Source organism: Myotis nattereri, assembly GCF_964212035.1.
Source record: "Myotis nattereri genome assembly, chromosome: 1".
Classification (NCBI taxonomy): domain Eukaryota; kingdom Metazoa; phylum Chordata; class Mammalia; order Chiroptera; family Vespertilionidae; genus Myotis; species Myotis nattereri.
Genome location: NC_138075.1, coordinates 34,560,466 through 34,704,644, shown reverse-complemented (window position 1 = coordinate 34,704,644; position 144,179 = coordinate 34,560,466). Strand labels below are relative to the sequence as shown.

At 41.6% G+C, this 144,179-nt stretch overlaps 2 protein-coding genes and 1 pseudogene across 3 annotated transcripts; 1 reads left to right on the top strand and 2 right to left on the bottom strand.

Moving 5' to 3' along the window:
- Positions 1-5,608: 5,608 nt before the first annotated feature.
- Positions 5,609-6,163, bottom strand: LOC308527025 (AP-3 complex subunit sigma-1-like; annotated as a pseudogene). The gene is made up of 2 exons: positions 5,898-6,163; positions 5,609-5,831 (listed from the first exon to the last, which is right to left on the bottom strand). The product of its transcript is annotated as an AP-3 complex subunit sigma-1-like (transcript).
- A 59,118-nt stretch (positions 6,164-65,281) lies between these two features.
- LOC308535454 (protein SIX6OS1) lies at positions 65,282-103,852 on the bottom strand (the record flags this gene model as incomplete). The annotated part of the gene is made up of 17 exons (XM_081114358.1): positions 65,282-65,478; positions 67,419-67,476; positions 73,151-73,289; positions 75,714-75,889; positions 77,468-77,529; positions 80,459-80,517; positions 80,608-80,693; positions 85,667-85,743; positions 86,462-86,595; positions 88,826-88,905; positions 90,038-90,158; positions 92,099-92,141; positions 92,232-92,419; positions 96,484-96,573; positions 102,568-102,694; positions 103,649-103,705; positions 103,804-103,852. 17 exons carry the CDS (start codon positions 103,850-103,852, stop codon positions 65,282-65,284), a joined length of 1,743 nt encoding a protein of 580 aa, XP_080970484.1.
- A 15,153-nt stretch (positions 103,853-119,005) lies between these two features.
- SIX6 (SIX homeobox 6) lies at positions 119,006-120,794 on the top strand (the record flags this gene model as incomplete). Its single annotated transcript, XM_081102211.1, has 2 exons — positions 119,006-119,577; positions 120,626-120,794. The coding sequence occupies 2 exons, from the start codon at positions 119,006-119,008 to the stop codon at positions 120,792-120,794; spliced, it is 741 nt and encodes a 246-aa protein (XP_080958337.1).
- Between the last annotated feature and the right edge of the window lie 23,385 nt (positions 120,795-144,179).

Sequence of the window (144,179 nt, the reverse complement as noted above, 5' to 3'; positions counted from 1 at the left end):
TTGGTTTTGTTTTAAATATATACGTTCCTAGACTACATTCTGCTTTAGGGCCTTTGTGAATGCTTTTTCAGAAAAGTTGGTTGGCGTTGAATTCTGCATCCTTGAATATCATAAGGATTTGCCATGTACTTTATGCTGATTTTTTTTACAACATGACAATATGGCTATAAGCGTATTACATATGCATGTATCAGTCAATACCCTTTCCAACTCCATAGTCCCTGTCACTAGTGTTACTGGTTCAACTTGACCTTCAGAGAGTTTTGCCTGCTTCATGACCAGATAGATTTGGCATATTATTGATTTCAGAGAAGAAGGGAGAGGGAGAGAAATATAGAAACATCAACTGATGAGAGAATCATTGGTCAGCTGCCTCCTGCACACCCCCTACTGGGGATTGAGCCTACAACTGGGCATGTGCCCTGACCAGGAATCTAATCATGACCTGGTTCATTGGTCAATGCTTAACCATTGAGCAACACGGACCAAGTTATAGCAATTTTTTAAGATCACGTAGTTGATTCTCTAAATCTACTTGAACTCTTGATATTTTAGTTTTCTTTGAAAGTCAAACATTCAAAAATCACGTTCAGGTATAAAAATTTGAATACTTTATGTAAAAATAATTGTACTTTTTAATTTTAGAATCTGTGATTATCTTAGACTTTTTACTTGAAATTTAGTGAAGTTTACATTTTTCCTTTTTTTTGGAAAGGAAGGGCTAAAAGAGGTTTTAAAGTAAACAAGGTGTTTTTTTTTAAGTAAAGAAAATTCTATCTTTCTGATATTCAAATGGAATTCATCAGTTTAGGCCCAATAAATCATTAGGTTTTATAGCAGTCAGTCTGTGTCACTGATTGGTAGGTTAGTCAAGTCTCTTTGTTCTCCCTCAAAGTATTAGGGGAAAGGGGAAGTAATCTAATTTCAGTTGTCAACTATCACTTGTATGTTTGATTAGCAAAGCAGTTAAAATTAGGTTTAAGATAAGGATTGCAGATTTCCCTTTTATTATCAGTTTTGTTCTCTGGTCTTCAACCTGCCACCTGCCGGCAAGATAAAATGACCTGGGAAATTTTTTTTAAATCCTTCAGCAGTAAAGATTAGGTTGGAAGATAACAATTGAAAGTCTGTTCTCGCCTCCCTCTCCAGCCCCTTTGAGTGCCTGCATCCTCCTTTGCCCCTCCTAACAGCCTCTGTTCACTCAGTAAGAGCCAAAGACTACAGAGCCCTCTATATGATCTGATCCCTGTGACCTCTTGGATTCACTTCAGTCTGCTGTACCCACACAGGTCTCCTGCCTGGCTGTCCTGTTTCACTCAAACCCCAGGGTCTTACAGGCACTTGCTTTAGCTGTTCCCTCTGCCTGGATTGTGCTTTTGGCCAAAGTCACATCTAACTTCAAGAGGGACTTAAAAGAAACAAAGGAATGCTTGTGAACCATGACAGCCTAAAACACATTCAATGGCTGTATGCGCTGCAGAAAATGAGATTGGTGTTCTGTGCACTCCAGGAGACAGTCTTACTTAACAAATGCCAGTAGCAGAGAGACATTGTGGGGTGGGCAAACTTTTTGACTCGAGGGCCACAATGGGTTCTTAAACTGGACCGGAGGGCCGGAACAAAAGCATGCATGGAGTGTTTGTGTGAAATAATATTAATTCAAAGTAAACATCATTACATAAAAGGGTACGGTCTTTTTTTTTGTTGTTTGTTTGTTTTATTCATTTCAAACGGGCCAGATCTGGCCCGCGGGCCGTAGTTTGCCCACGGCTGTCACTAGGACCATATGGGGTCGTCTCATTGTAAGTACTCATTATTAGAAAGAGGTCAGTGTTCCTGCATCTTTGGGGATGAAGTAGACTGGCGGTCCATGAGGTCTGAAAGGTTGGTGACTGCTGAAGTAAAGCATCTGGCGTTTAGGGGGAGGTGAAATTTGCATGGGCAGAGAGCTAAGTAGGAAGAGATTCCAAGCAGAAGAAATAGGATGGCTGAGTAGAGAAGGCAGTGAGGCCAGTGAGGAAGTTGGTCTTAGCAGGAACTTCACACACACTGACCTAAGGGGACTGAGAGGTACATCCCTACGAAGGCCTGCTGTTTATGTCCAAGGTTTCTTATGTTAATGATATTGCTTATCTCAAATCAGCTTTACTCTCAAGTGCAGTGACATTTCAATAATACAGGAATTTGTTTTTCACCCAGTGCAGTGCTGCCCTAAACCTAACAGCCTTGACGTAATTTTGGCTGATTGTCCAATCAGAAAAACTTGTTATGCCCCCACCCAGATGGAGTGTTTGGGGCCTCAGGAAGAGATGCGGGCTGTATAGAGCCTTGGCAGTGGTCTGGCAGACCTGAGGGTCCACGCAGAAGACATTCTTCATAACCTCAGTGAGCCTCACTGGGCTGCCTGGCTAGCACCTGGCCAGCAGGAGCTAGGAGCTGTGGTCTAATTTGAACTGTGCACTTTAAGGCAAGTGCATGTGAGCAGAGGGGCGGGGACCACATGAAATGCTGTTTGAGGTTTCCTGTTTGCTCTAGCTCCACTGTTGCTGCTGCTCCTCTGCCACCACCACCCTCCAAGCCAAAACGAAGTAACATTAGCTCAGGAGGTGAAGTTAGAGCTAAAAGCAGTTGGGTATTTGATAGTTCATCATATTCCAAGTTTTAAACAATGGACAGCATATTTCATAATTTTAAACATAGCCTTCAATTTATTAGCAACTTGTTTCTGAAGTGACTATCTTAAAGTGTATCATTATGTGCATATTTTTAGCTTCTAAAGCTATTACCCAAGTCTGTTCATTGTGAATATAATTTGGATGTACATATTACAAAACCTTTTGTTTTAATCAGAAAGCTTCCCTCCATCCGCAGTGCTCTACTTCCTTACATTCTAAAGCTGTAACCTATACCAATTGTGGCTAGGACATGAGATAAAACAACATATTTTCTTCTTAGTACATGTGATTCTTTGGAGTAGAAAGTGTGAATATAGTGGGAGTGAAAAACAAAAGCAAAACCCAACAGTGTGGGCTCTGCTCACTCACAGGACATTTCATCATCTTGCTGCTCCAGCTGCTCTGCCCCACGTTGCAGGGGAGAATTATTAATGTTAATAAATAAACCCTGCCGTCACTAACCCTGAAATATGAAAGCTGTCCTTTCAGAGTCTTCTCCACTGCCATCCACTCCTGCCACTGGTGTTTCTGCCTTTGAGACGAGTAGACAGTTCACGTGGAAACCGTTGCTGTCTGCTTTCACACACCAGCAGGAACGTGACGATCTCATCCTCTCTAGATAATGATACTTATCTCTTTGAGGTGCTTCTGGGCCACAAAAGAGAATTTCATGTTTGCCACGGGGCCTGTATTTTAAGTTAGACTACCTTAACCCCCCTAATTTGATGTCAGTCTTTCTACTCATTTTCTGGTGGTGTGGGGAAAAGACAAATCAAATAGAAAATCTGAAAATATGGATTATTGTATATGTTGAATATTAACAATTAAGATGTACTGGATTTATTTCCCAGCATGATTTAAAATAACCTGTAAAAAAATACTCAAACTGGGGAAAAATTTTTTTTTCCTAACATCTTTGATTAACATTAACCACCCTAATTAATTTCTTAGGAAAGATCTCACCAGCTTTATTACCTTTTGACATAATTCTAATTATAAAATATACATAATGAAATTTATCATTTTAAACATAAATGTAGTAGCATTAAGTACATTCACAATGTTGTTTAATCATCACCACTATCTATTTCCAGAGCATTTTTATTATCCCAAACAGAAACTCTGTACCAATTAGGCAATAACTCACCATTCTCCCCTCCCCTCAGCCCTTTGCAACTGCTGTTCTTTCTATCTCTAGGAATTTGCCTATTCTAGATATTTCATATAAGTGAAATCATACAGTATTTGTCCTTTTGTGTCTGATTTCTTTCACTTAGCATAATGTTTTCAAGTTATATCCATGTTATAGATTGTAGGAATGTCATTTCTTTTTATGACTGAATATTATTCCCATGATATATATACTAGTTTGTTTATCCATTTACCCATTGATAGACACTTGGGTTTTAGCTATTGTGAATAATGTTGCTATGAATGTAGGTGTGTATAAGTTTGAACCCCCGTTTTCAATTCTTTTGGGTATATATCTAAGAGTGGAATTCCTGGGTGATATTTTAATTCTCTGTTCAACGTATTAAGGAACTGCCAGACTGTTTTCCACAGTGGCTGCTCCATTTTCCATTCCCACCAACAATGCATGAGGGTTCCAGTTTCTCCACAGCCTCACTAATACTTTTTTTTCTGTTTGAATAATCAGTGTGCAATGGTCTCTCACTGTGGTTTTCATTTGCATTTCCTTGATGACTAATGGTGTTGAGCATTTTTTTCATGTGCTTATTGGCTATTTATGCATCTTTGGAGAAATGTCTAGGTTCCTTGCCCATTTTGTGGTAGGGTGGTTTGGGTGGGGTTTGTTGTTGTTTTCTGGTGTGTTGAGTTATAGGAGTTTTATATATTCTAAATATTAATACCTTATCATATAGGTGATTTGCAAATATTTTTTCCCATTTGTGGGTTGTCCTTTTACTCTGTGAATGTTTACCTTGTTACTCTAGTGTCTTTTAATGCACAAAAGTTTTTAATTTTGGTGAAGTCAATTTTTTTTTCTTTTATTGCCTGTGCTTTTGGTGTCATACCTAAGAAATCATTGCTTAATCCAAGGTCATGAAGATTTTCAGCCATGTCTTATTCTAAGAGTTATATAGCTCTTAAATTTGGGTCTTTGATCCATTTTTTATTTTTATTTTTTTTAGCAGTGATATACTATTGTTTACTTTGTTGAGTCAGAGGGCTGTAAAAAATAATTTATTGCCAAAGTAGATATCAGACCAACAGAAAGGTGCTTTAGAAGTTCAGTTACCCTGGGTTTATTTAAACTAAGAGGAAAAGGTCATAATGTTTCCATGCAATACATAATTGGTTCTTTAAGAAGGGACAAGTAACAGAAAGAATTAAGGAATGCTGCACTTGTCATCCGTATAAAACACCAACATTTTGAGTCATACATAATTTAAAGAAATGTTTCCAACACTTTTCAAAATAGTTGTTGCCAATACATGGAGGCATGCCTTAGGTGGTCATAGGAATGCAGTTTAGAAAAGAAAGAAAAAAAGTCATACTGGCCCTGGCTGGTGTGGATCAATAGGTTGGAGCGTCCCGTGCACTAAAAGGTGGTAGGTTCAATTCCTGGTCAGGGCACATGCCCAGATTGTGGGGTTTGATTCCTGGTTGGAGTGAGTGTGGGAGGCAACCTGTCAATGTTTCTCTCTCTCTCTCTCTCATCCTATTTCTAAAATAACTAATTTTTTTTTTAAAAAAAATCACACTAGAACTACTCAATTTCTTCAAAATTACTGTGCAAGATAAACAACATTCAGCTACCATACTAATTTTACACAACTTCTGTACAGTACCTTGACTTAAATCCAAGAGCAAAAGTTAAGACTCTCCTCTGTTTTTGACAAACAACTGCACTTAGGTGACTTCCTCCCACCTCCCCCCTGGGTTTTACAATTTAGGCCTTTTAAATTGTTTTATTTAAAAGAAGGCAGGTTTTGTGCTTTTATACTGATGTCACCAGTGTTAATATTTCTTGGGATCTCAGGAAGATTCACATTCTTTACTGCTAATACAGCATGGGCTAGAGCTCCCGCTAAGCCAGCCTCAGATTTCTCCAGTTTATTTTGTGCATCAGTTTGTGTAACAATCTCATTCATGTTGGTCCCCCATCACTATTTCTGCAAGAATATTGTGAACCTCGCTTACATAGAAAATTAAATCCAGTTCACATTTTCAAAAACTGTCTAATGTTTCCACAAATACTTGAATTAGATCTAAAATGCCAAGTTCACTTTCTGAAGAATCCACACAGAAGACAAAATATAACACTGCATAATGTCTGCAAATCAGTTTGTTGTCAGCTCCAATTAATAATCCTCCTCCTAGGAAATTACAAACATGTGCATCTCTCTTGGATACCAAATGGAATGTCTCCCTGATGATTCGTTGTGTTTCTTCACTGGAAGGCCTGTAGAACTTGGAGAGCCCAGCTTCCTGTGGTTGTTGAAGATGAGCATGGCCTTGATCATGGCTGAGCCAGGCTGGCCGGGTGGGCGCTAGTGGCCAGGGCGGGGGCGAGAGCCTCACCTGGGATCTTGGTGGGGATCCTTCCCCATCCACCCCTGATACTTTTTTTCTTTCATTAACTTTGGTATATGGTGTAAGGTAAGGGTCCAACTTCATTCCTTCATGTGTGGGTACACAGTTTCCCCAGCACCATTTGTTGAAAAGATTACGAGCTTTATTTATGATGATAGATTGAGCTATTCTTTTCTTTTTTCCTGCCTCACCTGACACTGGCCACACAGTTTGGAGACGGAACGCTTGCAAACTGCTTCTTCCCCTTCATATTGCCTGGCTGGTGAAGATCCACCTTCATTCCTTCAGTAATAACAACATTTATGCTCCCCATGGGTTCTATGATTCTTGCTACCAGCAATTAGCCTTCATATCCCTGTCTTCCCCATGAGGCTGGTAGGTGGCTTTGAGAGTTGGTGAGACAATGTTTACAAAACACTAGCACTGTGCCTACCACTCAGCAGGGGGATCAGTTATGCCCTTCCTTTCCAGGCAATAGCTCCTGACTCTTCATGACTTAAGCAAAAAGTGAAATTTATAGAAAGGCCATTAAAAGCTCACAGACGAATAGGAAGGCTGGAAAGCCAGGCTTGGAAATGGGTAGGAACCAAGGTCATTTGAGGAAGGGTCTGTCCTTTCTTGCTTCATAGTGGGGCAGACACCAAAATTTAGTGAAGCACCAAGAGTATACATAATGCTGTATAAAAGATTCCCCAGAGGAAATCAGGGACCATTAGGAAGAGAGAGTCAAAGATGGACAACAATTTATGGCAACTGTTTGCAATAATTCATCTGGTTGGTTTCCCAACATCCACATCCTTTTCATTCATATACTCCCCAAAATGCTCCTGCCTCCCATAATGCATTAGCCTCTCCCCAGAGGGAGACAATAAGAAGTGTTGTCAACTTCTGTTCCTAGTCCAGGATGGCTCTGTGATGTATATATGTATGTGTACATATATATTTTTTTCTGAACGATCTGAGAATTCATTGGAAACATTGTGCTTCTTTACCTCTGAATTCTTCCATGTGTATTACCTGAGAGCAAGGATGTTTTCTTACATAACCACAGTACAATTATTACAATCAGGAACTATAATAACGATACAATACAGTTACCTAATCTAAGTCCACATTCAAATGTTATCAATTACCCCATAGCTCCTTTTCCCACTCCAAGGTTCAGCCCGGGATTGTGCATGGCACGCAGTTGTGTTCCTTTGGTTTCCTCATTATGGGGCAGTTCCTCAGCCTGCCTGCATCTTTAATGATGTTGCCACATTTGAGTAGAGGCTGGTTATTCTGAGAATATTCCTCAATGTGCGGTTGTCCAGTGTATTCTCATTATTAGTTTCATATTACACAATTCTGGCAGGACCACCACAGAACTAATGTCATGTCCTTAGTGCATCACATCCGGAGGCACTTATCTGTTTGTCCCATTACTGGTGATGTGATGTTTGATCTCTCAGATAAGGTGATACCTGCTTTTTCCTCCACTGTGAAGTCATTGTTTTCTTCCTTGTAATTGTAATTTGTGGAGAGATTGAGTCTAAATAGTCTATTCCAGATCAAATTTTCACGCATCAGTATTTTTCAGCTCCCGTCTTTATATTCTACTATAAGGAAAGACTTCCCTTTTCCAGCTTTCAGCTCTTTGAAAATTAACACGGGCCCAACATATTCTCACTCCATCTCTGACTCACCCTATTCTCAGTTCACTGTTAGTCCCCATTCTAGTCCTGAGCCTTACCTTTGACTGACTGCTATCCATCTGACTCCAACCCCATCTCTGGACTTCACTGCTCCCCAAGTTTTCCTGTCTCCTTCACCCCACCCTGTTTTCTGCCTAGAGTCTGGACAGTATACCCTGGCAGGTAGAGTGGATATTGATAGTCTGTTATCAAGAGCATTTACCTCAGAGAACATTATATCAATCTTCCCCTCCTTTTAAGTACTTTATTACATCTTTATAGATTTCTACTATTTCCCATCAATCTTAAACGTTATAGACAGCCCTAACCAGTTTGACTCGGTGGATAGAGCGTGGGCCTGTGGACTGAGGGTCCCAGGTTCGATTCTGGTCAAGGGCATGTACCTTGGTTGCGGGCACATCCCCAGTAGGGAGATGTGCAGGAGGCAGCTGATTGATGTTTCTCTCTCATCGATGTTTCTAACTCTCTATCCCTCTCCCTTCCTCTCTGTAAAAAAATCAATAAAATATATATTTTTTAAAAAGTTATAGACATACTTTCATTGTTAATCTTAGTGTCATTGGCTTTTCCAATAGACAAAATTAGTTGGGGGTTTTTTTCTTAAAACATGAGTCCTGGTTTTACTTTTTTTAATACTTTATTCTAAAATGTAGTTTTCAAAAATATACAATCCAATGACTTTTTTGAGGGAGAAAAAATGGGAATTAAGGAGTGGGATGAATGTTCATTTATTTCATCCATTCATATATAAAACTCATATGGTGAAACCTTAATCTCTAATATGATAGTATTTAGAGATGGGACCTTTGAAAGGTAATTAGGTCACAAGGGTGGAGTCCTCATGAATGGGATTAGTGCCCTAATGAGAAAAGGCCAGAGCTGGCCAGCTCTCTCCACCATGTGAAGACACAAGAAGTTGGCAGTTTGCCACCCAGAAGAGAGCCCTAACCAGAACCTGACCATGCTGGCACCTTGATTGCTGACTTCCAGCCTCAGAACTAGGAGCAATGAATGTTTTATGTTTATAAGCTGCCTTTGTTATAACAGCCCATCCTGACTAGGACAGGAAACAAGAACAGCAAAAGTACAATTAAGCCTGAAGTAAGGCTAGTATATAGAATGCATGTCATGTGGGCATTGCTTGGTTTGGGGTATCCTTGTAGCCATGCGAAAGGAGTTTTATCATTAACTTGTCATCTTTATTCATCAAATAGCAATACATTTTAAATTCCCCAAACTGAAGTAACAAAGTTAGCTACTGAAAATGTGGGATATTTTTACCATTTTCCAGTGCTGGGTGGTTCTGTCCCTGGCCTTACATAGTTTCCTCACATGCAAATGCTGACCGGTACTCAGCTGAAGATTTGCATGGACCTCTGCCGATCTCTAGAGCTCTTTCCCTCTTCAGCTTTCTCCAAAACTCTCCTGAGAATTTCAGTGGCCTTGGCTTCCCTGGACTCCCAACTCTATCTGCTCAATGCATTGAGGCTACCAGGCTCCATGTCCCCAGGGAGGATATCCCCAGGGAGAATGCTGGAGCACTCATGGGGCTCATGTTTTATATTTCCCTTCTCTCAGGAAGGATCCCTGTGTCTCGCTGCCTGGTTGTCCAATGTCCCCAAGAACTTTGTTTTATATATTTTGTCTGTTTCCTTAATTGCTTCATGTGGAAGGATAAATCTAGTCCCGGATAGTCCATCTAATTGGAATCTGAAGTCCCTTGCTTTTTTAATATTTTTAAAAATTATTTATTTTGTTAATTCTCACTGGAGGATATTTTTTCCATTGCTTTTCAGAAAGAATGGAAGGGAGGGAAGGGGGGGGGAGAGAGAGAGAGAGAGAGAGAGAGAGAGAGAGAGAGAGAGAGAGAGAGAGAGAGAGATGAAAGAGAGAAAGATGAAAGAGACACATCGATTGGTTGCCTCTTATACATACCCCAGCCGGGGCTAGGGATTGAACCTGCAACCCAGGAATTGAACCCATGACCCTTTGGTGCACAGGCTGACGCTCTAACCACTGAACACAGCGGCTAGAGCTGAAGTCCCTTGCTTCTTGACAACCCCACACTCTTAAGTCCTAGCCCGATGGACCAACCTGTGATCAGAACTCTCAGGAAATGCTGCGTCTTCTGGACAACACTTACATAAAAATATCCTAATGAGCCGAACCGATTTGGCTCAGTGGATAGAGCGTCGGCCTGCGGACTCAAGGGTCCCAGGTTCGATTCCGGTCAAGGGCATGTACCTTGATTGCGGGCACATCCCCACTGGGGGGCGTGCAGGAGGCAGCTGGTCGATGTGTCTCTCTCATCGATGTTTCTAACTTTCTATCCCTCTCCCTTCTTCTCTGTAGAAAATCAATAAAATATATTTTAAAAAAATATATCCTAACGAAAACTCAGTGACATTTTGTTTCTTCTCATTGCCTCCACGTTGGATGTCCTCAGATCTGCAGTGACCTGGGAAAGGAGATTTTGTATTACTGCAAGATCAATTATAGTATCAGCTTTTCATGTTAACTGAACCCAAGACTTCTTTTATTTTCTAGAATATAGTCATTTTTGTTGTTTATCGTGTCACATTTGTAAGCAATGTTTGTCATGTAAACATGTTTGCATCTCATGTGGATAATATATGGAATATATATATATTTACTAAATATATTCAATTCCCCAATATCTGGAGACAAGTAAACTATAATGATGACAGAAAAAGACAATGCACATTAGAAAAAAAGTAAATTACCTGGGAATCAATAACAAGCACCTACAGATTGGAAGGCATAGGTATCTCTTGTTTGCATTACCTGGAACAGTAGACCCCATGCTGGATCTACCATACCTAGGAATGGCCCCTCCCTGGCAACACATAAATACAACTTATCCAAATAGAGCTTGATTTCTCAACCCACAGCCCCTCTGGAAAGCAAGGCAGTGACCTATCGTCTAGGAATGGCGTCTGCATGGCCAGAGATCCTGTTCCAGTCAGCCACGTGAGACCGTGGAATTGGGTTCAGAAGGGCTGAGGCAATGGAAAGCGCTTGGCTATGTCCTGAATTTCAAAACAATGGGCTCAGCTAAGAAACCATTTGGCTGTTTTCATCCCAAAATCCTTTACAGCATTTATACCTTTGGATGATGGTTGTAGAAGAGTCAACATGTAGCATGTAATTTTAGCTAGACAGACAATGCCTCAGGGTTACCTCATTCAAGGTATAACAGCTCCAGCCTTATCCACAGGCAGCCATTGCTGGTCACTTTCAAGATGCCACCACATTTGTGACTCAGCTTTGTTGCTACTACTCCTGATGGGCTCTCTCCACAGACCTTTATTCCAGTTTCCCTCAAAGAGAGGATCTGAGTGACTGGCCAGTTAACATGGATTCTCTAGTCCTGCTGAGCTGACCTCCCTCTCTGGGCCGCAGCCAGCCTGTGAAACAGCTGCCTTAGACTCAGGGACCAGCCTTTGACCTTGGGCAGCAAGGTCATGTGGCATAAGGCCAGATCACCTGTGAGCGTGACAGGCACTCAGTCCCATCACAAACACCGCAGGAGTGGACGGTTTTACTTAGCATTTCCAATGGTACATGCAAGCCCCTGAACGAACCTCTGTAGAAGATAAAGATGTGGGAAAGACTTCATTCCTGTCCTGAGGAACAGTGTTAGATGTTGTACAACAAGCATGTCAAACTCGCGGCCGGTGGGCTGCACGCCTCTTGCCGTGTGTTTGACACGCTTGTTGTACACAGTTATGAGACAAGCCTGTGAATGAACAGGGACTGGAAGAATGGCAGTGTCCAGCTGATGCAGAATGTTAGTTCTTCCCCCAGCCAAGCCTTCACTCAATTGCTTAACTTCGGGCTTCTCCCTAATTAGAGCTCAGTACATGATAGTTGTTAATATGGAGACAGCAAAGCCCCATCCTGGAACCTCCCAGGCCTGCTGAGTCCCACCCAGTTCTGCTGGACCAAGAAGCGCTGGAGAGCATACACAACCAGTCTGTGATGCAGCGGCTCTTTTGCGAATGGGGGAATGCACAGCCGGAGCGGGGGCCACAGAGCTGCCACTGTCATTCCAAACCACCCCTAACTGCTCCCCCAGGCAGGCACTTTGGCTGGGCTAATGGGAGGCATTCAACAGGGACTTGAGGAAGCTTAGAGTGCATTCAGTCCTCCAGTCACCCCAACCTCTGCTTGTCAGCAGGTCAGCTGACACCATTCTTTCATGGCCCCAGCTCCCATGTCTGCCTGGGAATTTGTGGATTCAGATGAACTTCTCTTGCTGGGTTCTTCTCGCCACCTTTACTTTCTTTAAAGCCATAACCATAGTGGTTACCTGGAGGTCTTCCTGTACAGCAAGTAGCTGTGTTTCCCTGACTGTGCCCAGCCCCTACAGAGCCAGCCGTTGGTCCCCATGGGCAGGGGGAAGGCTCACATGGGGACTCCCTCCCATCGCTTTGCTCGCATAGTGAGCGCTTGGCCTCAGGTGTATGATCCCCAGGCCACAGCGAGGGAATGAATAGCAAGGAATATTTTTATGTAGCTCTGCAAACGCTGCTTGTAAATCCCATTGGGGTCTTGAGTTTAAATTGGCCCAAATTAATCTTTTCACCACAAAAGCTCAAGATCACCAGGTAGTAAGCATGACTTTGGAAAAGTCACCTTTGAAATGTAGGTAGGAGGCTCTCAGCTGTTGGGAAGCACAGAACCAGCACTGCGGTCTGGCCTCCCGTGGAACTAGGAGCAAGGGCAGAGGGCCAGGGCCATCCTCAGGGGCTGCCCCACTGCCCAGGGCTGCGAACATGAATTATATCCCTGTGACTAGATTTGGCCTAATTTCTTATTTTTGATCCATGACTTTTGTGTGTGTGTGTGTGTGTGTTTTAATGGGGGTGGGGGGTACACAGTGTTTTCAGCTGTGGCCAGGGGTTAACACCAAGTCTCATAGGTTAGTTAGGGAAGGGGAGTTGTTGCTGATCATCAAGCTTTCCATCCAAGGGCAGGTATCTGGTCCTCCCTCATGTCCCTACTCCTTCCCAGGTGTCCCACATCACAAGTCACTTTATTCCAAAATCCTTGACTTGCTAAGTCCTTTCTAAATGTCCAAGAGACAGAAACATGGCCAGGGAATGGGCATTTTCACAAACTCCTCAAAGGCAACGTAGGCCACAGAAGGGCTGGTGGGTAGTGTGGGGGGCGGGGGGACCTGATTTCTAAAATAGGGCTGTTAAATCCTCCAGAACTGGCTTCTTAGCAAATGCATTGGTCTCGAAGAGACCAGAGAACCTGCCAGGGACTCATGTACCTCTCATCATCCTACCGCCCAGAAACCCCGAAGGAAGGAGACACGCAACTCAGAGTCACTTGTATTTGAGTTATGTCATTTGTTCATCCACAATGAAAGTTACTTACTAATCACTCCTTTATCTCTTTTAATTCACTGAAGGGGACTTCCCAACCTCTCAATCCAGAATGGTAGGCCTCCTGAGCCAGGTAAAGAAGCAGTCTTTTTTTTCCAAAGGAAAGAGACCTGCATGGAAGCCCACAGAAGCAAGAAACACATAAACCCATTTTCCAGCCCTGCACCATTCCGTCCTCCAAGATATGGGACATGACAGCTTAGCGGGACTTGCCCAAAGAACATGGTGACTCTTTCCCACAACCACTTTGCACAGCGCCAGACAAAGCAAGTCAAACTAGCACACCACATGACTGACATGTGTGTCCCCTGTGCCAGGGCCTACGCTAAGCGCTCCCATGCAGCATCTCCTCTAAATCCTCAAGATAACACTGTGAGGTACACGTGACAATCACCTACCACTCAGATGAAAAACAGAGGCTTTGAGAAGGGGCCTGACCTGCACGAGGTGCACCACGCCTCCCAGGTTAAGCCCTCAGATCCACTCTGCTAAACCACTCCGTGGTCCCCACTGGCAATCTGTTAAGTGGATGAGCCACAGCCCTTGCTTCCTTACCGGAACCTCAATTTGGCACTAGAGCAAATGCCACAGTGGGTCTACTAAGCACCGACCCCCAGAAGCTTCTGCAAGAAGCCCCTTCCTTCCCCCAGAGCCCTACCGTGGACCCCACACAATTATGTAAAGCTAAAGAGAAGTGAGCTGCAGATTCCTTTGTTCCCCCGTTAAATTCCATTTCCTTTTCTATTGTCTAAGGAGCCTTAGTGATGTAACATTACACCCAGCTTATCCTGCTTTCAAAAGGAAAGGTCCATGGAGGTTGGCAAATTACCATTCACAGCTCTGAGAATGATAAAGTCACAGGAGATGAGTGGAAACGGTGCACCTGGTGGCAGTAATTACAGGCTTGGGCAGGGAGGAAAGAAGGGGTGAGGGCAGGCCAAATACAGCTGGGTGTGGGAGGCGGGCAGGGAGGGGGGAGAGGGGGGCGAGCCTGTGGAGGAACGGAAACCAGGCAGGGAGGAGGTTACATCACCTCCCGCCCCAGCCCTGCCCCTCCATCTTTTACTCCTTACCTTGGGTTTCATTTTTTATCTGTGTGGGTTTTTGGGGTGTTGTTTTTTTGTGTTTTTTTTGCCTTTTATCTCCAATCTCTTTGTCCATCATCCCACACCAGCACCAGATGGCCTGTGAGGATCAAAATAAAACCTCTCGAGGCCTCCTCATGTCAAACAATCCATGTTTTGCTCCTTCATTTGGGTTCTCTGATCTGTAACATGTGTGAGAACCTGCCAGGAACACTCCAGGAATTTACTACAGAGACACGACTGAAGAGACAGGAAAACAGGAGTCATGATGTCTACTATCCCCCAAACTTTCTAAAAAAGGGTCAGATAATAAATAGTTTAGACTTTGAGGTCCATACAGTTTTTGTTGCAACCACTCAACTCTGTTGTTCTAATGCAAAAGTAGGTAGTTGATACATAAACAAATGGGTGTGACTGGCTTTCAATAAAATTTTATTTATAAACCTTTACCCCTGAGCCATAGCCTGCTGACCCTGGTTTATAGACTAAAGTTCTAGAGTCTAGGTCTTCTTGTCTTTAGTCCTGAGTATTTAGAAACAAGATTTTAGAATTAATATATATATATATATATATATATATATATATATTCAAGTTTTACATGTAAAAGTCAGATTAATTTGCTATTGATTTTTAAAATCTACCTTTGAACCAAGAATGTCCTTCTTCCTTAGTCCTACCCTAAGGGGAGGTCTTACAGGAAGTCCCCATGGATGTTTGAATGTCAAGAGAAAGGTTATGGGGCCCTAACCGGGTTGGCTCAGTGGATAGAGCGTTGGCCTGTGGACTGAAGGGTCCTGGGCTCAATTTCGGTCAAGGGCATGTACCTTGGCTGCGGGCACATGCCCAGTAGGGGGTGTGCAGGAGGCAGCTGATTGATGTTTCTCCCTCATCAATGTTTCTAACTCTCTATCCCTCTCCCTTCCTCTCTGTAAAAAATCAATAAAATATATTTTTAAAAAATAAATAAGTAAGTAAAGAGAAAGGATATGGGTAAAGGGATTAGAAAATAGTTAAAAATCATATTTCTCAGCTACACTATAACACAACTCTTACCTAATTGTGGTTGGGAAGATTAATTTAAAAAGGGTATTTTGTACAATGTGCTCACGTTGTCCGGTTCCATGAACGCCCATCTCTGTCGTCCTAGGGTCCACACTGCGGTCATGTGAGCAGCAGCTGGGAGACCCACTGTCTCCAGTACCTGCACCCAGCAGCTTATATTGAGTTGAAATGCATTCTCTTTTCCATTAAAAAAAAAAATGCAAATTTTCCCCAAAGGAGAAATTTTGAAACTCTCAGCTTTCCCTTAAGGCCACAGGAGAGAAAACTGAAGGCCAAATCCTTTGGGAAGGAGCCCACTGGTTTGAAATGGGAGCAAACAGGGTCCCGGCAGGAAGGTACTGCTTGTCCACTTGGGAGGAAAGGACACTGAGCAGCAAGTGGAGGGCCACAGTCACTTCCTCCAGATGAGCCAGGACTTTCTTGGGATAAGGTGATAGAAATGTAGCCAAGGGAGGCGAGGCGAAAGGGGGACTTGTTAGTTCAGAGTTAGACTGAACAACTAAGTTAGAAGCTGGGCCTCAGGAACAACGGGGCCCGGGCACCTGCACACTCGCCCTGGCCTCCTCCATCCTCCTTGTGGGCAGAGCAGCTTCCTCCTGTGGGAGGCAGATGGCTGCTGCCGCTCCCGAGCCTCCTCCCTCCTCCACCGCCACTGGGAGGGCGGAGAGTCCCTTTCCACTTCCAGTGTTAACAGCCCCAGGGATGCCCTGGTCAGTGTGGCTCAGTTGGTAGGGTGTCCTCCCATGAACTGAAATGTTGCTGGTTTGATTCTGGGTCAGGCCACAAGCCTGGGGTTGTAGGCTGGATCTCCAGGATGGGGCATGCAAGAGGCAGAACAATGTTTTGCCCTCACTTTGATCTCTCTCTCTCTCTCTCTCTCTCTCTCTCTCTCTCTCTCTCTCTCTCTCTCCTTTCCTCTCTTTCTAAAGATCATTTTTTTTAATCTGAAAAATAAAAATAAAACCCCCAAGAAAGGACTCCAATTGGCCAAGCTCCAGCCACGCTGCCGCCAGCCAATGGTGGTCACAGCTGCTCCCACTCTCGCCACGCGGATGAGGGAGGCAGCAGGCCTCGGGGGGTCAGGACGCCCCGTCCCTTCCCCTGCACGGGCCCCGGACAGCAATGCTTTGTGCTTGTCACGTGTGAAGTTGTCTGTTCCCATGTTGGCACTAAGCTGACAGATCTCTGTTCTTCTCAGGCAAATTCTGCATTTTAGGTTGAAACCTTGGAAACCCTGACTGTCCTTAGGAAAGTGTTACATGAACCTGTCTTGTGATTGGTTAGCTCTGCTGGCCAGTGAGCTGCGCTGAGCCGCCCTTCCTGGCGATGTACTTTGTCCCCATCACGCTGTTTCTTCTCATGGTCGCTGAGCCGGCCCCATGCAGCCCCTCAGCACCCAGCCTGGTGTCCCCAGGGCAGAGGATCTAATGTCAGTGGGACATGATTCGCTTCACGCTGAAGGTGGATATTAAATTTTTTTACTCAGACTCTTGTCAAGGAAAACATAGCTGCCTGCTCTCAAAGGCACAGAAAATGCCCCTTCCTATATCAGCAGCTGTCGTGTTCACCGACACCCAAGGCCCGTCTGTCCCCGGGCCTCCCAGGCGCTTTTGTCAAGGTCAATTCAGCTGATCTTTTTCCGTGATAACCCAAAGAGGATTAAGCTAACATCTGACCTTTAAAGAACTTTATCTTTGGGGAACCAGGCTAATTAGAAAATTAAAAGGCTGCTTTTTAAGAATATTTAGACCACAGCCTAGGGAGAACATGAGCACACTGCTTATAGCAGCAGAACTATCCCTAGAAAAATGCCATCAGCAAGCTAAATATACCGTCACACGGATGAACTTACTGTGTGGATTCTGGCATCAAACAGAAGTAGGTCCGATTTGGACTCCACCGCTTTCTAGTTGTGAGACTTCAGTCAAGTGTCTCACCTTCTCTAAGCACTGTTTCTTCTTTGTAAAATCTATAATAATCTATAATAATAAAAGCATAATATGCTAATTAGACTGGATGACCTTCCGACCTTCCGGACGAAGCCAGGGCTGCAAGAGAAGCCCGGGTCCCAGGTGCCAGTGGGAAGCTGGTGCTGGCAGCCGGGGGAAGGATGAACTTGTGTGCATCGGGCCTCGAGTGAGGATAATAATAGTAACCACCCCGGGAGGTTGTTGAGAGGATTAAGTGAGATCGTACAGGCAAAGCTCTGTCATTTAGGTTAGCTATTAATATCACTGTGAATGTGTTTAATTTTTAAAATTTAAAATTTTGCTTTACTTACTGGCCCCATATGTTGACTGTTCAATGGGACCTCCCTACATTGGCTGGTTCTCACTGTGCACAGAACTCAGACTAGCGCCGGTGCAGCAGTGCCAGCACCCAGCTGCCTTGTACTTGGCCAGATATATACCATGATGGTGACTCTACTATTAGCAAAGCCGTCCTGAGGAAAGAGTCACATGAGAATAGGAATGGTAATGTTGTCCAGAAAAGGCAGGAACATTCCTGTTCCTAAATTCTGCAAATACTTTTTCATTCAAGGACATATCAATCATTGTTAAATATTTTCATCCAAAGCCGTGTTCTTTTTATATTTTTAAAATTATTTTTTATTGACTTCAGAGAGGTAAGGAGAGGGAGTGAGAGATAGAAACTGCCGGGAGCCGGTCCATGCTTGCTGTTTCAAGGGACCTGGCATATATGGCATACTGTTCTTAATATGTTTTCTCACCTTCTTGGCACTATGTGTTTTAACTAAGGTCTCTGAGAAAGGTTGTTTCCCCAGGTAGGGATTTTCCCCTGAAGTTAGGGAGGGAATAAAACCTCTTAACTAAGTGCCAGGTGGGTAATTAATCACTTTAACTACGAACAATCATGCTTAACCTACATAATCTTTACTCCCTGGAATGGAGATAAGAAACGCCCTAACCTTTGGAATAGAGATTGATAGGATTGGAATCAACTGGTATAAATACAGATGCAACAACACAGAACTTAGAACACAGAACTTAGAAGACAGAACTTAGAAGACAGAACCAAGAGGCACAGAACCTAGAGAAGAACCTAGAGACAGAACATGGCAAAAGATCCTGGACTGAACCTGACTACAGAAATTGGCAAGAGAACCTGACTAGAACCTGGTGACTGAACCTGGCTGGAGAACCTGGACAGAACCTGGCTGGAGAACCTAGCAAGAGAACATGGACACAGAACCTGGCTGGAGATCCTAACCAGAACTTCGCTGGAGATCCTGACCAGAACTTGGCTAGAGATCCTGGCTAGGCTGCTGATCAACTGAACACTGTCTCCGTGTCATTCCTTCTTTGCTGACTCCGTCCATGCCTTTGGGAACCCCTGGACCTGCTGGGGCAGGACCCCAGCAAGAAACATCAATGATGAGAGAGAATTATTGGTCAGCTGCCTCCTGTACGTCCCACACTGGGGATTAAGCGTGCAACCTGGGCAGATTCAATTCCTGACCGGGAATTGAACCGTGACCTTCTGGTTTAAAGGTCAACACAACTACTAAGCCACACCCAAAGGGCAAAGCCATGGTTTTGTTGGTTTTCTTTTCACTGGTTTATGATGGCTGAAGTTATCTCTTTTGCATGTTGACAAATGTCATAAAGCCATAGAGACTGTGAGATGGTATGACATGTGACCATGGAGTCTTACGGGGAGAGAGCTTATTCCAGTTTCAAAGGCCTCTAGCCCTTTGCGCCTCAAGCCTGGTGCCTGGACCGAGCTTTGACATCACCTGAGCACTTGGCAGAAGCTCTGGCCTCGCCCAGACCTGCTGACTCAGCACCTGCATTTTAACAAAATGCCTGCTCGGTGCTAATGTCCAGTCCAGTCAGAGACGCACTGCTCTCTTCTCAGCCCTAGCTGCACATCAGAATCACCTGGAGAGCTTCACAGAGTACTGGTGCCTGGGTCCTGCCCACAAAGATCCGGACTTAATTGGCGCTGGGATTTTATAAATCTTCCCAGGGGACTGCAATGTGCTACCGAGGTGGAGAACTTGTGCCCCAGAGACAACCTTTCCTCTTCATCTGCTTCAGTGGTTCTCAACCTTCCTAATGCCATGACCCTTTAATACAGTTCCTCATGTTGTGGTGACCCCCAACCATAAAATTATTTTCGTTGCTACTTCGTCACTGTAATTTTGCTACTGTTATGAATCGTAATGTAAATATCTGATATGCAGATCTATTTTCATTGTTACAAATTGAGCATAATTAAAGCATAATGATTAATCACAAAAACAATATGTAATTATATATGTGTTTTCCGATGGTCTTAGGCGACCCCTGTGAAAGGGATCGCGACCCACAGGTTGGCGACCCACAGGTTGAGAACCTCTGGTCTACATAGTCCTACCATGCTTATTTCTCCGAAAGAGAAAACCTCTCTATGTTGTTTATATCAGTGGATGGATGACCATTTTCTGGATAGTGTTACACAATTTGATGATTCACTCTGTTTTAAAAATAACCTTGAGGGCCCTCGCCTGTTTGGCTCAGTGGATAGAGCGTTGCGGGCTCTCCTCCCCTCCCCGCCAAGGGTCAGGGTGGGTGCGGGAGGCAACCAATCGATATGCTTCTCTCTGTCTTTCCCTCTCCCTTTCACTCTCTCTAAAAGATCAATGGAAAAATACCCTTGGGTGAGGATTAACAAAAACTAAAATGAAAAAATAACCTTTAGGAGTGTTTTCTGAGCCTTGGCCAAGGTCTCCGCAGCCCTCTGCTATTGTGAAGTCCAGCCCTAGACGCAGTCCTCCAGGGCAGCCCTGAGCAGTGCTGGCCGCCAGCCTGAAGGACGCCTGTGTCCTTCTGAATGACACGCACTGTGATAAACACAGTCTGGCCATTCTAAAGGGGGGAGGGGGGACTTTAATGGCCAAGCAAAAGACGTCCTCACGCCCACACTCACGCTGGGAGCGAACGAGCCAGTTATACAAGGAGAAAATCTACCTCCCAGTTTTGAGTTTTTCTAAATGGTGCAATCAATGTGTTGTTATTTAACTAAATAATTCATCAGCTTTCTTGCTTCTGTAATTCACGGACAACCAAACTTTAAGGCAGTTTTGCTGATTCCAAATATTTGTCTGTCATGAGCATGAAAGCCACCTGAACCTTAGGCCTCCCAACCTGACGACTCAGCTTAGAAGGGTCACCTGGGCTTCTGACACAGATGTTTGGGCAAAGGTATCTGTGGTTTTAAAAAGCTAGATCTTCTCGCTGTTAATGAAAAAGCCTTGTTAAAATTTAGATTCCCATTCCACGGGTCTGGGTGGGGCCTGAGATTCTACATTTCTATCTTGAATGCTGCTGGGTCATGAACCACATTTTGAGCGGCAATGCCCTTGAAAATTCTAACCCTCATCCAGTTGAGGAATCAGACTTGGAGGTATCCCACATATGAAATATGGAAAAGCTCATTTTCAAGGTTTATCAACAGCTCCGGGTGTGTCAATGAGAACAGGACGTAGGCTCATGGAAAGTGTTAGTGGGCAAATTCAGCCTCAATCGGTGGGAGAGACCTGGCTGAGAATGTTTAACGGCATCGATGCTTGGCCAGTAAAAGAAGAGAGGGGGGTCTTAGTTCCTTTATTTCTCTAGTGATCTCTTCTTCAGAGCTCTCCAGCAAGCACAAAGGCAGGAAGAACCATTGCCCTAAATTCCTATTATTTTAGCTGATGTATCTGGAGCACAGTGATACATTAATCCTGACGTCTGGCCCGATTCACAATCATACGCTAGCGAAGCCCAATTTACACTTCGCATTTGCAGAACTGAAAAGCGATGCATTAAAATGGTGCGCACATCACGGACTGTTCTCCTCACGGGACCCATGGAGGGGCGCTCTCTCCGCCTTTGGCGGCCGCACCTGCTCGCAGACCGAGGCCGCCATGGATGGCCTTCCGCACCGAGCCCAGCCCGAGGCCAGAGGAAGGCGGGCTGGGCGCTCAGACTCGGCCGCTGCCTGCTTTCGGGGGCGGGGGGGACGGGGAGGGGGGAAGAGTGGGAGTCCTTAAAAAATAACTTCTCGGGGGCGGGGGGGACGGGGTGGGGGGAAGAGTGGGGGTCCTTAAAAAATAACTTCCTGGCTTAACGACCACGACAGGCGTGTTCACGCGGAAGGGGAAGCGGCGTGGGGGGGGGGGGGGCACTAAACACAGCAGATGGCAGCTGTCCGCGGCTCTACGGGGCGCGCTGGCAACCCCCCGGGCGGCCGGCGCTCGGGCTGCGCCAGGGAGGCGCGGGGCTGCGGGCGCAGCTGCCCGCCCCGCTCGCAGGCCCCGGGAGTGGGGGTCACCGCTCGGCCGCGCCCCCGGCCCCGCACGGAGGCCCCGGGAGTGGGGGTCACCGCTCGCCCGCGCCCCCGCCCCGCACGCAGGCCCCGGGAGTGGGGGTCACCGCTCGGCCGCGCCCCCGGCCCCGCACGGAGGCCCCGGGAGTGGGGGTCACCGCTCGCCCGCGCCCCCGCCCCGCACGCAGGCCCCGGGAGTGGGGGTCACCGCTCGGCCGCGCCCCCGGCCCCGCACGGAGGCCCCGGGAGTGGGGGTCACCGCTCGCCCGCGCCCCCGCCCCGCACGCAGGCCCCGGGAGTGGGGGTCACCGCTCGGCCGCGCCCCCGGCCCCGCACGGAGGCCCCGGGAGTGGGGGTCACCGCTCGCCCGCGCCCCCGGCCCGCACGGAGGCCCCGGGAGTGGGGGTCACCGCTCGCCCGCGCCCCCGCCCCGCACGCAGGCCCCGGGAGTGGGGGTCACCGCTCGCCCGCGCCCCCGCCCCGCACGGAGGCCCCGGGAGTGGGGGTCACCGCTCGGCCGCGCCCCCGGCCCCGCACGGAGCCCCGGCAGGACGCGCTGGTCTGACTCCCCGGCGGGGCTGCGCGGGCGGGAGCGGCCGCTCGGCGGCACCATCTGCCCTCCACGCCCACACCCCGCCGGCGCCCAGGGGGCTCCCCGTTTGCGGACACGGACCCCGTAATGTCCCAGGGAGATGTCACTGAGCCGCGGGAGCCGTTATCCAGCCGCTCAGCGCCCCGAGGTGGACGCGAGGCTGAGCTGTGGTCTCTCCCGCCGCCTTACAAGGCCCAGGGCGGCTGGTAAAACAGCAGACACTGAAGATGATGCCGAACCACGTCTGAGGCTTAATTTTATGTGGAATGGGTCTTGGCCACGCAGTCCAGGTGGGAAACTTTCCGACCCCCAAATCCATCATTTATATACTCCACTACCTTGTGGTATCTGTCCGGTGGCTTTCCCCCCTGATGGGAGATTTAGCCAGATGGGGAAAGTCCTACAAACCTAGAAAAATGAAGGGGCATGTATTTAAAAAGGATATACATTTAAATATATGTCTATTTAAATACTTTTATTGAAAATAATGCAATTAAATGACACTGGACAGCACTGGCAGTCAGAGAAACTCCCTGGGGCGAGGGGGAGGGTATGGAGCCCCCCGAGTAGCCACAGTTACTGCACTTTTCAAGCTGCAAAGCCCATGGAGGAGTGAAGGGCGGACAAACAGTAACATCAGACAGCTTGTCTCTAAGTCAGTGGTGACTGTCGTGGGCGGGAGCAGAGGAACCGTGTCCAGACTTTCGGCCTAAGGTTCTGAGTCTCTGAAATGAGCTGCAAGAGCGAGCCCACCGGGTCGGTGCCTTTCGTGCGTTCCACGCTGGCCTGTGTGCGGAGTCCACAGAAGAGCGCCTCTTCCCCATCACACGGCAGGGGCCCAAGCTTCCTTATCGTCTCCTCGGTCGCTCTGCAGCGCTTTTCTTTTCTTTTTCTTTTTTTATTGCTTAAAATATTACAAAGGGTATTACATATGTGTCCTTTTTTCCCTCCACCCTTGACAGTCCCCTAGCCTCCCCTATCCCCCAGTGTCTTATGTCCATTGGTTATGCTTATATGTATGCATACAAGTCCTTCGGTTGATCTCTTACCCCCCCTACCTCCTGCCCTGAAGCTTAATCAGGCCAGGGTCCACCCATTCATCCAATAAATGTTTATTAGGAGCCTTTTATGTGCTAAGTCCAGATGCTCGCACTCTAAACAAAGCAGGTGAGAACCCCTGTCCGTGTGGAGCTTGCAAGAAGCAAAATAAACCAATAATGGCTGTGTCCCCTCTTCCCGGCAATGGGGCTGGCAACACTTCTGTAAATAGAGTCCTTCCCTGTGACCGAATGAGAACCTGACACACAAAGGGCCCTCCACACATGTGCGGCCATTATTGTGATGACGCAGTAATTTCAAGGAAAAAGGCAGAGCTGGCGGAGGAACCCATGCTTGGAAGTGTAGGAGAAAGTTCTAGTTCCTTCTTATGAACTTAAGTTCATCTGGTGGAGGGGTCTTTGGCTACATGCAAACTTCTCACAGGAATGTGGGTCTGTGCGTAGAGTCGGAGTATGACGCCGAGTCATTAAGGAACATGAGTTTCCTGTCTCCATCCTTGGGAACTCTTAAGTCAGACAGAAACGCAGGGCCTCTGGTAGACACGTTCACTGGGACCACAATCTATTAACTCTTCTTAGCTCCCCTTCACACCCCCCTCGTGTTCTCACTTCCCTCCTTCCCCACCTTCAGTTCCGTGGCCAACCAAGATTATTCCCTTATCTCTGCCACAGGATCCTTCTCAATGGTTCCCAGAGCCTAAAAGCAGTTGTGTATCTGCCCTAGATAAGCCAGAACAGACTAACTTACCTGTCAATTATTTATTTATTTGCTTTTGACAGCAATAGTAATTCATTGCCGTCACAGTGGCTGAGCAGTTTACCAGTCATTTTTTAAGGAGTATTTGGAAGTTAATATCAGAATGCCACATAAAGCCACAATGAATATTCCATATGATTGCGTGCATCACACACACACACATTCACACTCAGGCTTAAGTCAGCTGTATCATAAAACTTGCATGTGCCCATTTTACAAACATGGGTTTTTGTATTCTCCTTTAATCCCTCTGTTTTCTATATAAAAGCTGGATTTTTTAAAAAAAATCCTTTGTTTTATCGTTATAGGTGATAGTTACGGCTACACTTACTCAAGATGATTTAAGGTAATATATGGATGAACTTTAAAACTTGATGATAGTTAAGCATATGTTTTAAAGTGTGGCTTATATTTTTAACATAAGAACCATAATTTCACAGAAATCACTTAGGATGCAAACAAGTTTTTTTTAAAAAATCAAGTTACTTGCCCTAACCAGTTTGGCTCAGTGGATAGAGCGTCGGCCTGCAGACTGAAAGGTCCCAAGTTCGATTCCGGTCAAGGGCATGTACCTTGGTTGCGGGCACATCCCCAGTAGGTGTGCAGGAGGCAGCTGATTGGTGTTTCTCTCTCATCGATGTTTCTAACTCTCTATCCCTCTCCCTTCCTCTCTGTAAAAAATCAATAAAATATATATTTTAAAAAAATCAAGTTACTTATAAGGCACTTAGCTCTCAGATACGACAAAAATAACACAGGCAGCGAGGAATGCCTAAAATTTACCATAGGTTCCTGCATGACCCAGGAGGACCAAAAAAGGCAACAGCAGTTGGCCGAGCAGAAAGGGCCCTTCATATCGTATGCTCCTGTCCGACTTTGCCAAACATCCCATTAGCCCTTGCTAGCAGACACATAAAACCAGGTACCTGTGGCTTAAGTAAAATATTTATTTATTTTTCTGCAACTCAAGAAATTTCTGCCATACAATTTTATCAACAGAGCACTTTCCGGCTCACGGGACATCTGTGTTTAATGTGATCCTGGCTTTAGATCTTTAGAGCCCGCAGGCATGAGAAACACGCCAGAAATCTCCCCGTCATAGCAAAGCTGCTTCCGTTAGCAAAGCACCCAGTATTTAAAAGCCTGTCCGGAAAGCTCCCTATAAATCATGAGCTATTTTTTTTCTTGCTCCCCTTTAATATTTTCACATTCAACTCCGAGAAGCCTACTTAATGGAGCTTCAAAACTTAAAAGTGGATTTATTTATATTTTTATAAGAAGAAATAACCGTGTAGACTCTGAATCATCCAGTGGTTCTCAGCGGGGGTGCGGAAGGCCTGGGCCATTAGCTTCGCATTGCTGGCTCCTGGGTGCTGACTGCCTGCAGCACCCCCCCGCCCCCCGAGTCTTTGTGACAGTCACACACCCCCTCCCCACCACACTCTCTCTCTCTCACACACACACACACACACACACACACACATTCCAAGTGCCCTTAGTGGGGCAGTGTCTCCCTTGCTTGAGAACACAGCTGCCTTACTAAAAAGACACCTAGGATCCAGACAGAAGCTTGTGCAGAAAAACAGATATTTCATAACCTGCACCAAACTGGCATTGTGTTAGGTTGCCCGGCCGAAAAGAAGAGTGTCAGTCCACTTTGGATGCTGGGTTTACAGGGTGGCTGGTGAGGATACCCAGGAAACATCTCAGGGGTTCCCCACCCCCCAGCCCCCCGCCTATGGAGAGGCAGAGCACTGCTCCCCACTGTTGCAGATGCAACAGCAGACGTGACTCTCAAGGGCAGCTCTGGGACTTGACATCTATCCCAGGTGCTCAATGGCATGGGGGACCCGGCTTTCTTCTGACGGCACCACCTTCTGCCTCTCTTCTCCTGCTTTGCTTCCCCTCAAACTGTTTCCTTATTGCCTCTGCCCCTGTTACCCTCTTTCTGATTGTCTTACATTCACACTTTTCTCAAGAAAATACAAACGGGAGCATTGGACGGGGCCGCCATAAAGCATGCCGCGGGGCAGAGCTTTCTTGCCGGGCTCCTTCGCTCCCCCTACAGGCCAAACCTGGTTGTTCTGTTTGAGGATCAACAGTGCATTTACCCAGCAGGGGGCAGCGTAGCTGGATTTTGAAGCCAGACTGCTCAAGGTTTGAAAGCCAGATCCACATAGCCAGCTCCTGTGTAACTTCAGCTGTCTTGTTCCTCAGTTTCTCATCCGTAAATTGACACATTATTAATGGTATAGACCTCAAAAGATGTATGCGTAGGGGGTGGAGTTAAGGCATTAAAAGTACTTAGCACTTAGTAAGCATTTGATAAACACTAGCTGTTATTTTTGTTGCTGCTATTATTATTAAGTAGAAAATGGATGATTATTATTATTAAGGAGAGGTTAGAACTTGTATCTTATGACACCATCACCACCCCCCCCACCCCCACCACCACCCCCCCCACCACCCCCACCACCACCACCCCCGCCACCACCCCCCCCCCACCACCACCACCACCACCACCACACAGTGCTTTTCCACGTTCCTACGGGAGGATCTTCATTGGCCAACGGCAGTGAGATGTAGGCCCCGGCGGGTGGAGGGGAGGGGAGTTCTAAGTGTCCTTGTGAAAGCCTGGTATTTCTCTGAAGTCAATTGTTTTATCTTTCTTTTATATGCAGTTTCATATATTGCTTATACAGTATGCAAGACTCTGTGGGCTTTTTAAACATCTATTCCTTGATATAGACATGCCTGTTCTAATACCAAATATTTTAAATTACTTACTAGTCTGTTTAGTTTTGGGCCCAAAAAAAACTTTAGAGAAATTGATGTCCCAGACAGGGGAGTTTCAGCACTTTTCTCTGCAAGCACATGCCTAATATACACACTCCATCCTATGTCACCGTAATTCTCATGCCTTCGTGGTTGGGAGTTTTCCTTCCAGAAAGATCAAATAGCAAGGCATGAAGCCAGTCATTCCATTGTCAGATGTTTGTAAAATTTTGTCTTGTGGAGGACATGTCGTAAGTACCACAGTGGACCCATCCTCACAGCTCCGTGCTCCAGGAGTTTATCACGCTCAGCCACGCTCGTGAGGTCTTCTGTATGCGACCCACAGCTCGCAGCCTCCCCCACTCATGCCCAAATGTCAGCGGCCCCACAGCTCGCAGCCTCCCCCACTCATGCCCAAATGTCAGCGGCCCCACAGCTCGCAGCCTCCCCCACTCATGCCCAAATGTCAGCAGCCCCACAGCTCGCAGCCTCCCCCACTCATGCCCAAATGTCAGCGGCCCCAAGTCCCTTTCTTCCTGCTCGGTCATTGAAAACATGTTCTTTTGCTTTTTAAATATATTTTTATTGATTTTAGAGAAGGAGAGAGAGAGAGAAACATCACTGATGAGAGTCATTGATTGGTTCCCTCCTGGGAATGGAGCCTGCAACCCGGGATTGTGCCTTGACCAGGAACCGAACCGTGGCCTCCTGGCTCATAGGTCAACGCTCAACCACTGAGCCACAGGTCCCTCTTCCTGAAGTGTTTCTAGGAACCCCTTGGGGTCTTCACAGGAATCCGCAGATTAATCCCAGTCATCCCTTGCTGCTGCTGCTGCTGCTGGCCAAATCATAACTCCCCAATCCCAGGATCCAACAAACTCACCGAGGTTTCCCTGTTACCCAGCTCAAGGGGTTTGCCACTTGGGGTGCTCTATTCAAGAACGAGATGCAGTTGTCCTCGGGTAGTTTTATTTACTTGCAGCAAGGAAAGGAGACGGGGGCTTCACATCCAAAACTCTGTCTCCCTGAAGAGAGGCTTAGCCATTGCTCATGCGCACTATTTGGTCAATTATAGTTGATTTCTTCTTTGCAGTGGGCTACTTTCAAGGTGAGTTCCTGTCAGCTCATCCTATTTATAGCTGGCCTGCAAAATACTGTGCTACGTTTTAACTTTACCAAGAATAGCATTTCTTAAGACCTGCCCAGACCTGGAGAGCCTGGTGCTATCTCACACCTCTACCAGCAGGGCTGAGAAGGCGCCGTGTGCCCCAGGGCCAGTGGGCACCGTGGTTCTCATGAAGAGAGGAGAATCTGTTTTCACTTTTGCCTATTTCGGTCCCAGAGCAAGATTGCGTGAGCTCCCAGATACTACATATGAGTGATGCCCTCTTTCTTGCCACCTGAGCCAGGACCCTGCTGCCTCCAGCCCCCCGAGCTCCACAGGGGTGCTGTGCTGCGTGTCCCCTTATTCTCATGCCTGTCGTGACTGTCACCACGGCCTGGATGTGGACGGAGCGGAAGACCCTCCTTAGCTCCGTGCCAGCGGGACAGGACGGGGGTTGCCCTGAGACTGACAGAACTTGAATGTGGGCTGCACTGTAAGGCCAGAGATCCAAGTTCCCATCAGGCAAAGTGAGAAGAATATGCCTTCTGAGCTGTACTCAGCTGAGGGCAGAGGGGAAGGTGTTCCATGGAAGGACGTCTGAGCCCTCATGGGCCACGGTCTTTCCTGTGCCCCCACATGGTAGCCAGAGCTGACTCCCACATTTCCTGCAAGCATTTCCTGCACTTTGCGTTTGATTATAGCTGTATTTCTCCAAGCCCCAGTTGGACAAGGACAAGATCTTCTTTACAGGAGGTCCTCGGCCCTTATGTAAATCAGTGGATACCAACAGCCTGGGGACCCCTCCCAGTTCCATGAACGTGCCGTCTCTCTCACCCGGAGCCTTTGCCATGCTCTTCCCTCTACCTGTCTTCCCTTTCCCTCTGTCCTTCCTCAGGCCATTCACTCTCAGCAATTCCCATCCTTCCTTCAGGTCTCAGGTCTTCCTCTGGGAAGACTTCATCGACCCTTGGCCTCCAGTCGGAATGGGGTACCCTCCTCTGTTCTCACACAAACCCCTGGACTTTCCCTTCTGGTTATTACACTGTATCACACGTGCTTGTTTGATTGTCTCTCCATCCCTCTCCTTCCCCCCCCCGCCCCCCCCCCCCCCGAAGATTTAATCCTATGAGGCTGGGGATTATAACTATGAAAAGGCCTTGTTTGCCTGATGTTCATTGTTTGGCTGGATGCAGGGATGAGGGTGGGTGTGGCCTAGCTCCGCTCTCCAGAAACCTGTGTCATAAGAGGAGAGAAATAGCTATGTGTCAGGTATTTTCTTTTGGTCTAAGTCATGTTCAAGTGGACAAAATGACCAAACTGCGGAACAGCTAATCTGAGCTGCTTTGGCCCATCATAGCAAACACTTCAACTCATCTGGTATCCAATAATGTGACAGGGAATCTGGTCTACGATGCAATCTTGTTCTCCATAATGGAAGGTCTCTCAGCCACTTAGTCACGGGCGTGATGATCTTACCTGTGATAACAAATGCCTGACTCGGGCACTTGAACTTAGAAAGCCCTTAGTTTGCAATTACATAGTAAAGCTCCCCTCCCAAAAGCGTTGCCAATAGTAAAAGGTGTTAGAATAGCTGCCAATAAAATGGGCAAGTTTGTAAAAAGCAGAGAGACGTGCGGTACAGAGCAAAGACCAGAGGGGGAAGCTGGAGGTGGAGTCCCGGCTCCATCGCTTCACCTCTGTGTCTCACGTTTCTAGCAGGAGGAGCAGGATGGAATGAGATCTACTTGATCTGCCAGCGCTGACGCCCAGCTCCCACTCTGGGCAAAGGTCCACTCCAGGCCAGCATCTGGCATTAACAGAGCTCACTGCGCCTGAGCTTCCTGCACACCAGGTATGAGTCTGGGTCTCAGAGAAGCAAACCTGGGTTGGATCCTCGGAGGGAGCCCCTTCGTTACCTTGTGACCCTGTGCAGTTCTCCTGCATAAGCCTCATTTTCCTCATCTGTACAATGGAGGCGATCACTAGTCATCAGGTTCTTATAATTGAGTGAGAGAAGTTCTTACACAGAAAGTATTCAGGACAGTGCCAAGTGCACGCTCAATAAACGTCCTTATTATTAAGTGACTATACATGGTGCATGAGACTTCTGTATTCTCGTTAGGTATGTGTGCTTAAGGTGAGAGCAACCGTGAGGAAAGAGCCTTCCTCACAACACGGTCCCCATTGTGTCTGTTGTCCCATTAGGCCCCCTCTTCTCAGACGCCCCTGCGGTTGGCTGCGTGTGGCACTGGGAATCCTGCCTCCGTAGGAAATAGGACCAACTCCCATTCTTCCCATTTCGAGGGAGCATTTGCGGAAGCCAGGTAATTGCACAGCATTTGGAACTTTCTCATAAGCAGTGGCAGTTGATGGTGAAAACTGAAAAACCCATGTTCTTTTAAAGAAAGGAAACCAGGGGTTTTGTTTATTTACTTGTTGTAAATATCACAGTGAAATGTAAAAGTGAGAACTCCTTTGAAACTCACTTTTAAGAAGGGACATTTTTCTTTGTCAATGAAGCCATATACCTCTGACTGTAGACTTTCTGACCTGCTTTCTAGCACCTACTGTTGGGTTACAATGATTCCTTTGTACATTCTCTGGGTAACGCCCAGGCAATGGAAGCGAACAGGATCTGTACTTAGCAAAATTCAGTCGTTCGGATTTTCAGAACAAATCTGTAGTTATGTAAAATAAGCAGATTTTTCTTAGTAACCTACAGAAGTAGAATGCAAGAAAAACATTGGCTTTCTTATGGAGAGATTTACCCTCTCATGGTTAATTTTTAAGTGGGTTATATCACAATGAAGAATCCATTGTCTAAGCTTACTGACTTGTAAATTCAGTGAGTAAGACCCATTACCTGGAGATGGTTGGGAGGAGGAGTCAGGTATTCAGAGAAGAGGAGGAAAGGCTTTTCTTCGTATGAAAGAGACAAACCCTCTGCCTTCACGCCTACATTCACCCGCATGAAGAATCTGCTGCCCATCCTGTCTACACTCCAGGGGGCTCCAGGCCACTTGACAGAAAATCACAAAAGGGAACACATTTCTCGACATTTCTTCCTCGTTATGTTTTCTTTATTTTCGGCAGGGTCACAAAGGCACTCAAAGGCCCAGAGTCAAGTGTATGTGATGGAAGAAGGTTCTTTTTCTACTTCTTTGACTAATAAGTAAAGAGGATCTTTCAGGATTTTGTAGTCCAGTATGGACACAAAAGTGGACTGGGTAAGTGTTAGCATTTTCAAATATATTGCAAAGACTAGGAAGCATTTAGTTTACCCTCTAAGTCAGTTTGCCTATGTTCTTGTCTAGATGATAACTATAATTTGTTACATGATAACTATTTGCCATGATAATTTTAAAACCAAGAAAGCATTTTAGAGTCAAAGCAGCACCTCAAATCCTTATAAACATTCCCCAGCACCCTGCCTACCTCCCAGAATAGAGACCAGAGGCAGGGAAATGCTGACCAGGTTCGTCACCAATAGCACGTGACTCTCACAGCTTCCTTGGTGATAAAACTCTTTATTATATTTACACTAGAGGCCCAATGCACAAAATTCATGCACAGAGGCGGGGGAGTTCCCTCAGCCTGGCCTGCACCCTCTCCAATCTGGGACCCCTCAGGGGATATCTGACTGCCTCTCACAATCCAGGCTGCTGGCTCCTAACCGCTCGCCTGCCTGCCTGCCTGATCGCCCCTAACTACCTCTGCCTGCCTGATCACCCCTAACCACCTCTGCCTGCCTGCTTGATTGCCCCTAACTGCTCCCCTACCAGCCTGATTGCCCCAACTGCTCCCCTGCTGGCCTGATCGCCCCTAATCGCCTCTGCCTCGCCCCACACCCAGGACCCAGGATTCCCTCCTCCGGCTGGTCACAGGCACCCAGGACCCAGCCCAGCTTCGCCCAGGCCAGCCGCAGGCGCAGGGGACCATGGGCAGGTGGCTTTGCCCGGGCCGCGGCTACAGGCACCTGGGACCTTCGGGCAGGCGGCTTGTCCCTCTCCCAGGCCGCAGCCCCAGCCACTGGTGCCCAGGACCATGGGGAGGGCAGCTTGTCCCTCTCCTGGGCCGCAGCCTGGCTGGTCCCTATTTCTCTTGCACGAGCTCATTTGTGCCTGGCTGATCCCCATTCCTCTCTCACAAGCTCATTTGTGCCTGGCTGCTCCCCATTCCTCTCTCCCCAGTGTTGAGTGTCTGAGCCATTACTGCGTGACGGCGTGAGGGCATGATGATCATTTGCATATTAGTTCTTTATTATATAGGACTAGAGGCCCAGTGGATGAAAATTCATGCACTGGAGGGGGGGTCCCTCAGCCCGGCCTGCCCCCTCTCACAGTCCGGGAGCCCTCAGGGGCAGGAGGCAACCTGGCGATCAAGGGAAGGCGATGCCCCATCACACCTCTGCTGCTGCCACTGCCGACAGCACAAGCCTCGGCCGGCCCTGGTTACCTGAGCCTCAGGCGGCCCTGGGCAGCTGGGCAGCTGCCATCTGAGGCTTGCCTGCACCTTGGGCCGGCCCTGGGCAGCTGGGGGGCAGAGGGGACTGGGGGACTCTGGAGGCAGGTGCCCTGGTGGGGCTGAGGGGATTGGGCACTGCCATCTTGTGACTGTGGGCATCGCCATCTTTGAGGGTGGGGCAGTCAATTAGCATATTCCCTCCTTATTGGCTGTGGGCACTGCCATCTTTGCAACAGTGTGAGGGTCAATTAGCATATTCCCTCTTTATTAGATAGGATTATATAAGATTGTAGTTTTAGCAATAAAAATGATTATCAACATTATTAAAAATTGTGACTACTAATTGAATTGTAATGAAACTATGACTATAAGTCTATGTCACTTTTTATTTACTATTTTTATGTTTCCATGGAATCAAAATAAAAACTTACTATTATTATATCTTTCAACTATTAATGGCATTATTATTGTTGAACTACAGCCAAAGCAGTAAACGTCTGCAGTGGTTTTTATCAGTTTCCTTGCTTCTACTCTCTCTCCGTAGGGCTGTCTCTCAGACAAGCATGGTCCCATGGGTCACCTTGCCCAGGACAGCTGAGCACACATGTAGCAGATGCAGCCTCTTTTTCTACAACAGATCCGAGCCACTCCTCTTACCTGGACTTCTCTTGCCACAACTCTGTGCGCCAGCAAACTGGACGCTTCTCGTGGATCACAACTTTCCCTGCTTACATCCTCTCCACCAGCTGAAATCCTAGCTGTCGTCATGGCTAATGACCACCGTTTTCCCTGACTGTGTGGGGGACACATAGCCCAAGAAGGGGTAAAACAACTCACCCTTTTACAGGTGGGAATCTAAAGCATAGAAAAGTAAAATAACTTCCTCAGGTCACACCTCTGGGCTGTGGCATGGAGCCAGGACTAGAAGTCAGGTGTGTGAATTCCATGTACAAACCCACTCCACCACCTGGCTGTCTCAAGAGCAGCCTCAGCCGGAAAACTGGGCCTAATGTCCCATTCAGTTGTGACCGATCACTCTTCAGAACTGGAGCGTGGGGACTATTTTATCATCTCTGTGCCCCTTGCAGCCCCTCCACAGGCTCACTCACATAATGGGAGCTCGCTGTGCATCTGTGAAATCTACCTGGAGAACAATCCATCACAGAGCGTCATGTCTGGATAGTAAATTCAGTGGAAGTTCAGAGGAGGGACACTGAGCTTCCTGTGGGGGAGGAGCGGCAGGGGGCCTTGAAGGCCTGGGCTGGTGAATCAGAAGAGAAGGAGGCTACTCCAGGCATGGTGCTAATCTCAGTGAAGTCGGGCAGGATCATGGTACGCATGACGAACTATGAAAAAAGCAGTGCCTAGTAATTCGATGACTTAATGTGCTTTGGGGAAGGTTATGAGATTGGATAGATTAAATGAGTTTACGGATTATGGAATGATTTGAATGCCAGGCAGATGAATGTGTATAGAGCTTTCTGCTGCTTTTATATTCTTCTGTGACATGGAGTTCCTGATATTCACCCACTGTATGTTGTTGGTGTAGTTTTAGTTCACTCATTTTCAGTGCTGTATAATATTCTATTGCATGGCTAATATCACTATCTATTCTAACATGGATGAACATTTCTGGGTTATTTCTATTATGAATTTTGCTGTTATGAATATTCTTGTACATGTTTCTTGGTGCATATGTACCATTTTCCTTGTGCTTGTACCTAAAGGCTGGGCCACATGGCATGCACGTCTTTGTTTTTTTTAGGTAAAGCCAGACTGTTTTCCCCAGTGGTTGTAACAATCTACACTTCTACCAGCCGCGTATAAGAGTTTCTGCTCCTTCATATTCTTGCCAACACTTGATTTGGTCATACTTTAACATTTTTGCCAACTTAGGGAGTGTTAAATGTTATCTCAGATTTTCTCTTTATGGTATTCTGACTTTTTAAAATTGTCAGTCTTTCCCCCCACATTTTGTGCTCATTTTAAGAAACAGTTCAGGCCATAAAGATAATCACCTACTAAAAGCTTTGTAGTTTTCTCCTTTCACGTTTAAGCCTCCAATCCATCGGGAATTCCCATGTAGATGTGCGTTTGGGAGTCTCCTCCTTTCTTTACACACCTTTCATGTTAGTAAACTGTTAAAAGTGAAGGAGTCTGGTGTTTAACCTCTGTGGAATTTTAAAACTACTAAGTTAAATTTCTTTAATATTTACAGAACCATTCAGGTTTTGTATTTTTTCTTGAATCAGTTTTATGATTTTATTTATAATTTTATAGAATTCGTCCATTTCCCCTAAGTTTTCAAATGCATTTGGAACAGTTCATAATATTCTCATAACTTTTAAAAATATTTCTGCAGCATCTGTACTTGTGTTTCCTTTTCATTCCTGATTTTGCTTGTGTGTGTCCTCTATTTTTTACTTGATCAATCTTTATGGAAATTTTTGATTTATATCTTTTCAAAGAGCCAATTTGAGACTTGGTTGATTCTCTTCATTCTCTGTTTCACTCATTTATGCTCTTATCTTTATTATTTTCTTCCTCTTCTTTCTCAATTTAGCGTGTTGTTCTCTTTCTAACTTCTAATGTTTAGCCTTTCCTCCTTTCTAACATAAGTATTAAAAACTGTGACATTCTCTATAACTATCAATTTAGCTTTACCCAACAAATTATAATATATAGTATTTTGCTGTCATACAATACTCACTTTTTTTTCATTTTCATTATAGTTTTTTGTCTGATCTATGAATTAAGTATATTTCTTTCTTGTCCTATTCTCTTATTAGTATTGATGGGGAAAATGAGCCATTTTCGGGGGCTAGCAATCTGAATCTGTGCCAGGAACCTAATGCACATTCTTGTTAGCCTACAGTCTCTAGCCCAGCCGTGGGCAAACTACGACCCGCGGGCCGGATCCGGCCTGTTTGAAATGAATAAAACTAAAAAAAAAAAAAAAGACCGAACCCTTTTATGTAATGATGTTTACTTTGAATTTATATTAGTTCACACAAACACTCCATCCATGCTTTTGTTCCGGCCCTCCGGTCCAGTTTAAGAACCCATTGTGGCCCTCGAGTCAAAAAGTTTGCCCACCCCTGCCACTGCCCCTTCTTTAATTATCTGGTCCTGCAAGACCTGTTTACCTAAAGTACTACTCCCATTTTAGAGAGGCCATAAACCATGACCAATACACAACCTCCAGATGGATTTATCAGTGCTGGCACCAGGCCAGGCCTTGAGATGTGGTCTCACTGCTCCCATCCCAGCACATGGGACTTTTTGCAAAGCCCACGAAAGGTCCTGAAGTATGATCCATATTTGGGGGACGAAGAAACCAAAGGGTATAAAGGGAAAGCTTCCTCCATATTGGTTTGAGAGAAACAGCCTCCCCCGAGTCCTGTACTAGCCCTTTGCGGTCGTTTGTCTGCTCTCAGCCACCAAAGCTTTTTTACCGTTCCGGTCGTATGTCTGCTCTCAGCCACCACAGCAAGGAACCGTACGAATCTTAACTCTGTTCATTCATGTATCAGTTCATAATTTCTCTGAAAGCTCTTAAGTGTCTAAGCGACCTTGTCACGAACCAAAACATTGCCCCGACAAATCGGAGATATCGAAACTCAATATAAACAAACGCGGTCGTTCCACACTCGCCATGCAAAACACCGTGGCAAGTCCGTCGCCTTTTGAGAGTGAAGAAATCGACAAGCTTCGGAGATACTTCGCAGAATTTCAAATAAAGCCTTACAAATTACGTTTAACTGTAATTAGGCATTCTCGCTTGTTAAGATATTTCAAAATAATACTCCAAAATGGCAAAAAGAAAGTTACCGAAAGAAGTGTACTGCGAATCTGAAAGTAACGATGAAGAGTTTTATTTTGGCACCTTGAATACTGACTCTGACGTAGAAAGTGATAACGTTTGTAGTGATTCTGCTAGTGGTGACGTAGTTCCAAAAAAGAATGAGTAAATCTTGTTTATCTTTCATAACCTTGCATGTTATGTATCACTGCTCTTTCAATGGAAATTAATTCCGACCAGTATGACACCCATGTCCAAATTTAATACGACCGCAAAGGGCTAGTATTTGAGAAACACCTGAAAATAAATGCGTTTTTCTTGTGCCTCGGGTACTCCTGCGTATTTTTCAGTCACCTGGTAAATTCTGTAACAGTATTCCATTAATTTAAATGTAAAAGACTACATTCCCCTAACCGGTTTGGCTCAGTGGACAGAGCATCAGCCTGTGGATGGAAGGGTCCAGGGTTTGATTTCTGTCAGGGGCACATACCTTGGTTGCAGGCTGTATCCCAGCCCCGGTCGGGGTGCATCCTGGAGACAACCAATTGATGTGTCTTTCTCACATTGATGTTTTTCTCTCTCTGTCTTTCCCCCTCCCTTCCACTCTTTCTAAAAATCCATGGGAAAATATCCTTGGGTGAGGATTAACAACAACAACAACAAAGATTACATTCCCCTAAATTTCTATACCATTTACATAGTTATTTAAATTCCCTTACACATTTTAAACTACAATTATAAATTCAACATACCTGGATCAAACATCTAAAATGCAGACTTATATATCAAAATCAATAAGAACGTCCTAAGCATGTAAATTACTTATCAACTTTGTGATTCAAATTCTCTTAACTAGTTCAAATATCTGCAAAGCATAAGCTAAACCACACAATGATAGCAGAACTCACTGGCAAACAAAAAGGTAACTATTCTTTTTTAAAATACCCTCCCTAAGTCTAAATTTATTCCTTAAAAATTGAACAGAATTGCCTTCTTACACCAGCTGAATTTTCTTCTCACTTGCTACTCAAAGTAGGGTCAACAGACCAGCAGCCTCACCATCACCTGAAACATCCTCACCAAAATCTTTAACAAGGTCCCCAGGTGGCTTGCATGCACCTCTGAAGTTTGAGAAGCACTGCCATCCAATACTCAGTACTAGGACACGAGTGGGGGCAGGTTACTGAGAGACCACTCTGTGCAGGCTTGCCTGGCAGATATTGCGGGCTCAGTTCCAGACCACCGCCATAAAGCAAGTACAGCGGGGCCTTGACTTACGAGTTTAATTCGTTCCGAGACCAAGCTCGTTAAGGAGCTCGTTAACTCAAATTACTCTATCAACTCAATGCAAAAAATCGGCCGAGAGACAGCTGGTATCTCAAAAAACTCGTTAGCCGGGACACTCATAAGTCAAGGCCCCACTGTATTGCAGTAATTCGAGGGGTAATCCCTTCGCTTGTGGAAGGTCTTGCCTTCATTAAGTAAAAAAATGCAACATCTGGGAGGCACAATAAAGCAAAGCGCAATGAAACAAGAGGTGCCTGTATTGTGAGAAGAGCTGTTGGTCTAAAAAAAACCTCTAAATAACAGGACTAGCCCAGGAGCTGTTAGAATGAGCTCTTCCTGTGCTCAAATTTGACCTGCTGCACCGCTTTCCACACACCCGTCCTTCACCTGAGATACAATAAATCGCATGTTTCGTTTGCTTGCAACGTAGGCTTTCTCTGAAACTTCCCATGTAATCTGGGCTATAATCTCCTACATTAGGCCCTGGTGTGCCCCAGGGGATCTCGGACACATTACTGCCGTGTGCACCCTTCCCTTTCATGGTTTAGTACAGCTCACTGACTTCCACACTATGATGAGGTAAAAACGGTTGGGAACAGGCTGTGAGGAGGGAAGTGGAGGGAGAGCCAGGCCCAATGGCAGGCTGTGTCTGGGATCCATCAGGAGGCAGAGGGAAGTCCCAGGCCATTCCCAGGGGGAATCCCCCCCTTGCCTATGTTCACACCTCCACACCCTGAGAAGGCGGAGGTGAAAATGGGCAGGCAGAGAGGAAATGGGAAGCAAGGACTAAGGCTCCCTTGTCTGAGGCTAGATGTTTACTTGCCAGTCAGCCAGTGTTGACACCTGATTTCCTATGTTAAGCGAGCGTGTGTTAGCTGCTGCCTGATGAGAACCATTCAGTCGGTAGCAAACTGTTCTTTCCATTTCAGTGCCTTTGCACCGATACACGAGGAGTAAGTCACGGGGCAGGGTCATTACACCATTGGCCTAACCGATGGGTCGAATATCCTCACCTAAGGAAGAAAACTCGGTTACTGGGAATAAAAAGGCACTGGCTGCGAAGCATATTTCTGGATTCACAATCACGTACCCGACTCTGGTCCCACTGTGAAAGCGTGAACAAATCTCCTTTAGTTTCTCTGGACCACAGATGACTGATTCCTTCAGCAGGGGGATGAGTTCCAAAATCATTGGGTTTCAATTCCTGTCTTCAGGTCTGACACAGCCTGGAATGTTCCTAAGTGTGGCTCAAGGCTGCTCTGACGATTCAGGGCCAGGTAATGGAACTCCTGGAGCTTTGAGCTCAGCGCCGGTGTTAATCCCTGTGTTGCCTCTACCACCCTCAGGAATCAAGAAGAAAGTTTCTGGGGAGCACGTTTGGGTAGGGAGACCTCAGAGCCACTGACTTCTAGCAAACAAATGTTGTGAATGGGAGTCATCGCCTCTGGATCTTGCTGCCTGAGTTGGAATCCCTACTCGACCACTTACTATTGGGTAAGTTAATTACTCTCCCTGCGCCTCAGCTTCTGCACCTGCAAAGTGGGGCGATTAACAAGAAATATCTCACAGGCTTGGTGTGAAGATTAAATGAGACAATACCTATAAGAGCGTGCCTGGCACGTGGTAAGCACCCAGTTTATGAAAACATTCCAGCTGAATGCAAAATACCACATTAAATACTCATGTTGGTCCACAGCTTATTTGAACATCTTTTAAGAGCAGATTTTTCCCGTGTGCTCTAGTGAAAAAGAAATTGCTTGTTGGTACTTAGTTGTGGTAGATGTGTCATACAACTTGGAGAATTCCAGAGTCATTGATGCAGGTTTTCTTGGCCTGAACTCATTGCTGTAAGAAGAGAACCACTAGAAATATGGCTGACTCTTGACTCTGCCTTTTTCTTTTACTAACAACAGTAGAGCTTTTAATCCTTGCATTCAGAGTCATACCTGCCAATCACCTTTTTCCTAATTAAATTTACCTGGACTTTATTTTAAGGAAAATAATTTGTTCAACTCTAAGTGGCTGCATATTTATGCTCCAATTAGTTAAGAACTCCACAAACGGACTCCTCCCCTGAGCCCCTGGAAAGAAAGGAGAATGCAGTTGAGAGCCTACGAGATTTCAGAGCAATTAAGCCTAGAAATGCAGGTGTTCGACACCTGTTTCCCCCTCCTTCCCCCGCACTGCCCAGGCCGCCCCTCATCAGCAGGTTAAAATAATTAACTTACCCAATCGGGAGAAAAGCCCAAGAACTGCTAAGGGCAACAAGTCTCCTTTTCTCCCCTTTCTCAGATTAAAAGAGAGAAATGAAAAGGTTCATGGGTGGTCTGGAAACAGGAGGGGGAAAACTTTCCTCTGCTGAAAAAAAAAAAGACAAAATCAGTGACAAGGAAGACATTGTCTCCCTCAAGCAGACTAAGTGGCCTGCTTAGGTTCAGAATTCTATGTTTGTTTTGTGAGCGTGATTGCAGTGCTGTGCAGGAGCATGAAAAAGCCTATTTTAAGGGATATTTACGTGAAGAAATAAAGCAATTTGGGAGGATGTGGTTTTGTCTGACCTGCCTTTTGTGAATACCTGCAAATTTATATTAAATCCCAACAGCAGAGTCTCTCACAAGGATAAATTGTGGAAATTTTATTGGGACTTTTAAAAACAGAATAGTCCATAGCTAGGAAATCAAGAAATTGTTAGGGAAAGAAAAAAAAGTTCAATGTGGTAATTTGAATCAATTCAATTTTGGCCTTTATGCTTTGTGCATCTCGGTTTTGTTTCCCTGAGTTCCATTAAGGCCACCTCTGAATACTATTTGGCATAACTAGAAAAAAATCATGAGGGTAATTTTGTTTTTATGATTGCTGGTACTTTCTCTGTTTAAAGCACAAATTTTGGAAACTGTCAGCATTTTAATTGGAATAGGTGTTTTCGGAAGATGGAATGCTAATAGTGGTCGGGGATCTGCTGATGTTGGAAACTGGTTCCATAGACATGCGTTTATACTTTTCCATTTTTCTCAAGATGACTTAACGCGACTCCAGTTAGAATTTGGGGTTTAAAAGCTTCGTGACAATACGCACATAAAACACAGATTGCAGGAAGCCAACCCCTAATTCTCACCAATATGTTTGCTTGCATAATGCCTATGGTTTTAAAAGCATTTTCCCATTTGGTCTATGTAAGGCAGGTCTCATAGCACCTACCCTAGGGAGGAGGACATTAACGTGGAGCCATCCAGGGAGAGAGCCTTGGGCAGCCGCCAGAGATCTGGTAACACTGGGGCGCCTGCACCACCGCCGCCACCATCCCCCCCCCCCCCCCCACACACACAGCCCCCGGCTTTGTGATGCTCGATCCAGTGCTCTTTCCGCCACCGCGCAGGCCAGATGAAGCCCCTCTCTACAGCGTGGCATTTGCACATCCCGGCTGAGGCGCGCTGCACTGCAGTGAGCTCCTGAGAGCCGCAGTATCTCAAATGGCCAGCAGGTGGCGAAGTCAACCCTGTTCCCTATCTATTCCAGGGACGGTCAAGTTACTGGGAAAGTAACGGCTGAAAAAATTCAGTATCAGCTCAAGTAAATTTGGCATGCACGGTTTCATTAAAACGTCAGCAATCACAGTGCTCAATATAAAGACTTAAGCCCACTGTCAAGTCAAACGCTCACGCTAGCCCTTTCTTAGATCGCTTCGTTGATTTTTTAATATTTTATCTCTCTTCCTCTCGCCTTGCTACTGAGGCAGAGAGAAGTGCTGGCTTATTACCCGCTTGAGTTCCTTTTCTCCGTGAGGACATCTTTGTAAGGATTAGCGAGGTGTGACGTACAGCCACCACACCGCCCAGCTCCGTCTGGGTGCAGGGATGTCTTCATTAAGTGAGTACTAGTTCCCAGCTCCGCCGAGCCCCGCTCTGGGAGGCCAGCCTGCAGGAGGTGCAGGACCCTTCCTCTCCTTCACAGAGTCTCACCTCAAAGGGCTGTGATTTTAAGGGTTGGAGGTCCCCCAACTCTTTTGTCAAGTACGTTCTCCAGCTCTTTTCTCACATTCTTGGCAAGCACCAACAGTGATGCATTTGCCTTGCATACATGCACTTGCATAAGTATCAAATCGTATTAAGGTGAATTTCATTGGGTTGTCCAGCGCCACATATTGCTTCGGAATTGTGATGCCTCAAATACATTTCAACTAAACAAAAGAAACTAGGTGATAAGTGAGCAGAACTAAGTGGCACCACCTACTCCCTATCATTTATAGCTGAGGAACGTAAAGATATTTTATCTGGAGTTTAATTTTTCATATATGGTATTTGCCATATGTATAGAGGCATCCATAAGTGAACTGATTTTAAAAACTGCACATTGAGAATATACATATTAATATCTACATGTTCTCTGTCTTTTCAGAAAAAGATTTAAAAAGGACTTGCAGAGTTGCAAGAGAGTTTATATACGATCAACAAGACATTTTGTTTTAAGGATGAAAAGATTGAGGCCCAGAATGGTTACCGGCTTTGCTCAAAGGCACGGAGCTAAAGAACTAGAGATTGAAGAGGGACTTTGTAAATGTTTGTGAATTAAGGTGGAGAATAGTTCAGTGAGACTTTTTTAAAAAAATATATTTTATTGAGAGGAAGGGAGAGGGATAGAGAGCCAGAAACATCCATCAGCTGCCTCCTGCACACTCCCCACTGGGAATGTGCCAGCAACCAAGGTACATGCCCTTGATTGGAATCAAACCCAGGACCCTTGAGTCCTCAGGCCGACGCTCTATCCACTGAGCCAAACCAGTTAGGGCTTCGGTGAGACTTTAAAAGGTGTGCTGGTGAATAGGTGAGCAGCTGTCATAGGAATCAGGAATGTAGAAAGGCTGATGGAGAAAGGTGGTGACGCCTATGTCTGTGTGGAGAGGTGCGCTACAGCTGGCGGAGGGCATGCATAGTCACAGGTGGTGGTGGTTTAAAACAAAGCGTTCTCTTTGGAAACTTGAGAGCAATGCCTTCCTCCCAAATCCAGAGCATCTTGAAGAGTGGACCAGAGATCAATGAGAGCTGGGAAAGGAACTCAGAAACCCTTGCATCTCATCTCCTTTATGTAACAGGGAGGTAATTCTAGTTCAAGAGTAAAATCCAGTAATTATGTCACTTATATATTATAAATATTTTAACACATTTAGCACATTTAGCTGCTAGTATTTAATAAAAATGCATTAATAACTGACCCTTCTTGAATTATATAATACCGTTTGTGAGTTGGTGTGTATTTCAGTTGGCCAAATAAAGGTAAATGTTAAGAGTGAGCATTACAGTCTACTTGCTCTTTCTCTAAGTCACTCTAGCCACCAGCTGAGGAGTGGGGATTATTCAGCACATCTCAAATCCTGTCACAACACTGTTCCTTTTTCAAATGAATTCGAGGAAATTAAACATTACAAAAGCTCCCACCTGGAGTGGAACAAAGTGTTGCTGGTGATTTTAGAAATCATTTTGCCTTTCTCTGAAGCTTGACAATTCCATTTCATAACCACGTTAAAGTCCTTCTGTGCCCAATTCCTCCATTGACGAGTACATACATAACACACACACACACACACACACACACACACACACACACACACATTTTACAAGTAGCCTGCACTGTCCTCTCTAGAGTTGTAATGTCTTATTTTGGACCAAAGCTAAGCCTACATAAAACTTGCTTTTAAAATGTACACTTCTTGTTTGCTTTCCCAACATTGTGTGTTTATTTTATAGATCAGGTGGAGAGCTGGAAGATTCCACCCCGCCTCCCCCCCTTCATCTGAAAAGCCCAAGGATCAATGCCAAGTGCGTGCTTAGATATCAAGGCAACTTTTCCAGCTGTGCTCCAGCTGTTTCCTATTGTGCTCGCTTCCAGGTCCTTGGTGTCATTTTTCTGATTTGAATGAAACTTATGCAAGACATTAATTGTGTCTCATTTCTGGTCCTTGCTCTTCTTTTCAATCCTGATGTGTATGAATGTCCGAGGGAAATATAACCAATAAACAAAACAGCAGTGTATTCCTCCCCACATTGCTCAGGAGGCAAAGAGTAGGTGAACATTCACACGTGCCCGTGTATTTCAGGCATGTTGTGGGGCCCTTTAAAAAGGCTATCGCTCACTTCTGCCACTAGGCCACCTCTGACCCGGATGTGGAGGTGTTTTAACCAGAAGGATAATAATGATAAATTATTTCCATTAAAATCTTGCAGGATTTGTGTAGCACTGTGCATGACTAACAGAGCACAAAGGGCAGCTATTGCAAACCCGGGGGAAATGTAAAATAGAAAAATACAGATGTTGCTAGGATAGTTTCTGAATGATGTATTAATGAAACAACGTTTCAGCCTGTGTTATCTACAATCTGAATTCAAAACAGTTAAAGAAGTGATTAGTAGAACACAGGTCAGGTCGCATTTAAAGTCTTTTCTCAACCTATGGCACAAAAACGCTGGTTTTGATTTTTAAATGTGATAAATGCTGCTTTAATATGGAGGTCATAAGAGAGTAATTACTAAATGATGTGAAAATCATCTATTTGGGGAATTCTTATCATCTCCAGAGGCAAATCATGAGTATCAGGGACGAACCCTGAAAGGCACTAACTTAAGAGTCACTTTCTCTTTTGTTCATCCAGGAGGTGCCGGAGATGATGAGAAATCTGAAGTCCATCAGGCATTAACTTCAGTCCTGATTAAATGAGAGCTAATATAATTGAAGCACTTTTATCCTAGAGCAGTTTCTGGAATGAAATATGCATTGTACAGCAAAGCAGAGTTTTAAGAGTCACAGAAAACATTAATTCAAAGCAATGGAGTTTTGGGATTCCAACATAATTGTTAAAAACTTACACAAGTTTCCATTTGTCCAAATGATTGTAATCTCACATTGTTGAGTATGCAGTATACTTATTTGACATTTTTGTGCATTGACATGAACTTATTTGAACACTACTATTTTTTGTAGTTTTAAGTGTATTTCCTGAAGGTTTGTTCACTGAGAAAACAGACTATTTTAAATGGAAATAAAAATTAATCCTTAAAGATAACATCATTAAGGGGGAAAAAATCTTTTGACAATTACTCATTGAATTTGGTAACACAGTCATCGTATACGAGAAAGTGAGTATTTTAGGGGGCCAATGGCCTGAAATTATACTTTCTTGTATTGAAAAAGGTTAATTAGGAATTGAGCTCAAAGTTAATTTTCTGAAGGTCAGCTCCTTTGCTATTGGGCCCTGTGACCCTGTCTCAAGTAATCATAGCATTAACATACAAGTTATAGCTTTCCTTTCACTTGATGACATAATCTCTTTAATTGGTGTCGGACAGCCTGCGTGTGAAAGGACCGTGGAAAACACCTAGAGATTATAATTTTACTCTCTCCATTCACAGGGCAAAAGAAACAAGCCTTAAGAATGTACTAGAGACTCATTACAACTCCTAGGCTGTCAACACAAAGCCCTCACATTTCAACCGAGTTTTAGGAATGATCAATTCTGTTTAGTTCTTATTTTGGCTGGTGAACTATTAACCTCTTCAGAAGAACTGGTGAATACTAAATGTCAGATAATCTTCTATGAGAAAGCTAAGAGGGTGGATAATGTGGTTTAACTGATTAGACATAAATGTGAGAAGGTAACATTTGCAACATTCTTAAGCATACTCTCTGAAAGAAACTATTGGAGTGAGACTCCCTAACTCTTCCATTTCCACAACCTTTCACATAATGCTTTCATAAATCTCCCAGAGTTCCTCACGCAGACTTGATGTGGCACATTTTCACTGGAGAGTTTGAATTCACCTTATACGAAGGGAGCTGATCAGCATGGCTGTGACCCTGTTTTCCAAGGATTCTGCCTAGCAGAGAAGAAAGCTCCTGTGGAGTAGCTCTTGAAATGCCCACGATGAAACTTCTGCAAATATGCCTCCAAAAAGGGAGAAGGGGAATGCTGAAGCTGGCTAGGCCCATCAGCATCTGTTCTGCAACTGCTCGCTGCAAAGTGGAAGGGCCCTGGGTCTGCTATTAATGTAGCTCCTGTCCTTACAGCACGGAGTATTTCCATTTTGTCACCTCTCATGATCTTTTCACCTCTTGAGTTCTGACATGCCTTTTTAAAAATTAGGTAACCCAGGAGTGCTATGCCTAAACTGCTTTGGGCTGGGCCTTGTATTTGGGTGCCATCAGCAACGTAGCAAATACTAGTATGGGGATGGGCCACCTAGCAGGGATATTAAAATCATCCATTAGAACTGGTTCATCTTTGTCCCAATAGAGATACTGGACTCTCCCTCTGGGCCTTGTCTAGACACAACTGTATTCCGAGAGTGTGGGAAGAGAGGATGGGGGTAGATAGGGCAAGCAGGTGCTCATTATTGCAGACAGTACAGTACTGCCTTCCCGTGACAACTACTAGACAATAGCTATACTGTGTATTGACATGTCTTTAATCATGCCTCTGTGTAGATAACAAGCTAGTCTTTGGGGATCTGTTTTGTGTTTTATATAATCTTCCATTTTTCTGCCCAGATGCAGGGTGCACACAATCCATTCATTCTGTTCCTTAATGGAGACGATCACAATTACCAGCTTTTCATCATAAGAATATGGCAACTTTCACTTGTGAGGCTAGAAAACCAGAAAATAACTTTTTTTGACCTGTGATTCTGATTTCGTTACTGCCACGTTTTTATTAACCAGCAAAATAATGATGCACAGCCCTAGCTGGTTTGGCTCAGTGGATAGAGCATCGGCCTGCGGACTGAAGGGTCCCAGGTTCAATTCCGGTCAAGGGCATGTACCTTGGTTGCGGGCACATCCCTAGTGGGAGGTGTGCAGGAGGCAGCTGATCGGTGTTTCTCTCTCTTCGATGTTTCTGACTCTCTATCCCTCTCCCTTCCTCTCTGTAAAAAATCAATAAAATATTTTTTTTAAAAAACGATGCACAAATGCCTTCACTATACCGGGCTTTGTTTCGCTCTATGCCAATCAGGTGCAGCCTCGGTAATACCAAGGGCTGCCTTGCTCTGCCCTGAAAACTAAAGTATTATTTTTCACCTTCAATCATTCAATAAAACCAACCATCCTCTTCCCCCATCCGGGCTTCCAGCAGAATCTGATCTTGTCATCTAATTTAAGTGGTAACTCATAATGGGGAACTTGCATTTTGTTATAACCTGGGGGCTTTCCTCAGGAAAAGGAAATAAATATCACCTGTTAATGTCCCTGCAAACCTAATCATCCCTAAGATCTATCAATATTTCCTCACTCCCTTCAAGAAAAGTCCTTTACCCAGCACATGAGGGTACACATGACCTGGCACATGAGGGTACACATGACCTGGCACATGAGGGTACACATGACCTGGCACATGAGGGTACACATGACCTGGCACATGAGGGTACACATGACCTGGCACATGAGGGTACACATGACCTGGCCCTGGAATTCCTCTAGACCTCCCGCCACATGGAACTCGCCTCAGTCACTCAAAGCTCTTTCTCTTAGTTAGACTCTTTATACAGTGTTTTCTCTGCCAAGAACTTGGAGAATCTCTAACCACACATCCTTCAGGAATTAGCTCTGGTGTCATCTCCCCCCCAAATTCTTATGTGTGGACAACCACTTCCCCTACATTTGGGGCCCTATATCATTCTAGATGTTCTCTCATGACCCTGTGCCAAACTCTATCCCAACACCCTTCACACAATGCTTTAATTGTATGATACTCCTCCGTTCCTCTTGAGGGCTAGGACTCTTTTTAAAAAAAAAAATCTCTGAAACCACAGCCTTTGCAACAGTGCCTGGCACAGGTAGGTGCCTTGTAAATATTTATTGAATCATACTCTTTCAGTAACATATCTTGTTAATGTGTGGGAAATCACTTATCTATAATAATAAAAGGTTAATATTCTAATTAGTCCAAACATCTTCTGGACGTCATTCCGGATGTCCTTGCTGAGGAAGCTGGGGCCGGAGGGAAGCCAGCCTGGGTCCTGGGTGCCTGTCGGTTGCTAAAGGAGGGAAGTCCAGGTGCTGGAGGGAAGCCGGTGCTGGCATCCGGGGGAAGGAAGGCCTACTCTTGCATGAATTTTCATGCATCAGGCCTCTAGTTTTTTATAAAATCCTAGAAACATAGAAACCCAGACACGTATATTAATGTTTGCTAATCTATCTGAAAATAATTTCAGTACCATTTCCAAAGGAATAATCTGGTTTTAAAACAATTGTGACTCTGCTGCTTCAGTCTTTACGAAGATCCCACTGTAACCTTTTTATAGGAGATCAAATGAAGGCCAAACACAGGCCACCTCAATAGTGTCCCCTAGGTTAAGAAGATGAGCTATTCTGCCAACTCCTCGTCTCTGCCCCTTCCTCCAAGGCAGGTTAAAGTTTCAATGGGTGTTTCTACCCACATATTTGCCATGGTGGCCGTGTTTTGACCAGCCACTTCTGGCCTCTTCACAGAGGGTACAATCAAGAAATCAAAATTCTCTAGTTGTTGTGCAGATGAATAAGCATGCCCCGCCCGTATGCCTTCAGCAAAGCAAGCGTTTGTGACAGCAACTCTGAATAGAAGTTTTCCTGTTTACCTTCTCACCACTTGTTTAAGTTCTAAGGAGAGAGACCTGGCCATTTCGTTATAGAATGGGTGTTTTCAATGCAAAGGGAAAAAAAAAAATCACAGTTTTGAGTTTTTACAATGTTTGCCCCTTTTCCCAGCGGGGATGTGTTTTGAGTGCCCGGAGACAAAAAGTGTGGCCTCAACAAGCAGAATTTTAAAAAGAACATCATTTTCATTATGTAGTCAATCTCAATTACAAGCAAATGTTTTCTCTGTGGAGGCTCTTCTCCTTTCAGGGCATTATGTGAGCCTCCTTTGTGGACTGAGAGAAAGGATCAGTGGTCAATAGGGAGCAGAGTGCTGCACACAGTGGATTTTTGTAGCCCTCGGTCTCCTACATAATGCGTTTTGTCAGGAGAACAGCCTGCCATCCTGAGCAGATTTGCTGAATTAGAGGGCACAGCAGGGAGAGGAAACTTGTTGCTAGGTGACTGACCGCTCCTGCTTGGCGGGCCTGGGCCGAAGGTGACTCTCTGCTTTCTTCCACGACTTAATCTTGCCTTTTAATCTGCATCTATAATTAACTCTGTTAATGCCACACATCCATTTGTTTCTTTTTTACTGCACTTCAGGCAACCAATTTATCATTATTTAGTCTTTACACGCAAACAACAAACTCTTTTTTTCTCCATTAGCGTCCTCTGAGGTGAAACATTCTACAGTGCAAAGAAAGATGTAGGCTCCGTAGATACTGCTGTGATTGACGCCTCACTTCCTCTGCGGATTTTCGGAGATACCTTTTGCTAATCTGAATGGAAAATATATCCACGAGGAAGCACTCCCGTTTTCCATGATCTCTACAGCTTGATGGTGCCTAATTAATGGAAATGTTCTTGGTGACTTTAAATTCTTCTCAGTGGCAACACATCTCAACAGTTAAAAATTGCTTTCTTTCTCCAAGGTTTACATCATTGTTTCACCTGAAACAAATGTGTGGCCCCCAAAGTCTTTGCAGGACAGTTTCTCTGTGGTCATTATCAGCCACGGAGGCTGGACTGGGAGGCAAGACCAAGGGATGCAAAGAAGTAGAGACTTGGCAGAATCAGTTCTGGTGAGGGGGGAACGTCCAGTGTCGGCTGCTGAGGTAGATTCTAGCAGCAGCATCCAGAATGGAGCTTTGCTGATAGCGGTTCAAGTGTGATGTCGTACCCAGAGGGAGAACTAAGGTGGCTTTAAGAACCAGATCTGTGGCACGAGTTTCAATACCGTTTCTGTCGGATGGCCCCACGCCTGGCTCTCTGACCCTCCTGGACATTCTGTGAGCTATGATACATTCTAAGAATCCTTAATGATACAATAGGGTTCTTAATGTAGAAGTGCCTTGACTTGCACTTCTAACCCACACAGGTAGCCTGGTGTGGTAATGAAGAGATCTGACCTGAGACAGACTGACTGCCGGGGTTCAAATTCCAGGTCTACCCTTTACCTGCTGCGTGGTCTGAGGTAACCTCTCTGATGCTTTGGATTCCTCATCTCTAAAATAGTGATAATAGTACCTTCTGATTAGAGTTATTTTAGAATTAAATAAGTCAACCTAATGTAAAGCAATTAATGCTTATTACCTATTATTAATCCTATGTAATAAAAGCCTAATATGCCAAGTGTCCAGTCATCCGTTCAACCAATCAAAGCATAATATGCTAATGATATGCTAAGGCCGCTCAACCGCTCACTATGACGTGCACTGACCATAGTGACATCCTAATGGTCCTATTCTGGCTTCCTAATTCTCTGTGCACAATTGGGGGCAGATGTTCCGACCGGTAGGTTAGCTTGCTGCTGGGGTCGGGTTGATTGGGACTGAGCGAGAAGGGCCAGACATGCCCTGGAGCCCTCCTGCGGTCCCTCACCAGCTGGCCAACCTCCTGCATCCCTCCCCAGCCCCGATCGTGCACGGATGGGGTCCCTCGGCCTGGCCTGCACTCTCTCACAATCCGAGACCCCTCAGGGGATGTCAGAGAGCTGGTTTCGGCCCAATCCCACAAGCCAGGCTGAGGGACCCCACTGGTGCATGAATTCATGCACTGGGCCTCTAGTATACTGATAATATAAGGAAACAATTATCTAATTTTTCCATGTCTTACTAAGACAAAACTGCATGGCCAAAGTGAATAGAAAGTTAGGATATGGAGATTAAATGATACCTTTTACTTAGAGCAGGGGTAGGAGATGTCCGACCTGTGGACTGTATAAGGCCCATGAAATCATTTGGTCTGGCCCTGCCAAGGCATTAAGGGTGAGTTAATTAAATGTGTGACCAACTATAGCGGAGTAATTTTTAAGTTGATAATTTTGTATGGCCTGCGAATGATGTTATAAATATCCAAATGGCCCTTGGCAGAAAAAAAGAGTTTAAAAGTTTAGAGTTTTTACAGCAGTTTAATTGTATGGCCTCATTAATCCTCATACTCCTCCTAGTTTCATAAATTCTCAATCTATGTACAGAGACAGGTTACCATACCAAAGATAGCTTAAATGCACACTATCCTTAAGAACGTCTATTTTGTGTGTACTATAAGTTTATACACTATGGTTCAGATTTTTAAAAATTGCTCAATCTGACCCATCTAAATTAAGGAAAGGAAGTTATGCAGGCTTTCATGTCAGCCATATTTGGGGAGCATTAGGCTGTAATTAGACTAACGGGAGCTAGTTGGAGGTTGTGATGGCTCTACTTCAGTGGTGCATAAAAGCATCTTGTGCACACAGAATTAGGAAGCCAGAATAGGACCATTAGGATGTCACTTACTACATTTTCATTTTATCAATTTGTACTCTTTAATGTGATGGCCTGGCTTGCATCCTTTATGCAGGTGTTAATTCTTTGCCTTTGACTTTCTTTAACGCGTGTCTATGCAAGGTGGCTGCCTGCAGGTCTGTGCACGGGTAATAATAGAGATGAGACACTGTTGGGGAAAGCGGGCCCAGGCCAGCACTCCTTATTACCACCAAACACAATAGGGCAGGTAGGAAACTTTTATTTCTAATAGTCTGAGAGTAAGCAAACCCCAGTCTCTTATGAGCACCAGATTTTACACAATACATTGAACTTGATTTTATGTCAGCATATTGCTTCCTTATTTTTCCTATTGGCATCAGTGATAAATTAATGTACAATAATATTTTGAAGTGGCTGGCTCATGTGAGCACTCCTATGTAGTCCCACTAGCTTAAAAGTCCTTATAAATAATTCCATTTTATAAATGATAAAATGTAAGCCCAGCTGTTGACTTAGCTGCTCAAATAGATTTAGCAAGTCTGTAGCAGGAACGCAATAAAGCTCCGTGCTGCCTCTCTGATAGTTCTTGCTGATTCAAGTACGGTGTAGGTAGACAATAGGTTGTTTCTCTTCTTATTTTTCAGAAAGGCTGGTTATTTTTTTTAAAATATATATTTTTATTGATTTTTTTTTACAGAGAGGAAGGGAGAGGGATAGAGAGTTAGAAACATCAACGAGAAAGAAACATCAATCAGCTGGAAAGGCTGATTATTTTATTTAACTTATTTTTTTAGACAGCGTGGAAAGGAGGGGGAGAGAGAGAGACATGGATGTGAGAGAGACACATCCATTGGTTTCCTCTTGTTCGTGCCCTGACCAGGGCTGGGCATCAAGCCTGCAATCAAAGTATGTGCCCTTGACCAGAATTGAATTCAGGATTCCTCAGTCTGTAGGCCAACGCTCTATTTACAGAGTCAAACCAGCTAGGGAAGTGATCATTTTAATTGAACTTATAGAATTATTTTACATTTTGAAACTTTTATAAGATTTTCCCTCCAAAACCAAATAAAACGTTTTTAAAAACTATAATTGATTTGTGAGGCTCCGTAGCATGTTCCTTTGTTTTCCAGAGAAAACATCCTGAGGCTGAAGCTCCTTTAGGGCAGGGATCACGTCTCTGGGCTCTCCACTATATCCCAAGAATTTAGCAATGTTTGGTACACTGTGGGTGTTCGATCATATGTGTTGAACAATAAGTTGGCAAGTAAATGAATAAATTAATATACTTAAAAGAAGCTGGTGTCTATCATTATTTTTCTAGAATTCATTCCTTTCCAGTAGTATTCTTGAAGTGATTAAAATTTAACTCTTTAAAATGAATTTAACCCTGCCCCATGTTTCCTAGTGGTTAGAGCATCAGCCCATACACCAAAGGGTCGCAGGTGCAATTCCAGGTCAAGGCATGTACCTGGGTTGCAGGGTTGCAGGGTTGCAGGTTCGATCCCAGCCTGGTCAGGGGGCATGTGGGAGGCAACCAATGTGCCTCTCTCACATCGATGTTTCCTTTTCTCTCCCTCCCTCCCCCATTCCTTCCACTCTCTCTAAAAATCAATGGAAAACTATCCTCAGGTGAAGATTAACAAAAGAAAAGAAGATTTAAAAGGTTACTTAACATTTTACTTTTAAGTTTCTCATTTTCATTCCTTTTCTCCTTTTTTTAATAAATCCTCAGTTTTTCAGTGGACTGTAGAGAATTGATTGGTCAATGGTTTAACATCATGGAATAAAGTGAGTTCAGCCTATCAGTTTAATTTCTCTATATCCTTAATAGGATGGAACAAAATTAAAAAGGTAATTTTAGAGCCTTTCTATCCTTTGGAGAAGTAACTAAAATTTTGAAATGTTTAAAATAAAAAAGATTAGTCTTACTTTCTAATATTTAGGTGGTTGTGATAATTAAAAAATGGATAAAATGCTCACATTTTAAAGTTAAACTTGAAAGTATGAAATTATATATATTTTTCTTGTCAGCCTACTGATTTTTTAAAGAAATGTAACAAATAGTTATATTAATGTACCAGGAGTCATCCTACTAATATAATTAGAGAAAATTATAATCAAATAAAGTTCATTAATAAACTTTGATATTTGTTGGCTGATTATTTTTTATTTTGCATCAGAATCTGTTTTTCAGTTAGTGCTAAAAATACACCTTTTAGTTAATAAGTTCTGCTAATTGGTATAAGTATGCATAATGAAAGCTATGCTCTAATAGGATTATGTTAATACTAGAGGCCTGCTGCATGAAAATTCATGCACTGGAGGGGGTCCCTCAGCCTGGCCTGCCCCTTCTCATGGTTCAGGAGCCCTCAGGGGCAGGAGGCGACCTGGCGATCAGGGGAAGGAGATGCCCCATCACACCTCTGCTGCTGCCACTGCCGGCAGCGCAAGCCTCAGTCGGCCCTGGTCACCTGAGCCTCAGGCGGCCCTCAGAGGCTGGGGGGGTGAGGGGGGTCTCCGGAGGCAGGCACGCATAGGCTTGCCATGTGCCTGCCACCCCGGCGGGGCTGAGGGGACTGGGAGCTGCTATCTTATGGCTGTGGGCGTCACCATCTTTGAGGGATGGGCAGTCAATTAGCATATTCCCTCTTTATTAGATAGGATTCCCTTTGCATCTGTAAAAAACCTACCACCACTAATTATTAATCATTTTTATGCAATAATCCTTTGCCATTTTTTCAGAAATTTATGGATATTTTGCTTGGATGAAGTCTTCTGTTTTGCTCTTTTCCCCATATTTTGTGTTTTGTTTTTTTACATTCAGTATGATAACATGTCTAATAGGTAATGATTCTATAGTTACAAAAACTGCAACAACAGGGAGAATGTCTAATAATGGTTTTCATTTTAAAAAGAAATATATCTTGAGAAACCAAGATGGAGGCATAGGTAAACTCCGGAAATTGCTGCCTCACACAACCACTTCAAAACTACAACTAAAAGACAAAACAGACATCATCCAGGACCACAGGAAAGGTGGCTGAATGGAAATTCTACAACTAGGAGGAAAGAGAAAAGCACACTGAGTCTCAGAGGAGGTGCAGAAGTAAAGTGCAGAGGTACGGAGGCACACGAGGAAAGGGCTGGCAACAGAGGACACGGTTGTCTTTTTCAATTGGGAGGGAGTCTCAAACTCCCGACGGCTCTGAACTCCAGTTCCGCGAATTCCTGGGGATCCAGACTCATACAGGGAGAAACTGGACTGTCTGGCATCAGGTGGAACTCAAGGGCGGATTTCTCTCAGAGGTGCTTGCAGTGATTACTGTGGGACACTGAGACCCAGGGGCCTCTTAGGGTAGGACTGAGGAGCAGCCATAGCTGTTTGCTCCACCCTGTTGATTCCCTGAGACCCCGCCCCACCCAAGCTGTGAGCAGAAGCTTTTGCATATGAATGGGCTGGCCCTTTGAGATCTAAAATTACCTAACAAACTGCAGCTGGGTCAGAGAGATCCAGAACATCCAAAAGAAGGCCCAAGGCCCCACAGCAGCTTGCATTGCTTCACAGCTGGGTCTCATCTGGGCACCTCCAAACCCCAAACAAGGAAGGGGAATCTGCAGATCTCCTCATAGCTCCTGCTGGGTAGCCTCAGGCAGAGGCAAAATTAGCACCTTCTTAGAGATCCAAGAGCCAGTGTACCCAGTGGTCAGATTGGGACCATCCAGATTACAACTCCTCAGATCCATAAGGGACACACTCAGGGGGCAGACTCAGTGAGCACCAAAGCCCCACTGAAGCAAGTCTTGCCCCAGAAGGGTGTCTCCAGCACAGAAGTTCTCCCACTGTAGACACAGCTGATTCTCACAGACAATTGGCCTGGAGGTCAATTCCTCCTAGTGATACCTACAACAATCAAGGCTTAACTACAACAAGACTGTGCACACAGCCCACAAAGGGGTGCACCAAGAGTGTCCACCTTAGGTAATTGGGGAGGCTGAGCCACTGAGCCCTATAGGTCACCTAGCACAGAAAGCCACTCTATCAACACAGGGAAGCAGCCAAAATGCAGAGACAAAGAAACAGGTTACAAATGACAGAAATGGAGGAAAGCAAACTACTGGATATAGAGTTCAAAACCATGGTTATAAGGCTTTTCAAGAATTTCCTAGAAACCGCCGATAAATTTATTGAGACCCTCGAGGATATGAAAAAGGACGAACTAGAAATTAAGCATACACTGACTGAAATAAAGAATATTATACAGAGATCCAACAGCAGACAAGAGGATCCCAAGAATCAAGTCAAAGATTTGAAATACGAAGAAGAAAAAAATACCCAACCAAAAAAGAAAAAAGAATCCCAAAATATGAAGATAGTATAAGGAGCCTCAGGGACAACTTCAAGCGTACCAACATCCAAACTATGGGGGTGCCAGAAGAAGAGAGAGAGAGCAAGATATTGAAAACCTATTTGAAGAAATAATGACAGAAAACTTCCCGTACCTCCCATACCTGGTGAAAGAAATAGACTTACAAGTCCAGGAAGTGCAGAGAACCCCAGACAAAAGGAATCCAAAGAGGACCACACCAAGACACATCATAATTAAAATGCCAATAGCAAAAGACAAAGAGAGAATCTTAAAGGCAGCAAGAGAAAAACAGTCAGTTACCTACAAGGGAATACCCATACAACTGTCAGCTGATTTCTCAACAGAAACTATGCAGGCCAGAAGGGAGTGGCAAGAAATATTCAGAGTGATGAGTAGCAAGAACCTACAACCAAGATTACTTTACCCAGCAAAGCTATCATTCAGAATTGAAGGTCAGATAAAGAGCTTCACAGACAAGAAAAAGCTAAAGGAGTTCATCACCACCAAACCAGTATTATATGAAATGCTGAAAGGTATCCTTTAAGAAGAGGAAGAAGAAGAAAAAGGTAAAGATACAAATTATGAACAACAAATACGCATCTATCAACAAGTGAATCTAAGAATCAAGTGAATAATCTGATGAACAGAATAAACTGGTGAATATAATAGAATCAGGGGCATAGAAAGAGAGCAGAGTGACTATTCTCAGGGAGGGGGGAAAAGGGTGTGGGGCGTGCGGGAAGAGACTGGACAAAAATCGTACACCTATGGATGAGGACAGTGGGGGGGGGGGGGCCGGTAAGGACAGAGGGTGGGGTGGGAACCGGGTGGAGGGGCGCTATGGGGGGAAAAAACAGGAACAACTGTAATAATCTGAACAATAAAGGTTTATTTAAAAAAAATAAAAATAAAAAGAAAGCTATCTTATAATTTGATTCATCTAATTTTATAGTACTATCAACTTCGGTCACTAGGATCTTGTAATCAAAATCAATGTAATGCTAAAAGTAACTTGGAGCTTATGCTTATCACTTAGCAAATTGGATTAAGCAAGTGGTAGGCCAATTCAAAAGAATATCTGCAGCAGTAAGGGACCTCACGCGGCTTCATCATAAGTAGAATGATATGCCTAAGTATACATAACGCTGGCATCTAATCAAATCAAGAGTTTCATTGCCCTTGCTAAATATGTCTCTTTTGAGAAGTTATTTTTAGGAGATATAATTCTGCTTGTTTCCCTTGTGTTTGTGTGATGCTATTTTATAGCTAAGAGACTTTACTAATGTTTCAAAAAGTACTTCTCTTAGAAAACCTTGCATGCTGACCATTAGATTCAAACAAATAAATTAATCCTTTTAATTTTATTTTTTGTTCTTTCCTCAAAGTGCTGTGTTATTTTCAACAAAGTGTAGTGATAATGAGACGTCTACTTTGATGCAAAACAGATTGTGGTCCTGTGTACGCTATGTACAACTCATTCATTCTTCCCCTCCTTTCCTCCCTCCCTCACAAATCTTTATAAGAATCTACCATATGCCAGACATATTAAATGCTGATATCTGAGCATCTTTAAAAAATAAATTTATTGTTTTCATAACATTTCTTCTAAAACATTAATAAAGCTTAAATGATCATTTCATTTTTAACATAATATATTAATGAAATTCCTTTGAAGAGTTTCAATTTTTTAACTTTTTTAAAGTAATAAATGAATATTTATTTAGAATGAGAAAGTAAATAATAAAGTACAGACATAGACTACAAAAATCACAAAATCTAGAAAATTTAATCTTTTAATTGCCTGAAATGCCTCTGTAATATATTTCCTCAATATTTTCATAGGAAAATTATTGCATATTCCCATCAAGTTTCTTTCTAATCCTATATAATAAAAGCCTAATATGCTAAGTGTCCAGTTGGCTGGTCATCTGTTCAACCAATCAAAGTGTAGTATGCTAATGATATGCTAAGGCCGCTCAACCACTCACTATGACGTGCACTGACCACCAGGGGGAAGACACTCCAACTGGCAGGTTAGCTTGCTGCTGGGGTCTGGCTGGTCGGGACTGAGCGAGATGGGCCAGACACACCCTGGAGCCCTCCTGCGGTTCCTCCCCAGCCAGCCAACATCCCATGTCCCTCCCTGGCCCAGATTGTGCACCAGTGGAGTCCCTCAGCCTGGCCTGCACCCTCTCGCAGTCTGGGACCCCTCAGAGGATGTTGGAGAGCTGGTTTCAGCCTGATCCTGCAGGCCAGGCCAAGGGACCCCACTAGTGCACGAATTTGTGCACCGGGCCTCTAGTCTTAATATAATGCTATGTACTCTGGCTGAGGTGGCACAGTGGGCCATGGAAATATGTTGAAAGCTATTCTAACACCACTTTTTAAAAAAATGTTTTTGTTGATTTCAGAGAGAAGGGAGAGGGAGAGATAGAAACATCAATGATGAGAGAGAATCATCAATTGGCTGTCTCCTGCACGCCCCCTACTGGGGACTGAGCATGAAACCCGGGCATGTGCCCTGAGTGGGAATTGAACCATGACCTCCCGGTTCATGGATCAACACTCAACCACCGAGCCACCCTGGCCGGACTCCATCACCATTCTGACATGTAATAACAGTAACACTATAGTAACATCAATCTTCCTAATCTTAGGCAGTCTAATGGGTATGAAGTAATATCTCCTTGTGGTTTTGTTTTCATCCTCCTGACAACCAATGAAGATGAGCATCTTTAGGTGTATTGGTCATCTACATATCTTCTTTTGAAAAAGTTTTGTTCATATCTTTTGCCCATGTTTTACTGAATTGTCTTTTTTGTTATTGATTTGTAGGAATTCTTTATATATTCTGGATACCAGTCATTTGTCAGATATATGTCAGATATAATTATTTTTTCTTGTTTGTATCCATCAGGATAGGGAAGCCATACAGTAATTTGAACAGGAAAAGTTTAACATAGTTAAAAATACTTACATATAACAGGGGATTGAAGTAACAAAAGATTAGTTAGTAAGAAATAAACAGAGCTCTAAAAATAAATATAGTAGATAGAATGAGTAGCTACTATCCCTAGGACTTGGATGCACAATACCCAAGGATTGAGCCTACAACCTGGGCATGTGCCCTGACCAAGAACTGAACCCATGACCTTCTGGTTCATAAGTCGATGCTCAACCACTGAGCCATGCTGGCAGTGTTTTTATTTTCTGAACTGTGTCTTTTACTGAGCATTTTTAAATTTTGATCAAGTCCAACTTATCAAAAATTTTTTCTTTTAAAATTAATGATTTTTGTGTCCTCTAATAAATCTTTATCTATCCTAAGTTGTCAGAGCTATTCTCTTATGTTTCTTCTAGAAGTTATAGCTTTAGATTTTATATTTAGGTCAATGATACATCTCTAATTTTTGCGAAGTATAGCAGATAGGATTTGAAGTTCATTTTTCCACATATTTATTCCCTTGTCATAGTACCATCTGTTGAAAAGACTTTCTTTTCCCTGTTAGATAGCTTTGGCATCTTTGGGAAAAAAGCAAGTTACTACATATGAGAGGGTCTATTTTTGGACTTTCTGTTCTGGTTCACTGATCTGTTTATCTGTCTTTATGACATGACCACATTGTTTCGATTATTGTAATTTTGTAGTAAATTCTGAAATCAGATACTGTAAATCCATCAGCTGTGTTTTATATTTTTCCAAGATTGGGTTTTGTTTTTCCATATAAATTTTAGGATCAACTTGTGAACTTTAAAAGAAAAATCCTGTTAGGATTTTGTTTGGGATTGAATTGAATCTAAACATAAACTTTGAAAGAATTCAGTCTTTAAATCTTTAAATATGTTACCTCTCTAATTATTTTGGTCAAAAATTTCCTGTGAAATGTTTCTTGGTTTTCTGTATGAATAAATTCAGGTTCTTACAGAGATGCTACTATTGCTGTAAAGGATTAATACACTGTATTTTCCTTCTTATTCACTATGTTCCAGCCTGGTGAATGAGAAGGAAAATAGAGTGTATTAATCCTTTACTTCTTAAAAAAGCCAAGTTCCTGCCTCAAAATCTATGCCAATTTCATGTTCATTTTAGATATTTATGCAATTTTTGTGCACTGCTTATCATCCCATTTAGAGCTTACCAAATATTTCTTGAATTATTAGATTTGCCACATTAGATTTGCCTTTTGAGGCCCTTTATTTTCAACACATCAAGTACAGAAAGAAAAAGACATACTAATCAAATATATGTGGAATATTATTAATTTAAAACCTCAACACACAATTCAAATATTTTTATAGTACCAGAAGGTATCAATTGGTAAAATAATAAAAATAAAATTAGGACCTGGGCCGGGGAGGATCCTGCAACCCGGGTACATGCCCTTGACGGGAATCAAACCGAGGACCATTTGATCCACAGTTTGACGCTCTATCCACTAGCCAAACCAGCTAGGATGGGAGTAAATAATTTAATGTTACTGTTTTATGATATGTAAAGAAATTCTTTTTTGGAAGAAAGAATTATTTCCTTGCCTGGAACAAAACACACATAACTTTTGCAAGCAGTTATTTTTCAGACCCATTCGGACTATAGAATAACTGAATATAAAATACCTTCCTATTGAATACCTGCTGTGCCATTGGACAGGTTCTAAAAGTTACTTTAAAATATCTTGTGTCTCTATCATTTGATGTGCTTTGTATTTCTTAATGTTTTAAAAATTTGAACATCAAATTATCTTGTTTTGCATGAAAATCTCTATCTGTAAAACAAATGAGACTACAATTCATCAAGCATTTACCATGAGCTAAGCACCAGGTCAAACACTATCATGTTCCTAACAACCCTATTGATAGGTAGGATCATCAACCCCATTTTGAAAATGAAGAAACTGAAGCAAAGAGGGTAAGCAGTTGGCCCACAGTCAGACCTGAGCAAGAATCTCTCTGTGTTTAAACCCAGACAGTACTCCAGGGCCCACACTATGGAATATTCTTCCTATCATTCCTCTGCTGTACTTAACGCTTCATCAGTCTGGAGCTACAAATACTTCATTAAAACACACTTCCTAAAACACATAAAAAATAAAATAAAAATAAAAATGTGAGCTGATTCTTTAGAAAAACTACCTTCAAAAAAATAAGTTAACTTAAGTTCTAAAAAGTATCATATTCATATCAGAAAAAAGGTACACTATAAAAGAAATGGTGTTTTAAGAGACAAATTCTCAGCTAGATGTTAACATCAGAATACAAAGTAATGTATTTAGAAGAAGAACTGCTGAGCTGCAAATAACCTGGGTGTGAGTCAGAAAATATTAGGACAGGCCTATCCACCAGGGATATAGATTTGATTACATGTGACTTGTGTCAACTTTAGAGAAATCAACAGCAAAATATAAAAGCAAAGCAATGGGAATGCTTCTAAATGAGCCATTCAGCCTCCAAGGCAAGTTACATGGCAGCAATTGAAATTCAAAGGGAAAGCATCAACATGCCAGCCAGGTTTATATATTGCTTGCTCATTCATTCTTTCAAAAGATCAGAAAAACTTTGCTTTTTAAATTAAAAGTGGTAATAATACCACTTCAAAATTACTAACACTCTCTGGTGAGCTGTCTGTTTAGGCCCCTGAAATTCTAATACCTACTCAGTCACAATAAATAAAAATTAATATTTATATTTCCTATTACAACCCTGCAATCGGCAAGATAGTAAAAAGCTTAAGTAAGGTTGTGTGTGTGCATGTGCATGTGCATGTACATGTGCGTGCGTGCGTGCATGTGTGTGTGTGTGTGTGTGTGTGTGTGAGAGAGAGAGAGAGAGAGAGAGAGAAGGGGGTGCTGGTGTCCAAATTGCCTTTCATTTGTTTTTTAAAATAGATTTTATTTTGTAGAGAGGTTTTAAATTCACAGCAAAACTGAACAGATGGTTCAGAGATTTCCCAAATATTCCCTACCTACTTTCACACATGCATAGTCCTCCCCATTAACATTCACCACCACAGTGGTACATTTGTTATAATCAATGAAGCTACATCAGCACATTATCACCCAAGGTCCATAGCTTACATTAGGGTTCACTCTTTGTGTTGTACATACTATGGGTTTGGACTAATTAATAATGACATGTATCCATCATTGTATTATCACAGAGTATTTTCACTACCTAAAAATCCTCTGTGCCCTGCCTATTCATTCTTCCCTCCCTCCCAACCCCTCATAACAACTTATCTTTTTTCTGTCTCAATAGTTTTTGCCTTTTCTGGAATGTTGTATAGTTGGAATCATACAGTATGTATGCTTTTCAGACTGGCTTCTTCCACTTACTAATATGCACTTAAGTTTTCTATCTTTTCATAGCTTGAAGTTCATTTCTTTTTAACATGGAATAATATTCCAGTATCTTGTTATACCACAGTTTGTTTATCCATTCATCTACTAAAAAACATCTTAGTTGCTTCCAAGTTTTGGCAATTATGAGTAAAGATGCTTTAAAAATCCATGTTCAGGTTTTTGTGTAGACATTTTTTGCCTTTGTTAGGTATACACCAGGAAGCGCTATTGCTGGATTATATACTAGTAGTAAGAGTATGCTTAGCTTTGTAAAAAACTGCCAAACTGACTTTCAAATTAGCTATACCATCATTTCACATGCTCATTTGCATACCTACACCATTGCAATTACCTCCTAATTTCATTTTTCCTCTGACTATTGTCAGTTTAATCTGTCTTAGCCAAGCTTTTTCTCTTGCAACGGTGGCATTTAGGATATAAGTTCCTTATTCGCCTCAGAAATCAAATCAAAACACTTGAAGATCCTCTATAAATCAGTCCTATCATATGTAATACTCATTTTCCTACTCTCTACTCCAATTAGGCCTATTCTAAATTTCCTTCACACATACTATATTTGTGATTGTATATTTCTTTTGTTCATATTGTTCCCCTTACCTCGAAAGTCCTCCCTGCTTCCTTTACCAATACAGTCAATTCTATTAATTCAATAAGCATTTAATGAAATCCTACTAAACACTATCCCATAGAGTTAGGCAGAAAAAATGCAAAGCTAAAAAAAGCCATCAACTTTACACTGAATAATTTTACAATCTACGTACCTTTAAAGTCCTAATTTAAATGCTATCTCCTCAATGAATCCTTCCCAGGCTTTCCATTCCATGATGGCCTTTTTTCCTGACTCTTAAAATACTCAGTCTATTCTCTACCACAGACCAAGTTATAAACTATCGAATTTTATTATAAACTACTTTATTGTAACATTTTTGTTGTTTAATAAGTTTTTGTCCTTTCAACTAATATAAGTTCCTTCAGTATAAGACTGCCTTTTACAGAAAGAGACTTTGCTTGGGGCAATGAGTGCATGTGCAGCATGCAGATGAAGTTTTATTGAGTTGTAGACTTGAAACCTGTATGATTTTGTGAACCAATATCACCACAATAAATTCAATTTAAAAAACAACACTATGTCTTTTAGCTCTTCTATATGCCCTCAAAATATCCTGCACACTTTAGATATTTTTAAAATACATATTTTACTTTACCTCATTTATTAATACATGATAAATCTAACTCTACTGGTGTGGTAGGCATTTATTTAAAGTAAAAATAAACCATAGAATCACTGGGTCTCTCAAGGCTAAAACCCATTTTGACCCTCTTAATAAATGACAAGTCAATAACATTTTTCTTCTTTTTCAAATATAGTTCAATGTTTTTACCAAAACTATCATTTAATTCAATTGTAGAGTCAATAAAATATTTGAAATAAAAAGTAAAACTCCAGCCCTGGCCCATGTGGCTCAGTTGGTTGGAGCATCATCCCGTACCAAAGGTTGCAGGTTTGATTCCCGGTCAGGGTACATACCTAGGTTCCATGTTCGATCCCTGGTAGAGTGCATATGGTAGGCAACAGATCGATGTCTGTCTCTCTCTCTCTCTCTCTCTCTCTCTCTCTCTCTCTCTCTCTCCTAAAATCAATAAAAACCTACCCTCCAGTGAGGATTTTAAAAAAACAACCCTCCAGCCCAGCCGGTGTGGCTCAGTGGTTGATTGTTGACCTATAAATCAGGAGATCACAGTTCTATCCCTGGTCAGGTCATATGCTTGGGTTTTGGGGCTCAGTCCCCAGTAGGGAATGAGCAGAAGGCAGCTGGTCAATGATTCTCTCTCATCATTGATGTTTCTATGTCTCTCTCTCCATTCCTTTATGAGGAAACAAACTCCACAAAAAACAACCCCCTCCAGCTTCACTTTCAACCGTTCATCTTTCAATTGTTGTTGAAAGTTTTGTGTTTTGTTTTGTTTTTAAAAACACAGTCCAAAGTTCTCTTAAATTTTTTCTATCATTAGTTATATGTCATCCTTATACTTCTAAAAATACACTTTGAGAAGTCTTAATTTAATACAATTGTGATATGTTGTGAACATCCTAAAGAAGCAAGATAGACTCTCACTCCAAATTTGCTTAGGATATTGAGATATAACACCAAACACACTCCAATAGGATATGAGAAGTCTTGTTACTTGCATAATAACATTTTTCTGAAGAGAGAAGACCAGACATTCTAAGCTGGTATGAAAATGGCTTAAGAGAGCAGGGGAAGAAGACTGGCTTTGGGTTTTTATATCAGTAGGGGTGGAGCTGGAGCAAGAGTTTCTATAGATTGTTTTAATGTGGTGCCAAAGGAGGGAACATCTGGGCTTTCTTATCAGCTTGACTAAATATAGGGCAAAAGGGGAAGAAAACAGGGTGAGGCTTTAAATCCAAAATATGGAGTCAAATTCTTTATTACTTAATAACTCGATACAACTAATTAAAAAAACACAAAATACAATGATATTGAGCAATGTGTTTATATAATTTCATAAAATTTTAAATATCTTCACTTAAGCTATAGAACTGATTAACAAGCAAATGCTGTACATAAAACAGATTTTTGTTGAAGACGGGAAACAAAATTTTAAATGTTCTTTAAAAATATTTAAGCAAAAAAAATACATTAACAGTGTTACCATTACGACAACAATCCGATTTTCAGAAAATTATGTTTCACATTTCCTTTTCTTCCACTAAAGAAACTGAAAAAAAACTGATAAAATTATAATTTTATCCTTTGTTGTATTATAAGAACATACATATTATTAAGGTATTACTCTTTATATTGCGAGAGTAAAGTGTAAGTGAAACACAGTAATTTTAAAAGCACTTTTTAGTAGCTAAAAACTAAGTATATCTCAACATTAATTCTGCATAGTTACTGCTAAAAGGTCTTCTGATGGCATGAAGGAGTTCTTGTCCTTATCAAAGCACCTAAAATACTACCAAAATGAAACTTAGATTCTGTGGAGAAGCAGGCTTAATATTTATAATAAAGATTAAAGGAAAAAATATCAAATTCTATTAAGATTAGTAGAAATTCTGCTTGAATATGGCTTGCAAAATCAAAACCAAAATAATGATAGTGATAGCTAATACCACAATAAAAACAAAATTAAATGACATGGGCTTAATTTCCTTCAATATTTAAATAATATAATAAAATAATATCATTATGATAACCCATTATTGCTTTAATCAACAAAAAAGTCTTCATATTTTAATAATGTAAATTTATGCCCTAGAGCAGTGATGACGAACTTTTTGAGCTCGGCGTGTCAGCATTTTGAAAAACCCTAACTTAACTCTGGTGCCGTGTCATATATAGAAATTTTTTTATATTTGCAACCATAGTAAAACAAAGACTTATATTTTTGATATTTATTTTATATATTTAAATGCCATTTAACAAAATCAACCAAAAAAAGAGTTCGCGTGTCACCTCTGACACGCGTGTCATAGGTTTGCCATCACTGCCCTAGAGGTTTACAGAGCAGTAAAATAATTCAAGAACTTAGTAATTAGTTCAAAAAAAAGTAAACTGAGTTGTATTTTGTGAGGAAGATGAAAAACCTTTTCCAGAAGAAGGGGGTGTTGAGTTTTGATCCTGTTCAAATGAAAATGGAAAACTAAAATCAAATTTTCCAGCTCCAAATGCATGAGTTGAAGAGTCTGATGGAAAAGAAAATGTAAAGGCATCTTCTGGTTTCCCAAATAAGTTTCCTGAAGAAAATATATACATAATATCATGCTATTCATGTTACATAATTTGCATAACCTACTAAATTACAGTATACAGCTTACAATAGGATAACATTGAATCATTTATCTATCATGCAGATATTTAACTGTATTTCTCGTATGTGCAAAGTACTATCCTTTGTAGTATGGAAGGTTATTGAGATTCAAACTTAAATTCTACTTTAAAGTAATTTGTACTCAAGTACATAAAGAAGTAGTATATAAGGTGGAAGGAAGGGTAAAGAACTCAAATGGAGAATATAGCACAGAGGCACAGAAATAGGTATGCATAGAAAATATACAGGTGACAGAAAACAATTCAGCTTTCAGGAGCACTGAGAAATAAGTTATTAAAAGGGAATTAATGAAGATAAGCTTGGAAAAACTGCTGTATGTCCAGCTACAGAACTGGGCTTCATTTGGTAAGTAAATGAAAGCCACTAAACATCTTCAAGAAGAGATATGACAGGACTTCTACTTCTTTATATAAGAGTTATTCAGGAGAGGATATGTAGAAAGGCTGGGAGAGTGTCTAGAAGTGGAAATAACAGAAAAGAGATGATAAAAGCTTGGCCTTACCTAAAATCACAGCAAAAAGAATGGAGAAAGAAATATTGGATCTAAGAGACATCGCATAAGTCAAACGTATTCAAATATTATTTATGAGTAACTACAATTACTGCTAATGACATTGGTCTAGGTCAGTGATGGCGAACCTATGACACGAGTGTCAGAGGTGACGCGAACTCATTTTTTTGATTGATTTTTGTTAAATGGCATTTAAATATATAAAATAAATATCAAAAATATAAGTCTTTGTTTTACTATGGTTGCAAATATAAAAAAAATTTCTATATGTGACACGGCACCAGAGTTAAGTTAGGGTTTTTCAAAATGCTGACATGCCGAGCTCAAAATGTTCGCCATCACTGGTCTAGGAAATAACAGAACAATGAAAAGGGCTCTATAGTTTTAAAATAAAATTTTAAAAATCAACTTTACATAAAAAATAACAATTCCCAGAATTGTTATTAAGGAAAAATATTCTTTTTCATTCATTTTATTATTTAATACTATAGATATATTTTCAACATCTTAATTATAATTGTTGTTAAATAATTTAAAATGTACAGTAATCCAAAGACTTACCTGAAACAAGTCTTTTAAAGCACCTATATTTTTCCATAGAGAACCAATTCAACGAGTGCATTAAGCAAAACAATTTCGTTTGTGCCACGTAGAAATTTCATATATTTTTAAACATCTCAGTTATTTCACCCTAAATAAATCTGAACCAGCCAGCAGTAGGGTGAGTGGGTGGGTAGGTGGATGGATGGGTTGATTACAGATACCTGAGTACTTTCTGCCTTTTTCACTTTATTGTTCCACTGACATTCAGTAGATTTAAAGGAAGATTGATAAAATATAGCTACAGGTCCAGAAAGAACTAAAATATTGAAGAGAGAGAGAGAGAGAGAGAGAGAGAGAGAGAGAGAGAGAGAGAGAGAGAGAGAGAGAGAGATATATGATCGGTTGCCTCCCACACACACCCTGACTAGGCATGCCCTGACCAGGAAATCAAACCAGCAACCTTTTGGTGCATAGGACAATGTTCGACCACACCGGCCCGGCTATAATGTCAACAGGTATTTTAGATATGAAGAGATATCAATAATACTGTCAGAAATAAGGTCAGATGGCTTCACTGGTGAATTTTACCAAACATTTAAAGATGTATTAACACCAACCCTTCTCAAACTCTTCCCAAAAAAAATCAAAGAGGAGGGAACACTCCCAAACTCATTGTATAAAGCTAGCATTAACTTGATACCAAAACCAGAAAAGGACACTACCAGAAAAGTAAAGTACAGACTAGTATCCCTCATGAATATACCAGTAGATGCAAACTACATATCACTTACCAACTTCTTGTTGTGACGAGAGAGGATTTAAATTTCCTGCAGAATAGTGTTCATTAAACTGAAAAATAATTTCCATTAAGTATTATTCATAAAATCAGTAAAACAGTATACATAGCATTTATATTTGAATCTAAAGCCTGGTTCTTCTAGTAAGCATAATCAGAGTAGACAAAACAGCAACATTCTATATAGTACACTACTGTACTTAAAAAGAGATTTATCTTCATAACCTATCATTTGATTATATTAAAATAAGGCTTATTGATTTGATTCTGGACACTGATAAAATATTAGTAGGCAACATATATTTTACTAAGGAAGTTCCTACTTTGGAATATTAATAAAACCTAAAATTCTAATTAACTTTTGCTTTATTCTGAACCCTTTTTTACAAATCAGGTTCTTGGTATTGTTTTTTGTTTTTAAATATATTTTATTGATTTTCTACAGAGAGGAAGGGAGAGGAATAGAGAGTTAGAAACATCAATGAGAGAGAAACATCGATCAGCTGCCTCCTGCACACCCCCTACTGGGGATGTGCCCACAACCAAGGTACATGCCCTTGACCGGAATCGAACCCAGTACCCTTCAGTCTGCAGGCTGATGCTCTATCCACTGAGCCAAACTGGTTAGGGCTCTTGGTATTGTTTTCCTGCCTATATGCTAAGTGAAATAAGCCAGTCAGAGAAAGACAAGTATCACACGATCTCTCTTATGTGGAATATAATGAACAAAATAAACTGAGGAACAAAATAGATCCAGAGACATGGAAACATGGAACAGACTGACCAATCTCAGAGAGAAGTGGGGCAGGGAGGAGGGCAGGAAGAGATTAACTAAAGAATTTATATGCATAATGCACTATTGAACACAGACAATAGTGCAGTAGGCTTGGGAAGGAGGTAAAAAGGAGATGGAGGGGTTCAAAGAGAGAAAAAAAGGGGACATCTCTAAGACTTTCAATAATAAAGATATATATTTTTAAAGTAATAGGAAGTATGATAGCTTCACGTCACTTCAGATCAAGTTTTGCTGCCAAAGCCTGTTTTCTCTGTAAAACAAGCTTTTAAAAAATGGAATCATGGCCTTGGCCGGCTCAGTGGTTAGAGTATCAGCCAGTGCACCAAAGGGTCTAGGGTTCGATTCCAGTCAAGGGCATGGACCTGGGTTGCAGGTTCCATCCCTGGGCCCAGTTGGAGCATATGCGGAAGGCAATCAGTCAATGTGTCTCACGTCGATGTTTCTCTCTCTCACTCTCCCTCCATCCCCCCTCCTTTCCACTCTCTCTGAAAATCAATGGAAAAAATACCCTCAGTGAGGATTTAAAAGAAAAAAAAGGAATCCTTACAACAGGTTTCTGTTCTTTTAAAACTTAATATTGCATTATGAGCATTTTTTATGTTATTATTCTTCCAAAACCTGATTTTAATGGCATTTTAATATTTCTCCATAGTGACATACAATGCAGTTTCTTTTTCCTTTTTCTAAATATATATTTTATTAATTTCAGAGAGGAAGGGAGAGGGAGAGAGAGATAGAAACATCAATGATGAGAGAAAATCATTGACAGGCTGTCTCCCGCACAACCCATACCGGGGATGGAGCCCACAACCTTGGCACATGGCCTGACCAGGAATTGAGCTGTGTCCTCCTGGTTCATAGGTTGATGCTCAACCACTGGGCAGTTTATAAATTTTGTTAATATTCTTCAAAGGCCCAACTTGGCTTTGTTAATTTTCTCTGCTTGTTTTCTACTTCATTGATTTATCTTTCTTATTTTTACTTTGGTTTTTTTTTCTAGCTTTTCAAGATGGAACCTTAGGTCACTAATTTTAGACCTCTCTTCTTTTCTATTAATTTAATTATCTAAATTATCAATTACTTAAAGTGATCATTTTGCTCTGGTTTTGGAAGCATTCCACAGTTTTTGATATGCTAAATGTTTACAATCATTCACTTCAAAATTTTTCTATTTTTTTTCATGATTTCTTCTTTGACCCATACCCTACATATTTAGGATTTTCCCAACACCTTCCTATTGATTTCTAATTTAATTCTATTGTGGTCTGAGAAATTTATTAAGACATTTTATGGCCCAGATTATGATCTGTCTTGGTGAATGCACCATCAGTTGCTGGGTGTGGTGTTCTATAAATGTAAGTTAGGTCAAGGGGATCAATAGTGTTGTTCAGATTTTATAACATACATTTATTGACTGTTGTTTAATTATATAAATTGCTGACAGATTTTAATTGTTTAAAAATCTCCAACTTAGTTTGTGTTTTTGCCTATTTCTCCCTTAATTCTGTCAATTTTTGTTTTGTATTTTGATGCTGTTAGTTGGCATGTACACATTTGTCATTGTTATATCTTCCTTAATAATTGACCCTCTTATCCTTATGAAATGTTCCTTTTTATCTCTGTCAATATTCTTTGCCTTGAAGATTACCTAAAATGCTATTAGTAGAGCCATTGTGACCTTACGCTTACAGTTTTCATGATATACCTTTTCCATCCATTTACTTTCAATCTGTCTTTGTCTTTATATTTAAAGTGTTATCTTATAGATAACTTATAGTTGGGTCATGCTTTTTATCCATTCTTACAATCTCTACCTTTTAATGGAGTGTTCAGTCCATTTATGGTGAATGGAATTATTTTAAAATTTCATATTTTCATCAAACATTTTACTATTTTTTTTTCCACTTTCTTCCTATGTATCTTGTTTGCTGTTCCTTCTCTGCCTTCCTTTGGGTTAAATGTCATCTTAGAGTTCCACTTCAGTTTATTACAAATCTTATTTTTTTTAACATTTTTATTACTCTTAGTCAGAAAACTTAGTAATTATTATGCCAATCTTATTCCTCAACCCTACTACTACAAAATCAAAACAAAAGATTAAAGGTAAATCAGCTTGCCAGGACTCCAATTAGAATTGGATATTTATAAATTATTTGGGGAAGAAATATATACTTACAATATTTTCTACCTATACAGGTATGTCATATATCTTTTGATATATTCAATTATATTTTTTCTTTATCCAAATGGACATATTTCCTGCTAAAGTTACATACATGTGTTTTGCATTTATGTTACTATTGTAAATGAGAATTAATTAACTATAGTCTATTTTTTAATTCCTCTAGGGATTACTGTTTTTGAAATAATCATTTAGATAAATTGAGATCAAAGGTGAAGACATAAAATACTACAAATTGTACACTAATACTATGTCACCCATCAATAAATTTATAATATCAACATTTTAATATTATGTATTAGATGTAGGAATAAAATATTCTAATCCACATAAAATTGGCTAACTGTGACTAAATTAGTTGAGCAATAACAATATAATATTTATATTATATTACACTGCTACTTATGGCATTAAATGGTTTGAACTTTTCTAAGTGTTTTATATACATAAATCCACTTAATAGTAAAAAAAACCCCCTATGGTAAAAGTTATTATTTTCATTTTACAGATGAAAAATAGAGTCTTACATATTCAAAATCCTACATCCAGTATACACCCAAGTGGTCTGGTGTCAGAGTCTAGTGTTAATCACTATGCTATACTATCTCTACTAATCAAATAAAGTACATAGTCTTAATTTTCAGTTTCAATTGCTAAATACAGAAGTAAGTACTTTATCATGATTTCTATCACTTAACAGGAGAAATCACTATTAAATGGAAATTCTTTAGGTCTTTTAAAATTATCCTATCTAGCCCTAACCGGCTTGGCTCAGTGGATAGAGCGTCAGCCTGTGAACTCAAGGGTCCCAGGTTCAATTCCGGTCAAGGGCATGTACCTTGGTTGTGGGCACATCCCCAGTGGGGAGTGTGCAGGAGGCAGCTGATCGATGTTTCTCTCTCATCGATGTTTCTAACTCTCTATCCCTCTCCCTTCCTCTCTGTAAAAAATCAATAAAATATATTTTAAAAAAAAATTATCCTATCTAATAAAAGGGTAATATGCAAATTAACCATCACTCTGTCACAAAGATGGTAGCGCCCATAGTCACAAGATGGAGGTGCCCAGTCCTTTCAGCCCTGCTGGAATCCCCCAGTCCCAGGGGTGGGGGTGGCCACTGAGAGCAGGCAGCATGAGAGGCCTGGCAGAATGTTTGCTTCATCGCCGTGGCGACGAGGCAAGCGTTTTGCACCCGGCCACAGATGGGCCTCTGGGCCACGGAGAGCCTCTGGGCAGCAGGCGTGGAGTGGTCAGGCCCCGCAGAGAGCTACTGGCGCACGGATTTGTGCACAGGGCTACTAGTTTGATTATAATGTTGTTATATACACTCATGTAGATAGAAAGACCAACTAATAACCTGGAGTTTTTACACTGAGAATATAGGAAATTTGTTTAGAAGTTAAACACATAAATTATAAAACCAAATTAATTTTTAAACTGCCTTTAACTGCAATTCAAAGCATTCCTGCCCTGAGATTCTTTTTTTATAAATATACTAGGGGCCCGGTGCACGAAATTCGTGCACTGGGTGTGTGTGTGGGGGGAGTGTCCCTCAGCCCAGCCTGCCCCCTCTCACATACTGGGAGCCCTCAGGCGTTGACCCCCATCACCCTCCAATCACAGGATCGGCCCCTTGCCCAGGCCTGACGCCTCTGTCAGAGGCGTCAGGCCTGGGCAGGCGACCCTCATTTCCCCCCATCACTGGTTCTGCCCCCAGCCCAGGCCTGAGGCCTCTGGCCCAGGAATCATGCCTGGGCAAGGGACCCCCATCTCCCTCTGATTGCTTGCTCCACCCCCCGCCCAAGCCTGACGCCTCTGACCCAGGCTTCAGGCCTGGGCAAGGGGACCATCATATCCCCCCAACCCCCAGCTCCGCCCCCCACCCAGGCCTGATGCCTCGGCCAGAGGAGTTGACCCTCATCACCCTCCGATCACCAATCACCGGATCGGCCCCTTGACCAGGCCTGAGGCCTCCGGCAGAGGTGTCAGGCCTGGGCAGGGGACCCCCAGCTCCCCGCGGTTGCAGGCTCCGCCCCTGCCCAGGCCTAACACCTCTGGCTGAGGCGTCCGGCTCGGACAGCAGGGACCCGCAGCTGCAGCGGCCCCGCGATCGTGGGCTCCGCTTTAGGCCCAGGCAAGGGACCCCTAGCTCCCGGGACTGCCAGCTTCGACCATGTCCAGCTCCCATCGCTGGCTCCACCCCTACTTCCTGCTATCACTGGCCAGGGCGGCAAAGGCGCCTGATTATCCGATCATGGCTGGGGGGCAGGGCAAAGGCGGCCCCAGGGCCGCCTTTGCCCTGCCCCCCAGCTCTTAGCTCCCCCCTGGGTTTCCCATCACTGTCAGTGGCAGAGGGCTTCTTCCTGCTTTCCCTTTCGCCTCCCTGCATTGTGCCTACATATGCAAATTAACCGCCATCTTGTTGGCAGTTAACTGCCAATCTTAGTTGGCAGTTAACTGCCAATCATAGTTGGCAGTTAATTTGCATATAGCCCTGATTAGCCAATGAAAAGGGTATCGTCGTACGCCAATTACCATTTTTCTCTTTTATTAGTGTAGATGTCAATTTGGGGCACCTGAGGTTGAAAATAAAAAATAATGGGTGAACTTTGCTATTTATCAATATTCAGAATCTTTTTAAAAATTGCCTTTGTCCCAAGATAGTTTGGTACTAAAGAAATAAAATTCCTTAAGGTTCTAGTGTACATTTTTTTTTCTTCAGAAATAAAACTTTAGCTTCTCATGTTACCTTATCTGATGAGGTTTCTGAATCAAATATAGAAGAATCAAATAAATTCAATCCAGGTGATCTAGAAGTATAACTCATAAGAAAAGAAAACCCAGGGGATTCTTTTTGTGTTTGATCTTCAGGCATTGTATTTCTGTTTCTGTTATAAAGAAATAAGAAATCACCAAAATGTTAAAAACATATTATTTAATATTGCAGAGTGGTAAGTACCATAACAAATGTCATAGAGCAGTGATTTTCAACCTTTTTCATCTCATGGCACATATAAGCTAATTACTAAAATTCTGCGGCACACCAAAAAATATATTTTTTGCTGCTATTACAAATAAAAGTAGGTATAATTTTGATTCATTCACATCTGACAGCTATTGTTGTGTTGTCATTTTTTTTTATTTGACCATCTAAGGCAGCGGTTCTCAACCTGTGGGTTGCAACCCCTTTGGGCAACTTTGGGTTGCCTAAGACCATCGGGAAACACATATATAATTACATATTGTTTTTGTGATTAATCACTATGCTTTAATTATGTTCAATTTGTAACAATGAAATTGGGGGTCACCACAACATGAGGAACTGTATTAAAGGGTCACGGCATTAGGAAGGTTGAGAACCACTGATCTAAGGGAAAAGAGGTCAGTGCCCAACTAAACAGTCAGGTATTGCATGTTTTAAAAATTATTGCCACATACCAGTTGAAAAATCACTGGCATAGAGGTAAGAATTGACACGGTAGGGAAAGGGAGAAAGTAGCTACTGAAGTGACAACCTAAGGAGAAAAAGATGGTTTAAGGTGAAAAATAATGTTAAATAGAGTAAAACAATCAATTATGGAATGATAATAATTCCCACTGAGAATATACTGTCAGGCTCTATTCTAGGTATTTCCAACACCACTAAAGTGCTTTATTCCCCCAAATAACCCTATGAAATAGGTACTATTATTATCACTTCCATTTTATAGCAGGATTTTGATGCATAGAAAGGTTAAATAATTTGCTCCAAATAATGTAGTGCCAGAGCTGGGATTTGATGCAGCAATCCAGATTCAAAGTCAAGACTCTTAACCTTGATTCTGTAGGTCCTGAAAGCCAGTCACAAAATTATAATCTTTATGAGAAGTCAGATTGTTGCATAAGGGATTTGGAAACAATAGACAAGATAGCATATAAAACAGTTTTTATATACAAAAAGATTTGTATATAAATACAAAAAGATTTGGAGAAAATAATTAGGTAAGACAGTATATAAAACAGTGGTTAAAAGCAGGGATTCTGAAAGCAAAACTGCCTGGGTTTGAATCTCAACTCTAACACTAATGAGTTGTACCACCTGTAATTCTGTTTCCTCATTAATAATAATGTACTTACATTTCATAAAGCTGTGAATATTAAATGAGTAATATTTATAAATTCTTAGACATTGCTATTAAGTGTTTGTTAAATACAAAGAAATCTGAAGATAACTTCTATAACTACCTCTATGACTATTAATGAATCACTTAACTTTATAGATCGGTTTTCTCATCCATAAAAAGAGGTTTTAGCATATGATTGCCACATCCTTTTACAGTTCTTGGATTTGATGATGAGTCCGCTTTGAACATGCTGTGTTTGAGTCAACAGTATTACATTAATATATATAATACTCTTACTAGCAATTTAAAATATAGCTGTAGAACCCTGGCCAGTGTTGCTCAGTTGGTTGGAGCATCGTTCCATAGACTGAAAGGTTGTGGGTTTGATTCCTGGTCAGGGCAGGAGGCAGCCAATTGATGTCTCTCTTTCAACTCACTCTCTCTCTCTCTCTCTCTCTCTCTCTCTCTCTCTCTCTCTCTCTCTCCTTCCCCTCTTTCTAAAAAAAAAAAATCAGTAAACATATCCTCAGGTGAGAATTAACAAAAAATTTAAAGATAGCAGAACACAGGTGAGAGATTCCTGATGAAGTGAAATCTGTTTGACATAGGGTTTAGAGGAATCTCAGGGATCAGCATTAAGGAAGGGAGTGAACTATAAAAGGTAAAAATGCAGCACTATTTTCTTAGCTGCAAATTAAAAATCTATGGTTTTCAAAGTTAAATTATCATTTTAGAGATATTTATGCCTATTGATGTTAGTTACAGAAAAGCAATTCTTGCTTTAGACATTGCAACATAAGGAAAAATGACTGCTGTAACATTATTCAATGATGTCTACAATCTACCACATGGGGTAATAGCATTTTAAACTTTCCATAGATTTTTTTTTTATCCTTTGGAAAATGTTAAATATGTAGACTATTGCACTAGATAAGTACTCAGGATCTATGCCATCTCCAGCTAAATGTTGCAGAAAAAATGGGGTAGAAGATACATGAAACAAGAATGGCAGGATGTTAATAACTGATAATTGTTTAAATAGGGTTATAGGTACATAGGGTCATTATATTAGTGTGTATCTCCTTTGTACAGATGACATATTCCATAATAAAAACTTATTAAAGGTATAGGCATTTTACTATCCCTATCAATTATTTATGTAACTCAAAACATAAGTTCTTTAATTATAATTATTAATTAAAATCTTACATTTCAAGTGGGGGCGTTTTAGAGAACAGTAATTTCTCCAAAGATTCAGGTGTTTTCACAGCTTCAGGGGTTCTTAAAAATAAAGGAATTTCAGAAGTCTGTGCAAAATTCTCAGCCCTTTCTTCTACTTCATTATTATTATCTATTGGCTTCCCCAAATGTTCTTCATGTATAACCTGCAAATTTAAAGTAACAGAAAACTATAAAAATGAATGTTATTGCATTAATAAACTCACATATATAAAAATGTGTGAAGTGGAAAATACCATATTAATGTATGGTATTATCATTACACTAGAGGCCCGGTACACTAAATTCATGCACTTGGGGGAGGTGGTGGGAGTCCCTCAGCCCGGCCTGAACCCTCTCACAGTCTGGGAGCCCTGAGGGGATGTCCGACTGATGTCTTAGGCCTGCTCCCCCCAGAGAGTGGGCCTAAGCTAGCAGCCGGACATCCTTAGTGCTGCTGTGGAGGTGAGAGAGGCTCCCACCACCGCTGCTGCGCTCACCAGTCGTGAGCCCGGCTCAGGGTTTCTGGCTGAGTGGCGCTCCCCCTGTGGGAGTGTACTGACCACCAGGGGGCAGCTCCTGTGTTGAGCACCTGCTCCCTGGTGGTCAGTGCATGTCATAGCAACTGGTCTTTCTGCCATTCAGTTGATTTGCATATTAGCCTTTTATTATATAGGATAGGCAAAATAAGTAAAATAAGAATAGTTAATGAAAGTAATTGTCCAAACACACAAAATATATCTGTCCAAAAATGGGGGAGGGGGGGAATGATGAGCAATTTTTCTTTTAAAATTTCCACATCATGCTCTGGGTTGAGTTGAATATGGTATCTCCTTGAAAGGGAGAAGTAATTTACTTCTAAGCAATCTTGCTCTCATTGCATATGTTCTTTGCATTTTTTTTTTTTTGCTTTTATAAATTCATTATACTATTTTCTCAGCAAAAATTGAGAACTTGAATAACTAATTTTCCTTTACATTATTTTATATGCTAGCAATGTGGTTTCTAAAATATGTTTGTTATACCTAATTCCATTACAGAAACAGTTTGGGTCACTCCACAAAAAACTCTAAATGTGCTTTTTACCTGTATTTCTTTACAGCAAAAAATCTATGTTGCTTCTCTTGTTTTTCTTAAGTTCTTTATTTTATTTTTAAATTATGTATTGGTTAGGGTGTACAGCTTATGGTTAGAAAATAATATACTTTACATAGTGTTCCCCACAATATTTTGAGTACCCCAACTGGCACCATACATAATTACTATAATACTATTGACTATATTTCCTATACATTTCTTACTTCCCCCTGAATATTTTATAATTACCAATTTGTTTCTCTAGTATGTCTACATATATCAACATTAATGATTTCTATTATTAAAAAATATTCTGAATATATTTTTATGGTAACCACTGGTCTTAAATTGCTTTGGTAAATTATTCCATCTTACCAAACAAAATTGTTTTCTTCCATTATAATTTAGTTGTGGTGTCAATATATATAGTCAATTATTAATGACAACTCTTTTTGTGTATTTTCATACAAACTTTTTGTAGCTTCATTTTTTAATCTAAAACTCTAAGAAATAGATTCTATAACATCATAGCCACTTGATTACTAAGCTAATAACATCTATACCTCACATAAATAATCTTTACTATAATAAATCTGAAATAAAATTATGAACTAATATTTAAATTGGAATGTTTTGCTGAGAAATTAGAAACCAAACATTTGACTTACTTGTGAAGTACATTTTGATTCTTTCAATTGTCTTACTGTCCCTGTATCTCCACACTCAGCATCTGTTATATGAGAATAAACTATTTTTTCTTTTTGCAATTTAATTATAAATAAAACATGTTACACCATATGAAATTGCCAATATTTAACTGTTTTTGACCTACAAAACTACAACTTCATACAATTCAAAACAATACACAGACAGTAGAATAAAAACTATATGATCCCAGTCAGCGTGGCTCAGTGGTTGAGCGTTGACCTATGAACCAGGAGGTCACGGTTCAATTACTGATCAGGGCACATACCCAGATAGTGGGCTCGATCCCCATTGGGGATGGTGCAGGAGGCAGCCAATCAATGATTCTCTCTCATCATTGATGTTTCTATCTCTATTTCCCCCCTCTCCCTTCCTCTCTGAAATAAAAAAATATATATTTTAAAAAAACTATATGAACAGTTTAATGAACAAAATTACAAAGAGAACACCTATATAACTACCACCCATGTAAGAAACAGAATATTATGAGTACTCTAAAAGGCCTTATATTCCTCATATCCTCCTCCTCAGATGTAAGCACTATTCTGACTTCTGTAATAATCATTTCCTTGATTTGCTTTATATATCAACTAAGCAATATAGTTTACTTTTCCTGTTTTCAAATGATAACATGATGAAATAATAATATACATGCTCTTTATCTTGCTTTTTTTTGTTTAGCATATGCTTGTGAGATTCATCTGTATTGTTATACATAGACAAAGTTGCTTATTTTAATGATATAAAGTATCCCATTGTCAAAACACACAATATATCTATCTATTCTACTGAAAATGGGCATTTGAAGTGTTTCTGCTTTGAGGCTATTACAAACAATAATATCACATTCTTTTACATATATACTTGCATTTACACGCTTGTATTTCTGTAGGTATAGAGTGGAATTACAAGGTATAGAGTATGTGTATCTTCCATTTTACAAGATGTTAAACTATTTTCAAAGTTTAGCTTCCAAGCTATTTATCCATTTTTGTTGTGGCAACTGACCATCCTGAGCTACTCTAGGAAATCATTCAATTTCACCAGACAAAATTATTAGCTCCAATTATAACTTAGGTGTGGTTTCAATACATGGTCATTTATAAATGGCAGTTCCTACAATAATTATGAGAATTCCTATTGCCCTATATTCTCATCAATACTTACCTAGTATTGTCAGACTCCTTAATTTTACTAGTCTGGTGGATGTGTAGTAGTATTTCATTGTGTTTTTATTGTTAAGTTTCCTGATTTGCTGAGCAACTTTTCAGATGGTTAGCTGCCACAAAAGTTTTGCTATGTGAAGTACCTATTTGTGTACTTTGCACATATTTCCAATAGGATTGCCTTTTTCTTCTTGATTTGTAGAAGTTCTTTATACATATTTGGAAACTAGTCTTCTGACAGTTCTAAATCATCTTGCCTTCCAATCTTTTTATAGTGTCTTTTGATGACCTAGTGACCTAGCTTCTATTTTTTTAAGTGTCTTTTGATGAACAGAAATTCTGAATCTTAATATAGCCAAATTTATCAATCTTTCTTTTATGATTGGGCTTTTTAATTCTTATTTACTAGAACTTTCTTACCTTGAATAAATATTTTTCTACTTTATCACCCGAAAGCTTTATATTTTGCCTCTTGTATTTAAGCCACAAATATTATTTTTACCATATATTAACTTCTTCAAAAATACACTTGGAAATTATTGAACAGAGTCTTTTTTCTTCTAAGATAACTATATACTTTCTTGAGTATGAAACCTCGCCATATCTGTTCATTGCAACTAGAACTATACCACATATATGCATTTCCCCACATAAGTGTACTAGTGATGTGTTGTTTCTAGAGATTAGCCATTCTTTCCTTGTCTAACACTCAGTCAGCTTGGCATGTATGGAGGATTATAAACAGGTGGAACAGATCACTGTGCAGATAAGATATATTTCTTTTTTCCAGAAGAAAGCAGGAAGAATATCCATTTACATGGGTATTTAAATAAGCATATTGTATTGGTTGAATCCTATACTGTGTGAGAAGTAGTATATTACATGACCTTTTTGAATATGCATATATTTACAGAATTTTGATACTACCAGAATGAGCCATTTTTAAAACCTCAAAATAAAAGTCAGCAATCCATATGCTAGAGACAAGAAGAGGTGAAGACTTTTATATAGTTTATAAGTAGAATAATTATTATTCATTACTAGGTTACCACAATATGCATACACGTGAACATGATATATTAAAAATATATCTACATGGATGTATACAGATACAGAGAGAGACAAAGAATGAGTATTTTTAAGGATGTGTCGAAGTTTCAACAGCTACTTGTTTCTAGGATAATAAACTCATAGATATATATCCTATGACCTTTCTATAATTTTATTCAAAGTTAATAATCCAAAATAGTAAAAGATTTATGTAAAAGAACATAGTAGCATTATTTTAATAGCAAAATAACTGGAAACAAAATATTCAAAGTGAGAGGAGGCTACTAGTAAATAAATTGTAGCAAATCTATACAATCATTACAAATAAATTCAACTGAATGGCACAGAAAAACACCCTCAACAATGGTATACCAAGTGGGAAGAAAAACAATACAAAATTATATACATAGTATGTTTCAAATTTGTGGGGAAAATATCAAAGAACACAACATACATATGCATAGGAAAAAAATCAAGAATATATACCCGTGTGTAAAGAGCCTGTTATGTCTGGGTGGTGGTATTTTTGTATCTTTCATGTTTTTCTCTGTTTCCCAAATTTACTACAATGAAAAGTATTTGTTTTATATTTAGGGGAAATGTACTTAAAAAACCAGGCATGCATGGTCAATTAACCAGAGATGCAAACAATCTAAATTACTTATTTGAATAGCATAAAAACCTGATATAATTTGTTAGTCCCAATTCTTAGGAAAAATATAAACAGAAAATAAGTACCTGTATCTCCTTTTTCAAACCATTGATTGAAGTTTGACTGTTTCTGTGGGGTTAGCAATCTAAAATATAGTAAATATAGTTTTTATATTATTTCCTAAGTTGATAAATTATTTTAGAAATTAAAGCATTTTCTTATTTTTAAAAGTTACCTGAACTGCATAAAATTCTGTGAACTTTTAATAGCTGTAACATGTGAACATTTTGAGTGGTTATTCATAGCAGAGTCATTAAGTATCTGAAAAAAAGAAATTAAGCATTAGAATTTGATACACAAAACAATAAAAAATGTTTGGCTTGTCATGGCTGCTCAGAGCTTTCCAAGAACATTGTCACCCTGGTCATCACCATTATTATTTACTAGAGGCCGGGTGCACAAAATTCATGCATGGGTAGGGTCCCCTAGGCCTGGCCAGAGATCAGGGCGATCGGGGCCTTCCAGCTGCCGGCTGGGGCCTTCTCGCCAGCCTGGCTGGCGATCAGGGCCGATGGGGGCCATCTCGCCCAGTCCTGATCGAGGCCGGCAGGGCGGAAGGAGGGACTTGGGGAGGTTGGCTGGCTGTGGGAGTGCATTGACCACCAGGGGGCAGCTCCTGCATTGAATGTCTTCCCCCTGGTGGTCAGTGCATGTCATAATGACCGGTCGTTCCACTGTTTGGTCAATTTGCATATTAGCCTTTTATTATATAGGATGACAGTTAATATTTCATTTTTAACTTTAGATATTAATATCTAAACCACTGCTTTACTACTGTTTGTATTGTCTGTTTCAAGTCTTTAATTTTTCCTGCGTCACTAATTTTAAACAGTCCCTGATTTTTCTTATTTAACCCAAAATGAAGATATTTTTATTTTAATAGAAAAGTTTATCACATTTCTTTCTGTTTAACAGCCACTGGTCTTAATTTTATCAACTTGTTGTACTTTCAGATTATAGAAAACCTGGACCTTTAAGGAACACCTGTCTCTTAAAGAACAAGTGTTCTTTCAATGCCTGTTTTAAACAATATACATTTTTGCATATGTCTCCTAGTACAAGTATTTGTACAAGTATTTTAAGTATTTGTTTACAGTAGATGCCAAGAAGTAACACTGCTGAGTATGTGCTCTTTTATTTTTAATCAGTTCACTGAACCAGTCCTCCAATATAATTGTATCAAATTATATTCCCACTAACATTGACCTCACTAAATGTTAGCAATTGTTTTATGTCTGAAAACTGATAGGTGAAACCAGGCATCTCATTGGTTTAATTTGCATTTTCCTGTACTTCTGAGGTCAGCATCTTGTTATGTTTAGTGACCTTTGTCTTTCCTTTCCTGTAAACTACCTTACCTTTGACCATTTCGTATTCTTTTTTATTAATTTGTAAGAGTTATTATGTATTTATTTGCATATTATACATTCTGGATATCAATCTCCTGCCCATTCCATCACTGTCTTTTTGTTGTTGTTAATCCTCACTTAAGGACATTTTTTCCATTGATTTTTAGAGAGTGGAAGGGACGGGGAGAGACAGAGAGAGACATCGATGTGAGAGAGACATCACTCTTACACACGCCCCGACCAAGGTCGGGTATTGAGCCTGCAACCAAGGCATGTGCCCTTGATGGAATTGAACCCGTGACCCTTCAGTCCCAAGGCCAATGTTCTAACCACTGAGAAAAACCGGCTAGGCCCATCACTGTTTTTTATTTTGCTAATATTATTTGTCATACAGAAGTTTATTTTGATGTAGTCCACTAATAAATTTGTCTTTTTTTGTTCCACACTTATAATTACTACATTTTGATAATATTTTAAAGTGTTTTTGGATGTTCTGGAATTAGTAGTGGTGATAGTTACACCACCTGTGAATATACTAAAAACCACTGAATCACACTCTTTAAAATGGTGAGATATGTGAATTATCTCAATACCAAAAGTAAAAAAGAAACATTTTGATATCTGGTAGTATGAGTGTCCCTACATTCTTTTTTAAAAAAACTATTTTAAATATATATGTTTTTGGGTTGTTTTTTTTCACCTCTGTAGTCATTTATTAACCTGTTAATGTAGGGAATCACATCGATAGGTTTTTCTACATAACATTCCTTGGGAAAAGTGAAGATAGCTTCTTTTTAGAATTGGTTTAGATATCCTTTTTGTTGTATTAATTGGTCAATTTTGGTGAATACTGCAAATTAAAATTTAACTGAATTCTATGTATGTTAGAAACAAAGTTTGATAATTGTGTTATTCAGGTCCTCTACATCCTTATTTTTTATCTTACTTGATTTTTTTCCTGTGGCAAAAACTGTCAGTTTTCTATCCTATTCAAAATCTACTTTCCTTTTGTGTTCTGATTTCAAAAACCAAAACCAAAACCAAACCACATATATTTCTCAACCTTTCCCCAGATAGAGGTAGCCATATGACTAAGTTCTGGCCATTGAAACATTACTATAAGTTGTTTAAAAAGCTTCCAGGAAAGATCTTTAAAAAATGGGGTTGAGCTCTGGCCAGGTAGCTCAGTTGTTTGGAGAATCATCCTGATACTCCAAGGTTGTGGATTCGATCCCTGGTCAGGGTACATACAGGAATCACCAGTGAATGCATAAATAAGTGGAACAACAAATCGATGTTTCTCTTTCTCCTCTCTCCCTTCCTCCTTCTCTCTCTCTCTCTCTCTCTCTCTCTCTCTCTCTCTCTCTCTCTCTCTCTCAAATCACACTCTAAGATCAATTAAACACACACAATTTTTTTTTAATGGGGCTGAATCAGCTAGCCTTGATCTCCTTCTTTCCGGCCTAGAAGGCAGATATAATGGCAAAGTTGCAATGGTTAGCTTCTAATCATGATGTGACCTTGAGGCAAAAGCTTAGCATTTAAGGATAGCAGGAAAAGAAAGCAGAGATGTAGCCTGAAAAATAATGAAATTGTGGAGATGGTGCTATTAGCCCTAATAAAGTGAACCTGAGTCACTTTAGAATTTCAAGAGAAAAATAAATGTTTATCTTCTTTAATGTTATTATTTCATGGTTTGATTTTATATATTGTTTCACATGTAGCCAAATTCAGAGTCAGCACTATTTTTGATAGAGTGATCATGTTTTAACTGTGGATTCAATTGCTTCCTTGAAATTCTATCGATTTTTCCTTTATATGTTTTGAAATTATCATTTTGTGCATCATGGTTATGACTTCTTGGTGAATTATTCTTTTTAAAAACATGAAATATATTTATCCTTACTAATGTTTTTAAATCTTGAACTCTATTTTATATAGCATTGTTACATTTGGTTTGGCTTTGTTTGCATTTGCCTGATGTATATTTTTCATCCTTTTATTTTCAGCCTTTATTTGTCAAGTTGTTTCAGCTGTTCTGTTTTAGTAGTATTTAGTTGTATTTTGTTTATATATTCCTTAGAAGCACCAATGTCAGATTTTTATTATTACTGATTTGTTCAAAACTATTTTTGGCACCTTATTTGCTTTCTATTTAAAATGCTTTCTAGTGCCTGCCTGGCATAGCTCAGTGGTTGAGCTTCGACCCACAAACCAGGAGGTCATGGTTCGAATCCCAGTCAGGGCATATGCCGAGGTTGCAGGCTCGATCCCCAGTGTGGGGCATGCAGGAAGCAGCCAATCAATGATTCTCTCTCATCATTGATGTTTCTATCTCTCTCTCCCTCTCCCTTCCTCTCTGAAATCAGTTTTAAAAATATGTTTTAAAAATAAAATGCTTTCTAGCTGTTTTGTCCCCCCCCCACTCCTGACTTCTGTTGGACTAATTTTCTCCATTTCATCTTTTTTTCTACTGTTTTAAAACTTATACATTCCATTTATCTACTTTTGGCTAACCTTAAGTGTTAACATACGCATAAATTTATATTTTTCCAGCAAACACAGAATTAATCAGTATTTATATATTCTCCTTACCTCCATCCCTGAATAAAAAAAGAACTTGAGTAAACTCGTTCCCCTCATTTATTTTTCACCTTCATCCCATATTGGATATAATCTAGAATTTTAGTACCATATTTTAAAATTCTTTAAATTAATACATATTTAGAATTAATGTTTCACTAATTACTTTGGTCACCACTATCCTGATATCTGTGTTATTAATTATGAGTTAATGGAAAGCAATTATATTTTTCATTGAGAATTTCCTTCTGGACTATTTTCAGGAAGAATGAAGGAAAAGAGATTACCACACCAGAAGCTAGCTTTCTGGGTGGTGTGCTCCTTGTTCTTCATGCAAATCAAGAATCACCCAGAGTACCACCTCTCTCTAACCCAAGCTCCTATATTCACTGCTTCTACCTGGAGACAGTAAACCCATTGCTGACACCTGGCCAAAGGCAGAAGGATTATGAGATGAACAGATGTTAATGAAACTAATACCTACTGAAGTAACCCAATCAATTGCTCTCAGCTCTATAACTTCGATAAGAGTATTCTATGCAAATCCTGGGCTACAAGTTCCCTCTTCAATCCAATCCTGTTTTCATCCTTCAGAAATATCTCAGTTTTTGGTCTACTGGGTAAAGGGCTTCGTATTTTTAAATATTTTTTCTATTATTTTTAGGAGCACATGAGAAGGCTACAGTATATGCTCAGGCTGCCTTGTTGAAACTCCTTTTTTTTAGACCCTGAGGTTGTACTAATGGCTGATATAATCCTATATAATAAAAGCCTAATATGCTAAGTGTCCAGTCATCCGGTCAACCAATCAAAGTGTAATATGCTAATGATATGCTAAGGCTGCTCAACCGCTCGCTATGATATGCACTGACCACCAGGGGGCAGACAGTTGACTGGTTGACCAGTCGCTATGACGTGCACCGACCACCAGGGAACAGACGCTCCGATTGGTAGGTTAGCTTGCTGCTGGGGTCTGGCCAATTGGGACTGAGCGAGACAGGCCAGACATGCCCTGGAACCCTCCCACGGTCCTTCCCCAGCTGGCCAATCTCCCCCGTCCTTCCCCGGCCCCGATCATGCACTGGTGGGGTCCCTCAGCCTGGCCTGTGCCCTTTCACAATCCAGGCTGAGGGCCGCACCTCCCCGCTCCCCCCGGAGTGCACAAATTTCATGCCCCAGGCCTCTAGTATATTTATAACACACATACATACACACACACACACACACACACACACACACACAGCATGTCCTAAATAATGCAAGCAAATATTTAATTTATACTATTAAAAAAGAAATACCTACCTGCATATTGTTTTCTTTTTGTTTGGAGTCAACACTGGCAAGCTTTGACTGCTTCATAGAACTGTCTTCTTTTTTATCTAGGTTATTAAATTGAATAACTTCAAATAATTTCCAGAGATTAAACTCAAATATCATACCCAATATTTAACCTAACCTTGTAATTTAAAAAAAGTCACATGAATACTTAATTTAAATTAAAATATAGAATTATGAAATTATTATACAAATCTTAATACCTCACTGTATAATAGCTATTACAATAACTATGACTGTAAAATGAAATCCAACTGGCAAAACTACATCTTTATAATGGGGAACCAAAGACAGAGTGGTAATATTAATGACCAGGGGACAAAAATAGCCAATATACTTATCTAACACAATTGTAGTTAATCTAATATACAGATCTATTGAATGAATCACGATTCAAATATCTCAGTGACTAAGTCACAAATATCATTAACACAAGTCAGCTACCCACTTATTAATAAGACTTCTCAAATAAAGAATATATAATTATCCATCCTCCTCTGATAGCTGTGCAACCAGATCAGAACACTTTTTAAAAAAAAATGTAGTATGAATGATTCCTCTTTCAAAGATAAAAAAGCTAAGTACAAAAGGCATGTCTTGTTTGCTCTCAGAAAAAATCAAAGTGGTACTTTCCTGAGTTGATAGGTTTCTAGCAGTTTGTTTTTGGTTATATCAAATGATAACTAGAATTGCTTCTTCCTATTTCTTCTTCTAGGTGTTTGAAAAGGAAACTAAGTTTTTGGAAATAAACAGATACTGTACCTATAACTCTTGGTTCTGAAGATAGAATATCTATTGGTCTGACTAATTTCTGAGATTCATTTGGAAGAAATAATTGACTTTTCTGAGAGGTTTTATTCAATATAAGTACATGTTGTTCATCTTTTTCAAAAATTCTAAAGAGAAGAGTAAATCACATTAAATATTAGTGAAGTAAAAAATTAATATATATTGACAGAAGACTTGACTTTGGGTGGTAAAGACATAATATACAGATGATGTATTATAGAATTATACACCTGAAACCTATATAATTTATTAACCAATGTCACCCCAATAAATTCAATAAAAATTAGCATATATTAAAGCCAGAAGAGATATTTAGATATGAGATAGTTAAAACTCCTTATTTCACAAATAAAACTGAGTTCCAGAGAATTTAACAGATCTACCCAATATTAAGTTACTTACTAGTGTCACAGCTAAAAGACACCTTTCCTGATTAAGTCCAGTGCTCTTCTCAGTATACCACATTCTCATTTTTAAAACAGTAATTTTATGACTCTAAACATGTCAAAAATATTTTAAACTAAAATATCCTATATAATAAAAGCTTAATATGCTAAGTGTCCAGTCGTCCGTTCAACCAATCAAAGCGTAATATGCTAATGATGTGCTAAGGCCACTCAACTGCTCGCTATGACGTGCACTGACCACCAGGGGCAAACAGTCAACCAGTGACCAGTCGCTATGATGTGCACTGACCACCAGGGGGCAGACACTCCGGCCGGTAGGTTAGCTTGCTGTTGGGGTCTGGCTAATCAGGACTGAGCGAGATGGGCCAGACACACCCTGAGCCCTCCTGCAGTTCCTCCCAGCTGGCCAACCTCCCGCATCCCTTCCTGGCCTGATCATGCACTGGTGGGGTCCCTCCGCCTGGCCTGCGCCCTCTCCCAATATGGGACCCCTCAGGGGATGTCGGAGAGCTGGTTTTGGCCTGATCCCTCAGGCTAGGCCGAGAGACCACACTGGTGCATGAATTCATGCACCAGGCCTCTAGTAATATTTATAAGTAGCATGCTTTAGATTTTGAAATACTTCAAACTTTAAAAATATTTATTTAGAAATAATCAACTAGCATGAATACAGAAACCATTAAAGCAACATTATGATCATAAGTCTTTTAAGTTTTTTACTGGAAGAGCAATTTCACTGAATTTTTTCTAAGTCAAAAAAATTTTTTTAAAATACTGATGATTAAATAATTTAAATATATTACTTGATAATAACTATCAAAATCTATATTAAATAAAAGGACTAGTTACATAAGTTCCGTTCAATATAAAGAATTTTCATATTAAAAATTTGTCAATAGCCTGGCCAATGTGAGTGTCAACCTATGAACTAGGAGGTCACGGTTCGATTCCTGGTCAGGGCACATGCCTAAGTTTCAGGCTTGATCCCCAGTGTGGGGCATGTAGGAGGCAGCTGATCAATGATTCTCTCTCATCATTGATGTTTCTATCTCTCTCTCCCTCTCCCTTCTTCTATGAAATCAATAAAAATATATTTTTTAAAAATTTGTCAATAAAGTGAGATTCTGTACATTTACTATTTTTTTCTAATCAATTTGATTTACAAAATTAAAGACACATTACTGTGAATGTGAGACATGGGAGAGGGGGAATCAAGAAAATAACAGACCCAAGAAAGTGGAATCAGGAAAATTAATTTGGGAGAGGAATGTGTTGAAAAATCAGGATAAAAGCAATGGAGCCATAGGAGAGAAACTTAAGAAGAATGAAAAAGGGTATAGGCAGATGAGAAAAACAGAAAGTTTATCACACATAGCAATAGTAATACATCTGTTTTTTCATCACACAATAACAGACAAAATCAATCTTTTTTAAAATGCCTCCAGCACTGATGTCTATTTTATCACCATTAGGATGAATGACAAGGAAACACATGATGCCACAATTCAGTAGCATTTTGACTCATCTTCACTCTCTCTGGCAAAGGAAGAACTGGTCAAGCTGGTGACAGGATGATAAAAAGGTAAGTATGTTGCTGCTCCTACTATTTTCCCATTGCTGACTCATCATGGAAAACTGGATGAAATATACAACTGACAGGTTATAAAACAGTGAATATGCTGCTGCTATCCCATTTCTCTTTACAAATTATCCTTGGCTGTACTAAATAACAAGCAAATTTGAAAATCAGCCCATCGTATTCAAAGGTATAAATTAATATTTTTCATAAGAAATTAATAGAAAATAGCACGCACAAAATATGAATATAGATTCTGTATAAATATCAGTGGCTTGGGATAAAATATAGAATAAAATTGTTAGGTGGAGAATATTTGTTCACATAAAATCCCATTTTAAAGTTTACCTATACCTTTCTTTCAATTCCTTTCTTTTTTCTATATTTTTAGTATTCTCTTCCAGATTCTTAGTTTCATAAAATCTTGTAATCTGCTAAAAATAAAAATGATAAAGCAAAATAAAATAATTACCTGCAAAGTATTAAGGAACATGCTTTACCTTAACTAATAAATATGATTTTTCTATATTACCACAAGATTTATATTGTAGCAAGTATAAGCTATTGTTTAGTGAAAGTTGTTAAATTAATAATAAATCCTACTTCTTTAATTTTTCCTTACAATTAGGTTTCCATTTGCTAGGTTTCCATTAGCAAACCTAGATTTCGATGAACTTCCACCTTTTAACTTTTTTTATTTTTTATTTATTTATTGACATTTACACTTTTTTAAAAAGGACAGTTAGAAGCAACATAGAGATTCCCTACTTAGAGACATAATTACCACAAACTTTAAAGGAAGTCAAAGGATATTACTTATCTTGAACCTCATACCTATGAATGATCAATATACCATATAACACAATTTTCAGAAAATTTAGAAAATTAGCTATTACATTTTTTTCAAAATTTTGAAAAATTTAGACTTTGATTTGTTCACATACCTGTCAATGAAAGCCACATTTCAATAGATGGCACTAAAAATATATTCAAAAGCCTGGCTGGAGTGGCTCAGTTGGTAGGAGCGTTGTCCCATGCATTGAAAGGTGGCAGGTTTGATTCCCATCAGGGCCCATACCCAGGTTTCGAGTTAGGTCCCCCAGTCAGGGTGTGAACATGAGGCAACCAATCAACGTTTCTCTCTTTCTCCCTTCCTATTTCTAAAATCAATTTTAAAAATGTACTCAGGAAAATATCATGTACCATCAATCTTAAAGGCTAAACTAGTTCTAGCCTAGCTCTATAAAGATTATAGTCATACATTTTCAAAATTAAGTCCTTTAAACCATTTACTGTCTTGTTCTCTTTTAATGCCTTTAAATTTTTGTTATTAAGCTAGATGATAATTTTTCATCATTTTCTTCCTCAGTCCCCAAAGAAAGTTAAACTAGTCCCCAAAATCCAGAGTTGGATATACTCAATACCTACATTTTGGCTCCAAAGGCAATCTGAGGCAAACAAATTATCATATGCCCTTGTCCATACTGAGGCTCTTTAAAAATAACTCTTCTAAGACCTTAAAGTAATATACCATTACACTTATACATTTATACACATAACATATACCTGGTTTAAATATTTAATTTCTATTTCCACTTCATCTACTTCTTTCTTCAATTCACATGAAATTTTGGAAAAATTTTTGGCATGTCTAAGAATATCTTGTGTTTTACATCTCAAATTAACACTTATATGTTAAGGAACTATGTTATGCAAACAGATTTTACATTTATAATACATATATTATATCAGAAATAATATCATGTAACATTTATATATACTTATGTTCCACATAAACAATAATTAATATTACTAACAGTATATGAAAACAGAATATAAACATCTGTCAAACTGACAAAGAAAATTTATTGTTTATCTATGTTATATATTGAGCTTACAGTAAAAATAACATTTCAGCCCTAACCGGTTTGGCTCAGTGGATAGAGCATTGGCCTGCAGACTGAAGGGTTCAGGTTCAATTCCAGTCAAGGGCACCTAACTTGATTGCAGGCTTGATCCTCAGCCCTGGTCCAGGTACACATGGGAGGCAACCAAATCGATGTGTCTCTTTTTGTGTCCCCCCCACTCCCTTCCACTCTCTCTCTCAAAATTATCCTCTGGTGAGGATTAACAAAAACAAAACACATTTCATCCAAAATACTTAAGATTTTTTTCTTTCAGTTAAGTATTTTTACAGTGTGGTTTTTTGCTTTTGTTTTTTTTTACCCAAGTTCATCATGTCATTTGGCATGACTAATAATAAACAACCAATTCAGGTTCAAATCTAATTTCCCGTGTTTCCACATTATTTATTTTTTCCAAAGTCAACATTAAAAATTCACCCTTTTCCTGCTCTGTAAGGTTCATCAGTGTACCCTGCAGAACTCAGAAGACAGCTAGAACTTCTATCTGGACTTTCTGCTTGAACTGAATTTATACCCAATTTCAAGTAGAGAATTTTTCAGCTGTTAATAGATATTCTGCATGGTTATTAGCTACTACAATTCCCTAAGTTACTCTAAAATTCATTTAGGAGAATTTAAAAATAAATACTAATAGGACAGTAAACAAAAACTCCATAGAAAATCTGTCAGGCCTTTTCTATTCTGCCTTAAAATATGACTTGTATGAACATAAAATTTCAGATGAACATTATTTATAATGCTATGCCATTATCAAAAGTATCAATTTAAATTTTAAGGTATAGACATCTAAATCATCTCCCTACCTGTAATACCTCTTCTTGTTTGCCATGCATTCATACATCTCATCCCTCCTACATCCAACTCCCTACTGCTGTACCTTCTGCATCTACTAACCTCTGCCCTTTCCTATTGAGAAATTAAAACATAAATGGGCAGCAGATGAACAACCAAGAACAGAAAAAACTAAAACCCAAACACGGAGAGAGCAAGCAGCAAAGGAATAAAAGGGTAATTGAGGATGAAGCAGAATGAAGAAAGGTAGTACAGGGATAAAGAAGACTTAGTACTAACAGTGGAGTTATAATCTGATAGGAAAGCATATGAAGGATTGTGGAGGTTGGAAGAGGATTAAAGTTCCAAATTCATCACCAGGCAAGATCTTGACAAACAAATGAGACTTAGACCAATTAAGAATTACTTAAGCTCTAAGACAATGCCACTGTATCAAACTATTTGCCTACTCATCTCTCTCCCTACTAAAAGCTCCTTGCAAGAAAGCTCTGTATCTTCTTGAGCACTGTCTGGCACAAGGCAGATACCTAATGAATTTCTATAGGTGAATGAATGAATGTGACTCCACCTCCTGACCGCTTTCCATCCTAACAAGTTAGAATCAACTACTTAATTGGAATTCTTTCTTTGGTAAGACAGAGCAAGATGACTTTTTCATTGGTTTGGTTTCTAAGACATACCACTTAAAGCCAGATACATATAGCACTTCATTCTCATTAAAATTCCCTCTTCTAATCACATGCACATACATGAAAATTAATCCCAGATGAACTTAAGTAAACTCTAAAATTTTTGAATTAAACCAAAAACAAACCCATGTGATTCTCACCAAAGAAACACAATAACAATTAAAATGCAGAAATAATACTTATCTAATAAAAATTCTAAGTAGAAATACTATTGTGGATACATATGTAATGTCCATTTAGTAAGTGATGGAAAAGGAGCAGGCACTGAAAAACAAAGTTGTATTTTAGATTGAGTTATTATTTTCATTATAAAGATGTCACTATTAAAACAATATACAATAAAAATGTTAATACCTAGAAATTCCATAAAAATAGTTTCATTCATTTTTAGTTGTTCAGTACATGCCAACACTCTGTTTTGAACTTCTTCATGTTCTCTTTTCTTCTCATAATATTCACGTGAAAGAGGTGCTTCTGAGTATTTTAGTTGGTATTGCTTCAAAACATCTTTATACTGACATATATAACCATGGTACATTTTTCTGTTAAAATTTTTAAAAATGATGTTATCATCACAGAGTATATTTTAAAACTATCACTTGTTAAAGTCTACTAAATTAAGCATAAAAGGCAAGTCTAATACCTACTTATCCCTGCTTCCCTAAATACCGTTTGTCCTTCAGATTTTCCTTAACTCTATCACACTTTCCAACTCTTATACTTTTTCTTCACTACCTGAGTTATTCACTCCTTAATCCACTTCTACTTCCGTTCTCACCATTCTGATGAAACTACCCTTCCCAAGGTCACCGATGAGCTAATTTGTTGAACTCAGTGATCTCTTTTTAGCTCTCCAACTGACATTACAGAACCTGGCTCTTTTTAAAAATATATTTTTGATTAACTTTTTTAGAGAGAGAGGAAAAGAGAGGGGGGAGAGAGAAATGATGTGAGAGCGAAACATATATGGGCTGCTTCCTGCATTCCCCTCCCCTACCCCCCGCACCAGGGATTGAGCCTGAAACCAGGCATGTGCCCTGACTGGGAATCGAACTGGCAACCTTTTGGTGCATGGGATGACACCCAACTAACTGAGCTACACTGGCCAGGGTACAACCTGGTTCTTTTGATCACTTCTTGAATTTCTATTCTCCCTGAGTTCTGAGTCTCTATTCTCCCCAATTCAGCTACTTCTACAACTACGGCTTTTAAATCTTCTTCAATTATCTAAGCCAAAATGATTACAAAAAGTCATGTTCTATGTGTTAGAACTCTAGTTTCACAACCATTCTGGTATACTTCAAAACTATTTTAGAAAGAAAATTTCAGCACTGTTTGGAACTCCATTCCAACTCAGGTAGAAGTGGGTGGTCATCTATTTAGGTACAAGTCTTGAGTGAGACAGTTAATTCTTGCAAAATGATATTAACTCTTTCTTATCATTTGACCTTTGCTTGCTCTACAGTAGGGGGTCAGTGACTATGACCTATGGGGCAAATATAACCTGCCACCTATTTTTGTATGGCCTATTAGCTAAAATTGTTTTTTAACATTTTTAAATGATTGAAGAAAATAAAAAGTATAATAATATTTCATGACACATTAAAGTTGTATGAAATTCAACCCTAGCCTGTTTGGCTCAGTGGATATAGCATCAACCAGTAAACTGAAAGGTCCCAGGTTCGATTCCAGTCAAGGGCAGGTACCTCAGTTGCAGGCTCAATCCCCATCCTGGTTGGGGCTCATATAGGAGCCAACCAATCATTGTCTCTCTCACATCAATGTTTCTCTCTCTGTGTCTCTCCCCCTCCCTTCCACTCTCTCTAAAAATCAATGGAAAAATATCCATTAACCAAAAAAAAGATTTAAAAATGTTATGTGAAATTCAAACTGTAATGTTCATCAACCAAGTTTTATTGGAATAGTCATTCATTTCTATATTATCTAAAGTTGCTCTTGCACCACAACAGCCGAGTTCAGTAGTTACAATAAAACTGTATAGCCCACAAAGCCTAAAATATTCATTATCCTCTTTTTACCCAAATTCTTATAAAATACTTAGCTTCAAGAATTAATACTCATAGAAAATGTTCTAAAAATATATAATCTTCATGTTCCTCAAAATTTTATAAATTTTATAAATTAAGCCATACTATATGGGGAAATTATTTTAAAATACAATAATGGTTATCTCACTTCAGCACAGGAGTAAAGAAGAACAAGTATTCATAAACTGCCTGTATAGTGAGAAGAAAAGTAGGGCTAACAGCCTTGTACTAGCAGGTCTGAATCTTGAGAATGTTTTAATTTCTTAATATTACCAAACTCTGTTCCCTTTTAACCAGATAATGCAGTTGATCCTATTCCTCTAAATGCATATTTGCTAATTAGGTGCTAATTTAGGGAAAATACCGGTAAGAAAACTGAGTCTGAGATACCAGTTCCTGATGAGATTAGCATACCACATCTGTCCTATTCATATTACATATTCCTGCCCACTCTTCTAACATACTCTGTATAGGAACTCTGAAGAGAGCCCAGCATAGCCAAGTCATGATTCAAGAAGAGTCATTACTATCTTATCTGATGCCAACTATACTAGTCTTTGTGAATGCCTGGGACAGGGATGGGAGATTAGGAAAAACAAGGAGCTGGTGCCTTTACTTCTTTCATTACCCATGATACCAACAAATAGACTCTATTCTTTTTATAGATGCCTGGTATTGACTCATCAACTCAATCAACCCATGTGGCTGGTTTAAGAAAGAAAAATACAGCTTTAACAAATAGCTATGGAGAGCTAAAAGAAGTAATCCACAACAAACAAGATCAAAAAAGTCCATGTTTGTACTGGTTTTCATTAGCCCCTCATAGAATAACTTTAATAACTTTTATAACCAAGGCTTGCATTGAGAGATGTTATCAGAAGCAATAATATATATTTTATTTTGGGGAGAACATTGAAGATACTGATTATCACATTGCATAATTTCCCCTTTATGAGAACCAAGAGGAGAAACTTCTCTCAATTCTTATTACCAGGAAAAACCTCTACTTATCCTAAGCAATTGAACTGTTTTTTGTTTTTAAAATGATTACTCTGAATTCCAAACAGATCACATTTCCATAATGTCTTGGCTACTACTAGGAATTTCAAAGCCTAATTTATGTCTATATCTAACAAATATTCAAAACCATGTAGTATGAATTTCTATCCTGATCAAAGGCTTCATTTTTCTATATTATCCTTACTTCTCTGTAGCCTTGACTTTTATATTTAGTTTTAACACTGTGGTACTATTTATACAAAGTATCTCAAATGCTTTTTGGGTGAAAGCATGGTCTATAAATGACAAAGTAACAGTCTCCTTTACTAATTCCACCCTCTGCCTTTTCTTTGAATGATCATGTATTCTACCTTTCTCTTATTTTTGCTCTATACATTTTTCTGGGCTATCTCATCTATTTTCATGATTTCAAAAGCCAATGAAGATCAAATCTATACCTTCAATCTCTACCTTCTTTTAATATGAAGGGTATTGCAATATCAGCAGTGAGACTGGCACTACCAAGTTCCTTCCCTGGGAACTATACTCAGCATCTCATTATCAAGCCACCATAACCTTGAACTGTGCCTGTGAACAGCTGTGCTTTATCTCAATTTACTTTGTGCATTCCTGCTTTTACTATAATGTTAATGTTATTTGGTTTTATGTGTTATTTGGTATGATTTAATAGATTATTTTTAGGTCCAGAAATGTTCAAAAATGTTTCCATATAAATTGATGGTAACTGCTTCTTCACTTAACGCCATTTCAGCTTATGAAGGATTTCATAAGAATGCTCTATTTTTGGGTTGCGGGTAAAACCTGTATTCCAAAGTTTTCATAAACTAAATCTACAGCTAACTAGTCTCCCAGATGCTTGCTTATAACAATGTAGTCATAACTGAAGCACTATTAATTGAAGCACTCTGCTACAGCAATTGCTATTGATAGTTTCTATTTAAGGACATATGTAAACAAATTCAGGGTTTGATAGAGCTATATAACAAATAGGTAGGCCTTTAATGGTACCCCAAGAGTCCAAAACATTGCTTTACTTGACCAGAGGGAAGGAGAAGTGAGGACTAGGTGAAGGTGGACAAAGATGGGAAAAATGGAGACATCTATAATAATATAAACAATGAAAATAAAGTTAAATAAAAACAAAACAAAAAACTACCCCCCACTGTACAAAATTTCTGCATTCTTACAAAACATATCCTATTAATACTTACAGGATTGATAAACTTAAATATAGGTACTTGCTCTGGCTGGTGTAGGTCAGTGGTTAGAGCATCAGCCTGTTTACCAAAGGACCTCAGTTTCTACTCCCAGTCATGGGCACATACTTGGGTTGCAGTTTTGACCCCCGTCCCAGTCAGGGCATGTGTGGGAGGCTACCACTCAATGTGTCTCTCTCACATAGATGTTTTCCTTTTTTTTTCCCCTCTCTCTCTCTTTCTCTCTCCCCCTTGCTCCCTCCCTCCCTTCCACTCTAAAAATCAATGGAAAAAATACCCTCAGATGAGGTTTAACAAAATAAAAGGATTTATATACTGTACTTGTCTTTTTCAATTGTTTCCTGATAAATGGTAAATTGGTCCTTCATATAGTCTTCATATTTATGAAAAACATCACATGTTGGCTTCCAGCTAAGGAAAAAAATATTATAATTAGCATCTCAGAATGATAAATGAATTGTTAGAGATAATGAAAATGAATGCAACCATTTAAAAATAAACAAATTTTTCCCTTCCTGGAGAAAACAAGCTTACATCAAGAAAAATAGTCCCATCTCCCATCATCACTACCATCCTTCATGCAATCATACATATGCTCAAATATCATTATCTGTTAAGCTATAATAATAAAAGCATAATATGCAAATTGACTGACCGAACAGCAGAACCACCGTCTGGCTGACCTTCCAGACGACCATGCTATGACATGCACTGGCACCAGGCCAGCCAAGGCAGGTGCAATGCGATTAGTGGGGGGGGGGGGGGCCTGCCATCGCCCCATGATCATCCCACAGAGGGATGCCAAGGCTACCTGGCCAGGCGGTGCTGTGGCAGGTGGGCAGGGCCTCCCACTGCGGGGCCATCGATCGCGGGGCTCCCAGAATGCAAGAAGGCACAGGCCAGGCTGAGGGACCCTCCCACCCTCGAGTTCACAAATTTCATGCACAGGGCCTCTAGTTTTTACAAAACACCCATTTTGGAATCGTAACTAGGGAAGCAGCAATTGTAACATGACTTGACTGTGTACATATTGCTATGGCATTTCTAGAATATCCTCTGCAACACTGCAACATCCGGCTTTCTTTCTCATCATACTTCTAAGGTCTTGGCTAAGAAATTCTTTTGGAGTAAGCATTCAAAGAGCTAGGATAAGGCCTAAAGAGAGATTTTTTCTCCTTTGAAACTTAAAAAGCCAGGTTGTTACACCCTCCTGAATGAAAAAAGAAACTAGACCAAAATGAATTATAAAATCAGATGGTAATAGTAAAATAAATATTCATCTTATACATTTTTATTACATGACTCAAAAAGTGTTACCAATGTGAAAATCTAAAATTAGCATATATCATGGCAGCCTCCATTCTAAGTATTGTTCAAATATTTTCTCTAGCTCTTCTTTCTAATCTTTTTTATTTTTTCAGATTCAGAAAGTATAAATGCCCACTTTGGAAGCACAGAATATCACCCATATAGTTTCAACACTGAAAAAATAACTAATATTATTGTTTTAATAAATTGCTTCCTTTTGTCTTTTGTATCAATTTAGGGTGTCTTTCTTTTTAATCTGCATGTAGTCATACTTATCCATTTCCTAGGTGATTTCTACTTTTGGTGACATATTTGGAAAAGTTTTTTTCTCTCAAAGATTATGTTGTCATCCATATTTTTTTCTAGCATTATTATGAATTCATCTTTAACATTTAAATTTCTAAACCAGCATGCTGACATCATAAACTAGAAGTGGTCATGGCATTAAACTCAACAGATCCTACTAACGGTCCTCAGAACCCAGCAGAGATGAAATTGTATAAAGTACAATACATCTTGAATACAGCAGGTTCTCAGGCAAAACTATCAGTTCTTTCCCAATACCCATTGCAGTCAGTTGATGGAAACCAGTGGTAAAACCCATTACAATAAAACCTAAATCAAAAAAAATTTTTTAAAGTTCAACAAGATATAGTTTTTATAGATCAGATAGCCAAAAAATTTAAACAGTACTAATTCCTGTTCTGGCAAGGTTTTGAGGAAATAGAAACTCTCATACCTTGTTGGTGGGAGTATAAAATTATTATAATCTTTCTGAAGAGCATTTTGACATTATCTATCAAATGTTTAAATGTGCATGCATACTCTTTGATTTAACAATTTCACTTCTAGAAGTTTATCCTATAGCATTAGGCCTATAAATGTGAAAGGATACCTGGACATGTTGCTTATAATACAAAAAAACTGAAAACAACCTAAATGTCTATTAATAGAAGAATGGTTAAATAACTTAGGATACATCAATACTAAAAAATACTATGGAGCTGATAAAAAAAATGAAGCCTATAAATAATCATTACATATATAATATCATTTACATTACATATTGTTAAAATTTAAAAAACAAGTTGAAGAATAAATATGGTATACTTCCATCTTTGTAAAAAAAGATATGTAGATAAATGTGCATGCAGTATCCTATATAATAAAAGGCTAATATGCAAATAGACCAAATGGCGGAATGACCAGTCACTATGACACGCACTGATCACCAGGGGGCAGATGCTCAACACAGGAGCTGCCCCCTGGTGGTCAGTGTGCTCCCACAGGGAGAGCACTGCTCAGCCAGAAGCCTGGCTCACCTCTGCGGCAGCACTAAGGATGTCCGACTGACAGCTTAGGCGGGGAGCGGACCTAAGCCATCAGTCAGACATCCCCCAAGGGCTCCCTGACTGCGAGAGGGCACAGGCCGGGCTGAGGGGACCGCGCCCCCCAAGTGCATGAATTTCATGCACCAGGCCTCTAGTATGTAATAATATTGAAAACTTATTAAAAAGGTCTGAAACGGCCCAGCCAGTGTGGCTCAGTAGTTTGATCACTGACCCATGAACCAAGAGATCACTGTTCGATTCCCAGTCAGGGCCATGACCAGGTTTCAGGCTCAATGTCAAGAATAACTATGAATTTTTTTAAAAAAGTAATGAGGTAAAAACCAAAAAGGCTTATTAAAATTTTGAATAACAAAATATTTTAAAACAAATATGAATCTAAGATATAGTACTTAATATAGACAATGATCCACATAAAATTAAATACAAAAAACTTAACACATTTTTTTCATATATTTTAAAAATCTTTATTGTTGAGAATATTACAGATGTCCCCTGCATTTCCCCCCCTCCACCCAGTTCCCACCCTGCCCCAGGACTTCACCACCCTATTGCCTGTCCATAGGCAATATATCTATAATAGTAAAAGTGTAATATGTTAATTAGACCAGACAGCCAAAAAACCTTCCAGACGAAGCTGGGGCTGCGAGGGCCAAACTCCTTGCACGAATTTCATGCATCAGGCCTCTAGTATGCATATAAAATCTTTGGTTAATCTCTTCCCATCCCCCAATCATCCTTCCCTCTGAGTTTCATCAGTCTGATCCATGTTTCCATGCCTCTGATTCTATTTTGTTCATCAGTTTATTCTGTTCATTAGATTTCTTGTTCATTTAATTTTTAGATTCAGTTGTTGATAGATATGTATTTATTGCCATTTTATTGTTCACATTTTCTTCTCCTTCTTTCTCTTAAAGAATACCCTTCAACATTTCATGTAATACTGGTTTGGTGATGAACTCCTTTAGCTTTTTCTTGTCTGTGAAGCTCTTTATCTGATCCTCAATTCTAAATGAGAGCTTTGCTGGGTAATCTTGGTTGTAGATCCTTACTATTCATCACTTTGAATATTTCTTGCCACTCCCTTCTGGCCTGCAAAGTTTCTGTTGAGAAATCAGCTGATAGTCATATGGGTGCTCCTTGGTAGGTAACTAACTACTTTTCTTTTGCTGCTTTTAAGATTCTTTGTCTTTAGCCCTTAGCATTTTAATTCTGATGTGGCTTGGTGTGGGTCTCTTTGGGGTCTTCTTCTTTGGGACTCTCTATGCTTCCTAGACTTGTTAAGTCTATTTCTTTCCACTGGGTAGGGGAAGTTTTCTGTCATTAATTCTTCAAATAGGTTTTCAATATCTTGCTCCCTCTCTTCTCCTCTGGCACCCCCATCATGTGAATGTTGGTACTCTTGAAGTTGTCCCAGAGGGTCCTTATACTACCTTCATATTTTTGGATTTTATTTATTTATTTATTTATTTATTTATTTTCACTCTTCTGATGGGGTGTTTTTTGCTTCCTCATATTCCAAATCATTGATTCTTGAAATCCTCTACTCTCCTGTTGAATCCCTGTAAATTATTTCTTATTTCAGTTAGTGTATGCTTAATTTCTGACCGGTCCTTTTTCATATCTTTGAAATTCTCACTACGATCCTTGAAGTCTCACCAAGACCCTTAAAAATCTCATTAAGATCTCTGACTGGTCCTTTTTCATATCTTTGAAATTCTCACTACAATCCTTGAAGTCTCACCAAGTCCCTTGAAAATCTCATTAAGGTCCCTGAATAACCAGAGTTCAACCATAATTTTGAACTCTGTATCATTATTTTGAACTCTGTATCCAGCAGTCTCTGCATTTTGGCTGCTTCCTTGTGTTTGTTTCTATGTGTTTTGTAGAGCTGTTACATCTCCTGGAATTGGCAGAGTGACCTTGTGTATTAGGTGTCCTATGGGGCCCAGTGGCTAAGCCTCCCCAGTCACCTGAGCTGGGCACTCTAGGTGTGCCCCTGTGTGGGCTGTATGCAGTCTTGTTGTAGTTGAGCTTTGATTGATGTTGACGTCCCTGGGAGGAATTGACCTCTAGGCCAATTGGCTATGAGGACCAGCAGCGTCTACAATGGAAGAGCTTCTGTGCAAGAGATACCCCTATGGAGAAGGATTTGTTTCTGTGGAGCTTTGGTGCTCACTGAATCTGTCCCTTGAATGTATTACTTGTGAATGTGTACAGTGGTAATCTGGTATGGTGTGAAGCTGTCCATCAGTGCACTGGCTCTGGAGCCTCCCAGGAGGTACAAAGTCAGCCATTGCCTGGGGCCATCCATCAGGAGCTACCATGACCTGCAAATGGCTCTATTTGTGTTGGGCAAGAGCCTAGGTGATGCCCAGCTTTGAAGCAAGGCAGGCTAGTGCTAGTGCCAGCTCTTGGGCCTTTTATTGGTAGGTTTGGAGCATGCTGATGCCAGCTGCTGCTTGTTTAAGAGATTTTAGCAAAGTCTGAACACTGACCCAGGACAGGCCATTCATATGGAAAAGCAGCTGCAAACAGCTTGGATGGGGCTGAAAATTGGATGGGGTGGGGTCTCAGGGAATTACCAGAGCAGAGTGAACAGTGTGAGCCATGCTCATGGAAACTCAGTTATGGCTGCCAGTTAGCTCTGCAACAGGGGAGGGCCCAGCACAGGAACAATGACCCCTGTGAGCAGCCCTGTCTGAGAGAAAGCAGCCCCTAGTTCCTGCCCCAATGCCAGACAGTCCAGTTCTTCCCCATATGTCTCGGATTCCCCCAAAGCTTCCATCTGGTTCTGAAGCTCAGAGGAAGCGGGATCATGTAAGTTTGTGCACAGGCCCTTTAAGAGAACACCCGGGACTCCAACAGCCTCTGTGTAACTCAGCCACATCCCCACTGGTTTTTACAGCACAAAGTTACAGGGACTTCTCTTCCCAGCTCTGGAACCCTGGGCTAGGGGTCAGGTGTGGGTCTGAGCCACCCTTCTTCTCACGAGAAGCCTTGGAGATAACCCTCCTGATTAAAAAATGCCACACCTAGGCGTTGGACCAGCACATTCCATGCCTCCACCCTTCCTACTGGTCTTAATGTGCTTTTTTCTTTTTTGCTCTAGTTGTAGGACTTCCATTCAGCCAGCCGTTAAAGATGGTTCTGAATGACTGTTGTTCTGTATTTTAGTTGTAATTTATATGTGGCTGTAGGAGGCGATGAGTACTAGTGTTTACCCTTGCCATGTTGGTTCTCTTCTCTAACATTTTATTTTTAAGTATTTGTATATACAATAAAGTCCCATTAACAATTCTTTATTTCAAAATGGTTATATCTTACAATGGATTTAAGTACTAGAATCTAAAACCTGATGCCATATTGAAATAATTCTTAACATATTGAATACTTTTATTTTGGAAAGCTACTAATTTTAGGCTAGATTCTACTAGACAAAAATACAATCTTGAAAATTCAAAGATGTAAATTATTTCAAATTTATTTATGTAATAGTAATTTTATATACTGAATCTAGATTATTCAAAATTCAGTATTTAGACTAGTTGGATCTGAATTAGAGATCTTGTAGCACTTTTTTTCTTTTGAACTTCCTGTGATCCCTTCTTACAAGGCAATTTAAGACTTAATTCATCATTGTGCTAATATAAAATACTATTATAAAACAGCAGTTTCTAAACTCAGAAACCTTGAATAAAAGAATCCAGTGACAATTACTCAAAGTTCTTTTCTTTCAAATACTTACTTACTACAGTTGTCTTTGATTTCCTTACTATGTTTACAGTAATAACCAATTTCCTCATCTGTTGTATTTATAGTTTCCTGTATCTTACAAATTATTGCTTTATTTTGTTTAATATCTTCAACGCTTTCTGAAAAAAAAAAGAAAATATTTATTTTCTTAAGGTAAAAAGCATAAAATTAAAGTAAACAAATACAATAGAAAAAAAGAGTTTGGCAATTTACCTAAAAGCAAGATAGCCAGAGAATGGAGCAAAAATGAGATGGGAAGAGCCCTATACTAAAAAGCACAGAACCAAAGCCAGGCTTGCTCCTACCTAGACCCATAAGCTAAGGATTTGTGTTTGGGATTGAAGAGAAAGATAAACATCCTTTTTTATTGTAAGAAGGTTAGAGTGATATCTAAGATCAATGGTATCTAATGCAGCCATGAGTTCATGTAAATGTTTACTCATATATGATACTAACATAAGTTTTGACAAATGTGAAATTTCGATTCAATTCCATGTCAATTAATTACTAAATGCACCTTCAACTCATTTCTTTTTAATAGTGACTAAAACAGATAAAAGTAAAATATAGTTTCTTAAAAAGATTAAAATAAAATTTTAATAGCCTGTATTCTGTTGCAGAAAAGACAACTAAATTCTACCTTTTCAGAACTATTAAGAAATTAATGGTTCTATTTTATTTTCATAGTTTTTCTGTAGAATCTTAAAGTACTGTATTTATGTAATTTGCTTTGCCATCTCACTCTTAATATTATTTTCAGTATTATCATCCCTGAAAAATATGGCATCCATCAATCCTGGCCCCTGACTCACTGAAATGTTTGAAATAACCTGTGTTATTTGAGAAAAATATTACTTTCAATTGCACTTAGAGAGTCATTTCAGCTTAAAGCAAAATTCTTCTACACAAATTAAATACTGAATACAGAATAGGACATTATTAGGCACTCAACAGAACTGGCACAAAAGTTATAATGCCAACTGTAAGTTACCCTAAGCAAGGCAACCGCATATTACCTTGCATGCCATAAGAAATTAAAAACTAAGACATTTTTATCATGCAAAACTACTTACTATTAATTCGTCGAATCATATCTTCTTTAGTACTTATATCTTGCTCATACTGAAAAACTAAAATAAATAATTCTGTTGTGACTTCACTTCATTGTTAAAATAGCAAGTGATCATACAAATAATTCCATAATTCTTTATTTTTATTTCATACCTACCAAATTCTAGCAAAAGTCGGTCCAAACTGACAAATAGGCTGTCATTCATCTTGGATACTGTGTTTAAGAAGAAAAAAAAAAAATTATCAGGAAGGATTTTCTGAAGTCCTATGCAAAACAGCACATATTGAGTAAGACATTTGTTAACATAGCATTATTACAGGAAAATGTGGATGGAGCAAGAACCGGGGAGGGCAGAGACCCATTCAGCTCAGCGCTGGGCAGAGGCCTCGTGGGCACCTCACCCAATACTTGCTGAACGCTGTTGCCTGGCAGACTTCCAGGGGAGCCTCACACTTGTTTATAGGTGCTTGTCTGAATGTTCTGGAGCCCACAGACACCCAGAGCTCTCAAAAGAACATGCCCTATGAAATAAGTATCTCTGAATATGTCCTTTCCGAATGTGTCCTTCTAGGAGTAGCAAGACGGCTAAGGAAAGCCCCTGACCAACCTACAGCCACTGTGCGCTTAGAATCGACCACCAAGAACGCAGAAGGCGGGGGTCTCCCGGGACCGCCACGTCCGCTTACGCCCGAGGCGCGCTTGGCCCCCCTCCTAACCCACCCAGGTTCCGGAGCCTCCTAACCCGGTTCCGGAGAGGCCCTTCTGCGCTCTGTGGCAGGAACAGCGTGTTTCCCTTCACCTGAGTCCGCCCCACACTCCGCCCACGCGGCGGCACCCACGGAGTTGGCCGCCCTGTGGCGGAGGCCGGCACGCGCCTGGAAGTTTCTAGAAGCCCCTAGAACGCGACCTCCCGCTGTTTTCTGGAGACAGGGCCCGCCAGCTTCCCAACCTCACAGCCACCGGCGGGGGAATAACTGCCACACACAGCGCCCTTTCCCATCCACCTCACCGGCCCCTGGGGACCGAACGTCCCCTTCCTTCCTTTCCCGGGTCCCAGAATCCACTCAGAATCGAACGCCCGGCACGCGAAGGCAGACGCCAACCCGGAACTGCCCGCTGGGCCCCGGCGGAGGCGCTGAAGAGCCAGATCCAAGTCCCGCGAGACTACGCCAGTCACAGCTTCCTCCGAGCCAAGCGGGAACCACCCGGAAGCCGGTGCTTCGGCAGCGGGAGGATCCCTAAGTGGAGGGCTGGGGAACCTCTCAGAGACGCTCCCGGTTTCTTTAAGGAAGTGTTTTTTGAAGACTGCTCATGGTAATCGTTTTAAAAGCTTTTTGAGAATAACAATGATATTAACTTTAACAGTAAAAACACCGGCACCAGTCATACAAATTCAATTTGCAATCAGCATTTTTCGAAAGTTCTTGAAAAGCAAGCATAAGATTTCAAACACGTTCTACCTCAGCAAACATTTTGGGAGTGCGTCATTTGTTTCTAATAAAATGCACATTAACATTTTATGTATGAAATGCTGTCTTTATTCTTAAATATATTTTTATTGATTTCAGAGAGGAAGAGAGAGGGAGAGAGATAGAAACATCAATGAGTGAATCATTGATTGGCTGCCTCTTGCACACCCCACACTGGCGATCCATCGAGTGCGTAACCTGGGCGTAGGCCCTTGATCAGAATTGCCAGTGCTCCACCCACTGAGCCAAACCGGCCAAAATGCTGTCTTTAGATAATTTATGCTCTTAGATTTGCATCTCCAAAGTGAAAAAAGGATGGAGAAAAAATAATTTCAACAAACCAGTCCCCCAAATTGCCTTAATTATTGGTATATCTCTGGTCAAAATGTTTTTTAACAGTAAATGATCTAAATAATTGCCTCAATTCAGCACAACCTAAGTTATTTCAGATTATTAAAATGAAAAAAGAAACTTTCAGAAACTTTTCTTGCTTAATATCCTTAGATCATATATGCATAACCAACTTTATTGTAATGTGATATGTTAATCATTAGCATTAATAATAGTGAGTCATCAAAGCAAAAATAAGTTTGATGATGTAATAAACTTAGCAGCCTTATTTGTATACTTGTTTATAATATCTTTATTAACTACTCTTTTTAAGAAAACTTGAGAGAATAACATAAAGGTTAAATTTATAATTTAATTTTACTGCCATTACACTGCTTTGATTGTCAAAAAAAATTGATGGGTCAAAAGAGTTGATCCATTTCAGCATATGAATAGGTTTTCTTATGAAAATTGTGGAAACCTAGAGACGCCAGCTTACAAAGACCTGAAAATCAATTTATTTGTATTTAAATTCACACCTATTTATATCCTAATTACTCTCAAAAAATTACACCTGCATTCTACCAACACCACTACCACCTATCCCATTCCAAAATCCCTTCTGGAAAAGCAATAAAGATGATGTTCCATGTACTGGAGTTTTAAACAATAAATTGTATTCATCTCTCTAAATTACCCAATAAAATATAGTGCTCCATTTGAAATATTATAGAACATCAACTCAGGTAAACATTTATCCTAGCAAATCATTTTCTGGGAAAGTACTCCCATAAAAATATCTCCCTACCTATTATTAGCACCTTCCTCTTTTGCTCCATACATGCAAATCAAAATCTGAAGAAATCCTTTATTTAAACCTCTTGCCCATTTTAATTACACTATTTTCCTTTTCTTTTACTGCTAAACTTATTCAACAGAAAGCATGTCTCCTCCCTACAATTCCTTTTCACTCCTTTACTCATTGACTTTTTCAACTCAATTGTTATCACCATTATATTTAACCACTTTCTCAGGTAATCAATAAAATATTTTTGCTCCAAATCTAATGGCCTTTTCTCAGTCTTATTCCCCCCTTGCCCCCCCCCCCCCGCCCCAAATTCTCTTCTATATTCGGTTTTATTAAAATTCCCTGCAACCTGCCCAGCCGGCATGGCTCAGTGGTTAAGTGTTGACCTATGAACCAGGAGGTACTGGTTCGATTCCTGGTCTGGGTACATGCCTGGTTTGCTGGCTTGATTCCCAGTGTAAGTTGTGCAGGAGGCTGCCAGTCAATGAGTCTCTCTCATCATTGTTGCTTCTATCTCTCTCCCTTTTCCTTCCTCTCTGAAATCAATATAAAAATATTTAAGAAATTCTCTGCAACCCTGACTTCCAAGATACTACTTTCTTCTAGTTCTCCCATCTCTTCTACCTGCCCCTCTGATTTTGGCTTCTTACTTCTTACCCTCTCACTGTCACTACCCAAATATGGACTCCTATCAAAGTTTTTTCTTTAATTCTACCTTTCATCCTCTTTTCTTTGGATTATTTATCCGTAACAACTTCAGTTCTCACTTCTGTGCTTAAAACTCTCAAATCTATACTCCCAGTTCTCTCCTATTACCTGAAAATTATCCAAATATTTACATTTATGTACTTTGCCATCAATCTGCATCTAATGCTCTATCCTTCATTTAATAACCTCCTACTTATTCTTTAACTCTCACAGTTCATGTACTTATCCTTTATAGCCTTTAACATGGTTATAATTCTACATTATTTGTATAATTATTACAGAAATATCTATCTCATCCACTACATTCCATGAGAACAGGCCCAACCTCCTCTGTTCCTCCTCCCCACAACACTCACAAACACCTTGGCAGCCACAATGAATAGGTTACATCAGTAGTTTGTCAAAATGGCTATAATCCCAAATCAATTCACAAACAATTCCAAGGTAATAAATGCCACTTCATTCTATCTAAGGACTGCCTCTATAGGAGAAACAATCATAGAAGAAGAAGGAAAGCAATGTGAATCTGCTAATACAAATTTATTTACATCAATGGCCATTATGTCAGTGGGGAAAACAACAGGCTTAAATTGTGCCAGGATTTTCAAATATGCATGATTAAATCTATATTTCAGTATTAAAACAAACACCAACCTTCTTTGTTTCCTCATTTGATCCCCTGTGTTGGAATTAGTGTCGCTGACTTTCCTGGCCAAATTGGATTTATACCTTCATTACCTCTGAATTACCAAGGCTGTAAAATATGGGTAGTTGTTTGATAACTCTGTTATCCTTTCTTGACAATAATCCTAATGCTGGTAGGTTTCCCTCTAAGTGTTTGCAAACCATAGTAGGCAAATGCAAAATTCCCAGCTGTTTTTTGTGTGTTTTGTTTTCTTTTTGTTGTTGTTGTTTTTTGGGGTTTTTTTGGGGTTTTTTGTTTGTTTTTGTCTTGTAGGCACCATTTAATGTTAATCTGATCCATCCATTGTCTTACTGCTCATATATCTTTGATTCTGTTTTTGGTGCAAACCTGCTTCCCTCAAATATGTCTACTACTATAAAATCCTATTAAGTGGAATTTTAAATTTTAATTTACTCCACATTGTTCTATCCTTTATGCCACATAATTCTTTTTTTTTCGCCTTTTTTGCTTATCTATATTCCCAGCATCTAGCACAGTGCCTGACACTGATAGAAACTAAATAGGTAAGTTAATGAATAACTAAATGAATGAGAAGTGTTCAAAAAATGGTTACATCATTTCACATCTAAATTGTAACAGAGTGGGAACAACCCCTCCCCTTTAACCAATCTTATATTCTTTCTATTCCATTCTATAGCGATACTGATTTTTCTTACGTCTATTTCATCATAGTACTCACCTAATTCCATATAAATTAATGATTATATTTTCATCTGCTTTAAATTAAAATACTTTTGTTCTATTTAAGACCTCCTATAATTTGACCTTAACTTTATTTCCCAACAAATTCTCTCATTTTAAGCAGGCCAGTTCCCTCACTGATCCATGAAAACACTATGCATGTTTAAGCCTTAATGTCTTTGTGTTCAATGTTCCTCTGAACTGGAACGTTTCTTCTTCTTGACCCAGTCAAGATCGATCCATTCTTCAGAGTTCAAGTCCCAACTTCCCCAAACAGTCTAGCTAGCCTGACTATTTATAGATATCCCTTTTCTCTGAGATCTGTGGCACTTTCTCTGGAGTCTATGGCACTTATGTAGTATTTAAGTATATAAACACTAGGGTTATAAAGATTAAGAAATTCCTTGCTCTCAAAAACTTCTGCATTTGACTGTTGACACAGATATTGATGATTATGAATACTATAATAAAGATATACATGTGATAGTTTGGGGATATTAAATCAATGACCTCAATGACCTTTAGGTCTAAGTCAGTCAGCAACGCTGTATTAGTCAGGGTCCCATAGGACAGGAAACAAAATCAGATGATTCAAGTGATAAAACCTTAGTGAAGAGACTACTTAGAGGTATGGGCAGAGTACAAAGTATTCACTCCAGAAGTAAATGTCTAGAAACCTAGATTTTAGTAATGAGTTTCTGTGCAACACTCCACAAGGCCTCGTGGGGGCCAATCCATACTATAAAACCATTCATTCCACAGCAGAGACCAGAAAGGATCCGAAGGACACCAAATGTATCCAAAACCCCATCTACCCCAAGAAGTCACATTTGCCTCATCGCCATAAAAAAAAAAAAAAAAAGAGTTTAGAGAGGCAGAGGGAAGCAGATTTAGCATTTATCTGAGAAAGACTAAATTATCTAAAAGAAACTTTTAAGCTGACAGTTACTAAGACACCTCTCAGAAGCTTAAAGTTGTCCCCCTCATACTACACTGCTTCCGGTATCCAGCAAGGTAGAAACTCACAAGAAAAAAGTTAGAGAGAAATAAAAAGGCTCAGGATGTTCAAGAGTTCCCCCTCAGACAATAGAATTTCTCTCTCTTAATAAGAACCAATAATACTATGCATTTAGCTACCACAGGACTCTGATCTCAGGATGGACTTTGCCACCAATCTGCATCTAATACTCTATCCTTCATTTAATAACCTCCTACCATTGACCAATGGCCTGGCCAATCAAAGCACTCCATCTCTGGAACCAGTCTTTTCTTAAACAGTATGCGTTGAATGGAAAAAAAAAGAAGAAGAAGAAGAAAAAAAAATTCTCTGTGAACTCCAAAAACTTGTAAAGCTTGAGCAGTTGATAATTATCTTTCTCACCATATGGAAAAACTAGCCTTACAATGAAGGCAACACGAATAAAAGCAGAAGCAAGATATAGAGGAGTCAACTATCTTTGCACTTTCAGTTCTTTAAGCCAATATATTCCATTGTTGTTCAAGATAGGGTGAGTTGGGTTTATGTCACCTGCACTTATAAAGTTCTTTTAAATGCACAAAAGTAGAGGTGATGAAATTTTGTGTCATTATATATGCTATTTGAAAATTTATTTGTATCAAATTTCCAAGCATCAAAGTCAACTAAATTTTATCAATTGATCATAATCATGCCATGCTTTAGTTTGCTTCATATTTGAGCCATGATTTCTTGCACACATTTTGTTCTTCCTAGAGTTTCTAATTACACTTTTTCTCCCTATCTACAGAAAAAATCATATGTATTCTTCACCACATCATTAAATCCCTCAGGCTCATTACGAATTGTTGAATGCTCTCGCATAGCTTCTAAGCCCAGAGTAAGCACTAACACTCCACTTTAAGTGACCTTTACCTTCCCAGGCTAATCACTCAATTTCATTAAAGATTATTTCTTAGGCTGCAGTCTGGGTGCATTCATGGGAGTGGGGGTGGGGGGCGGGTAGAAGAGCCAATTATCATGCCCTACTTTACACAGTTCTTCAAGCTCTCACCTCATTTTCTGCTCCTCTTCCCCTTACAATTATCCATATCTACCAACTCGGGGAGTAAATGGAAAAACTTCCTCATTCGTTTTAAATGATAGTAAATGTTAACTATTGTGCCACACTGTAATACAATGATGCCTTCCAAATCTATGGAATTGTATAGCACTTAAGACCTTTACAATAAACATTAATGCTTTTTCAGTTATCCTATCTACTTTTCCAACATGAGGAAACTAGGAAATTTTATTGAAAGACACAAAAGGACATTTGAATACATGAGAACCATCCCATGTACCTGAATGAGAACATTCAAGATGTAATTTATCCCAAATTAACTATTTATGTAATACAAGTTGTTGGAGGAGGTCGTCAAAAGGACATGACCTCCAGTTGACCTACAAGCTAGACCCTGGCAACCAGAGGCTCCTCAGCCCCTCCCCGATCCTTAGAATGTGTGCTCTGCCTGTCATTCCCACAGTGGGAGCCATTTTCAAGGACATAGCCTTGAAAGAGTAAGTTGTGAGGCCATCTGACTAGATACTAGACTGAATCCAGTTAGGGCCTCTCTATGCATAGCTTTTAAGATGTGGCAGGCAGTTGTGAAGACCTACTCACTTTACAGCTCCCCAAGACAAGCCTTGTAATTATGTTCCCTCAGCTTATTAAACCAACTGCCTATCAACCTGGAGTCATCTGCCTCTTTCTTAGGTCTCTCCTTGCCTTCTGGGCACAGGGGCCAGTTTGCAAACTGACAGTGGGTGCGCCAGCCAGGAGACTGAAGAAATGGGCCTTGGAAAAGAGGCCTCAGTGGGAAAATCCCTAGTTGGCCATGAATCTCATTTTTTGTTTTTTTTCAAATTAATCCTCACCTGAGGATATTCTTTCCATTGCTCTTCAGAGAAAATGGAAGGGAGGGAGGAGGAGGAGAGAGCGCGAGAAACACCGATATGAGAGAGACACCTTGACTAGTTGCCTCCCACATGTGCCGTGACTGGGGGTGGGGAGTGAACCCACAACCCAGGCATGTGCCCCTGACCGGGAATCAAATCCACGACCCTAGTGCTGATGCTCTAACCACCGAGCACACCGGCCAGGGTGGCCATCGACCTCTTCGTGGGAAGGGGTGGCCGGTATGTCAGATGTTTTTGGACCACCACGTGAATCTGATGAAAAACTAGAATCAATTTAAATAAACATCAATAGGGACTTGCTAAATAAGTTATGGTATGTACACTATGGAACGCGATGCAGCCATTCAAAATAATGTGTAATTATTAGCAGGAAAATGTTCACAAAATGTTATCACAATAAAAGGTTATAAAACAGTATGAATAATACGACGGTATTTCTGTCAGAAGGGAAAAAAAATATGTACCTGTGTGTGTAGAAAAAATGGTCTATAACGACATGCACCAAGGAATAGTGATTATCTCGGTCTTGTGGCCTCCAAAACTGTCAGAGAACTGTAATTTTAAAACACTCAGTGTGTGATAATTTGTTACAGCAACTACAGGAAACTAATACAGTGAACATTTGGGGAATTTCTAGTAAACTATCCTTGCTGTTTTTACTATTTTATCTGCTTCCATGAAGTTCAGTTTGAGAAGCATCAGTGCCCTAAAACATCATTCTAGAGACACTATACCCTTCTTCGTTGATAAACACTCCCATCCCCCATCAGCTTTCAGGAGTAAGCACTCACATTGTCTTTGTCTACCTCTGGTTCATCCCAGAGGACATTTTAACAAGGCTTAGTTTAGTGAGGAGATATTTGGCAATGGAGAGTGGGAAGCAGAAGGAAAGAGTCATGGAATTAGAGCAAACAGAAAAGGAAAGGGAAAAAATAAATACAAATTATTATAATACAGAGAACTACCAATCTTTGGGAAATATGAACTTTCAGAGCCCGTGAAAAGGACTGATAAAGAATAAAAAGGTAGACAAGGAGACAGGAGATGAGAAAGGTAGAAAGAAAATTTAACTAAATAAAGGGTAAAAAGAAAAAAAAATCAGTTCAGCCCAAATTTTAGTAGCTATAATGACAAATTCTCTTATATTAGTTTCACCAATATCTAGAAGTAGTAGAGAAAGTAATTAACAGTTAAAATACAAAACAGAATGCCATAGTTTGAAGAAGCTGAGAAAAAAAAATCTGCTGTTAAAGGAAACATGCACATATTTCTCTGTCCCTTATTTATTTCTAAATCTACTCCCACTGTCTGTCTACATAATTCCCTGCCAGAGCTTTGCAGCTGGTCCCCACTGGGGCTTAAGCAGACTCCTCTCTGTGTTTCCATTTAAAAATCTTTATTTCAATAGGTGGGCCTAGAGCATCTGCACTTCCAAAATTACCACACAACTGATCCAAAATGATTGAAACAAAATTGGTTTCAAAAATTGCCCTTAAGCTGAAAAGAAGATGAAGGCTAACATTTCAGACCTAAAGAAACATTTATCACAATTCTGCGGTCTGTAATAGACTTCTGTAGTTGTAATAGAAATGTTGACAGCTTGTTAATTATAGAAATGCTAGTGAGCATCACTGTTATTCTTTTGAAAGACCTGACAAAAGAGTTTGGAGGTGGGTGGGTTGTTTTTTGTGTTTTTTTTTTTGGGGGGGGGGGCTGTTTTCTTAAACCAAGCCTTACAGCACCTCAAGTCCAATCTCTCCTCCCTAAGAGGCTGGATTCAGTTCCATTTTCCTGTGATGACTCAGAAAAAGGTCTTCAGCAAACCTAGATGTCAACATTTCTAACCCCCCAAAGAAGACAACTGAAGTCTCTGAGCCACATTTGATATTCAAGGATTTTTTAGGGCTTGCAAGGGTACACTACTTGGCAAGACTCAGAATAGTTTAAATCTCTCTGAGATCTGTGAACTAGAGTGCTCCAAACTCTGAAAGTCACAAGAACAGGAAACAGCATCAGACCTAACACATATTTATATGTGATTCAAATCCTCTGCCCTCAAACTCAGCTGGAATTATACAATCTTCCTTGGGTAGGAAAAGCAAGGTATATAGTGGACAGAGGTTTGAATCTGTGTTTTAAAACTCTCTACCACTAACTAGTTATATAATATGAGTAATCATTTAACCTCTTTGGTCTTCATATTTTATTCATTTGTAAAATGAAGAGGGCCTGACCAATAGCCTTCAACCATTGTTGTCTGTCTCAGCAAATACTCAAAAATCATAGATTGTAACATGATAGAAACACTTTCTCCAGAGATATTTTAAAATTTTTAAGTATTCAGTCATTATAAGTATTTACAGCAAAGTTTAAGAAACAAAATTATAGTAAGTTCTTAGGAACAAATTTTATTGTGGTGAGATTCTCTGCTTTGAAAAGTAAGATGCCATGTAAATGTACTTTTTGTAATGCAATTTTTAAAGTAGTTCATGCTAACCATATGGATCAACTCAGAGAACGTAGGGTATTTATTGGAGACTAATGCCTTTATTTGATTTTACAGTACTTGGAAGGGAATTATTACTTACTACACATATAACACATAATTAATACTTATATATGATATGCATACAACTTAATGTGATAATGTCTGGCTCACCCAGAGGACATAAATAAACTTACATTTTTCACTTCATTGAATTTTAAAGTTTCTATGTGTATTTTAGAAAGATACTTTGATCTTGGATTTGAAAATGGTCAAAAATAACTTGCTGGTGGAAAAAATAAAGTTCAAGCAGAATACTATGAATTAATCATTCTTTCAGTCATCCAACTAATGTTTCATTACTAATAATAAAGTGTTTATAAGTGACACACTGGTTACATTTTTAAATATTAATCCCTCACACAAGAACCCACTGATTGATACATATCCCTAAACAAGCTCTGTGAAAATTCAGGCTTACCCCACAGAAGCGGGGGAGAGAAAAGTGAATTCAAGACCATAGTTTAAACAAGGAGTATGACTCGAAATACACTCTTTGGCTTAAATACAAATTCTCATCAAATGTCTAGGAGCAAGAGGTCAAAAAAGAGCTGCATAGTCAGCCTAACATTTTAAAAAACACATTAGTGCTAATTAATTGTTACTTTCAAATGGTACACCTTCCCACATTTAAACTTATGAAAATTTCCCTCGGCTTAACATAAGCAATTTTGCATCATTTTAAAAATAGCTGGTGAATGGTTTTGCAAGTAACAACAAAAATATCCTAATCTTTTAAAATGAGATCAATATTTTAATTTTAGTACCTTTTTGTCAGTTAATTTTACAGTGCCAATCTACAAAACATTTCCCAGTGGTGTTTGTTCTCAGAAGTACACAATAAAGAGGCATCTCTCTTCTTCATGACAAAGTGCATACTGGCAGGGGACGAATGCATGAAACAGAGCAGTCTACCTTGGAAGCTTATTAGGATAGTTAGTACTTTAAAACTAGGATATTGAATTAATTCCATAATCTGAAGCTCGAGACCATCAAATACATACACAAACATACCTATATTTATGCATATATCTTCTGAAATCAGAATCCTAAATTCATTAGTAAATACTTGAGAGTGTGAAATTTTAATACTATAATTCTAAAGACAGTAATTTTCTAGACTTTTTATTTACATTATTCTCACCCACTGGCAACATACGGCTTTGAAGAGGGGATGCAAGATTTCTCCCCCCAAAATAAAAATGGACATACACAAAAGGCTGGGCTCTCACTGTCCTTCCAGTCTGACTCTCACATACAGCACAGATAGATGTCTTTATTGAGGAATTCAGATATCTTCAAATGGCTACATTCTTAAAATCCCTGACTACAATATTGTGTAGGAAATAAAACAGAGACATCATTTCTATCACAGGCGTTTGATTTAGGAAGAGTCCAATAAAAGATAAGACAAGAAACAAGAGCAAACAAGACAAGAGATTGGAGTGTATTGACCTCTAAGCAGTGCTCTCCCTTGGCGAATTGTTCGGCAGAGTATAATCAGGACTGCACGGGTCCCTCTGCTCCTGAGAGGAAAATCAGAAGGGGCAAAATGAGGTGTGCGAGAAGTAAGTCCCAGGCTGAACTCTGAAGATCTCTAGTAGGAACCTGGAGGCCTTTTGCCCTGCTGCCTCCATACTTAACAGTTAGACAGACATAGAATCTGCCCCGGGGCAATGTCTTCTACATGGTTTTTTTTTTTTTTTTTTGGTGTGTTTTTTTTCTCTCTCCCTATTTTCCCCATAAAGTAAAGCTGAATCTGCAGAAAGCAGAATAGACTTCTATGGATTCCCAGTGAGAATCGAATATTCAACGAAGACTCCCAAACCAAGGAGTTGCAAACAACAGCAGGAAGTTGCAGAGCTGCACAAACAGGCCCGAGCCCAGGGGCTGCCGCTGCGCTTTCTAGATTTCCTGGTCACAAGCGCAAAAGAAAACTGGAGTGGGGGCGGGGGGTGGCGAGTCGGGCGCAAAGTTCCAAAATTGGTAACAATCTAGCCTGCTGTGAAACTAAGAGAAGCCAACCCGAAGGTCCAGCTTTTGCCCGGAAACACGAGAGAAGTGCATTTTAGAGGTGGGTGTGGGTCACTGCCTTCTCCACAATAAGATTATTTCTAAGGAACCCACCGGAGCTTTGTCTCATTTCCGGGGATGGGGAGCCCAACATATTTCTGTTTGTCCTTTTCCCCCTAATGTACGGGGGGGGGGGGGGGGGAGGGGGGTGCAGTTTATTTTCTTTGAGTTAACAAAATTAAACCAAATCCTCCCCCACCCCCCCCCCCGCGATGGTGAAGGTAGAATTTCCTGAAGCCTGCAGACACTTCTCAGACCCCATCCGCTCCGCGCCCAGACACCGCGTCGGTGGGACGTGCTGGGACGCGGACTCCGCCGCCCGCCGAAGCCTGCGCCCTTCTCCGGTGGCTCCAGCGCAGCCAGTCCTCGCTTTGGCTCCCAGTCGTCCGCGAGCCCCGGAGCGTCCTCTAATTGACTATTTGCATAACTATTGACCAAGAGGTGGGATATGTGTTCCCAGGCCATTTCCTGGTTATGGCACCTGGACTCGGAACCTTTTTTTTTTTTAAATATATTTTATTGATTTTTTTACAGAGAGGAAGGGAGAGAGATAGAGAGTTAGAAACATCGATCAGCCGCCTCCTGGACACCTCCTACTGGGGATGTGCCCGCAACCAAGGTACATGCCCTTGACCGGAATCGAACCTGGGACCCTCAGTCCGCAGGCCGACGCTCTATCCACTGAGCCAAACCGGTTTCGGCAAGGACTTGGAACCTTAACACGACTTGTTCACAAAGACTGGGGGTCGGAAGCAATTCGCCGCTTTCAAACTGCGCAGAAAAGGCTCGGTCCCCCGGAGCACCGCAACTCATCACCTCCAGCGGCAGCTGCTCTGGGCTCTGGGCCTGTAAGGTCCCGAGACCCCCGGCGGCTTCTGCGCACGGGTGGGAAGCGATTCTGCTGGGAACGTGGGCAGGGGAGACACCCCGAGGAGGGAATGGAGAAACTTAGTAAACAGGAGCAGGGGATGCTTTCCATCCTTGGCCAGAAGTGCCACGCACGCAGCCCTCCCGTGGTCTCCCTTCACCCTAAGGCCCGCTTGGTGTTCTGCACTGCGTGCTGTGGGCCCTTGTGTGTGATGTTTCTCACTAAAGTTGTCCTTCCTGCGGATTTGGAAGTCACCCTAAGCTAGAGAAGGTCTGCTTTGTCATTACCCTCATCTCTCTCTTTACGCTGCCCCTGCCCTGTCGCATTTCAAGAAAATGGAGCCTATAGAAAAGAAAGCCTCTCTGTTGAGGCGGCGGGCAATCTCACAGAAATGATGTAAATGGTTGCAGGGCCTTTTTCTTCCCCTCTGCTATTTTTTGCGAGTGAACTGTGAAGATCTGTGAAAATAATATCAGGGTTTCCCGTCAGAACGAGCTTTGCCCTGCACTCAGGCGTAGCATGATCTGACCCGACACCTCCAACCATCTGTGCTATCTATCTGCCTTCTGAGTGACCGGAGCTGTACCAGCCGCATACAGATTGTACTTGATCCTAAAGAAAAGGCAGCCCGAGCCCAGTCCAGTTCCAGGAGAACCTCCCTCGTGGATTCCGTTCTTGGGATGAGCCTTCCAAAGGTGGTTTTCCTTAGACGCCCCCTCCCAATCACCTTCCCCAAACTCAACAACCCCCGTGAAAGGCCCAGGTGAGACTGGGGTTGCTTTTTACCTAGGCCTCAGAACACGGTGTGATGCAAACGTCAGGTGGAAATCAATAAAAGTTACAAATTCAACCCGCGGGCCTGAAGGCAGAGAGGCCAAGAAGGCCTTCTCTGCGAGCGGGGTCAGTGCCCAACAGCTTAGTGGGCGCTTTCTGTCCTCCCCCCTCCCCCCCACCCCTGCAAACCATTGTTGTGCCACTCCCCGCCCCCCCTCTATTTTACTTCTACTGAGTTACTTTTGCACTAAAAAGGCCAAGGTTAGAGTTTCTATCCCCATCTTACGAGTTAAATGTTCCAACACAGACTAGGGGAAAAACTAGCCTTCAAGAAAAAGCAAATCAATATTTTTAAGAACATCTTTGAAATAAGCTTTTACGTTGCTGTCCTGACCTTCCAATGACTTCTCACTCTAGATGCGGCTACGCCGCACATTTATTCAAGTTCATTAAACTGGGGAGGGGAGGAGGCTGAAAAGTATAAACTTTTGGAGGGTGCGATGCCCCTTTTCTTCCGACTGTTTGACTTCATGGTCAGCACCTGGCTCTGAATATTCCAGGAGGCTTTTGAAGGTGGTGGTTAGGTTTGGAGTCCACACTGACCTCCTACAGATCCCCGGTCCGTTCCTTCTGCTTCAGAGTGGCTTCCCACTGGACTGCTTTGGCAGAGAGAAGAGGAGGAAAGGCCTGCGGGGATGGGTGCTGGGAAGAAACGAGGTGATCCACTTCCCCTCCCTGCCTGTTCCTGCGCTCCCCGCACTGTGTGCTGTGTGGTTACAGCTAAATGACGGGTCCTTGGAGGATTTCAATTTGGCCAGTCCGCTTTGTCCCCTGGAGACCTCCTGACCCAGGCAAAGCATCGCCCCAAAGTGGATTCCTGTAGCTTCGCTGCCGCTTGGGGGAGGGGGCGGGAGGAGGGGGGGGGGGTGGAGGGCGGGGGACAGAAGAACAAGGCTAGGGACACGGGATTGAAACGCTGCTGCTCTCGACTCTTTTTCCCGCCCAGCTCGCAAGTCTTTTCCTCCTCGGGGTTCTGCAAAATACTGCGGGGAAGTCCACGGGCGGGCAGTGGGCGCTGTCGAGAGCGGGGAGGTGCTGAAATGGCCTGGACGCCCGGGTTGCGGTCTTGATTGGCAGAGCCGGCTAGTGACTGACAGGGGGTCTCCATGGCGCCCGCGCTGCCAATCCGCCCACCCCAGTAGAGAAGCCCGCCCGCCCGCCCGCCGGCCCGAACGGAGCGAAGCTGGACCTGAGCCGCGGAGCCCGCGCCTCCTCGCATCCCTCCCGCTCGCTTGCTCCCCGCAGCTGCGCCGCCGCCACCGCCGCCCCAGCGGTCAGGGTCAGTCGGGCTGCCCCGAGCTGGTTCCCCGAGAAGAGCCTGGCGCACCCGGTGGGCCGGTGGGCATCTGCCGCGCGTCCCGCTCCCGGCTCGGCGCTCCCGCCGCCGCCGGCGCCGCCTCGATGTTCCAGCTGCCCATCCTGAATTTCAGCCCCCAGCAAGTGGCGGGGGTATGCGAGACGCTGGAGGAGAGCGGCGACGTGGAGCGCCTGGGTCGCTTCCTCTGGTCGCTGCCCGTGGCCCCGGCGGCCTGCGAGGCCCTCAACAAGAATGAATCGGTGCTGCGAGCGCGAGCCATCGTGGCTTTTCACGGCGGCAACTACCGCGAGCTCTACCACATCCTGGAAAACCACAAGTTCACCAAGGAGTCGCACGCCAAGCTGCAGGCGCTGTGGCTCGAAGCGCATTACCAGGAGGCCGAGAAGCTGCGTGGACGGCCCCTGGGGCCGGTGGACAAGTACCGCGTGCGCAAGAAGTTCCCCCTGCCGCGCACCATCTGGGACGGCGAGCAGAAGACGCACTGCTTCAAGGAGCGCACGCGGCACCTGCTGCGGGAATGGTACCTGCAGGACCCGTACCCCAACCCCAGCAAAAAGCGTGAGCTCGCCCAGGCCACCGGACTGACCCCCACGCAGGTGGGCAACTGGTTCAAAAACCGCCGACAAAGGGACCGGGCGGCGGCTGCAAAGAACAGGTCAGTACCCGGAGCCTCCGCGCCTTGCACTCACCGGGAAGGGGGCGGGCGGCGGCACCCTGGGCGCCGGGGCTGGGTCCCCGCGACTTGGATTCCGCGGAGTTGGGAGCGCGATCTGCCTTCGGCTTTGAGACCCTGCGTTCTGGGATCCTGGGCAGGGGTTCCTTCCGGGCGCTTGGTTCTACACCCTCTCCATTCTGGGAGCCTGGGGAGTCGATCCAGCAGTCGGTTCCAGTCACCAAATACAGGCTGCATTGGGAAGGGGGGAAAATTAAAATCCCAGGAACAATGAGGGACCTCAAGACCCAAAGCTAATTCTTGTCAGCCTTGGCCCAGGCTCTTATTATCGAGCGAAGGCTGGCTTATTAGCAGCGCGGCAGTTCGGGCCTCTTAAAGCCCAGATGCGTCCTGCTCTGATGCTATGAAAACAGTTGTCCATGAACTTCTATTTCTAGGAAGTAGGAAGTGGAGCTCTTCTCTTCCCATGCGTGGGCAGCCCAGTCTCAAAACAGCAAATGAGTGGGCTATGGCTTTTTTACTTTCCAGCGTAAGGCTCTCAACCAGCCGAGCATTTTGGCCAAAAACACTGCCTCTTCCCCCAGGCCCAGATGCTCCCTGCAACTCCCAGGCAGCCCTTTTGGCCCTTAGCTTTGGGCCGGCCAGGCCTTGGAGACACAGACACACTCTGGGAAGGGGGTTCTCTGGGAAGAGGGTCCCCTGCCCCAGAGCCTACTCTGCTCTCGTCACCCACACTTCATTTATCCTGATAGTATTGCAAATCTCTCAAAGGTGGCCAACAACCGGGAATGACCCTGTGAGCCCAGCATTCACAGTCTAGGGATACTGGGAGTCGAAAGGACTCTGAAGGGTGGAGCAACTGCGGGGCTCCGCAGAGGCGGCTGAGGACCCCTGCCCAACCCCTGTTGCCTCATCTTACTCGCTTTAATGCCCCGGGTTCTGAGGGAGAGCCGTTGGCCACTGGGCTTCAGGGACACGGACCAGGGGGCCATGGGAAGTATATTAAGTGTGTTCCATTCCTTCCCTGTAGACTCCAGCAGCAAGTCCTGTCTCAGGGCTCTGGGCGGGTGCTAAGAGCTGAGGAAGAGGGCACTACCGAGGTGCTGGGGACCACAGCCAGCCCAGCCGCCAGCCTATCCAGCAAGGCAGCCACTTCAGCCATCTCCATCACGTCAAGCGACAGCGAGTGCGACATCTAAGCTGCCCACGCAGCAGGCTCAGAAACAGAATCCAGTGTACAAAAAGACACAGACAACATGAAGGAGGGAGGGAAGAGGAGAGACCCACCAAACAAGTCCAGTGCGTTGGAAACCAGGTGGCCAGGGACTCTGGATGAGGTGCCTGTGAGAAGGTTGTCATGTCCGCCCAGTGGCCAGCCGGCTCCACTGGCACCCTCCGGCCACCATGGCAGGGGCCCACGGTGAGGCCCGACCAGCACTCTGTTCTCTTTGCTTTGCTTTTTCCCAAGGACAGTGCTGCAAAGATGCCTCCGGAACCTGAACTGCAGACTGAGCGCCTGCCCTGAATCTCTGAATCTCCCATGGGTATTTCATGTCGAAAGGGCGCTATATGTATAACTTTTGCTTTAAAGTTTTTTAAACAAAACATATATATGCTGTTTATTTACTTATTTAAGAGACTGGTATGGTAGGTGTCCCTGTAGCTTGGAAACTTGCTGTTTCTAAAGGTGCAGGGTTCTGTATGAGGAAGTCAAACAATAAAAATCTGGTGAGCAACCTTTCCTAACTAAGGGAGCTACTCTCAGATTCCTTAAAAAATCCTTTTTTTGGGGGGGGGGTTAGTGGCGGGGAGGGGAGACATGTAATACTTTAAACAATAAAAAGAATCCTTCTCTTCATCAGGCAGGCAAGGACTCTAGTGCAAATGGTACCTTTTGCCTTTTCTGATGTCTCCTGGTATATGTTATGCTAAGGCCATAAGCACCTTCCAAGTCAAATTGCATGTATGTATGTATGTATGCACATACATGTGTATGATATATTTAAACCTAGAAATTGGCAATGTGATCATCCCCTATAAGGCAACTCCCCACATCCTCAGCCCAGGTAACTATGGCTTATCCACCTGACACTCCCTTTTATTAAGTGTCAGCGGCTTTCAACAACAATTTAGGAAGCCAAGTTCTAGGGCTTAATAGTGAATCCTATTTGACAAAAATGTAAGATTGATCTGACACAGTCTCTGCGGTGAGAAAGACTTTCCATCTCCTTTGAGATACAAGACTTTCCATCTCCTCCCATACAAAAGCAGAAGGTACTCACGATCATGTTAGAGTGAGCATATACCACATTTAGGATTGAACTCATTAAATGTAGACAAAAGAAGATAGGAGAGGTTGTAATAACTAGACTAGCATCTTCTTGCCACAGAAGCAGGTATTAATCAAATGCATTATTTTCAACAAAAGGAATATACTGCGATGGAGGGGAGAATGTAGTCATGTCACATATTGAGGTGAAATAGAAAGCCGCAGATAAATCTGACTTCTGTATTAAAGATGAAAGAAATCACCGAGAGCTTCATTGTCCTGTAGTGGCTTCAATTAAAAATATAAATATTCTTAGTATTTAATTTGCCCTCCCTAAGTGTGCAGGCACATTCAGGCTCACACACACACACACACACACACACACACACACGCAGTTCTTGCACTAAAAATGTAAATGCTATCCAGAGAGTCTCTAAGCTTTTCTTTTTTCCTCATGAAAAGGATAGCATATTATACAGTTTGACATTGATCTTTAAATAAGTTGAGCTGAACTTCCCTCCTCAAGCTCCTCTCCCCATTGGACTCCTTTCAATTTGCCTTTCTGTCCTTAACAGAAGCCTGCTAACTTATTTGGATGGATATGCCAATGTGCAAACCGAACAAAAATAAGTGACATCATGGAAGACAAAAAGCAGTCAAATGGCAAGATATATGGGGAAGCCCGCAGCACAAATAAAGGCTGATTTTTGGTTTCTCAATTGCTGAAACAGATGTGGCCTCATTGGGGCTTTATAAATGGTTGTCATTGTAGACAGCAGCCCTTATCCAGAGATCTGTTGACAATCAACACTCTCTTGTACAAGAGCGCTAGGTGGACGAGTAGGGAAGTCTTTGTGATCAAGCTGTGCTCTTCCAAAAAGCAAGCAAAAGTCCTACTGTGAGTCCTGAAAGGCTTGGGTGGTAGAGCTTCCTCAAGACTTTGTTGTTTCCCAGAGTCCCCGGTAGTTCCTAGAATGCCAAGAAGCTGGGCCAGTTCTCCAGAGGAGGCAAAGGAGGCACCTGAAATTTAAGGAGGCATTCACTGTAAAGGTCAGGCAAGTGCAGCAAGTGCAAGGCATCTGGGATTGAGTGCCTCCTTAAATTTTGCACTCTAGGTGCCTCCTTTGCCTCACTCTGGTCCTAAAACTGCCAAAGAGTACTGCACTTCAATGCAAAATCAAGGGATTTCCAGCCTTGTTCCCCAGTCTCACCCCATCCTAGTTATGGAGCTGTCCAGAACCAGCATTTGAAGAAGACAGTTGGCAAATTTTATCTCTTAAGCTGATGCTTCCAGATCCAACAGGGAAGGGAACGGACTAATTAGTGGACTTACGTAAAGGAATTTGAGATTCTAAAATCCCATCCCACTCACCAGTTCAAATGAGGCCTAAAAGCAAAAGGGAATGTCCACTCCGCATTCTCAAGAAAAGGGGGTGGTGCTAAGAACTAAGCTTTCTCTTTACAAATAATTTCTAAATAACAATTGCTCAGAAAAAAAAGGAGGGGGGGGAGGCAAACAATGATGGGAGAATTTTCTTCCTGCTTTGGTGAAAGCCTTTAAAGTATATCTTTTAAAAAAATGCATCTAATTTGCTTTGAGTAACATGCTGCCTACGGACTACATTAAAAGTAGCTATTCTGTTTCACCAATCTGGAGATTTATCTAATATGTGGCCTATTATTTAAGAAACTTTAAAGAAATGTTTATGTGAAACCCGGTGGCACCTAACTGCTTTTGTGAATAATCAAGTCTTTCATGATCACATGTTGGAAGTTGGTCCAAATCTTCCCTGGATAGGTATTGTAAACGTTTCATTTCCTTTAAAAAAAAATTTTGTTTTCCGTTTCAGTTTTATCCTAGTCTTGCAAGGCGTTGGGGTTTTTTGTTTGTTTGTTCTCATTTCAGGAAGAAGCAATGTGGATGTTTTCTGAATTTGGAGAAATCTCCATATGATGGGTTTCCTTTCTTTCTTGATATTCCTTTCCTGTAACAATTTCCAAAACAAAAACAACAACAACAAAAACAGTTACTCCAGCAAAGTGGAAAGAAGCTGCATGCTTACATTTCAACAGACTTGACCAATGTGAGGATGAAACCCCAGCCCCAGCTCAGGCTCCTCTGCGGGTTACACGTATTTCAACCTCCCGCCAGTTCCACCCAAAGCGCGCTGGCTCCTGCTCTCCAAAGGCCGCGGCTCCTGTCGCCTCCACCAGCCGCGCTCGCTCCCCCACCGTCGCCTCTCCCGTCCCCTGTTTGTTTATAAAAATCTGGGAGGGAGGGGAAGAGAGGCCGGGGTGCGGGAGGACTTGCTCTTTGTTTACATTAAACAAATGCCAGGCAAAGAGCTCAAGCAAAATCTTCCTTGACCTCGGTCTCTCTCCCTAATTTTAACAAAAAAGAAAAAAATATTGTATCAAAAGGCAACGTGAATGGGGCGGGCGGAGAGGAGCAGCAGCTTTTCGCTCTATTCAGCCGGGACGCGGGGTGCGCGGCGATTTCCGCTGCCTTTGTGAGGCTGCCGGGCGGGGTGAGCGGGGTCTGCCCGGCGGCCCGCGGCGCTGTCAGGCGGCTCAGCGTAATCAGGGCTAATGACGGCGGCCGGGCGCTCCGCGGGACAATGCGCGGGCCGCGGCGTTTTGTCCGACTGAATGGCTAATAGGCTTGCCCGGGGGCTCGCGGGGGGCGGTGTCGGGGGAGGCGGCGGCCAGGGGAGAAGGGGTCATTGTCCGCGCTCTGGCCCGGGCACCCCCCTGGAGTCCTGCGGGGAGGCGGCGGCGGGGGCGCGTGGGTTTCCTAGAGGAGGCGATGCTGCGCGGGGAGGCCGACCTTTTCCCCCAAGATGGGACCACAGTGGCCCCAGCACGCGGGAAGGCGGCTCCCTCCTCCGGGGCCGGATCGTGACTGTGGATGACAGCTCCACACACCACGTTTTCCGTCCAGCGCCTGGGGGTTCCCGACGTGCAGGGCGCGAGCCGCCCCTGTGAGACCGCCTGCCTCGAGTAGCACGAGGGCAGGAACTTCTCACCATCAAGGGGGTGGGGGTGGGGGGATTAAATAAGAATCAAGGTGCGGGAATAAACACAAATGAACGCTCGGGGGGGGGGGCAGTGGGGGCACGCGCTGGCCCTCGAGCCTCTGACGGCGCGGGGTCTGAGCCCCTGGGGCGCGGGGTCTGAGCCCCTGGGGCGCGGGGTCTGGGCCCCTGGGGCGCGGGGTCTGAGCCCCTGGGGCGCGGGGTCTGGGCCCCTGGCGCGCGGGGTCTGGGCCTCCGTGCGCGTCGCATCCGTGCGCGTCGGGCCTGCGCTGGGCGGGCGGCCGCGAGCCCCCAGGCTGGGCCGGGCCCCAGGACCGTGGTGACGCCAGGCTGTCGGCGGCGCCGAGCGGGTCCCCGAGCAGTGCCCGAAGAGCAGGTAGGCTCCAGACGCCGGGAGCGGGCTTTGCGCGCCCGGCAGACCCGCGGGCCAGCCGTCGGGGCGCGAGCCAGGGGCAGGGCGCCCGGAGGGCCGAGTGTCCGCGACCGCACCGTTAAACTCGGCTGCCCCGCCGCCACCCGAGGCCCCTCCAGTGGGACACTTGGCGGCTCCCGTTTCAGCTGTTAGGGATCTACCCAGGATAGAGCCTGCCGGGCTTCTCTACTTGCTAGGGTTTACGTTCCCAAACTTCTTTAGACCTACCCTGGCGCGAGGGCTCCAGCCGGCTTTCGCCGCCTTTTCGCTCCCTGGTCTGGAGACAAAGGAGCGTGAGGGCGATCCCAGCCAGAACCCGCCGTTCCGGCTCCGCGCTCTGCCCGCGCCGTTTCGCTCGTCCCTTGGTTTCCCCTGCACAGAACTGCTGACCTGCTAATCCACGGCGCCTGCCCCTCCTGGAAGGAGTCTTGCTTGGTTGACTGTGCCCCTCAGAAACTTTCCCTCTCCCGTCTTAATGCCTCCACCGTACCTTACCGAATCGTCTGTGTTAAAGGTTGCAATACACTAATTTATCTATACGTTTGACTCCCCCCGCTAAAATGTAAGCTCTTGAAGGGCAAGGGCCAAATCATATTCTCCTTTATATTCCCAGCGCCTATCCTAATGATTAGGTGCTCAAGAAATATTCTAAAACCGAATGAATTATGGATCTTCCTTGAGGCCTGTCTGTTCGGAATTAGTAGAGGACTGCTGCTCGCTCTGAGCCCATGTGAGCCACGGGAATGACTAACATAGGCTGGACCCACAGTTCACTTAAATCCTCCCAGCTCTGGTCACCTGCGCTTACCTACTTGTCAGGTTGCCTGCGATGATTCTTCCTCTAGGCATGTGGTTTTTTAGATATCCTGGGGCTTTGAGTTCATTACATGAAAATTATCTTCTCACACACACATTTCCCCAAACAGTAAGGTAAGGGTCACCCCTTGGATTTTGAAAATTCTAGCTATTATATCCTAATATTTTTGTCTTCTATAGGATGACAGAGGATTTCTGTTCCAAGAATCTCTTTTCTCTCTCTCTCTCTCTCTCTCTCTCTCTCTCTCTCTCTCCCCCCCCCCATCCTTGCACCCCCACTTTAGTCTTAGCCTACAAATTAAAAAATAAACACGCAAAGAAATCACAAACTCAGATAAGGTGTTAAGTTTTAAGACAGTGGATTGGCATTCCACACCCATGCTCAGACTAACCCAGTGAGGGAACCAGAGTTTTGATTAAAATCTTAAATCACAGAAGTCCCATGGAAATCTACTGAATTTTAAAATTTAATGGAAAAAAGCAAATGAACTCTGATATTTATATTTCCAAGAAGCAGTGAGTATATATATATATATATATATATATATATATATATATATAATCACCCCGCACCCCGGCCTCTCTTCCCCTCACACACATATATATATCACTGCTTCTTGGAAAGTCATTTAGCCTGGCACTGTCAATTTGCAACGTGAGAATGTTGATTTTACTATTTGTCTTTCTGGCTGAAGAGATTAGTCTTGAATTTTCTACCATGAAATAAAATATCTAAGTTCAGGTGGTGCATTTTAATTTGATATGTGAGCAGTCTGGTTGGTGGTAAACTAGTTTATTATGTATTCCAAACATTTTCAAATATTTAAAATTCCTATTGAAGAGTTATCCATTTAAAGCATATTTTATTGCATTGGGTATGCTCATTTTCCATACATTCATGATAAAGTATGCATTTTGACTAAAGTCCTATGCATACGTATATGTTAGACATCTGATCACTACAAAATTATTTTTACAGGAATTATGACTATGAGCTGGATTCATCAACTTACCAATAGGAAGAAGAAACCTATACAGAAGCAGCTTGTAGCAATGAACTGGTATCTGAGAGGGTGGGATCAAACAGATCTTGCTTGAAAATAGCTAGTCTGTGAATATGGGCTAGTCACTCAACTATTTGAGCTTTGTGTTTTGTTTTTTTAAAACCAGGTGTATCTCACAATCAATGGCATCTTGGATTTGATAAAATATTTAATCAAATATTTAATTAAATGAAATACCTTTAAAATGTAAAAATGGACAACCTAGAAATTGTCCAAACATCCAGGTTCCAACCCCAAGATCAGGATGTGACTATCATATTAAAACAGATATATATCAATGATGATAGCTGAAGATGAATTGAAACACAGGGGTTCTCTATCTAGCAGACCATCAACATATGCATCTCTTGAGGACTTGTTAGAAATGAAAAATTCTCAGGTTTGACTCCAAAAGTACTGAATATTTGGGGTATTACTGAATTTAAATTCTAAATGCTGTCCTTGGTATCAGAAGCAGCTCTGTTCATCACCCCCAGCTGAGAGGAGCCAGTGTGTTGGTTTTCCAGCAGTGGGAATGGATGGGCTTGTGCTGGCACCGTCATTCTTTCCTGGGCTTTTTACTCTGCTTGGGGCTGCTTGTCATCTATGTGAAGCTCTCCAAAGGGATCATGGCCTGTCCCGCAAGTCAGGATAATCCCAAATGTAAAGTATGAATGCTGAAAAGATAACATAACCTCTTGGGGGAAATGAAAGTCCCATTTCTTTGAGGAGGAAGCAGTGATCTCACTTTACTTACATTTTATGGCTCTTTATAGCTAATAAAAAAGTCCTTTCACCTGCATCATCTCACTTTCTCACAAGAACTCTGCGAAGATAAGTTAGCAGAGATGGTGATTCCAGCCTTCCAGATAAGAAAACTAGTATCTCACATTACTTGCTCAGAGTCACAAGAGCAGAGAAGAATCCAGATTTTGTAGAGCTTGAAGTTAACACAATTTGGAGGGGAGAATACTCTTTAAAGTAAAGGATACAAAATTATGATTACAAAATTGGGTATGAGAAAAAAAAACAACTATAAGAGTAAGAGAAGAAGGCATGAGTCGTGTGCTGGGAAAAGACTGAAGATTAGATTGTAGGAAATGGAAAATAGAAGCCATGTTTTGAAGACTTGCATTACAGGTACTTGAGTTTTGTCAGACGCGAGTATAAAATAGCTAGCAGTTTGACTCTTGAAAGACCTCTGAATCGTGTGCAGTTACTTAGGTGAGTGGGTCAGGACCCTGTTAAGAGACAGGTGGGAGAAAAAAAATGGTCACATTATTTTCTCCAGCAACAAATGAGAAAAATCAGGGGAAAGTGAAGCATACCAAATGGGTGATGTCAGTCAAAAAACAGCATGCCACGGAATTTCAGCATTCCAACCAGGCCTTACATATGTGACATATCAGTATGTGAAAAAGAGGTCTCTAATTTGTGTGGAAGGGCAAGTAGACTATGGGGGATACATGGATAAAAATAATGTGAGGCAGCAAGCAACAATAATTACAGTTGATAACATTATATTTCTGAGTGACCACATAAAAGAGAAGGCATAGAGTGGATGATTCTTCTTTGGCCTTTTTTGGTATAGTCTTATTTCCAAATGATAGTTTTTATATTTTATAAGGACAAGAATTTAAATATTTATATACAAAATGAAAAGAAAAGAAGTCACAACAATTACAAAATTTTAAAACCTGGCAAATACAACAAACATCAATACAACAAATAATAACAAAATACCACAAACAATAACACAATCATTTTATTCATTACCTGTCATGTACACCTCTAGAAGTTTCTACTTTTTTTGTATGTCTTTGATTACATCTTTATATGACAACACTTTCATAGTATAATCTCAAATAGAAAGATAATTCAGATTTTCTCTAATACAGATTGATTTCAATTTTTTTATATATTTTTTATTGATTTTTTTACAGAGAGGAAGGGAGAGGAATAGAAAGTTAGAAACATCAATGAGAGAGACACATCGATCAGCTGCCTCCTGCACACCCCCTACTAGGGATGTGCCTGCAACCAAGATACATGCCCTTGACCGGAATTGAACCTGGGACCCTTCAGTCTGCAAGCCGACACTCTATCCACTGAGCCAAACTGGCCAGGGCTGATTTCAATTTTTTAATTCATAATTTAGAAGAGCTTTTTTCAGCGTTAGAGCTCAGTATTGGTAATGCCATGTGTAATTTTTAGGCTTATTATCAAATTTGGGCAAGCCTCTGACGTTTCTTTCATATATGAGCAGTAAGATCTCATGACATTTCAAGTTTCCTTGAACAGTAACCCATCTTAAATAATCTTTGCATTGATAGCACTCACTAACCAGTTTGTGATCAAGGGCTTTGCACATTCATGTTGTGACACATGAATCGGCACAGTGGGCAGTGGGAATAGTCCTGCAATAAATCCCTGCACTGAAGCAGCTAGCAATAGCCAAAAAATACACAAAAGTGACAGCAAACCATAAAAATATATACCAGTAAACCTACACTAATTGTATCTCCAACTCAACTTCCCTTTAGTGATTGGATCACAAAAATGACTGTGGTTACTCCAGGGCTACCCAGCACCAGGGGAAATGTGACAAAGTGGAAATAAGAGTGGAAAGAGTCAGTGGTCTGTTGTAATTATCTTATTTCTCAAATTTGCCCAAAATGCATGATCATGTGAATATATTGCTAGGATCCCTCCCAGGGTCTGGGAAGGGGCCCAGGCAAGTGGAAACCTAAGCATCATTTGCTTCAAGGTAATTCTGCCTATGCTTAGGTCCAGTGAGAACAGGTTCAGTACACTGTTCTATTATCTGGGACATTCTATCTAATAAAAGAGTAATATGCAAATTAACCCTCACACCCTCACTCCATCAGTCTGTCACAAAGATGGCGGCGGCCACGGAGCTGGAGCAAACAGGAGGCTTAGGTTGCCCCCGGTGATGGAGGAAGCCAAGCTTCCAGCCTGCCCTGGCTGGCCCTAAACTCCGCTCAAGGCTTCAAAGTTTCAATTATAAAAGATAAATAAATCCCAGATACCTGCTTCCAGCCCGCATGGCCTCTGCTCAAGGAGGGGCTGGGAACATGGGTTGCCAGGGGCAACGCAGGCTTCTAGCGGGACCAAGGCTACAAAGTTTCAATTATAGAAGTTAAATAAATCCCAGATACCTGCTTCCAGCCCACAACGTGGCCAGCCTGAAAAGGGCCATCAGCCCCTCACCCAGGCTGGCCAGGCACCCCAGTAGGGCCCCCCACCCTGAAGGGGGTGTGGCCAGCCTGAAAACAGCCCTCAGCCCCTCACCTAGGCTGGCCAGGCACCCTAGCGGGAACCCTACCCTGATCCGGGACACCCTTCAGGGCAAACCAGCCAGCCCCCATCTGTGCACCAGGCCTCTATTCTATATAATAAAAAGGTAATTTGTGAATTGACCCTAACAGCAGAACGACTGGGAATGACAGGTCTCTACGACACACACTGACCACCAGGGGGCAGACGCTCAATGCAGGAGCTGTCCCCTGGTTATCAGTGCACTCCCACAGGGGGAGCTCTGCTCAGCCACAAGCCAGGCTGATGGCTGCCAGCACAGCGGTCGTGGCGGGAGCCTCTCCCACCTCCTCAGCAGCGCTAAGGATGTCTGACTGCAGCTTAGGTTTGCTCCCCGCTGGCAAGTGGACATCCCCTGAGGGCTCCCGGGCTGCCAGAGGGATGTCTGACTGACAGCTTAGGCCTGATCCCCCAGGGAGCGGGCCTAAGTCAGCAGGTGGACATCCCCCAAGGTGTCCCAGACTGCGAGACGGCACAGGCCGGGCTAAGGGACTCCCCCCGCCTCCCCGAGTGCATAAATTTTGTGCACGAGGCCTCTAGTAAAATATATTCCCAGAAAAATTTGACAAGGTTATACTCAAAAGCTATCTTTAAAAATGATTCATTGATATGGGGCGGGGGAGAGTTTAAGATTGAAAATGGCCTGGGGAACACTGCGAGGCAGATTACCCCTTAGAACCTGGTTACCTTTCCTTTTAGAAGTGCTTCACCTTGCCTCCTTATGGGTACCACATCCAAACTGTCAAAAACCCTTCAGTGTTCTTATCCTTCCTTTGTCAAAATCTATTCTCACTTGTCACACACACACACAAAATCAGATAAACCAATTCACATCACAGAAATAGCTGCTAAAAGCTTAATGAATTACCTACAGATGGGAGCCTGGGAGGGTACTTACTAACTGTTAGGAGATAATCCTTTAATTCAATAACCCAATATCACTAATGGTAGCAATTCAGACATCACTAATAGGCTAGTAGCAAATTATTTTTGGTTGGGAGAGAGCCAGAAACCTTTCAAGTCATTCCATGGAGATAAACAACTGCATTTTGGGCCAGACATTGCCAATATTAAAAATAAAATAAAAAATGTTTTGGGCCCCCAGCTATTTCTTCTCTATCATGGTAAGGAATTGCAACCAAATTTCAGAGAGAGTAGCCTACATTCTTTGCCTCATTTCTTCACTATATACCTTAACCTCCTGCAATTTGGCTTTTACTTGCATCATTCCATCAAAACTGTCCCCTCAGCAGCCATTCTACTTGGTCATCAAACTACTTCAACCTACTGATTTTCGACACTGTTGAGCATCCCTTTCTTCTGAACAGGGCCAGAATTAGGTTGAGGCAAGCAAGGTGTCTAACGTACAAAATTTAAGGAGGTACTCTTTCCCTCTCAGAGTCCTGTCAGCTCCAGGTTGACATCTGAGAGTGAGTATATCCTTAAATTGTGCACTATACAGTAAATGTCTCACTTCCCTCACACCAGTCCCAGCCTTATCTGAAACATAACTGAGCTTCCCACCATAGTCAGAGTGTGACCTACAATTTGCTGTTTTCATGCCTTTGCACATGATACTTTTGCCTGCCCTGCATCCTTTCCTACCATCTTCTAATAGCAGCACCCATAGGGAACTGCTCCTCTCCAATTCATTGTGTCTTCTGGTGAGGCCACCAAACACAGTACCTTCCTCCCCAATTCACAGAGGGTTATAATCACCAACCTAGGCCAGTCCTTTACCGATACTTCTGCATTAGAAGCAGAGGGGCAACTCTTTTTTCACTCTTAGAATGGCACTGACGCTAGCTCCACCCTTGTCTTTTCTGGTTTTGTTTACAGGAGCTAATATGTCAGTCTCCTACTTTTTCTTTCTTTGTTTAAGCTACTTTGAATTTCTTTCACTTGCAAACAAAAGTGCTAAGATATAGCCTAGACTGTCCTTCCTTTGCCCTCACCTCCTTTCTACAGGTAATAGACCCAACTTTCATGCCTGAACTAAAAGGCCATTTTCCTCCCAGAGCCTTCCGTGATCCATAGGATTTAACTAAGCTCTCCTTCTCTGAAGTGCTGCGGCATTTTATACATCTCTCTCATGGTTATTTAGTTTCATATCTTATATCTCCTAATGTATTATATGCTCTTCAAGGGCAAGATATTTAATCTTCGTAATCCCGTAAGAACTGAATATAGGGTCTTTTTGACACAACAGAAAATCGATAGATTTTTGCTGAATTAATGAATTAATGGATGAATTAACTAAGGGATATATAGAATCTATGTTTCAGTTCAGGAAATTTTAGTTAGAATAATCTGAAGTTTTTTTAAAAAAAAAAGTGTTGTTTTTTTCCAAAAGAAAAACAAAAGAAGGAATGACCCACTGATTGCTAGGGAAAGATGGTGAATTTTAAAGGGTGCCAGGGATTTTTAAAAGGTAGGAAAATGAGACCTTATATACTCACTAGAGGCCAGGTGCACAAAAATTTGTGCACTGGGGGGGGGGGGTCCCTCAGCCCGGCCTGTGTCCTCTCGCAGTCTGGGACCCCTCGGGAGATAACGGCCTGCTGGCTTAGGCCTGCTCCCGGGTGGCAGAGGGCAGGCCCAATCCCTAGGTGCAGCCCCTGGTCGGGCTCAGAGCAGGGCTGATTGGGGAGTTGGGGCACCGCCCCCTGTCACACTCAAGGCAGGGTCGATGGGGAGGTTGCAGCGCCACCCCCTGTCATTCACAGAGCAGGGCCAATCAGGGGGTTGGGGTGCTGCCCCCTGTCACGCACAGAGCAGGGCCCATCAGGGGGGTTGGGTCTCCGTACCCTGTCACGCACAGAGCAGGGCCAATCAGGGGATTGGGGCGCCACCCTCTATCACCCACATAGCAGGGCTCATCAGGGGGTTGGGGAGCTCCCCCATGTCATGCACAGAGCAGGGCAGATCAGGGGGTTGGGGCGCCACCCTCTATCACCCACAGAGCAGGGTCGATCAGGGGGTTGGGGTGCCGCCACTGTCACACTCAGGGCAGGGCCGATGGGGAGGTTATGGCTCTACCCCGTCACACACAGAACAGGGCCCATAGGGGGTGGGGGCGTTGGGGCGCCGCATCCTGTCACACACAGAGCAGGGCCGATCAGGGGGTTGGGGCGCCACACCCTGTCACACACAGAGCCGCAGGGCGATCGGGGTTGGGGAGCTCCCCCCTATCAGGCACAGAGCAGGGCTGACCAGGGGGTTGGGGCGCCTTCCCCTGTCACGAACAGAACAGGGCTGATAGGGAGGTTGTGGCCCCGCCCCCTGTCACACACAGAGCCGCAGGGCGATCAGGGGGTTTGGGCGCTGCTCCCGTCACACTGATCCCAGTGCCAGGAGGCCTCGCAGCTCGCTGATCCCGGTGCTGGGAGGCATATTAACCTTTTACTATATAGGATAGAGGCCTGGTGCATGGGTGGGGGCCGGCTGGTTTGCCCTGAAAGGTGTCCTGGATCAGGGTGGGGGTCCCCACTGGGGTGCCTGGCCAGCCTGGGTGAGGGGATGATGGCTGTTTGCAGCTGGTCACACACCCTTCATGGTGGGGGTCCCCACTGGGGTGCCTGGCCAGTCTGGGTGAGGGGCTGAGGGCTCTTTTCAGGCTGGCGGGTGACTGAAGCTCCCAACTGCTCCTGTTTTTCTTTTTTTTTCTTTTTTTATTCTGGGCCAGCTTTAGCTCTGGCTCCAGCTCTGAGGCCTCTGCTGCTTAAAGCAGGTATCTGGTTTGTTTGGGTTCTATAGTCGAAACACTGTATCAACTCCAGCTCTGAGATTCCGGCGGGCTGAAAGCAGGTTTCTGGGGTTTTGTTTAGCTTCTATATTTGTAACTATGTTTCAAACTGCAAGCTCAGAGTCTGGCAAGGCAGGCGGGGAACGTTGGTTTCCTCTGTCACTGAAGCAAGCAAGCCTCATGTTAGCTTCAAGCTGCCGGGCTGCCAGCCGCCATCTTGGCTGGCAGTTAATTTGCATATCTCGCTGCTTAGCCAATGGGAAGGGTAGCGGACGTATGCGAATTACCATGTTTCTCTTTTATTAGATAGGATACCTGAATAAATAAACTCTGAAGTGATACACAGAAACTTGTATAAACAGTGGCTTGATTGAAGAAAAATATCTAAAACTTCTCCAGATTGTGCAATATTAGTAAGTGTGCTTAAGTTTTTCTGCTATGATATGAAACTCCTGCTCCTGCGTGAGGCTGACACACCAAGCATAGCTATCTCTACTTATGCTCCTCCCTCTGTAACTGCCTCTCTGACTCATCCATGTGGGGGAAACTCCACTAAAATCCCTGAAGTACGGCTAATGCGAAGCCACAACTTCTGAATAAAATGTTACTTAATGGTTAGAGGATAACAGAATGGAAGTACAAAGCAGAAAATACAATTGCTACTAGAAGTGACTATTACAGACTGAGCCCTTACCCAGTCCTTTGTAGGGCTCTTGGCCTGGCTCCACTTCCCAGGGCCAACCATTCACTGAATGCTTTGATATCTTTACCCCTAAGAATTCAACCTACACTTTTCTCCAAGGCCAGCGAGAGAAACAAATTCATCCTGCCCCAACCTCTCAGTCTAATCAGCACAGTTAAAGTAGCTGGAAAGTTTAGTCCTCCATACATTCAACTATGCCACCTAGTGAGCTGGACCCAGCAAGAAGGTATCAGGGTCGGTCAGAACAGTGAATAAAAGAGTAAGCTCCAATATTGGGATCCAGCCAGATAAGATAATGGCAAAAAGTCACTAGGAGACACCAAGAGCCAAAGGAAAAATATCCATAGCTCAGAGGGAAACTTGGGGCACAATAAAACACCAGGAGAGGTTCATTTGCTATTTGTTAGGTCAATTTGTGTCTGGGAATTGACCTTTCGAGGACAAAGTCAGGGAAAGAAACTAAGTACGTATAGGAGGGCATCACATGCAAAAGGCTGTCCACCAAGACATAGAGCAATGCAGGACCCCTGGGCAAAGCCCACACAAGGAATCAGGGGTCCTTAGAGAAGCAGTTGATTCCAGGGCTAGGGTAGGATAACTCTAGATAACATACAGAAAACAAAGAAGTTCTTTAGAAAGAATGAGGCAGGTCAAAAGTATACAGGAGTCAACCCCCACCTGGCCAATTTAAAATAATTGAGTAATTAAATAAATAGTAATAGTATTGGGGGGGATGTGGACACATTTGTAATACCTTAACTAATAAAAAAATAGTATTGGATTATAATCCATAAAATTCATGAATCTATACTAGTATAAACAACTGCATAAATGAATGAGGAAGAAAAGGAAGTTCTTCCTCATAGAAGAATTTAATAAATGTAGAGAGAATAAGAAAGACAAAGTCACTATTAGGGAAATACTGCAGTAATGATTGTTGCAGACAAAGTTCATCTATGGATGCAAAAATCAGTGGGCTAAAGTTTGAGGTGAAAAAAGGATATTAGCCTATTCTCAAACTATCCAAAGATAGTTTTCAGTTATAAAAGGGAAAATTCTATCTTTACAGTGAAGAAACTTGACATGACAAAATTAAGTGAGCCACGTTAATGCTACCAATAATAAGACATATCAATATCATGTACTTTGTTATAATGTCCTGAGAAGGACACAATATGACGTGTATAGTATTTCTATCAAAATGCATAATTCCATCACCAAAATACATTAGACAAACCCAATTGAGGGACATTTCACAAACTAGTATTCTTCAAAAGTGTCACGGTCTGCAGAGACTAAAGAGACACACAACTAAATGCAATGTACCATCCTAGACTGGATCCTGAAACAGGAAAAAAAAAAGACATTAGAGAAAAACTGGTGAACTTACAATAGGTTAATAATGTAGATAATAGTAATATATGAATGTTAATTTCCTGGGTTTTCTGTTGTACAGTGGTTATGTAAGTAATGACATTAGGGAAAGCTGCATGACATATATAAAATCAAAACTTTGTATTACTTTTGCAAATTTTCTATGTCTAAAATTATTACAGAATAAAAAGTAAAAAAATATATTGTCACCTATTCTGGGGTCAATACATTCTTTTTTATAGGGAGGCTCAGCATGTTTGTGCTCCCAGGTGGGAGTATCCAGAAGACATGTGCTTATTAATTTGTTAAATCAAAGTGCCAAAACCAAGAAAAGTAATTTTGCTTAATTTTAATTCACCTAAATGAAAAACATTAAATTGATTTCCTCTTCCCCTCACACACACAAAAGAGGGACATCAAAGAACATTAGGATTACCAAATTACTTCAGCTGAGTCACCATGAATCACCATGAATCACCATGGGCATATTGTTTTTTAATTTGTACCTACTTGTTAATGTGGCATTACACAATCAATGTTTTTTAGAACCCTTTAAAATGTACTGTTTCTTACTCTCGAGTCTCTGCCACAAAATAATGTGTTGTTGCCTCTGAATTACTTCTTAAACTTGAATGATTGCAATTGTCTTCTGCCTATATTCTTTGCTCTCCCTCTTCTACAAAAGGGGATTAGCAGTTATCCCAAGGAAGTCAAAGACCCATGACTGTTTTATATATCAAGTAAGATATGGCAATAAAGACTATTCCTGATTCTTTTCTCCCCTTGCTATGTAGAATCAGAATTTGAGGCAGGTCCCAGGGGCCCTCCCCATCTCAGAGCAAGTTCTGAAGGCTTCCAAAGGGAGCTGGTTCATTCCTGCACTCAATGCTGACTGGAGAGAAGGGGTGAACGGGTACAGAGTGAAAGCAATGGCAGATATTTTGCAAGTGGGGTTAGAGAAGAAAGCAAGTACCCCATGGAGTCTGAAGTCCTCACACTTTCCTATATATTATTAGAGAATGCCCTCTCGATAGACATTTTTGGTGTAGAAATTTTTGAATTTTGAAGACAAATATATTACATTCCTGGTTATTTGCATTATCTACTCTGGGGAGATAACTAATCAGATTTCTCCTTTTGATCCCAAACCTTATTATTTTAAGAAATAAATCCAAAGAAGTAAAAACTAGTAAGGCTTTCAAATTGTATTTTAGGTTGGTTCCTTTGCAGCTAACCCAAGGGCCAAGAGGAAATAACTATAGTTTAAAGTAAGTATCTCAGATTCAATGATTGATTGAACTGACTCCTCTTTGCAGGACAGATGAGCAGCAATACAGACTCTGGATTACAAATCTGTTTGTCTACCAACTATCACTACACTCTGGTGGAGAGAACACATTTCTTTCTCAACTTGAAATATTAACAATGACTAGACTCAGTAATTATAAAATCTCAATAAATAGCCACCCATAAAAATCATGGAACTTTCTCCAAATGTGAAAACGTGCATGATTTCCTCTCCATACATCCTTGTTTTATATCTAGGACCTTTGGATCAGGGCTGGTGCAGGCTTACTCCCTCTACTCCCTTAAGCTCTGAGACTTCTATTCTCTCCAGCCTGAGATCTGAAAACAACGCTCTAGTTCAGCACTAAGGGAATGGACATCAAGCCAGCCTGTTTTCCATCTTATACCTCAGATTTGGTACGAGGATGGAGTTCAACTGTGCTTCTGTGACTAAACGCTTGCCCTTTTCCTGTTCTAGTACCTTAAGGACTTACCTTGATCATCTGCCCACTCTCCCAGTTTCTATACTTTACTGTGATCTTTACCTCACTCATGCCAGTGTCCACTGTCATGCCCCACCCCCACCCGCATCACTTGAATGCTGTCCCTAAACCCAGCCCTGGAGCTGGAGCCCTCTTACTGGTTACCAAGCCTCTCTCATGCTGATCACCTAGAAACCATGCTCAGCTCACTGGAACTTCTTCCCACTGCCCACATCAAGGCTTCTTTCAGCCTTGCCTTGTGAGTGTATCATCCTACCACGGACACAGTCCCAGCCCTCGCCCCACATCCTTCTCTTTCTCACACTATATAATGTCTTAAGGAGAACAATATATTCCTAATGTATCTTCCTTTAGCATTTCTCAAATTTATGTTCAAGGTAAGGGTGCTAACCATTGCTCTCCTTCTAGACAAGAGCATTTAACAAATCACAAAACAGTATTGCCCAAAAGAGCATCACACTTTCTTTTTTTTTATTGATTTTTTAAAAAATATTTTATTGATTTTTTACAGAGAGGAAGGGAGAGGGATAGAGAGTTAGAAACATCGATGAGAGAGAAACATCTATCAGCTGCCTCCTGCACATCCCCCCCTGGGGATGTGCCCGAAACCAAGGTACATGCCTTTGACTGGAATCAAACCCGGGACCCTTCAGTCCGCAGGCTGACGCTCTATCCACTGAGCCAAACAGGTCAGGTCAAGCATCACACTTTCTATGACATTGCTCCAGATGAAGAATAATGCAAATAATTAAATTGAAAACCTTGGAAGTTCAACCTCAAATGGGTAACCTTCTTCAGTTTTCTGCTGAACAAATAACTGTAAAATTCTACACAATTGACAAACGCCTTCTAGACTACTGTGATTCAAGGGTGGTCTCTAAAACTTACTAAGAATGTGAAATCTCGGGCCCCACCCCAAACCTACTGAAGTGGAAACTGCTTTATAAAATCTTCAAATTTGAAAAGCATTCTTCTACAACTATTAGAATCCTTAGCTACTTGTGCTTTCTTAAACATCTTTGGAAAACATGTAACTATTTTCATCTTTGCACGATTCCAATTTGAAGTATCACCTCTCCCCCATTCTGTGTGCAGCTGCTGGAGCTACTAATCACAGTGTCCCCCGTCCCCATCACCACCACCGAGGGGCAGGCCTGTGAGCCAGGCTGAGCTCCCTGGAAACAGTGGTCCGAATGCCCAGTTTAGCAAAGAAGCAAACCCAGAATATTCATGAAATTTTCCAAATTGGGGGCCAAGGGATAGTTTTCTCTCTCCCTTTGAGTTGAAGCTGTGGGGCAATGAATGGCTCCTGCACTGTCAGAGACCGTATTTCTGCCATAATGAGAAATGCCACATATAGTAGAAAAGAATGAAACAAAGAAGAAAGGAGCAGAGATAATAACCAGATAAAGAAAGCGAGTCATGAACGCTTTGCTTAAGACCCTGGATGGCATGCCCAAGGTCAGATCTTCCTCAGACTTGCTAGTTATGTGAACGGGTAAAAAAAAATCTTGTTTATTTTTCTTAATATTTTTACTGACAACCATTTGGGAGTTTTGGAGGGCTACTATCAGCTCTCCAAATTCCTGGCTGTTTTTCCTGATTGTCTATTTATTCTACACCCCTCTGGAGACCCCCTGAGGCTCCTAAGGACTTCTAGAGAGCCCCTTTTTCTTATCAAAGCTGATGTGTATGGGTTTTTCCTCCCTGGTTGGCGATGTTTCTGAATATTTCTCAAGTCTTACATGTGAATACTTAGTGAAAAGGACAATAGACTGGCCTATTTATGAGTGGGTTTAGAGAACGCTTAATGGGAGCTCATGCATTAATCTACAAGAAGAGCCACTGGACACATTGTAATAATGATGAAGAAACTAAATGGTTGCAGTGCTTTGCTTTTGAAAATACTGAGTGCATCACAGCCATTTTAAAAAAGACTGCTTCAGTTCAGATCATTTGGTAAAGCTGAAGCAAAGGAGAAGAAACATTTGCTTTGGAGAACCAATTCTAACTACAGTTGCAAGGCAAATGGGAGCCATTACATTTATACACTTAGCCTTAGAACCTAGAGAGAATAATTGGGTATGTAGTGAAACAGAAGATCATCTAAAATCATTTTTTTAAAAGTCTTGAAGGGATGTGGTCATTATAACATGGTGAAACTCTTTTTTACTTGGTTTTAAAAAACAACAACAACAACAAAACTTCTCTATAACATTGGAGTTAAGCTAATGTTAGAAAAAAGACCCCTTCAGAAACACTTCCAAACCATCATGAGAGGGCAGTTTTGCTGTATTCAACATAATGGATTTATGTAAACTGGTCAGCATTACTCTATTCCACTGTCATAGAATCTCTCTTAACTACATTTCACAATTGTGTCTTTTTATAATTTTTTTTCAAAAACAACCATTGCTAAAAAATGAAAAATAAAAACAAAAAACAACCAATGCTAGGCTAGGTCAGGCCAATGATCCATCTACTCAAGTGGTTTTCTTTTCCTTTTTTTCTAACTATTTAGGTGGGGAAAAGGTCAGAAAGTCATCCTACTCTACATGCTCCCACTTACTAGGGAATAAAGAACTAGATATTAACCAAATGTCAACCACACATATATTCTCAAGAAAAATAACAGCAGTTCTATAAATGTTTTAATAAATACACTAATAGGAGCAATTTAAAACCACAGCCAATTGAAGGCAACACTAGTAATGTGCTGTGATAATTAAAACATCTTTCAAGAAAACTACAAGAATTACAACTATGTGTATATAAAGTAGGAACTTTGAAGTATCTTGTCCAGGCTTCTTACTAAGCTATAGTGCCTTCTGTACATGTGCTGTCCAATACAGTAACCGCAGCCACAGATAGCTATTTTTGTACTTGAAATATAATACACATTTTGCTTGAGATTTGTGCTGTAAGTTTAACATATACACTGGATTTTGAAGACTTCACATTAAAGAAAGAATGCAAATATCTCAATAATTGCTTATGTTAAATACACACTTAAATTATGATATGTTTTATATATTGTGTTAAATAAAAGATATAAATTTTACCTGTTTCTCATTACTTTTTTTAATGTGGCTCCTAGAAAAAAGTAAATTACATACTTGGTTTACATCAGCGATTTTCTACCTTTTTTGTCTCATGGTATACGTAAGCTAATTATTAAAATTCTGCAGCACACCAAAAAATATATATTTTTGCCAATCTGACAAAAAAAATAGGTAAAATTTTGGTTCATTCATACTGGGTGGCTATTGTGTTGGCTGTTGTCATTTTCTTATTTGACAATCTAAGGGAAAAGAGGTCAGTGCCCCTAATTATATACCAGCTATTGCATGTTTTAATAATTCCTTCAGCACATCAGTTGAAAATCACTGGTTTACATCATATTGCTCTTGAACAGCCTTTTATATTGTTTAGTGATTAGGAGCACAGTCTGGAGTCACTTTGAAACCAGTTCTATGACGTTAGGCAAATTACTCATTTTGGGGGGTTTCAGTTTCATCATCTGTAAAGTGGAGTTAATAATAACACAAATCTTATGTCATTGCAAAGTGCCTAGAATAGGGCCTAGTACATACTAAGCAGTCATACATGTTTTATCTTTATCTGCATCTCTCTATATATCTCCCTATTATATATAAGTAGAGGCCTAGTGCACAGATTCATGCACCAGTGGGGCCCCTTGGCCTGGCCTGCAGGATTGGATTGTGAGAGGGCACAGGCCAAGCTGAGGGACCCCACTGATGCATGATCGGGGCCAGGGAGAGACGAGGGAGATTGGCCAGCTGGGGAGGAGCCACGGGAGGACTCCAGGGCATGTCTGGCCCATTTCGCTAATTCCCGATCTGCCAGACCCCAGCAGCAAGCTAACCTACCAGTCGGAGCATCTGCTCCCTGGTCGTCAGTGCACGTCATAGCGACTGATCAACTGATTGACTGTCTGCCTCCTGGTGATCAGTGCATGTCATAGCAAGCAGTTGAGTGACCTTAGCATATCATTAGCATATTAGACTTTGATTGGTGAATGGATGACTGGACGACCAGACACTTAGCATATTAAGCTTTTATTATATAGGATTCTTGTTTATGGACTCCAGATTTTAGTATCACTTAATCTTAGTGACTCAGTGGGTTTATTAGTCTGCTCAGACTACCATTACAAGATACCACAAACTGCATGGCTTAAACAACAGAAATTTATTTTCTCACAGTTCTGGAGAACAGAAGTCCAAAATCAAGATGCTGGCAGGGTTGGTTTGGTTTCTGATGAGGATTCTCTCCTCAGATTGCAGACAGTGCCTTCTTGATGTGTCCTCACATAGTAGTCTGTTGTTTTCTCCTCTTCTTAGTAAGGACACCAGTCCTATGGGATTGGGGCCCAATCCTTATGACTTCACTTAACCTTCATTCCTCCTTAAAGACCCTATCTCCAATTTTAGACACAATGGGAGTTAGGATTTTAACATGGGGGAGGGGGAACACAAGTCAGTCCGTAACAGTAGTTAGGTGTAAATCATCCCTAAATGTCAAGTTTTATCTTAACTCACTTGCCCACATCCTCATTATATCTTCCTGCAGTTTATCAACATCAGTGCAGAGTTGCACTATCTAATGAGACTATATGCCATGTATAAACTTCAAATTTTTTCTATGTACCTCCTTTTCTAAATTACTTCAAACTGTTAAATGAATTTGAACACAGATTCCATTTCCATTTCTCTATTTAAAGAAATGACAGTAAATTTAACTGGATAAATGCTCACTAACAACTATATGCACAGCATTACATAGGGATAAGAGTTAATAGAACATAGTCTCTGCTTTCCCTTCGAATCTAGAGGGAGCAGCCATGTAAGCAATTAGCCGTGACAAACACAATAAAATACTGCCTATTAGATTCAAGTATTAGATTAATATGTGTGTCCCACAAAATCTATATGTTGAAGTCCTAAATCCAGTGTGATACTATTTGGAGGTATGGTTATATTTAGGCCTTTGGGAAGTATTTAGGTCTTCAGAATGGAACCCTCAGAAATGAGGTTAGTGCCCTTATAAGAAGAGACATGGGAAAGTTTCTCTCTCTAGGCAAAATGGGGATACAGTAAGAACATAGCTATCTATAAACCAGGAAGCAGGTTCTCACCAGATACTGGATTTCCCAGTGCCTTGATCATGGACTTCCAAGCCTTTGCAACTGTAAGAAATAAATGTTGGTTGCTTAAACCATCAAGTCTACAGTATTATTGTTCCAGCAGCCTGAATTAAGACATTCAAGTTTTTCAAAGGAGGAGAAATGGCTTCTCACCAGGTTGACGGAGTAAACTTCCACAGAGTAAGAGTGAGATATGTGAGCTGAGGCTGGAAGGAGAGCAGCCTGAGGACAAAGTCCACACACAGAGTTGAGAAGAACCAAAGTGTCTCAAAGAAATGGAGCCAGAGCCCTCACCACACTGTGCCTAAAAACCACCCTCGCTATGGACTCCTGTCGAGTGAGATTATGAAGTTTCTTATCGTTTGAGCCAGTTTGTGCTGGGTTTTCTATTAATTGCACTCTAACTGACAAAACCTCTCTAAATCTCTCAACCTATATTTGTAATTGTGAGGTATGCACCTCCAAGTAGATGCCCCAGTAACACCCTGTGTGAGTATGGCGTTGTCTGAGAAATAGATGCCAAAACAGGATTAGATGGGCTAGAGGCGAACTGGGGGTCATACTGGTAAGGGAAGCTGGGGAGGCTGGGAAAGCGGTCAGACTAGCTTTCCCCTTTACGAATAAGGTAGGAAGGAAGGTGGAGTGGAAGAGCCTGAGGCTGCTATGCAGCTCTAAGAAATTATGGCAAAGCTGATGAAGAGTCCTCAAGCCAATGCTGCTGATTAAAGGAGCAAAATTCTCTAAGTCTACCTGGGGAGGGGCCCTGTTCAGTATTCCTGCAAAGCCCAGCCACTGGCCAGGAGCAGCGCGTGGGTGGTTTGACCTGGTTCTTATTGACCTAGGTGTCAGAGTGCAGAAGCATTCAGCGGGAGCTCTTGGTCACACTACCTCTGG